The 144,179-nt window shown below is 37.2% G+C and overlaps 3 protein-coding genes and 1 long non-coding RNA gene across 4 annotated transcripts; 2 read left to right on the top strand and 2 right to left on the bottom strand.

Annotated features, from left to right (window-relative positions):
• Positions 1 to 27,587: 27,587 nt before the first annotated feature.
• Positions 27,588 to 89,100, bottom strand: TNFSF13B (TNF superfamily member 13b). Its single transcript, XM_090258593.1, has 6 exons — positions 88,578 to 89,100; positions 88,388 to 88,475; positions 68,853 to 68,909; positions 32,819 to 32,931; positions 32,581 to 32,731; positions 27,588 to 29,407 (listed from the first exon to the last, which is right to left on the bottom strand). Exons 1-6 carry the CDS (start codon positions 88,926 to 88,928, stop codon positions 29,295 to 29,297), a joined length of 873 nt encoding a protein of 290 aa, XP_090114719.1. The 5' UTR covers positions 88,929 to 89,100; the 3' UTR covers positions 27,588 to 29,294.
• On the top strand, positions 46,268 to 52,997 carry LOC149996304 (uncharacterized). The gene is made up of 2 exons (XR_016507467.1): positions 46,268 to 46,749; positions 52,208 to 52,997. It is a non-coding gene; the product is annotated as an uncharacterized LOC149996304 (long non-coding RNA).
• A 22,520-nt stretch (positions 89,101 to 111,620) lies between the features above and the next one.
• ABHD13 (abhydrolase domain containing 13) lies at positions 111,621 to 129,026 on the bottom strand. The gene is made up of 2 exons (XM_090258641.1): positions 128,902 to 129,026; positions 111,621 to 116,617 (listed from the first exon to the last, which is right to left on the bottom strand). Exon 2 carries the CDS (start codon positions 116,595 to 116,597, stop codon positions 115,584 to 115,586), a length of 1,014 nt encoding a protein of 337 aa, XP_090114767.1. The 5' UTR covers positions 116,598 to 116,617; positions 128,902 to 129,026; the 3' UTR covers positions 111,621 to 115,583.
• Positions 129,027 to 130,855: 1,829 nt separating this feature from the next.
• Positions 130,856 to 141,545, top strand: LIG4 (DNA ligase 4). The gene is made up of 2 exons (XM_090258164.1): positions 130,856 to 130,924; positions 137,797 to 141,545. The coding sequence occupies exon 2, from the start codon at positions 137,825 to 137,827 to the stop codon at positions 140,558 to 140,560; it is 2,736 nt and encodes a 911-aa protein (XP_090114290.1). The 5' UTR covers positions 130,856 to 130,924; positions 137,797 to 137,824; the 3' UTR covers positions 140,561 to 141,545.
• Positions 141,546 to 144,179: the final 2,634 nt, after the last annotated feature.

Here is a 144,179-nt window from a genome sequence, read left to right as displayed (position 1 = left end):
TTTATAGTAAAACATTAAAATAAAGTGCCATCAAGATAATTGTATATAAAGAACACTTGGATTGACAAAATGAAGAGAATTGTTTTCATGATGACTTAGCCTCCTCCTTCCTTGCGCAGACAAGCTTATTGAAGTAAAATGCACTTTGTCCCCACGTCCTCATCTTCCCTACATTTCTTCATCCACTGCAATCAGCCTGATATTCTTACAGGATTGAAACTACTCAGCAAAGGCAACAAAGACCTAATTGCTGAATTTTTTGTAAAGTATTTGTCTTTCTCTTAGTCAATCTTGTTACAACATGGTAGCACTTATGTCCAAAACACAAACGCTAGTCAGGGCTCAAGGTAGGATGTATGTGACAACTTGAATGTGGAGTAACGTTATTGAGCTTGTTGCAAAACTAATTAACAAGCTGAGCAGGTGATGTAAAACATGACCAAGGATTTGGGTTTACACAGTATCCTTTCGCCTCCTCAGGGCCTCTCAGAAGTCTGCAGGGAGGTCCAGGGTCAGTGTAGCCTGCATGGCCAGAAAAGCACAGACTCCTCAGACTCCTTTCCATTATAGGCTGGAGGAAGCATTATCATGACTGCGCCCGAAGCTGTTCTTGCTGTGCAAGTCACATGCCTCTCTTAGCTCTTCCTTTCAAGCGAGTGGGCCTGCAGCACCTGACCAGGGCCCATCATGTGTATGTGTTTTACCTCCTAAGTGCCTTCACTGCCTGCCCACCCTTTTCACTTCTTCTCCTTGACTGCCCAAGTTCAGGCCCCCTTAACCAGTTTTCTTGTTTCCTCTCTCATCCTGACAAACCAAGCTCTGCTCAGGTAATCTTACAAGCAAAACCAATAATGTCATTGCCTGTTCAAAAATAAAATAATTTACTTAATCCCCATTGCCTTCAAGGTAAATGTTAAACTTCTAAACATACCACATTTCACTTTGCAGTTTATGCAGTTCCTGAGAAGAAAAGCTTTCTATTATTAGCCCCTGAAGAAATGGAGAAGCAGGCATTGTCATTGCACCCCATCTAGTGGTAATCACTACAGGAAGCAGGCTTTTGTGTTCAAAATTAAGAACCAGGATGGGATGGAAGTCACATTTTCTCATGCCTTCGACTGTTCCCTGTCATAAATTAAGCCACCTGGAAATGTACATTCATATTTTTAAACCTTGAGAGTGTTAGCCAGTGAAGTTTAAGACCAATAATTAATGAAGAAAAGTAGTTCTTCAAATATTTAAATTGAAGGAGAAATAATTTTCAGTCATTATAGCTCATAATTAGCTGAAATAAATCATCACTTTCCTTTTGTTGAGCCCCTTCTCTTTTTTCAATAAAAGGTGACTTTGATATAATTTTCTAATGCTGGAAGTTAGGTTTTGGATCAGTAACATTTTACTGTTGCTAATGTCTCTTTTAAGTGGCTTATTGTTTGTTTAGGTACTGACAAAGGCTTATAGTTTTAAACAAGGAGTAGAATATTGAGAATGTCCTGAAATTTGGAAACTCTTTCTTAATCTTGATTTTTTTTCTTACAAATGCACTCCAAGCAAATGATTGATTAATATCTAAAGACAATCTCTCTAGTGAAAAAGAGCAGTTGAAGATTGCACCAATTAATTGTTAGGGGCTACATAAAGCACTGTTTTAAGAAACAGCTTATGATTAGGCCAAAAGCAATTTGGCCAAAAGCAATTTATCCAAAGCAATTTGGTTTACTGTGTGATGTAATTGAAAGTAAGAAGAATAACAGAAAAGCCTCATTAAAAATTAATATTCTTCCAAGGATGTTTGTCTTTAAAGTATAGTCCTACTTAAAATGATTTCTGAAAATATCTGAGTACTATTATGGACTTGGGGAGAGGGACTTCTACTTTATTCTTTCCTAATTTACCTTTAAAAAAATTTATATTCCTTTATTCTTGCCTTTCTGTCTTTGCAATAACAAAAATGTGGAAAACCACAGATGCCTGCACATTGAGAATTGTGAAGTCTTTATAGTGATTATCTCTGGATAGTTAATAATGTGATGTGTTCTTTAGAGGAGGATCAATTTATTTTTCTCCTTTAATCATTAAAATAAAGATAAGTTAATTACAAAAATATGAAAAATAAATGAGCATATTGATAAAGATCAGAAAATATTCAAAGAGTATACAACTCCAATGGAATACCAAAAGTATTTACTAATCAAAGAATATGTGTGTTAGTTACCTGCAATATGAACACTAAATTGTCCTGAGACCCAGTTTATACTTAGCTAAACAATATTGATCAAATCATGTATGGACACTTAGGGCGGGACTCAGGGTTCAGGGCTCGGCTAGAAAGAACAATTAGATTGATCAGGGATGTCAGCCTTTACTGGAAGAGGCAATTAAGTTAAAATATTAGACCAGAGGTGAGAGGGTCAATATGCTTACCCCCTAGAAAATAAATCACATTTCTATAAACAAAGAGAAAAATATGTGAAGAGCACGTCTAGGCAACATTGTGCTGCAGTAAAAATAAGAACATATAACTTAGACCGAAATCTTCTTCCAATGCAGAAATCCTCTCCACAAAGTCAGTAAAGAAAGAAAATAGTTGTCTTATTGAATGAGCATTAATCCAGAATGGGATGCATATCACAGGTACTCCACTGAGGGATTGCAAAAACAGAAAGCAATCTCATCCTCTTAAGTAGCCAAACAGATGCAATCCATTACACTCATGTTCTTGGGATAAACGCTAACTAGTCCTCGAGTTACTGGGACTTGACCACCATTTGTCCCACATAGTTCACCCTAATTCTATCTGGTACTAGGAATGACCATCTGTGTTAGCTAATGGCTTTATTCAAAGGGAAAAGAAACTCCAATCTTGATGACAGGAGATAGTGTTGCTTTCTTCCTTGATGTCACATCTCATAGAGGTGGCTCCTTGAAAAAGACTTCCAAGAGTTGCAAACCTGTTCTATTATACAAAATTGTGCTTTCATCTTAGTAACTCCCCCTGAAACACTTTTCTATCAAAGTAACAAGTTACCTTAGATGTGTTCAAACCCACCTAAAGATAAAGTATTCACTTTACTCTGTTGCACACTGTTTTTTACATCTTATATACTGGAAGGAAGTTCTTTGGTTTGAAAGCTTTGCCAGTATTTGAGAAAGTAAATCACTTTCAAGTTCAGGGTGAATATTTTCAAAAGGATTTTACAAAGATTTTTAATGACACCACAGTTTCCCTTACCTCACCCACAGCTCGAACCTGGTTTTGAACTCTAAATTCAATGCCAACCTTAGATTCTTAGACTGTAAGACCCGAAAGGAATTTTTGTTTCCATCTTATTCCCAACTACTCATTCTACAATCAAGGAGACAAAGACCTGGAGAGAGAAAAGCATTTGTTCAAGGCCTTGATATGCTTCACACGTTTGAGGTTTATTTGCCTAAAAGCCTTAGGATTTTGAACAGCAGGACTTCAGGAACCCTTGAACTGTGGCACCTGCCTTGCCTGATTCCCTGGCCTCTGGCTTTAATTCAGATGCTCATGATCCCCCATAAAAGGTGAACTTCAACCTCTTTTTCCTTAAACTTAAAAAAAAAAAAAAGTTGCAACCTGGCAAGTTTTAAAAGATTTATATACAGTTTGAAGAAACAGAGAAAGAACTCACAAGTTTTCTAAAGAAAATGCTGTGAGAAGGAAGGGGAGATATTTCTTTCCTTGTTTTGAACAAGCAGAATTAAGAGTCCCAGTTTTACTTTTCTTGGCCTTTGTGCCTTCTGCTTGTTCTCACAATAGCACTGTGGCCTTGGCTGTCCTCTGTCCACTGTGTTAGCTGCTCAGCTCTGAGTGTGGTTTCCTCCTGTGGGCAGCCTGCTTCAATGTTCCACCTTCAACATGGTATTTCTTGCAGCCACAGCTCCTCTTCCTCAATTGTTCAGCAACCAAGCTGCCAGCACTTTATAAAACCTGAAGTACTTTGTAATTCCCTTAACATACTTTATATACTTCAGTATAGACAGAGGATACACACATTTTGCAAGTTGCCTTTAATTCCTAACAGAGGGAAGGATGTAAACCAATGCTGGAAGAATCAAGAAATAATGTAGCTGGTGGGCAATTCAAAGACCCTGGTCTGGATTCCCATCCTCAGAAGGCTATAGCAAGCCCTTGGAATAATGCCATCCATACCTGCACTAGAGGACTATTAATTAGCATAAGTGATGTTACAAATAATATCTCATTAGAAAAATGAGTGATGTTCATACAATAGTTGCCACAATAGTTTTAGTCTAATGTTAGGCATCTCACCTCTTACATGCTCATGAATAAAAATCTGACAAGTGAGTACTTTAACCTTTCAAAATGGTCCCAACAGCTTAAAATGATTTGGCATAGCTTACCTTCAAAACATTGTTAAATTTGGATCTGGGTAAACCTTTTGTGCAAATTATTGAAGTACCTAAAAAGACAGAGAACTGACTGGATGACTCTATGACAGAATATAATGCTCTCTCTATTTGTAGCATACCTCCTGGTATACAGTTTGCCAGGGTACAGGGTGCTTACCTCTTATTGTTAGAAACTACTGATGCTCACCACAAAGGATATGACAATTGTCAGTCACCAACACGACTTATGTCAGTTTCCAACAGATGTCTCAGAAGAAGTTTAAGTCACTAAGTAATGAGATGATTGGATATGCCCATACAAGGCACTGAAAGTAATAAAACAAAAACCTAAGAGGACAAGTAAAGCTTAATTGTTTCCAGCAGAATTATGCTAAAAAGAAAGAGTAAAAAAATAAATGTATAGAGAGAAATAAAAATGATCCCATGAATTTTGAATCTACTAACAATCGGCATTGAAAATCTAAAAATATAAATAGGTAGGGCACATTTTTAAAAAACATTTGTTTAAAATAATAGATAAGATTAAGCCCTGGTTGTTGTGGTTCAGTGGATTGAGTCCCAATTTGAGAACTGAAAGTTTGCCAGTTCGATTCCCAGTCAGGGCACATGCCCGGGTTGTGGGACAGGTTCCCACTTGGGGGCATGTGAGAGGCAAGCAATTGATGTATCTCTCTCACATTGTTGTTTCTCCCCCCCTCTTTCTCCCTCCCTTCCCCTCTCTAAAAAATAAATAAGTAAAATATTTAAAAATATACAACCATATCTCAAAACAAATAATACCCAAAATCATCAGTAAATTGAGTTGTATGGAAGTCTGGTTGCCAAGGATTTAAAGAAGACACATTAATCCAGATGTGTAGGAGGGGCAGAGTTGCAGAGATGGGCAGAGAGGCAGTGTGGTGCTGAGAGGCAGTGGTGGTGGTGGCAGAACTGACCATCCACATTCACAAGTGGTGAATAAATCAGGAGGGATACCTTGCGAATGATCAACCCTAACCCCAAGCCAAACCACACAACCCAGGGTTCCAGTGCAGGGAAAATAAATTCCCATTACCTCTAGTTGTAAAAACCAGTGGGGGTTGGGGCAGTGGAAGAAACTTCCAGATTTTCACTACTTAAAGGGCCTGCACAGACTTAGAATGTATGCAAACTTGCCCATCTGGGTTTCACCACCAGGGTAGCCGCAGAAGGGTACTAGTTGCATACAGGAAGTGGGTGAAGTGATTGTAAATGGGGCGAGTGACAGATAAATCACCAGAAGCCAGACAGTGGCATTATCTCCTCTCTGAACCCTCCCCACACACAGAGCCACAAAGCAGTGAAGAGGGTTGCTCCACCCTGGCAATTTCCTAAAGCTCCTCCCCACACAATTTACAGGTACCTTTTCTACATAGGCCATGCTACTAATACAGGGAGTCAAAGCAGCTCTATCTAAAACACAGAAACAAACACAAGGAGGCTGCCAAGATGAGGAAACAGAAATATAGCCCAAATGAAAGAACAGAACAAAACCCCAGAAAAAGAACTAAATGAAATGGAGATAACCAACCTTTCAGATACAGAGTTCAAAACACTTGTGATCAGGATTCTCAGAGAACTCATTCAGTACAGCAACAATGTGAAGGAAGAAATGAAGGTTCCACTAAATGAAATAAAGAAAAATCCATAGGGAACCAACAGTGAAGGAAAGGAAGCCAGTATTTAAATCAATGATTTGGAATATAAAGAAGAAATAAACATTCAACCAGAACAGAAAGAAGAAACAAGAATTCAGAAAAATTAGGGTAGGCTTAGGAACTTCTGGGACAACGTCAACATCTGAATCACAGGGGTGCCAGAAGGAGAAGGGGAAGAGCAAGAAATTGAAAACGTATTTGAAAAAATACTGAAAAATAACTTGCCTAATTTGGTGAAGGAAATAGACATACAAATCCAGGAAGCACAGAGTTCCAAATAAGTTGGACACAAAGAAGCTCACACAAAGACACATCATAATTAAAATACTGAAGTTTAAATACAAAGAGAGAATCTTAAAAGCATCAAGAGAATAGCAGAGAGTTACCTACAAGAGTTAACTATAAGATTATCGCTGATTTCTCAAAAGAAACTTTGTAGGCAAGAAGGGATTGGCAAGAAATATTGAAAGTGATGAAAAGCAAGGACCTACAACCTATATTATTCTATCCAGCAAAGCTCTCATTTAGAATGGAGGGTAGATAAAGTCCTTTCCAGACATGATAAAGCTAAAAGAGTTCATCATCACCAAGCCATTATTACATGAAATGTTAAATGTTCTTATTTAAGAAAAAGAAGAAGATCAAAACTAGGAACACTAAAAAGGCAACAAATTCATAACTAGCAACAAATGAATCTAAACAAACAAACAAAGGAAACAACAAGAACAGGAACAGAATCATAGGTATGGAAATCATTTGGAGGGTTGTCAGCTGGGATGGAAAAGGGAGAGAATGGGGGAAATGGTGTAGGGATTAAGAAACATAATTGGTAGGAACAAAATAGGCAGGTGGATGTTAAGAATGGTATAGGAAATAGAGAAGTCACAAAAATTACATGCATGACCCCTGGACATGAACTAAGGTGGGGGGAGTTGCTGGAGAGAAGGGGGTACCAAGTTGAGGGGGACAAAAGGGGAAAAATTGGAACAGCTGAAACACCATAATCAAAAAATATACTTAAAAAATAATATTAAAAGAGTTGAAAATACCTTAGGTTATAAAATAAATAAAATTCCCAATGATAGTTAAATGAGGTTTGCTGACCTTCACTTACCCATATTTTTCTTTTTAAAAGAAAATTTACGTAAATTTGTATTTATAAGTTCAGGTATATGGGTTTGTGAATTTCAGTAATTATGTAAAATCATGTTATCTCTGTTAAACTGAAATTTTTATTTCTTGGGCAGAGGTTCAGGTCTGAGTTTAAATATTTTGTCCTTAATTTACGTGCTTTGAATCTGTTCTTTGCATGCTGGTTTTCAGGTCCATCAGTGATGGGGGTAGGTAGATTTTGGACATCCATTCTCCTCAATAGTCATGTTTTACCCTCTCTTTTCTGATTGCCTAGAGCAGAAAGACTGGATTTTTCCACATTGCCCATCATCTCCAAAGCAAGCTCCTTGTCTAGTTCTGTCTCCCCCTCGCCCAGCATGCATCCCCTCAGAGGTCTGTCTGCTCACCTTCACCCTCCACAACCTCCAGGGGACTTAGCACATGTCCCGGTTTTAGCTGGTTTTTTTTTCTTCAACAACTTAGTGTGGTAAATACTTAGTCTATTTTAGTAGTGATGAAAGAGAGACTTCTGCAAGCCAAGTTCTCCCACTCTCATTCTAATAGTCAACTTCCATCATTATCTGAAATCTCTAAAGGAAATGGTATATGCATGGAAGAAGGAAACATAAGCCAAGTGCTAATAGCCTAAGCTTAATAAAAACAAGTAAACAGTTTTAACTCAACCTGTTAGTTTTTTTAAATGACATTTAAATCTGAGAACAAAGATGGAAGAAATATGTGAGCGTGATATTAGAAAATAAGTAAAACATTTTTAAGTTGAAGTCATAGTCTCTCACAAAGATTATTTAACCCTAAGGAATGTAAACACTATCACCTTTATATCAAACCCCTGTTATCTGAATTGTGACTTACCCAGAGTCATTTTGATTATTACCTTTTTGACAAGAAGGGCTATTGAACTGCTATAGTGATACAGTAGGGGTTGTGTACATGGGAAACAACAAGGAATACTTCAATTCTTGGTGGGCATTTCAATTCTATTTACTTGAGATGTAAAAAATACTTTTTTGGAATAAGACCTTACATAGTGCATAATCAAAAAGCTTCCATCTCTTTACAAACTGGAATAATATACAGAGAGAAGTTGATACAGGGCAAGAAAGTGAAAACTGCATAGCTTTCCAGATCTTCTTAAGTTACCATTTATGAGAGCTTCATTCCTTTGATAATTAAGTTCCTCAATCAAGAAACATAAACTGATACCTTTTAGGAGCAAAAAAGTGTGCTAAACAATGGAGAGGGTGTTAGGGCCAGAGACCCCATGTTGGCTGCCCGTGAGTCAGGCCTGGCAAAACAGGGTATGGCCAGGGGTCACTGCAGTCTCTGGAGTTGTGGCCTGCGGGGCTTGGGCCACCACCTGTGCTGAAACAAAGAGGGTCTGTGACACCAGCCATGCAACCGATCACAAGGTTCCCCATTAACAGAGGTGACTAAGGCATAGCCACTGCATCCCAGTGAGAACTAATTACACCCCCATTACCCCTTCCTCTCTTCCTTAATCATTTCCTGGACAGCCATCCCTAATCAGGGGCATTTTTCTTTCACAAACACCTATACTCTGGACTCTGAAGCCAATCAGCAGGGTGACCCATCCCCATGAGGGTTTGCTCCAAGCCTTTAAAAATCCTTCTATCCCTTTCCTTGGGGCTGCAGTCCACTTGGACTTAACTGTCTGCTTGAACATCCCTCAATAAAGGCTTTGAACTGGTCCACCCGGCCCTTCCCTTCTTCCAGGCACAAACTTAACAATGGGAAAGTGAGTAAGACAGAGACGGCCTTCGGCCTGATCAGCATCAGCCTACTGACAGAGACACACAGATGTGAATGATTACACCTACCATGAGCAGGAACTGAGCCCCATGTTTTATAAGCTCATTTCTGATTCTCACATCAACTCTGTACAGAATACTGTCCCTGTTTTACAGATCAAGAAACAGACTCAGGAGAGTCAATTTAGATATGCTCAAGAATGCCTATCTAAAATAAACACAGTTGGAACTCGGTCCAGTGCCACTGGACTTAAGGTCTCAGGCTCCTGTCACAATACCAGCCTGCTTTTCTAAGAGGTGTGATAACATACATAAAATATGTAAAAATAAAGTTCTGAGTTATTTCAGAAGAATCCTCAAGCAACTCCAAATGGAGAGAAAGATGCAAAAGCTTCATGGCAAAGAAAGTGAATTTCTAGATAAACAGATATACTTATATTCAATTTCTTATTAAGCAGAGCAAAATAGCAGTGGCTCCGCCCCAACTGTCATTATAGAAACATGTGTGCATCCCTCCACAATTATTCATCCATATTTTGTAGATTCAAAGAGAAGTGAGTGGGTGAAGATTTACAGAAGGGTTTTCTTAGAGTAAAATGGCTATGGTCCTTGAAATATTCAAGATGCCCTGGGTTGTTAAATTGTTTTGGTCTGGTCATTAATTTAAAAGAATATTGATGATTTGGAACTCCAAGAAAAATATGAATAATAGAAATATTATATATCTAGATATTAGTAGCACAGTCATTAAAATTCTAGTATTGTATGCTATATTATTAATACAATTCACAATACAGATAAAGTCACTTATTCCTAGTGATGCATGGCTAGTCCAGTTCAAACAAAAGTTAAGTGAAGTCCAATGAGGCTGCCTCTAGTTCAGGGTCTATTAAACTTAATTCATTATTAAACTCAAAAGCTAATTAGAAACAAAAAAAAAAAAGAAAGAAAGAGGAATATGCATGCATTCTCTACCATGAATTGAATTAGTCTGGTTTATGAAACAAATGTGAAGGTTATGATCATTTAAGCTCGAATGGAGCTTCATATCAAGAACTTCAATAGGACTTGCAAGCATTCAATTTAAAGAAAATGTTTTGTTGAAGAGAAGACAATGAGGCCGTGAACAGTTGAGTGTCTCCCAGACTCCTGTGCAGCTCACAGACTAGAGAGTCAGGGTGTTTGAATGTGGGGGTGGGGTTGCCAAGATTGGTAAAGGAAGGACCAACCTGGCTCCCACAATTTCTACACATCATTGGATAGTGCTGAAAACAGTTCATTAAATCATTTGTTAAAACCAATCTTATTGTTGTCTTTTTAAAACTGTTTGAAAATAAAGCCACTAAGTCTTATAACAAAGAAGGCCATCTAAATTTTTACATTGATTTGATAGGAGAGCATGCTTGAAAAGCAATGGAATCCCACTCCCCTCCCCCACCACACTCACACCCCCACACTCAACTGTGTTGCAGGGGGAAGAGTGGAGAGTGAGAGTGAAAAAGAGAGGAAGACAAGACCCGCTGCCAGCAACAGAAATCAGGTAGTTATGGGGCAGGTTGGTTTTAGACAGCAAAAGAGATCTGAGCACAGGCTGTGAGGAAAGGGCCAAGGAGGATGAGACCCTTTTGCCATAATCCCGACACATTCTTTGTGCAGCCAGTAAACTCATCTCCTACCTTACGAGGAAAATAAAATCTCTCAGGCATAATGTCCTTTTTCTCTTTCTTCTTGCCTATTGTATTGCCTATCTTTAGATTATTCTAGGCTGCTTCAGATGATTAATATCTAAAGCCATCTCCTTGCATTCATATCGGATCCCACACCCTCCGACCTTCTCCAGAATCCACCATTACTTGCCTCTTCAAACCAGCATTTCTCCCACCCAGGGTTTCAGCCTATGTGCATGCCCTGGCTGCCTGTTCCCCTCTAGCTACTACTCTCCTTCCCTTTAATTACCAAATTGCTTGAAAAACTATTATTTGTCATTAAACTGCTTGAAGTAATATGCCTTATGTGACTTAAGAAACATCCAAACCTGTAGAGAACTTTTTTTAAATGCCCAGATTAATTTAATTGAAGACCTTGATCAGAACCAAATACATATGATGCTTCACAGTATTTGTGATAATCTGCTGTCAACTTTAAGATGGAAGCTTGTTTCCCAGCATCTCCTCCCTGTGTGGTTCCAGTTTTGAGCTGTCCAAAAGAAGAATCTAGCAGATGAACTCATCCTTCAGGACCTAGATTGGGTTTCATATTCTCCATTCCGGTGAGGTCACATGCCTCTCCTCTTACTCCTGTCTCAGCTGCTAGGGAAACAGCTATTTATTTTCAGCAAGTTCCTCAAGAGAGTGGTCTCTTCTTTCCTGTCTTACTGTATCTTCATGTCTCTTGTGTTCCAGGGGCAGAGGGAGTCCTAGATACTTGATCCTGAAGAAGAGAGTGATAAAGTTGCTTTGGGAGTAGATGCAGGTGACTGGCATGTAGAGAACTTTTAGAAGAGTTTATTTGAGCCAAACTGACAAACAAATGCCAAGGAGCAAAAACCCAGAATAAGTTTTTGCAGTTCTTTTATGTGTTTGAATTTAAGGAGGGAACATAAGGAAGATTACAAGGAGGTGGGGGGGAAAGCAAATTGAGTATTGGATTACAGGATAGTCGATAAGAATATGTGTTCTCAGGTATTTTTGTTTCAGAGGGGTCTAAATAATTTTTCCAAGGTGTGTTAACCTAGAGGCACAGAAACAATGGACAGGGCTTGCTTAAGGCAAAGATTAAAACTTTCACTGAAGAAGTTATAGGCCTGGGGCCTGACTACCCACCATGACCTGCCCAGTTAGGAATTTATAATCAGATCACCCTGTGAGGTTACTTTCCAGAGAACCTCCTCCCCCATTTTCTGTTTGTTTGTTTACCAAAACAATGTGCTCACAATGCTACTCATCCACGTTTTTTATTTGCATGTCTTCGAATTAAATGGATTTCATAGCTCTGTTCCTAGAAAATTCCCAGGTCAAAGTGACTAAAAAGAAGGGTAGTTGATTCCATTCTCTGACTCCTGAACTCTCACTTTTTTGTGTGTGTTACTCCTTTTTATTTTTCATTTATTTTTTTATTGTTGTTCTCCAGTTGTCCCAATTTTTTCCCTGTTGCTCTCCACTGCCCTGCCCCTTCACTCCCACAGTCAATCCCCACCTTATTGTCCATGTTCATGGGTCATTTATACTAGTTCCTTGACTAGATCCTCTCCCTTCTTTAACCCCTTCTCCCCCTCCCCGCTCCTCCCTGGTCACTGTCAATCTGCCCCTTGTTTCCATGCTGTGGTTTGTTTGGCTCATTTGTTTTGTTCATTGGGTTCCACTTATAGGTAAGATCATATGGTATTTATCTTTTATTGCCTGATTTATTTCACTTACAATAATATTCTTCAGTTCCATCCATGCTGTCACAAAAGGTAGGAGTTCCTTCTTTCTTTCTGCTGCATAGTATTCTGTTGTGTAAATGTACCATTGTTTTTTTTAAGTATATTTTACTGATTATGTTGTTACAGTAGTTCCAATTTTTTTTCCTTTGCTCCCCTCTACCCAGCAACCCCTTTCCCTCCAGAAATCTCATCTCCCTTAGTTCATGTCCGTGGGTCATGCATATAAATTCCTTGGCTTCACCCTTTCCTATGTTATTCTTTTTTTTAAAGTATATTTTATTGATTATATTGTTACAATAGTTCCAATTTTTCCACTTTGCTCCACTCCACCCAGCACCTCCCTCCCCCAGCAATCCCCCCCCCAAAGTCCATGTCCATGGATCATACATACAAGCTCTCCCGCTTCACCCTTTCATATATTCTTCTTCTTCTTTTTAATAAATAAATGATTAACTAATTATTTTAACAATAAAAAATAACAATCCCTCCCTCTCAGACTTAAGACCCTTTATAATCTTATAAAGGACAATGGGCGCAGGTCTCGAGCTCCTCTAGCTGCTTCAAGCTGGACATGGTCGTCGTCCTACCTACCCTTGGGTCCAGAAATCACTAATAAGAGTGGGGGTGTGGAAGGAAGGGTGGCCTTCCCACATAGTGAAGAATCATGCAGACTCTATGTCAGTTGGCTGTCCCCGGACAATGGCAAGCTTGGTTTAACAGACTGGCATCCTTGTTGTATTCTGGGGGCAACAGATTTGGCAACAGAGTTAAAAGACATCATTCAATCCATAACCACTATATGACAAAAGTCAGGGATTAATTTTTCAATGTCCCACATTAGGGTAAAAAAGGGCTTATTTGGAGGAAGGTGTGCCAGGCACATCTCACCTGTCCAAAACCCTTTTGCCCATTATACTTAGGGAAATATTTTAGGTTTCCCCCCTCTCAGACCTCTGGGCTCTTTCTGTCCAAACCATTAGGATAGAAAAGAGAAACCAGCTTTCCTATATTATTCTTAACTTCCACCTATCTATTTTGTACCAATCAATTATGCTTCTTACTCCCTGCACCATTTCCCCATTTCTCACCCTTCCCCCTCCCAGCTGATAACCCTCCAAGTGATCCCCATACACATGATTCTGTTCCTATTCTGGTTTGCTTAGCTGGATTTTATTTCTATTTTTTATATTCAGTTGTTGATAGTTGTGAGTTTCTTGTCATTTTAATGTTCATAGTTTTGATCTTCTTTCTCTTAAAGTAAGTCCCTTTAACATTTCATATAATAATGGCTTGGTGATGATGAACTCCTTTAGCTTTACTTTGTCTGGGAAGCACTTTATCTGCTCTTCCATTCTAAATGATAGCTTTGCTGGGTAGAGTAATCTTGGGTATAGATCTTTGCTTTTCAAAACTTTGAATACTTCTTGTCAGTCCCTTCTTGCCTGAAAACTTCCTTTTGAGAAATTTGCTGAAAGTCTTATAGGCACCCTTTGTAAGTAACTCTCTGCTTTTCTCTTGCTACTTTTAAGAGTCTCTCTTTATCTTGAACCTTTGGCATTTTAACAATGATGTGTCTTGGTGTGGTCCTCTTTGGGTCTAGCTTGTTTGGAACTCTCTGTGCTTCCTGGACTTGGATGTCTATTTCCTTCACCAATTTTTATTATTTCTTCACATAAGCTTTCAATTTCTTGCTCTTCCTCTTCTCCTTCTGACATCCCTATGATTCGGATATTGGCATGTTTAAAGTTGTCCCAGAGGTTCCTAAGCCTCTCCTCATTTTTTTCAATTCTTGTTTCCTCATTCTGTACTAGTTGACTGTTTTTTTCTTCCTTATGTTCCAAATCATTGATTTGAACCCTGGTTTTCTTCCCTTCACCATTGGTTTTGTGTGGATTTTCCTTTGTTTCACTTAGCATAGCCTTCACTTCTTTCCTTATGCATTTGCCATACTCAAGCATATCTGTCAAGCCTGTGAGCATCTTTATTTCCAGTGTTTTGAATTCTGCATCTGTTAGGTTGTCTAGCTCCTCATCTGTTAGGCTGTCTATCTCCTCATCACTTAGTTCTCCCACCAGAACCTTGATTCATTCTCTCTTTTTTTGGCCATACTTCTCTGTCTCATCATCTTGACAGGCTTCTGTGTCTAAGGCAGATCTGTCGCTCCTGTTATGTATACAGGGCAGAACCTTAGCAATTTGTCAGTACAGGGCAACCCGTTTCACCATGCTGTGGCACTGTGTGTGTGGGAGGGGTCTGAGAGGGAACAATGCCACCCACTCAGCATTCACCCCTCTTCCAGGCACCTCTCCACCTCTGTATGGGACTATTGCCTCTCTAGCTGTTGCCCTGCCTGTCATCCCCAGAGTGGGTGAGTCTGCAGATGTTCTCGGACTGTGGAAGCCCTTCAAACAAATGGACTCTGCTGAGAGACTGGCTGTTTCTTCTTCCACCCCAACCCCCACTGGTTTGCGCAGTCAGAAGCAATGAGGCTCTTATTTTCCCTGGCTCTGGGACCATGAGCTGCGTGGCCTGGTCTGGGGCTGGGAACACTCCCCAAGTGTCCCTCTCAACTTTTTAAAATGTGTTACTGTATTTTCTGCCTGCCTGCCACTGCTGCTGCCATTGCTGCCTCATCTGCTGCCTCCAGCACACCACATCCTCTCCTACCCAGTTCCATGCCTCCTACCTGTCTGGATGAGTATTTCTTCTTTATATTTTTGTTTGTTGGACTTCTATGCTGCTTAATTTTCTGGAACTTCTGGTTGTCTCTAGTTTTGAGGTAGTTCTGTTCCTTCTAGTTGTGGAGGGAGATGCAGAATGTCTGTCTATGCCTCCATCTTGGCCAGAAGTCCTTGATCCACTCATCCACTGGTGGGCACTTAGGCTGTTTCCAGCATTTGGCTATTGCAAATAATATTGCCTATAAATGTAGGTTCTTTTTTCATTGGTGTTTCGGGATTCTTCGGGTATACAGGCAAAAACTAAAAGCTTTCCTCCTACAATCTGGAACAAGACAAAGGTGTCCACTTTCTCCACTTCTATTCAATGTAGTTTTGGAAGTTCTACCCACAGTGATCAGATAAGGAAAACAAAGGCATCTAAATTGAAAAGGAGCAAATAAAACCGTCATTATTTGCAGATGACATGAGAGTGTACTTAGAGAACCCATAGTCTCCACCAAAAAATTACTCAACCTAATAAGTGACTTTGGCAAAATAGCAGGGTACAAAATCAATATTTATAAAATGAAGGCATTTCTGCACACCAACAATGAAATAGCAGACATAGAAACTAGAAAAAAATCCCATTTACTGTAGCAAAAAGAAAAAATAGAGTACCAATCAATTATGCTTCTTAATCTCTGCACCATCTCCCCATTTCTCACCCTTCCCCCTCCCAGCTGATAACCCTCCAAGTGATCCCCATACACATGATTCTGTTCCTATTCTGGCTTGCTTAGTTGGATTTTATTTCTATTTTTTAGGTAAAAGACCTGTGCTTGGAAAACTACAGGACACTGAAGAAAGAAATTAAGGAAGATACAAATAGATGGAAGCATATACCATGTTCATGGATTGGAAGAGTTAACATCATTAAAATGTCTATACTACCCAAAGCAATTTATAGATTCAACAGAATCCCTATTAAAATACCAATGACATATTTCACAGATCTAGAATATTTCAAAAATTTATATGAAACTAAAAATGACCTTGAATAGCCTCAGCAATCTTGAAGTCTCACTTTTATTTCCACCAAGGAAACGACTAACATTCCATTGTTTAAGTTATAGTGGATTTTTATGCAGTATTTCAAGAACCATTCCATTATTCTCTGACATTGAAAAAACCCCTTCTTTAAGTCTGAATGCAACCTTTTTGAGACTGGATTTGATTTTACGGGGTTTAAAAAATATTTTTAAACACTATTGCTAGATCACTGCATTTCTAAGCTCTAGTATTGGGAGTAATATAAATGGACAAAGGCGCAATATCAGGGTATCAACATCATGAATAACCTCAGTTGAGCAGAAACAGCCCGTGGTACAAAGCTCATAAACACTGAACACAAGAGTGATGAAGCAGTGAACTCAGTCGACTGCACTCATCAGGTCTGCATTCCACAGCCACTGCACTCTAGTGAGTGAGACCTCAGGTTCCTATGAATATTTCCATGACCGCATTTCATTATCTTTAAAATACAGTTAATAATAGACCTGTATCACAGAGCTGTTGCAAAAATTAGTTTAGATTTAGGAGAATGAAAAAAAAAATCACAGAGTCAAAGAAAATCTTTGCAAAACATATATACCTGATAAAGACATATCAAACATATACAATGAAATCTTAAAACTCAATGGTAAGAAAACAAAAACGCAAATTACAAAGTGGGTAAAAGATGTGAACAAACACCTCACCAAGGAAGATATACAGGTGACAAAGAAGCATGTGAGAGATGCTAAACATCACCAGTTTTGAGGAAAATGAAAATTAAAAGAACAATGAGATAATTCTACTTACACATTAAATGGCTAAAATCTGAAACGCTGACAACACCAAATACTGACAAGGATGAAAGGTATTAGGAACTCTCATTCATTGCTGATGGGAACGCAAATGGTGCAGCCACTTTGAAAGACAATTTGGCAGTTTCTTATAAAGCTAAGCAACGTCTAACCACATGATCTAGAAATTGTGCTCATTGATATTTACCCAAATGACTTGAAAATGTGTGTCCACTCAAAATCTGCACACAAATGTTTATAATTGCCAAAATTTGGAAGCAACTCAGATATTCTTCCATAAACAAACAGATAAGCAAACTATGAATCACTTATACAATAGAATATTATATAGCAGTGAAAAGAAACAAGCCATCAAACTACAAAAAGACATGGAGGAAACTTAAGTCATACTGAAAATGAAAGAAGCCAATCTATACACTGTATAATCCCAACTATATGACATTGAGGCAAAGACAAAACTATACAGATTATAAAATCAGTGGGCAGACTTCTGGCCAAGACAGAAGCGTAGGTAGACATGCTGTGTCTCCTTCCACAACTAAAAAGAAATACAGCTAGCTCAAAAGTGGAGACAACCAGAAGTTCCAAAAAAACTGAGCTGCTGGGAGTCGAACAAACAAAGATATAAAAAAGAAATACTTATCGAAACGGGTAGGAGAGGTAGAGCCAGGGCAGAGAGGATGCTGTGTGAAGGTGGTGGCATTGAGGGTGACAGAAGCTGTGGCCCACTAGTGGAAAGCACAGTCACACATTTTAGAAAGTAGGGAGGAACACCTACACCAGACCATGCAGCTCACAGTTCCAGTGCTGGGGAAAATAAAACCTCATTGCTTCTGACTGTGAAAACCAGTGGGGGTTAGGGTGGAGGAAGAAACTGCCAGTCTCTCAACAGACTCTGTTTGTTTAGAGGGCCTCCATGGTCCTAGAACGTCCTCAGACACACCCACTATGGGAACCACAGCCAGGGCAGTAGCTAGAGAGGCAACAGTCCCATATGGAAAGTGGGAGAAGTGCCTGGAAAAAGAATGAGTGCTGAGCAAGCGCCATTGCTCCCTCTCATAACCCTCCCCCATATAGAGTGTCACGATGTGGTGAAACTTGTCACTCCATACTAAAAATTAACTAAGGCTCTGTTCCTCACAATGTAACAGGTAAGACAGCTCTACCTAAGACACAGAAGCAAACACAGGAGCCTGTCAAGTTGAGGAGACAGAGAATTATGGCCCAAAAGAGGTAATGTATCAAGGTTCCAGTGGGAGAACTAAGCAATGAGGAAATAGCCAACGTGACAGACAATATAGCCAACCTAACATATGTAGAGTTCAAAACACTGGTGATAAAGATGCTCACAGATTTGATGCATATGTTTGAGTATGGTAAATGCAGAAAGGAAGAAGTGAAAGCTATGCTAAGTGAAACAAAAGAAAATCCACACAAATCCAATGGTGAAGGGAAGGAAACCAGGGTTCAAATCAATTATTTGGAACATAAGGAATTAATAAACAGTTAACCTGTACAGAATGAAAGAACAAGAATTGAAGAAAATAAAAAGGAGGAGAGGCTTAGGAACCTAAGACAAGAAACTCACAACTATCAACAACTGAATCTAAAAAAACCAAAACAAAATCCAACTAAGTGAACCAGAATAGGAATAGAATCATAGGTATGGGGATCATTTGGAGGGTTATCGGCTGGGAGGGGGAAGGGGTAGAAATGGAGAAATGGAGAAATGGAGAAATGGTGCAGGGATTAAGAAGCATAATTGGTTGGTACAAAATAGATAGGGAGAAGTTAAGAATAATATAGGAGAGGGTGAAGCCAAAGAACTTATATGTACAACTCAGGGACTAAAGGGGGTGGAATTGCAGGAGGGAAGTGAGTTACTGGGCAGTGGGGAGCAAAAGGAAAAAAAATGGGACAACTATAACAACATAATCAATAAAATATACTTTAAAAAATAAGATCAGTGGCTGTCACAGGTTTGGGGTGAAAAGAAATGAATAAGTGAAGCACAAAGGATTTTTAGACCAGTGGAACTATTCTTTATGAGACTAGTGGATACATAAAATGGGCAATACCAAGAATTAAAACTATGGACTCATTTAATAATCATGTTTCAAGATCAGTTTATTAATTATAGCAAATTTACTACACAAATACAATATGTTATTAATAGGGGACTGAAGTTGCGATGCTTGGCTATTATGGAAATGCTATACTTTCTGGTCAATTCTGTAAATGTATAATTGTTTTAAAAATAGTCTTTTGATTTTTTAAATTAAAAATTAGATGAATGAATAATTAGTTCAGTACAGTGATAAGTCGTTAAAAAATTAAACAGGATTAGACAATATGCTCTATGTATAGGTATCAGATTATATTGTATCACTAACCGTTTGTTGATAAAAAGCAAGAGATGGGAAGAAATTTCTACAAAGCCTGGACCAATCTAAGATGGAGCTTGTCCTCTAACCTCCCCTTCTCCAGTCTATCCCTGCAATCATTTCTTCCCTTTGCTCCCAACTTTCAGTGAATATAAATTAGTCAGAGTTTCCAGGTTTGTAAATCATTTAGTACAACTCAACAGAAATCAACTTCCATCACATAAGAGTAGAAATTGTGGTATTTCAAACTTTCATTAGGGGTTGAATATGGTTCTAGGAAACACTAAAAGGGTCTGGTTGGTCTTTTAATGTTCTTCCAGTTCCTGGTTTTATCATTTTTAGTATTTCTCTATCCATTTCATTGCATTTATCAATAGTGTAGACAGTACACTTTAGTTGTTCTAGTGCTTCCCTCTAGTGGTCATAAATGCACACAACATCTCAACAAGGCAAAGGAATGGCATTGCTACATTATCTAAACTGAACATTTTATGGGTTTGTTTACAGATTAATGTAGCATGTACTGTTAAATAATATAATTACCAGAAAAAGATGTGAATTTAAAAATAATTTCTTAGGAACTTCTAAAACATCACCTGTCCAGATGATTATGTATGTCTGATTTGATGTGATGAAAACATCACTTCATCTCTTTGGTATTCTTCCCCAAAGGCATAATAACTCCATTCTAACAATGAGGAAAATATCAGGTAAACCGAGGCTGAGGGACATCCTACCAAACACCTGCTCAATACTTCTCATAACTGCCAGGGCCATAAAAACAAGAAAAGTCTGATAAACTGTCACAGACCAGAGGAGAAAGAGATGTGACACTAAATGCTGTGAGGTAGCCTGAAAAAGAAAAAAGACAGTAGTGGAGAAACCTATACAATACTAATAAAGTGTAGAGTTCAGTTTACAGTAATGTCAGATCATGGACACCTGGACTTTGGACTTTGGTAATCAACCTGGCCCTGGACTTAGCATTTCCCAAAAGATATGTTGATGGACTGAAACTTTTCCAGAGGAAACGCTAATGACTTAGCCCCATATGTTAACTAAGCTGGTGTGGGAGGGGGAAAGCAATGAGATGTAAATGACCTACTGAATATGTCAATAAGCAAACTCCCCCTTACCGAAAGGTGTATAAAAAAAAGTGCCTGCATATGTGTCAGTGGCGATTCCTAGGGGCCCACGACGAGGACTAAGAATCACCCTCCCCTATTCCCTTGCTCCTATGGGCCCAGGAGGAGGACCAGGAGCTACCTTTCCCTTATTCCCTTGCTCCTACAGGTTTACAAGGAGGACTGGGAGCTACCCCCACCCCCTCCACCGCTGTTTCCCTTTCTCCTTCAGTCCGTTGAGTCAGTCCGGGGAATTGCCTTTCCCCTTAATCCCCTCTCCCCTTCCTTTTCTCCCTCAATAAACCAGTTATCTGTTCCCACAGCAGTCTCTGGGTGATTTCTCAGAGCAGGGCTACCCTGACAAGTAATATACCAGTTTTCTTTCTGGGGTTGTGACAATGTGATGCAGGATGTTAACAAAAACAGGGTGAAGGGTATACAGAACTCTACAGTCTTCATAACCTGTTGTAAATCTAAGTCTGTTACAGAAACAGGGGTGTTCCAAAAATCCCCAGTTTGCGGCTGGGGGATGGGGAGAAGGAAGCAGCTTTTGGAATGCCTCCACATGCCTGAGGCTGTTGGCTAGTGTCTTTTTTATGCAAAATGGCTTTAATGCATCCAAAGCATCAGGTAGATGGGAGGGGACTTGGACCAGGGGATGCTATGGAGAAAGCACACAAAGCCTGTGTGAGGTTCTGTGAATGGTCAGAACTGGTTACCGCACCCACTACATCAGAGGACGTAGTCAGGGATTTAAAAATAAGCGGCAGACATTTTTAGCCGGGCTGACTGTGTGGATTTAACTAAGGCTGGGGCGGACTGTGTGGATTTGACTGAGGCTGAGGCTGACTGTGCGGATTACAAAAGGACTAACTATACAGTTTACAAGGAGGCTGAGAATCCATGAGGTTCTGGATTAAAAATTGGTGGACCCCATAACACAGACGAGGTCTCCCCAATCAGGATTGAATGATTGGCAGCTACTGGTAAAGCTGAACTGTGTTTGGAAAGTAGGGAAAGGGTTTCTCTGACTTTCTTAAAACTAGCCTGGTTTGGTAATGGGGAGGCAAGGATATGTGTTTATAGGGTGTTTTAAAGAACATAAGACTTAACAACAGAAATCCGCAAATAACTAAATCTATATAACTGTTAAATAAATAATTCTTTTTCTTTTCACTAAACTCTGGTATTGAGAGTTATAATTTTGGCGGCGGGCAATCGGGCCCCTAACTAAAGAGCCCGTGGGTTTGTTTTCAACTGGAGTAGCCCAGGGGTTCTGTAACAAGTCTATTCTAAAATATAAAGGTTCTTTAAAATATTTTTCTCAAAAACAGTATTTTTTCTTCTTTTTAAGCTTCTTCTAAGCCTCTCCCCTTCCTTCCTGCGACTATACTTTCAGATTTCTAATTTTTTAAATTAAGTTCTATAACTTTCTGCAAAACTCTTCAAATTTATTTTTAAAAAACATTCAATGTTACACATTAAATGGATAAATCTTATAGTATGTAATTTGTATCTTAATGAGGTTGTTTAAAAAAAACTATACATTGATTCTAATTTTATCCTCTAACATGTTATGGCTCTTTAAATATTGAAAATGTTTTTTCCTCCCTCGTTCCCCTTGCTCTCTCCCTTTCTGCATTTTTCTTCCTCTTCCTCTCTATTTTAAAATTTTCTTCAGGGGAGGAGATTCTTTCTTTTTTAATTTATTCCTTTTACATTGAAATTTCTGGTTTCTTTACACTTCATTACTTGATTGTTTCTATATTTTTCATTATCAGGTAATGTATTGGGAAACTCAGTCTCTTTAACCAAACTTGCAAAAGCAGGCAACCAACTTTTCCTTCTTTTCAATTATAAGAGAACGTTTATTTAGAAAGTTATGGAGGTAGTAGAAGTGAGTCAGCTGAGCAGCACAGGCTCAGGGGAACAAGTTAGAGAGGCAGAAGAAAGGCCTTTGAAGCTTAAGAGAAAGAAAGGCAAAGCAAAGTATCTGGGGGAGAAGAAGAAGAGGAAGGGAAAACCCCAGGCCTGCTCCTCATAGGGAGAGCCCACAGGTCCAACCTTTCTGGAGGCAGATACAGACTGCTCATTTCCTGAGTTAACACTCAGGCAACAGCTAGAACTCCAATTACTTATAAATTTCATAAAAGAAAATGAGCTTCCCCACCTCATTCAAGTGGCTAGACATAACCTGGTGGTATATCCACTCAGATAATGTAGGTTAAAAGGAATTTGTGCTAAGTGATAATCTCTTCTGGAATGTGGGAAGGACCAATCCCTCAAGGCAGAGACCATCCCCATTCCCTGTAGGATACATGGGTTTCACCACTGAAGCAAGCTTCTGCTCTGGAGGGATTTACTCCAAGGCTGGATGATAGCCTTGCAAGGTTGTGGAGGGGATTTTTCAGCAGGCAGGATGCCGTTTAGAAATGTCTAGTTCATTGAAACTGCGGTTCTTGGACTCCGTTCTGGCAGCCCTATCGACTCTGAGGTTTACACTTAAGAAAAAAATTAATCAATTTTTTTTTGATGCCCAAAGGAACCAAAATTCCATGTATTATGCAATAAACTTATCTGAAATGCAAATAAAAAATGTGACTGTGTTTGTTTCCACGTAACTCTACCCACACAGTCCTGTTCATACTGAGTGTGGCTCCTATTCCAGTGGGTGACCAGGCATCCTGACTATATATGCTCTCCCCCTGTTGAGACCCTTTAGGAGGATTGTTTCTCAGCATCAGAGGGAGGCTAGGCATAGCCTCCCCCCAAGCCCTCACCTTCTACCCAGTTTGTCCCCAGCTCACCCTTGCAAACTGGTCTCATATGGAGAGACTTTGACCTAGAAAGGAATCTTCCCTGTGAACGTTTTCTTCCTCATCAAGTTTCCTCTTACTGTTTTCTTGCCGCTGCCATCTGATCTCCTGAATCTGGTTCCATTTCACTCTTATCAGGTTAAATTTAGGATGTTTTTCTGCTCCCATACTGAGGTTCTTGCCCCATCTGTCACCTAGATCTTGGAAATACTTAGCTTAGCTTCCAGGGTGGGATATAGTAAGAGCTGTTTGCCTTTTTCATTTTCACTGTTGGGTAGCAAGAGCAACCTGAATGAAGGGCCAGTGCGATGTTCTTAATACTAAGGGGCTGCTTTCTCCTCTCCCTCTCTCTTCCTTTTTCTCTCCCTCCTCTCCCTCTCCTCTCCTTTCATTTCCTTTTCTTTTTTTCTGGTCTATTCAAGATACCTTAAAACTGAGCAACCAAACAGGGCATTCCTCAATTTCCTACCAATTCAGCTTTCATATTGTTACAGAACCCCTGGGCTGCTCCAATTGAAACAGAACCCACGGGATGTTTAGTTAGGGGCCCGATTGCCTGCCGCCAGTATTATAACTCTCAATACCAGAGTTTAGTGAAAAGAAAAAGAATAGTTTATTTAACGGTTATATAGACTTAGATTATTTGCCGATTTCTGCCGTTAAGTCTTATGTTCCTTAAAACACCCACAAACACATAGTTCTGCGTTCCCCTACCAAACCAGGCTAGTTTTAGAAAAGTTAGAGAAACTGTTTCCCTACTTTCTAGGCACAGTTCAGCTTTTACCGGTAGCTGCCAATCATTCAATTCTGATTGGGGGAGGTGTTGTCTGTGTTAAGGGGCTCACCAGCTTTTAATCCAGAACCTCGTGGATTCTCAGCCTCCTTGTAAACTGCATGGAGTTCTCCCTTCTCCAAGCCACAAGGTGTTCTCAAAGCTGCATGGTGTACCTAAAGCAACATGGTGTTCCCTCCTTTCTGATCCGCATGGAGAGCCTTCCTTTTCAAAACCGCATGGTCAGTCCCGTTAAAATGTCTGCCACTTATTTTTAAATCCCTGTGTCCTGTGATGAAATTGGCATGGTCCCCAGTTCTGACCATTCACAGAACCTCACGCAGGCTCTGTGTGTTCTTTCCATACCATCCCAAGGTACAAGACCCCTCTCATCTTCCCAGGTCTTGGATGCATTAAATACATTTACATAACAAAGACACTAGCCCCTAGCCTCAGGCATGTGAAGGCATCCTGAAAGCTACTTCCTTCTCCTCATCCCCCAGCCACAAGCTCTGGGGATTTTTGGACACCCCCTCCTCTGTAACAGTATCTTTTGCAAAACTAAATCAAACAGTGTGTATCTCTTCTTTTGAATTCAAATTCAAATTCCTCTTCTGTGTGTATCTGAGGATACAGGCATATATGTCTTTTAAGCAAAAGCATTTAGCATTTATAATGTGCCAGACACTATATCAGTTCATTTATTTCTGATAGCAACTCCATGAGTTTACTAGCACTATTACCTTCATATCGCAAATTATAAAACTCGTGTAACAACTGAACTGGGACTTGAATTCCACGGGTGTGGCCTTAGAGATGTGCTGCCTCTACATCTTCTCTCTAATATCTTCAAGCTGGACCACTTAATAATTTATGGGGCCCAGTGCAAAATAAAAATGGAGGGCCCCTTGTTGAAAAATTATGAATTTCAAAATGACGACAGCAGGGAATTAAACTAAGAACAGGGCCTTCCAGAGTGTGGGGCCCTGTGCTACTGCATAGGTGAAATGTCCAAGAGGCCAGTTCTGGCTTCAAATATTCCTTTCAAATTGTAGTGCATGCATCCATGCGTGTGTGTGTGCATGTGCGTGTGTGTAGGTGGGCATAGTGGATATCAAAGAGAGGGACAATTATTAATTACATTTAAGACCCATGTTGTTATCAAAGGTACTGTCCTGATTTGATGCAAGTTCTGTAAGATGCTAACATTTGGGAATAAAAGTGGAGGGTATAAGAGATGTCCTTGAACTCTTTTTGTATATTTTTATAAGCCTGAAATTATTTCAGAATGAAGTCAGAGTTCAAAAACATTTAAAGCAGGGTGAATCTGTGACCTGAAAGGCGAAGAATATTATCCCTTCTCTCAAACCTATTTTTTCCTGTTACTTGTTCATTCATCGCCATCATTTAATATTGGATGGTGATTGTTAACAAGAATCCTCTTTTTCAGCCTCTGATAACCAGAGGGTGAGGTCAAGCTTAGGTATGACAGGAGGTCACTGATGGTGAGCTTACTCTCAGTGACCACATTCATGGTTATTACAGACCCTTGTTCTCATGAAATTTTACCACCTCATAATCAGCTCCTAAGGAGATGTTGGTCTGCTATTAGTTTTCATCAAGCTTAAAACACACACACACACAAATTGATTTTATAAAATAATTCTCATAAAATATATCTACCACTATAATTACAAGCTTAGCCCTGATCAGTGTAACTCAGTTGGCTGGATATTGTTCTGCAAAGTAAAAGGTCACCAGTTTGTTTCCTGGTTCAAGGAATGTGCCTGGGTTGCAGGTTTGGTCCTGTCAGGGAGTGTATGAGAGGCAACCAAGTGATGTTTCTCTCTCACATCGACATTTCTCACCCCGTTTTTCTCCCTCCCATCCCCTCTCTAAAAATAAATAAAATATTTAAATACACACACACACACACACACACACACAGAAACCTAAAGGAAATGATACAACCAATGTTTACCTCTAAATGGGCTAAAATGGATTTTATAGTTGTATCCATTTATTTGTAAAAAAATGCTACAATGTGAGACAAAAATTAATCAGCTTGCACAGCTGCACACCAGATATATCATTGTTTTTGCTCTGTTGATATCATTTGTTTAGTCCTCAAAAATGACAAAATAATCAGCCACTGGGTGATCCAAGTTGACAGGTCAGTGTCATTATACCTTATCAAACATTCTTCATCACACAGCTACCACTCAAATCTCAGCACATAAATTCTGATCTTTTTGATTAGTTTTAAACATAGTATGTAACTGAAGCAGGGCCTAAAAAGAAAACAAATGCCTAAAATATTTTTACATGCACAAACTGTGTAGAAAAAATATCATATATTCTAAATATATCATTCTAAATATTGGTAAGAACCATACAAGCATAAGATTGTAAAAGAAATCTAAATAAGCAACAAATCTATACTCATACTGTATTGTTAACCTAGTTCTATAATTTTATCTTATTTTTAAAGTGATTTAAACATAATTTCACTTCATTATTTTGTAAATAACAAAATGCTTAGTCCACTTGGATAATGGCCATGATGAAGATAAGAAAAGCAAAGACAGCCTGAGACAGAGCTTCGAAGAAAACTGCATTCCCTTCTTGGTTCAGACATGGCTCAGCAGGGACGTTTCCCCCACCCCCCCCCCCCCCCCCAGAGTTTGGAGTTGCTGACTGCCCCACGCCAGCCCTTCACTCCTACGCCTGGCGCACAGGAGAGACACCTGAAAGGAGAAGCTGCTCTGATATAAGCAAGACTAGTGATCTTGGACTTCCTTTTTAATCATGATTAATTTGTAAAAGTTAATCAAATTTATACAAATTTACAACATTAATTTGAAAAAGTGAGTGTGCCCACAGATATTCAGGACATGGCAATATTTTATAATTCCCAGGATCCTAGCACAGGGCCAGATAACAGGTGATATTTTTTAAATCATAATTCAAATTTCAAAAGGATTTATTAAATTTTTCTATCAATAAGTTGCTGCATCTATAACAAACCACACTGAGAGGACTTTCTCTTGCACAATGACTTAGCATAGCCCATTTCTCTAGGTGTCACTCAGCTGCACATTATTTCACTCTGGATGATGTGCTAACTGGTTTAGTTCCCACACAAGGGAATATTCTAATCGTGATTTTATTTCCTGACATCTAAATAAGCTTTGCCTTAACCAAAGCCTAATTAATATGCTTCACAATTTCACGTATAAGGAAGATATGGTTCACGTTTTAACACTAGTTTAAACCAAAAGTAAAATAAGATTTAAGAATATTTTAAGTGACTGAATTCTACAGCTGCTGGCAAAATATGCTAGGCCATTTCTGAAGAATAATGGTGCAAGCTGCAAATTTTAATAGCTTAGTGTGCAAGCTTATTATAATGCAGTATTATCTTTTTAAGCTTATTCTCTAAGAAACACTTAATTTTTTTAAGTATATTTTACTGATTATATTGTTACAATAGTTCCAATTTTTTCCCCTTTGCTCCCGAGAAACAGTTAATTTATATCCTTAAATATATATAGTACTGATGTGAATAAATCCTTTTGGAAATATGTAAAATATTCATGATTTCAAATCCTTTATTGTCATACCCTAACACATATTACTTTATAATGTTTTACACCTAATTTATACACCTAATTTTTTTAAATGGCATTTAGTATTTATATGGAGAGAAACCAAAACATGAGTGGTGTTAGACAAACTCAACAAAAAATGAGGCAAAAGGCTCTGAACATTTTTATTTGGCAGTCCAAGTTAGCAGCAATACTAAAAAAATTACTCCCCTCCTTTTGGTATTAAAATTCCTATTCTACCTATCACTTGTTTTTAATAATAATATTGTAAAACAACATAGCTTGCAAAGTAAACTTTAACCAAAAAGCCAAAATTATAGATATTGGAGTTTTAAACAAAGCTAAATCTTATATACAAAAATACAAATTATTCCTTTTGTATTGAAAAGTATATCTTTAAAAATATTTTAATATAGACTGGAGAAAATTAATGCTAACCTGGGTCTATTCTTTCAGCTACTGTTTAAACTAATGAAGTAAACTGTTAAACGAAGTGAAGACTCTTTGAACTGATGACATTTGAAAAGGATGAGGGAAAAAGAGAAATTGATGCAATAAAGGTAAGTATTCTAGCATTCTCAAATACAATTCTTCATAAAATGAAAATTAGGATGATGTCTTCTGGCATATGGTAATCTTTATAACAGTAAATGGCATATAATGTACTTTAGGACACCAAGAAGATAATTAAATCTCAACTTTGGTAAAGCTAATAACATAACTATTTTTTAAAGGCTGAGATATGTGAACTACAGTAGCAACACTTTAAAACAGAAGAATAGGGACTAAAGGGAAATTATATTACATTATTAAAATGTACTAACTTCTATTGGAGATTTTATTTTTATATAGGAACAATTATAATTATTTTTTCAATTAATGCTTATATGCATGAATTGAAATTACCCTACATTAAGTTTCTGAAGTAACTGAAATTAGATACAAAAAATACACATAACTATAGACAGATGAGAGAATTATTTCCTTCTGTGAAAAATGGAAGTGTTCCATCAGGTAATATACAATATTAGAGATAAAAACTGCAAACTTGAAATAAACCAAAAGTAGTTAAGTAGTACTATACCTTATTTTGAGTCCAATTATTTAATATGATGTTTAAATTTAGGCTTTTCGTTACTTTTTCATGTAGTGAACGCGAAATTTCTATAATTTTTTGTGTTTTACTATTTATAATGTTAACTGAAAAAGGAGAGGGATATATTTCACATAAAAATAGAGGATGAATCCTAAGATTGCCCAAAATATCTTACTGTCCCATAGATATAGGCACTTGTTTACTTGTTTCATGGTAAATAATGGAATACCATTTTTGAACAAATGATTTCTGCCCCTTTGAGTCCTGTGCTTCCTCCAGGACAAGAAGCTATGACTAAGTTGTTCAACATGACATTATAGTGAAAAAGTTCTTCCAATTCTATCTTTCCTTAAATGAGCTCTATTTCTTGTAAACCACATGACACCCTTTGGCTGTGGTTGTCTGCTAAATTTCCTGTTTGGTCTAGTTTCAGCAAACCAAAACAAATAGCTCACAGAGAAGGCTATGGTAACTACTTTTTTCCCCTTTTGGTATGTCTAGTTAAGTATTTTCTCCTTAGAGGTACATAGAATGGGAGGAAAATGGCCACAAACAAGGTGTAAGTAGGTCACAGAAGTTTCAATGCACCAAAAAAAGTGCCATCTCCATCCCGTGATATTTTAGCATCTTCACGTGGTATTGCAAGTTGAAGTTCATCTCCTTCTTCCAGCTTTGCAATGCCTGGAAAAGAATGGTTTACAAGAACTTTAAGTGGTTGTACAATGGAAAAGAAGAACAAGAAATATCAAATAAAACAATTTTATTTGAAAAGAATGTTAACATAGACATTCACACTTTAAATTATACCAGTGGACTTCTAAACCAGTTACTATTCTAGCCTAAAAAGAAGTTAAAATAAATAAACAGAAGGAGTTACAACAGATAAAAATGTATTTATCACTTACTGCCTATAAAATGGAGAATCTAAACAGTAAACAAATGTTTTAAAAAAATGTTAAGTAAATCATAGCACATCCCTTGATGGGATAGTATATAGATTTAAATAGGTTTGTATCATTTTATTGACAAGAGAAACTTTTAATAATACAATTAGATAAAAATACATACTTATATATACTTTCATATGTGAACATAAAATGTGTAGATTAAAAATAAAATATAAAACACCATTTATTTAAAAAGCACATCTATTACATAGTGTTTCTCTAGAGGCAAGACTATGGGATTAGGAGTCATTTGGATCACTTTTTATAATCTCCTATATTTTATGTTTCCTTAAATGACCATATTTGTCTTAATAACCAGAAGCAACAAAATAATAAGCTTATTAAAACTAACCAATAAATCTCTACGTGCCTAATTAGAATGACATGTTTTTGTGATTTGGGAATATAAAACACAATTCAAGAACTACACTTGGTGTGTCAGGTAATTTCTGACCCCACAGGGGGAAAAAAAAAACCTATATGAAGGAAAAGGAAAAGGAAAAGCAAGGGAAGGAGAAGAAACAAAGAAACAAAAAAAATAGTATCTGAATTGCCAATACTTTCAACTAACATTTTTAAAAGTAGTTGCATTCTTTCATTAACATATAGTGAAAATGTACTTACATGAACACATCTATGTTAACATCTACTCTATCATGAAGCCCAAAGCACACAATTTCCTTGGACACCAGTTAATCAGTGTTTATATACTAAACATGTATGATGTACTAGACACCTTTCTAGACAAAGAATAGTGTGTGACAATTTCTTTTTGACACTAAGGCTCTTGTTTTTTGTAATGGACCAAGACAAATAACAAACAGAAAAACATAGTCTTAGGTATTGTTAAGGGTAATGTGTACATTCTAGGACTGGCAAAGCATTTAATGACTAAGTAGCAAAAAAAAAAATTGGAATTTTTTGTTGACTAGATCAGTCATTATTAGAGATTGAAGATAATCTAATAGATCACAGAGCATTAAGTAGTATTAACTCTCAAAATAAAGTGGGAGAGACCCTTCCCACAAACACATGCTTTGTTGTTTTTTTAGGAAATTGTTAAAAGTTTTCTAAAGTAGAGAGAATAATATAAACTCCATATACTCATTACTCAGTTTCAAAAAATTATTAACCCATTGTCAATCTTGTGTCATCTATGTTTGAAACAAATTTTAGACATCATATCATTTGAATGTTTCCATACGTATCTACACAACTTAACCATTAAAACTGACCATTTTTTAAAGTAGGTTCTCTTTAAAATTCCGACATTGAGTTATTGGGTACTTCAATTCTTTGAGCTTATAGTAATCTAATGTTTTCTATTCTATTCTATTCTACTCTATTTTATTCAATCTAGTCTAGTCTAGTCTAGTCTAGTCTATTCTATTTGTTAATAAAATAATGAATAAAATTCTGCTTTGTGTACAAAAGAGGTTCTTTGGTATTATGTTGGGTTCCTCAAAAGAACCAGTTTAATTTTTTTCAGGTTATTGTGGAAGCGCTTTATACAGTTATACAGTAATGTGTAGTTAATGGTTTTAAACAAATTCTCCCTAGAACACATAAAAACTGCAAACCTGAAATTTCATGCAGAATAGTTCTCATATATAATATTGAGCTATTAGCATTGAAAAATATCTTTAAGCTCAAGTCATTTATTCTTAAAAGGTAAGGCACCTAGGAAATCTGGTGGAGAAAGTAAATGTGAGAGGAACAGATTATTAGAAAATCTGAAAGTTTGTTGAAGGTATAAGTACTAGCAAATATAAATAAATAGTAGATTGGTGTAGCTCATCATTTATAAATACTTTGCAGCACCAAAATACCAGTGACCACTGCATGCAGGGAAGCAATTTTCTATGAAAGTTAGGGAATTCCAGTATAACAAACCTCCTCATCACCCAGTTAGAGCTGTTTATGGTTGCAGATCCAGAATGATGAACCTCTCTATTATTATGTGATATTTCCCTTTCTTTCTAACTGATTTATTGTGCATTTGTTAGTAAACACCTTTGAAATATGGTACTTCAAGTTGAGCAGCCAATCTCTAATCCTATGTTTCGTATCCCATTTCATGGTAACTGGACCTGAAGACATTGCTCCGGTTCTAAATGGATTTGTCAAAATCACCAGAGAGGAAAAAATGTGTTAAAGCAAATACTCTTTTTTTCTAATGCCAGAATTGATTAATTTGGAATTACCTCCAAAACAAAATGAAGGCTATGTTGGCAATACAGCCGAAACAGACTTGAAATGAACAAAGCCTGCCCATTCTCTTTTCTCTCTGTATTTTTACTGCCCCTGAATTGAAATGCATGTGTACTTCCACCACACTTGCACATCCCAAAGTCACCTGTCTGGTATCCTATTACACTAGATGTTACCTGTATGAAAGTGAGAGAGAAACCACTGGACAATGTGACCTGACCCTCAGATCAGCCAAGGGAATTTTTTCCATAGCATGTGAAGAAGAGTTTTTGGTAGCTTACACTCTAGAATCAAACTGGATGGTTTAAGCAAGTTTGAAACTTAGTAGCTGTGCAGCCTAAGACAATGCATGTTACCATACCTCTGTACCTCAGATTCCACGTCTCTTCAATGGCAGGATTAAGTGAACAAGTATAAAATGCAGAAGGTGTCTGGCACATGGTAATCATTGTCTTATTATTGATTTTGTTATTATTGATTTTGTTATTAAAGGTTAAAGAAAATACAGCTTAGAATTGTTCTCAGTGTTGACTGCTATGAAGTTACTGCCCTTTCTAAATGTATATAAAAATGATACAACTATTAGTAATGATTTTATCTGCCTTAATTAAAAAAGACTAGCTTATCATTCAAGATAATAAAAAACACAAAGTATAGTGAGGAATGTCTTTCTATTTATAGAGAACTATTATTTACCAGCTGAATAACAGGAATTATTGGGTAGTGTTTCAGGCATATTTTGAATACATCGGAACAGAGTCACCAGACTCAATTCATCCCCAAAGACATGGACTTTTTTCCTCTGTATTAGGTGTCCCATGGCAAAGGTGCTATCAGTGTATAAAACCTGAGAAACAAACCAAAGAACTCAGTTAGAAGTGAGCACAAAGTGGGAAGCATTGGACTGTGACAGCAGAATGGGTATGGAACTGACCTGACCATATATAAAAAAGTAACCGGTTTCCTTGACCAATATTTTATTTTCTTTTTCTTCTAGGGCTCTTCCTCTTTTAAAGCTGAGAAGCCATGGAACAAACGTGTAAGATCCTACAACGAAGAGAATAATTTATAAGACAGGAAACTGAGAAAAGCAGTTTTTCATATCCACTTAATTTCTAAACTAAGTCTGAGACATAGAGGAGAATTTTATATTTAAAAAAAAGAGGAAAAAGAAGACAAGTCACAATGCTCCATTGGTTTCTCTGGTTCATTTACATGTTAATCCAGACAAACTATCAGATATAGGAATGTGATAGCAAACACTTCATGTGAAATGTCTGGTTTTTCTTTCCTTCTTCCGTATTTCAGCAATTTTCCTAAGAAAGGCTGGTCTGGATGGGAGACTCTGAGGTAAATGTACAAAATGTCTGGAATAACACACTAAGGGATATATTTCAGTTTTTCTTTAGTTTCTAGAGAGGACATAGTGAGTATGTTGAGTTTAGCAAAGTTATCTGGAGAAAGCAAGCCCCTTTTTGTACTGGAATAATGTATGAAAACAGGCAATGATGAGTTTGCCTGTTATTCATAACTGAGACCTTTGGTTTACAGGGTATCATCATCCAGTATGCCAATGGAGGGTTTTAATTTAAGAAAAGTATTTCTCAGAGACCTTCTTTGGTAACAGCAGTTGGGGTCATCAGGCTTGGCTTGCCCCATATTGGCATCATTCACCCCCTGTGAAAGACATGACAATAGAGGTTCCTGGGAGTCTTTAGGATGGGGTATACAAGAGCACTTTCGAAGTTCAGTTTAAGGAGAGTGAGGGAAGTTACTAAGACAATTTCTGCTGTGAAATGGTCAGGAAACTTTGTGATAATGATCTGTAACATTCAAGCTGGAATGGTTTCTGTTCAGTACTCTACTTCTCCGTTATCCCTCAAACTTTACCTGGAGAGTGACAGGGAAGGCACTGTGCTCACAAGTAGGGTGAAGGAGCAGAGAGAAGACAGCAGCTACAGGAATGAGGTGGCAAGAGGGGACCGAATTATTGAGCCAGAACAGGGTGTCTTTGGACATCAATGCCCATTAAGAGAGTATTAACACTCCTTTCCTGTGAATTCACAGTATTCAGTTTACTGGTGTAAATTCTCACCATTAAGTAAATATTGGAGTAAATGGCAAACCATAAAGCTAGACTAGGAAGTTTAGGGTGGGGGACACAAATAAATTGGTATCAAACAAGTAAATAAAAAAAAATTTTAATGGTAATATAAGGATAGACTAGTAAAATGAAACTGTGGTAATCTAAAATCACATTAAAAATGTTCCTATGATCTATAATGTTGAATCATTTGTGTCCCCAAGCTTCACCTTGGTTATAACCAGAAGAAGAATAAAATAAATAATAAAATTTAGAGTCTATAGGACAATATACAAAAAAAGTTCAAGAAAAGAACAACTTGTCACAGAATTGAGATTAAAGGAAATTTCCCCTGAGGATTTTCTTAAGGAGACACATGAAGATGTGGTAGTTGATAATGCTTTCACATTCATAAATACAATTGCTCAGTGTGTGAGACCACTTCAGTAGGGCCCCAAGGCAAGCCTCTCATATTTGAACTTTTCCCAAGTAGGCTTCTCAAAGGAAGAATATAAAACAAGAAAACATATTTTCTGAATATTACTGTGAAGTTAAGAACCCAAGGTGAACCCTGGCTGCTGTGGCTCAGTGGATTGAGCGTCGGCCTGCGTACCAAACGTCGCTGGTTCGATTCCCAGTCAGGGCACATGACTAGGTTGCACATCAGGTCCCCAGTTGGGGGCGCGACTGAGAGGCAACCACACAATGATGTTTCTCTCCCTCTCTTTCTCCTTTCCCCTCTCTCTAAAAATAAATAAATAAACAAACAAATTAATTAATTTAGAAAAAAGAAAAGAACCTAAGGTGATCAAACAAAGCAAATGACACTGAATTCAAGTTCAAATGAAACAATTCCTTAAGGCAGCCTTCCAAGTTCAGATTACCATAGACGGAGGAAGAACAGTGAAAAAGAGTGAGAAGAGAGGAGACAGGAAGGCAAGAAGGAGGGAATATCACAGGTCTTCACAAGTGCTCTTACTGGCCCCTCTTAAGCACTCTCAGGACCTCTTTTGTCATGTCTCTCACTGTGGGTAAATGATCCCAATATGGGGCAGGCCTGATGACCCCAACTGCTATTCCCAAAGAAGGTCCCTGAGCAATATTTCCCTTAAATGAAAACCCTCCGGTGGTATACTGGATAATTAATGATAGCCCGTGAATCAAAGATCTCCTCAGTTATGAATAATGGGCAAATTCATCATCTGTTTTTTATACATTATTTTAGTGAAAACATTATAATAATGGAATGTTAAATGATGTTTAACTGAGATCATGTGCCCAAAGCACTTTTCAATGTAGAATGCTGAGAGTTAAAGAAAGGATTAATATCGCGGTTATTATTGTAAAATACAAACTGAAAACTCTAAAAGGAATTGCTTTCATGGTTATAATAATACTTATTTGATGCTATGAACAAAGAGGGCTTTGTCCCCCCTCTAAAATAATGCATACCTTTGATTCCAACTTCTCTGAGTTTAGAGACTGTTTATGTTTGGTTCCCTGCTGTTTCCCCAGGACTTAACGTGATTGATGACTGGACCACAGCGGACATGCAGCAAATATCTGAATTAACTAATTCAATTTAAACATAAAATAATTCAAAATGGTGGTGTACTATGCAATTAGTCACAAGCATTGAACTGTTTTCAAAAAAGCATTTTACTACCTATTTATGGAAACTCTGGGAAATGAAACACCCTCCATTATAGAGGTAGTATGTACTCATGAACTGAAGTAAAAAACATTTGTAAAACTGCTTGTTTATACACTGACCAGAGGTATTTATTTACTAAAAATTTTTTCAACATCTTAAATTGATTCCCTATTTCTTTATGCCATATTTATTTCTATCTATAAAATTATTGAGCCAGTTCTTACCAAGCTCTACTATTGTCAGAATGAGAAGAAAAACCAGTAGTTATTAAGTTTATATTTTTATTTTATTTTCATATTTTCTTTTGGTATACCATTATATCTTGTGTTAACTAAAAAAATAAAGTTTTGGTTGTAATAAAATATAAAAAGCATTTGTTTGAGCAAAGGAGGAACTGCAATCCAGGCACAGATTTAGGCAGCAACTATATTGTGCTTCAAAGGGAAGAAAGAAAGGAAGAAAGGCAGAGTTTATAAAGAGCAAAACCATAAGAGTTGTTCTAATAGTCCCCATGTAAATGAAGGATGTTGGTTAGGTCCGTTGGGATCAGTTAGACCCATTATGTAAATGGAGGATGTAGGCTATTGAAATGGATTGGTTCCTTTCAAGATGAAGAACACAGATGGTCTGATCACCATGATGATGAGGAAGTAAGATCAGTATATGTACACATAGCAATCATGGATCCAGGACATTAGTTGTTTGACCTTGAGCTGAGTTTAGCAACAGGTCAGCAGCTTAACAGTTCTAAGAACTGAGACACCATACGTGCATAGGTCCCGCTCCCCAGTAGCCCCCCTACTCCATTTTAAGTGACTCTTTTAGCAACACTTATTCATTTTATTTTTTTCCATTATCACTCGCTGGAAATATTCTTATTAAAGAGAGTGTGTGTTTACTTGTCTTTATGTACTGTCTGTATTTCCCTCCACTACACACACATGCACATACATCCACATTCATGCACACATACACACATGAGTTCTCTCCCTAAGGCCAAGACTATAACTCTGCTACAGCCATAGCTATAAACACAAATGTTAAGAATAAAGCGTAGCACAAATTACACAATCAATAAATATGTGCTGTTGTGTAAATGTTAAATCCTTAAAGAAAACAAGCTAAACAGTAAATTAAAAGATAAAATAATTATAAACAGCATAAATATTGTAACAATTCTACATCTTAAAATATACTCAGATTTTTAGTGTGCTAGACTCCTGATAAATGCTAACAATAATATATACATTAAATGCTTATTTTGTAGAATGCTTTCTTTTTAAAAAAGATTTTATTTATTTATTTTTAGAGATGGGGAAGGGATGGAAAAGGGGGGAGAGAAATGTAATGTGCAAGATATACATTGATTGGTTGTCTCTTCAATGCCCCCAAATGGGGCCCCAGCCCACAACCCAGGCATGTGCCCTGACTGATAAGTAAACCAGTGACCTTTTGGTTTGCAGGCCAGCATTCAATCCACTGAGCCACACCAGTGAGGCTGTAGAATGCTTTTCTAAGCTAGCATGCATCACTCCTTATAGTACATGTTTAAGAATTTGGAAGTAAATTTCAACAGTATTAATGCTTATTTTTGTTAAGTTAGCAGATAAAGTACAGATATACCTTAGTATATAAATGAACCTTCCTCCTCCACTCAGCTTTAAATATGTGGTGTATTTAAATGTTTTTGAAAACTTAACAAAATTAATGTGTACATTAATATATGAAATTAAATAAAGATGTTAGTACTAATATGTAAAAATAATTTACATGTATGGGCATATATCTAAACCTGTCTGCTCTTAAAAAAATAGATCTTTCCTGTTCCGACATATATGAAATAGTAAATAAATTTTAGGATGACACAGCTTTATGTGAAACTTTGAAACTTTTTTAAAGATATATTTCAACAATATTGAATAGGAAGTTTCCTCCCATATATTTATATTTCAGTGTTACTTCCCTCAATAACTGAAAATAAATCTTACAGAGAACAGTTATCACACATATCATATATCATAACTAGCATATTTGGTTACTTCTCTTGATTTTCTAGTTTATTACCCTTAAAATTCTAGAAACAGTTTTAAGGGAGAATACATAAATAATGCTTTTTTAAAGGTAGATTAAGTAAACCAATTCAAGAATTAGTCTTTTTTGTTGTTGTTGTTATAAAAAAAATACAGTTTGGCACTGAAATCCATAGTGCATATGCTTCATTCTGTAGATGAGGCAGGGCTAAGACACTCAACAGAAAGCAAAAGCTAGGTAGGCAGGGCCATGTAGGCTAAGCTATCGAAATGCAATGGGAAGTCCCTGTGAATAGTGGAGAAAATTATGGTATGTGTATAGAAATATCACTCAGTGGCTACCAGGTAAAAAAAGGTGCAAAACTAGAGGCAAGAAAACTAGCTAGGAGAGAGATGCTGGTGATTTGTATCAGGATTGTGAAATGGGAATAAAAAGAAATAGATTAATTCAAATTATATTTTTGAGGAGTAAAGGACAGAGCTTTGAGATTAATGTACTGAGTTAGAGGAAAGAGTTAATCAAGAATGACACCCAGAATTCTGGTTAAAGAACTGAAGACATAGTCATCACACTTACTGAAACAGGGAACACTGAAGGAGGAATACACTCAGGGAAAAGTTCTAAAGTTCAGGCTGGGATGCCACCAAGATATTCCAGGAGAGATGTTAAATAGACACATACAAATAGACTTGGAACTCCTGAAAGTGATTTGGGTTACATATCTACATTTAAGCTATCGGCACATAGATGTTAAATGACAACATAGCAGCATTGAAGAATGTCAAATAAATAAGAATGAAAAGACAATGGTACTATTTCAGAGGTCCAAAGAACATCAATATTGAAGAGATACATTTAAGAGTAATTTGCAAAGATAGGAGCCTAGATAAACATGGTTCACCTCCTCACACAACCACATCGAAATTACAACTAAACTGTAGAACTGGCAGAAATTGAGTTGAATGGAGGCTCTGCAACTATGGAATTAAATAAGAAATCACATCCATCCAGATTGGTAGAAGGGATGGAGACACAGAGATAAGGAGATGTGGAGACATGGAGACGTGGAACAGGCTGGTCCTACAACCACGTGTGGCAGATAAAAATTAGAAGGGATATCATGGGAGTAAGGAGGTCCCAGCTCCATATCAGGGCCCCCAACCCAGGATTCCAGTGCTGGGAGGATAAGTTCCCATGGCTTTTGGCTGTTGAAACCAGTGATGATTGAGTCGGGGGAAGAAGTTGGGATTCCCAGGCAGTTCCTCTTAAAGGGTCTTCACATGTACTTACTCAAACCCACTCCTGCTGAGTTCTAGCATTAGACCAGCAGCTTGAAAGGCACCTGCAGCATACAGGGAGGAAATGAAGTATCTGGCATCAGGGTGAAGGGTGTGGGATAGCTTTCTCCAAGACAGAATGCTTACAGAGGCCATTGCTCCTCTTCTGAGCCTTCTCCACACAGAGCCACAGAGAAAGAGTGGGCACCATATCTGAGACTCCCTGCCCTGGTGATTCCCTGAAACTCCCCCCATCCAACTTATGGGTCCACCCAAGCAGTTAACAGTGGGTCTTCCATATGAATGACTTGCCTTGGCTCATGCTCCTAATCTTCCTAAATCTTCTCAAACAAGCAGCAGCTAGCCTCAGCAAGCCCCTGTACCTTGCTAAGTGGTCCCAGGGCTAGCACTAGCAGAGCTGGCCTTGGTTCATAGTTTGGCCTTGCTAAGGCATCTCCAAGCCCAGTGCAAGAAGCAGCCAGCTGCAGATTGTTTTGCAACTTATGCCAAGTGGCCTCAGACAGAATATAAACAGGCACCATAGCTGCGCTGAGGCAACCCCTACTCTGTGGAGTAGGCCACTGCACAGGTGATCCTCCAGAGGGCAGAGGTTGGTGGTCAGTTACTGGCAGCTGAATGACCTTGGAAAATCCCTCCCATTTACCTGCCAACAGCAATCAAGGCTCAATTACAGGAAGAAGGTGTACTTGAGAAGGGCACAGCTCAAGTACACCAACTTGGGTGATAGGGGAGGCTCTGTTACTGGACCCCACAGGACACATACCATATTAGGTCATGCTGGTAAGATAGGAAATCATAGAAGCTCTACCCAATACATATAAACAAATACAGAGAGGGTGCCAAAATAAGGACACAAAGAAACATGGCCCAAATGGAAGAACAGATCAAAACTCCAGAAAAAGAACCAAACAAAGTGGAGATAAGCAATCTATCAGATGCAGAGTTCAAAACACTGATTATAAGGATGCTCAAGGAACTTAGTGAGGATCTCAACAGCATAAAGAATATCCAGTCAAAAATGAAGAATACACATTTTTCCCAGCCCCTTGGACTCATGCAGCTGTTCAGCATCCCCATTCAAATTACACTCCAGGGTGGACACGGTGTCAGGAGAGTTTGAAAGTTAAATCACCTATTTATACTCTCTTAGTGGATACTCCAGAAATTTTAGCATGCAGACTTGAACTCATCAAAGAGAAAGCAGAGAAAAAAAATGGCAGCAGAATAGGTAGCAGTGTTGTCTGCTTGCTCCCATCATGGAAGGACTTGGAGTACAAACACAGAGTGGAGTGAGTGAGAGAGGATTTCAGATAGGGTGAACAGGGATTGGGAGTGTGGGAGCAGCATAAAAGAGGGCAGAAAGCTTGGCCGGCGCTGTCCAAGCACAGTCACTGGGCTTCCCAGCCCAGCACCTCTGTGCACCACACCCAAAAGGGGCAGCTGCTGACTGGCTCATTAGCTGGGATCTTCCTGGAAACTTCCTTCTGCCATAGGCACCCTGACCAGCAAAGTCCCGGAGGGAGTCAGTGAGAAGGTTTGGTTGAAACAGCCAGAGGTGTGGGAAGACGGAGAGCAGCCCAGACTGGGAGGCTTTGTGAACTGGGTCTTGGTAGGGACCTCCTGGGCTGGAGACCCTGCACCTGGGGTGCTTGCATCCGGGCTCCACCAAACAAAAACATGGAACTGAGCTGCAGAGAAGGGCCCACATGGGAAAGTTGTGGCAAAACCCCAGACTTGGTGGGGACCCCGGGCAGGCAACACTGCACCCACACGCGCACATGCGCAAAGGCCCCACCAAACAAAAAAAGCAGAACTGAGCCATGGAGAGGGGTTCATATGGTAAAGCTGAGGTAGAACCCCAGACTTGGTAGGGACCCCAGGCAGGCAACTCTGCATGCACACATGCAACAAGGCTCTACCAGGCAGGGGTGCTGGCCAGTGCTGCAGCTTGGAGGAAACACAGAGACTTTTTGGGAGAAGGAATGGTGACAGGAACTGACGCTGGGCAGGGACTATGGGCATGTGCACTAGTTCACCAGGAGAGTAGCATTGTTAGACTATCCTGAGGAGTGCTGGAGGGTGCCACAGGACCAGTGGGAGGAACTCAACCCAGTGCAGCTCATAACAGGGAGCTGCGGCAGGCCCAAAAGTGAGAGAATAGCAGTCTCAGAATCCAGTTAAATCTCCTCACAGACAGCCAGAAAAGAAGATTTGAAACCCATGGAATTTTGACCAGGGGTGGATCCAGAAAAAGAAGACAGCACCCAAAGGTTGTACTGAGGAAAAGCTCTTTCTATAATCTGTTTCCTACTTTTTCTCCCTCCTATTCATTAATTTTTTAGTTTGTTTTGTTTATCCTCCCTCTCACACTAAATACATAATATATAACTGCTATATAAACCTAATACTATACACTTCCACTTTTTCACTTCATTCTGCATTTTTCCCTCCCTTTTTCAACATACAATGTAAATATTGCTTACTGTCTCATATACCTTTGACCTTACCTGCTACTATTATTATTCTACCATCTTCCCTCTCAAAAATCATCTTTCTTTCATATAAAACAACTCTTACCTGTTTTCCTATAATATAATAGTCTTAACCTCTTTACATCTATATTAATACTGGCTTATTTGCTGCTGATAGTGTGATTGTGGTTGGGGTATATTTTTGAGGGTGTGGGTTTCTTGCCTGGGTTGTGTGTTTATGTTTTAACAGCATCTCCACAAAAGAACTCAAGATGTGGTGGGCAGAGAGACTCTCAATCAACTAGCCAGAGGGAAGGTTCCACCAAAGAGTAACTGAAATACAACCAGACAGCTTAAACAAATGGCATAAAGGGCATCCCAAAGAGCATCAAGTGCAGGAAATCAAAGAGAATGCACCACTGAATCTCCCAGTTCTCCTATACAGAATCTCATACCACAAAGGTGGGAAATCGAAGCAGACAAATCTAAGAAACAAAAACAAACAAGAAGCACGCAACTGGGGGAGACAGAGAAACAACCTCCCAATGAAAGGAAAATAGGAATCCCAAGAAAGAGTGCTAGATGAAAGAGAGCTAAGCAAACTATCAGACATGGAATTCAAAAGAACAGATATAAGGAAGCTCAATGAACTTGACAAATGCAGAGAAAACTACAATGTACTCCAGGGGAACTACAAAGAACTTCAGGGAAGCTACAAGGAACTTACAGAGAACTACACCAGCATAAAAAAGGACATAGAAGCTATCAATAAAAACCAGGAAGAAATGAATAATACAATTTCTGAACTGAAGAACACAGTAGAAGCAATCAAAAGCAAGCTAAACGAAGCAGAGGATTGGATCAGTGGGTTAGAGGACAACATAGAAAAAATCCCAGACAGTTACAATAAAGTGAAAAAAGACTTAAAAAGAATGAAGAGGGTTTAAGAGAACTGCAGACAACATGAAATGAAACAATATCCGTATCATAGAGATACAAGAAGAAAAAGAGGAGCATGGGATAAAAAACCTGATGGAAAAAGTAATGACAGAAAATTTTCCTAACTTGAAGAGAGAAAAAGTCATGCAAGTTCAGGAAGCACAGAGGGCCCCAATGAAGATGAACCCAAAAAGGCCCACTCAATGGCACATCATAATTAAAATGGAAACATTCAAAGACAAAGAGAATCCTAAAGGAAGCAAGAGAAAAACAGCAAATAATATATCGGAGGGCTCCGCTAAGACTATCAACTGATTTCTCAACAGAAACACTACAGGCCAGAAGGGAATGGCAAAAAAGTATTTCAAGCAATGAAAAAGAAAGACCTACAACCAAGACTACTCTACCTAGCAAGGCACTCATTTAAAATGGAAGGTGAAATAAGGAGTTTTCCTGACAAAGGAAAACTAAAGGAATACATCTCCATGAAACCAGCATTACAAGAAATGCTAAAGGGAATGCTTTAAGAAAAAGAAGAAAAAGAGAGTGAGAGAGAGGAACACAGGTAAAAGGGAATGAATAAATACCTGTCAATAATAACATTAAATGTAAATTGATGAAGTGCTCCAATCAAAAGACATAGGGTATCAGAATGGATAACAAAAACATGACCCACATATTTGCTGTCTACAAGAGACACACCTCTAAACAAAAGATTTACACAGACTAAAAGTGAAAGGATAAAAAAAAAAGTACTTCAAGCAAATGGGCATGAAAAAAAATAAGCTGGGGTAGCAATATTTATATCAGACAAAAAAGATTTCATAGCAAAGGCCATAAAAAGAGACAAAGAAGGGCATTTCATAATATTGAAGGCAACAATCCATCAAGAAGATATAACCCTCATAAACATACATGCACCCAACATAGGAGCACCCATATATCAAGAAAATATTGGAAGACTACAAGAAGGGTATCAACAGCAACACTGATAGTAGGGGAATTTAATACCCCATTATCAACAATGGACAGATCTTTGAAGCAAAGAAACACCAAGGATATTGAGGGACTGAACAACACTCTAGATCAAATGGACTCAATTGATATATATAGAACCCTTCACCCGAAAGAAGCAAAATATAAGTTCTTTTGAAGTGCATATGGAACATTTTCAAAGATAGGCCACATGGTAGGACACAAAACAAGCCTCAACAAGCTCAAGAAAATTAAAATTACATCAAGCATCTTCTCAGATCACAATGCCTTGAAACTAGAAATCAACCTCAGAGAAAAAACTCAAAGACATTCAAACTCATGGAGAATGAAGAACATGCTATGGATAATGAATGGGATAACAATGACATCAAGGAAAAAATCAAGAAGTTTCTGGAAAAAATAATGAACACTCAACCGCCCAAAACCTGTGGGACACAGCAAAAGCAGTCCTGAGAGGAAAGTTCACAGCAACACAGGCCTACCTGAAAAGGAATGAAGAATCTCAAATAAAAAATCTAACCTTACAACTACAAGAACTAGAAGAACAATAACAAATAAAACCCAGAGCGAGTAAAGGAAGGAACTCATCAAGATCAGAGCAGAATTAAATGACACAGAGGCTAAAGAAATAATTAGAAAGATCAACAAAAGTAGAAGCTGGTTCTTTGAAAAGATAAAACAATTGATAAGCCTTTAGCCAGACTCATCAAGAAAAAAAGAGAGAGAACTCAAATAAACAAAATCAGAAACAAAAGAGGAGAAATCACAACCAATATCAGAGAAATACAAAGGATTGTAGGAAATTACTACAATCAACTGTATGGTGACAAACTTGACAACCTAGTTGAAATGGACAAATTTCTAGAAACATATAATCTTCCAAAACTGAATCAAGAAGCAGAAAGCCTGAACAGACCAATAACTACCAGTGAAATTGAAGCAGTAATAAAAAAAACTTTCAGCACACAAAAGCCGTGGACCGCATGGCTTCACAGGTGAATTTTACAAAACATTTAAGGAAAAACTAACTCCTACCCTTCTCAAACTATTCCAAAAAATCCAAGAATGGAGAAAATTCCCAAACTCTTTCTATGAAGCAAGTATTACGCTAATTCCAAAACCAGGTCAAGACACAACAAAGAAAGAAAACTACAGGTCAATATCTCTGATGAACATAGATATAAAATCCTCAACAAAATATTGGCAAACCAGATCCAGCAACACATTAGAAAGATCATACACCATGATCAACTGGGATTCATCCCAGGGATGCAAGGATGGTTTAATATTCACAAATCAATAAATATAATACACCACATAAACAAAATGAAAGACAAAAACCACATGATCATATCAATAGATGCAGAAAAAGCATTTGACAAAATACAACACCCATTTATGATGAAAACACTCAGCAAACTGGGAATAGAGGGAGCATGCCTCAATATAATAAAAGCTATATATGAGAAACCTGAAGCCAACATCATACTCAATGGATGAAAACTGAAAGCATTCCCCCTGAGATCAGGAACAAGACAAGGATGTCCACTCTCTCCACTCCTATTCAGCATAGTGTTGGAAGTTCTAGCCACAGCAATCAGACAAGAAAAAGAAATAAAAAGGCATCCAAATTGGAAAAGAGGAAGTAAAACTGTCATTATTTGCAGATGATATGACAGTGTACATAGAAAACCCTATAGACTCTTCTAAAAAACTACTCGACCTAATAAGTAAATTTGGAAAATAGCAGGGTGAAAAGTCAGTATTCAGAAATCAAAGGCATTTCTGTACATCAACAATAAAATATCAGAGATAGAAACTATTAAAAAATTCCATTTACTATAGCAACAAGAAAAATAAAGTATCTAGGAATAAACTTAAGGAGGTAAAAGATCTGTACTCAGAAAACTACATAACACTGAAAAAAGAAATTAAGGCAGATACAAATAAATAAAAGCACATACCATGTTCATGGATGGGAAGAATCAACATCATTAAATATCCATACTACCCAAAGCAATTTACAGATTCAATGCAACCCCTATTAAAATACCAATGACATATTTCACAGACCTAAAGCAAATACTTCAAAAATTTATATAGAACCAAAAACAAAAAAAAAAAAAAAAACCAAAAACCCCGAATAGCCAAAACAATCTTGAGACAGAAGAACACAGTAGGAGGAATCACAATACTTGATATCAAACTATACTACAAAGCCACTGTAATCAAATAGCCTGGTACAGGCATAAGAACAGACATAGAGATGAATAAGAAAGAATAGAGAGCCCAGAAATAAACCCAGGTCTATATGTCAACTAATATTCGACAAAGTGGGAAGGAGCATAAAATGGAGTGAGAAGAGCCTCTTTAACAAATAGTGCTGGGAGAACTGGACAGGGATGTGCAAAAAAATGAAACTAGACCACCAACTTATACCACAAACCAGAATAAACTAAAGATGGATAAGGACTTAAATGTAAGACATGACACCATAAAAGTCCTAAAGGGAAACATACGCAGGAAAATTTCAGATACCCCACATAGCAATATTTTCACTGATACATCGCCTAAGGCGAAGGGAATAAAGAAAAGAATAAACAAATGGGACTTCATCAAACTAAAGAGTTTCTGCTCAGCAAAAGAAAACATGAGCAAGATGAAAAGGGAACCAGGCATATGGGAAAACATATTTGCCAATGATACCTCAGATAAAGGATTGATCTCCAAAATATATAAAGAACTTACATGTCTCAACACTAAAAAGACAGACAGCCCAATTAAAAAAGTGGGCAAAAGACAAACACTTCTCCAAGGAGGATATACAGAGGGTCCATAGGCATATGGAAGAATGCTCAACATCACTAGCCACCAGAGAGATGCAAATAAAAACCACAATGAGATACTGTGGGGAACTAAAAAGTTCCTCGGCTAAAGTCTTGCTGACCGGCATCCTAAAGTTCTGCTTGGCATGGCCTCATTATCCCATAACAGTTGTCTGCTCCTAATTAAGGGCAACTTCCCTCTTTCTCTTCTTGGGAGTTGCTGTCCTTCATCGTAACTCTTATCTGTCAAGATAACGCCCCAGCTGCAGCTCCGCTCCTCCCTAGTGAAAAATTCCTCCTCTCCTGAGCTATAAGAATGCTGTTTTTACTAAGAATAAACGAGACTTGATCAGAGCACTGTCTTGTCTCCATTCTTTGTGCCTCTTGCCCCTTTCTCATCCTCACTCCCCCTCTAGGGTCCTCGTTGCTCGACCTGCGGGACGGGTCAAGTGGCGCCCAACGTGGGGCCCGAGAACGGGGGACTCAGTGAAGGACGCCGTTCGAGGAGCCGGCCAAGTAGAGAAGAGGAAAAGGCTACGCGGGAACCTGCCGCGCTGACCTCACCTCGGTAAGTGAACGGCGATCATGGGGCAAGAAATGAGCCGACATGAGCTTTTTGTTGAACAGCTCGGACAGGCATTAAAGGCACGAGGAGTAAAGGTTAAAGTAAAACAGTTACTGAAATATTTTGATTATATCAAAGACTTATGTCCCTGGTTTCCCACTGAAGGGAACATTGATCCACAACGGTGGAAAAGAGTAGGGGATGCCTTAAAAGACTTTTATGATACGTTTGGTCCGGAGAAGGTTCCTGTAACCGCCTTCTCTTATTGGAATCTAATAGATGAACTCTTATCTCAAAGACATAGTGATCTGGTAGTAGCTAATGTAGTAAAAAAGGGTCAAAATATCTTAAAGACAAATCATAAGGAGGAAGGTAGAAAAAATAAAGGAAATGACAGCCGAGAGGAGGATAATTTAATATCTCTTGAAAATGACGGTGAGGACGAAGTAGTTAAACCAAAAGAAAAACAGGACAGTCCGAAGTGTAAGCCATCAGAGTTTCAGATTACAGAAGGGGGAGCTGCGGCACCTAAAGAAGTGTCGGTGAAATCAAAAAAGAAGTTATATCCAGACCTATCAGACTATACTGCAAATCATTCTGACGAGGGAGAGGTTAATTGGGATCACTTGGCAGAAGAGGCAGCCAAATACCATAACCCTGAACGGCCGCCTCTGAAAACAAGGCCACCGCCATATATCTCACCCTCCTCTCCCCCTTCTGCATACCCTGTTATTAATCCTCGAGAAGAACTGAGGAATAAAATTGAACATTTAAAAGAACAAATACAATTAGAAAAGGAGCATCAGGAATTAATAAGACAATTAGAGGGGCTAAAAATAGGAAAGCAAAGAAAAGAACTTGAACCCTCTGTAGAGGGCCCCCAAAGCCAGAGGCCCCCAGTCAGAGGAGCGGCCCCCAAACTTCCCCTTCAGTCAGGACTAATACCAGGCTTGGAGGAAATAGAGACATTTCCAGTGTCGGAAACAGTAGATGCCCAGGGACAGGCCTGGCGACACCACACTGGATTTGATTTCAAAGTCATAAAGGAATTAAAAACTGCAGTAGCTCAATACGGAGCCACGGCTCCTTACACTATGGCCATTTTAGAATCGGTCACAGATCAGTGGCTCACTCCAAGTGATTGGCAAACATTGGCTCGAGCGACTCTAGCTGGAGGGGACTATCTCCTATGGAAATCAGAATATGTAGAAATCTGTAAGGATACTGCTAGACGCAATATGCAGGCAAATAATGGGTGGAATTTTGATATGTTAATTGGAGAAGGCAACTATGGAATTAGTGACAATCAAATGCAATATGATCCAGGACTTTTTGCTCAAATTCAAGCAGCAGGTACAAGAGCATGGAGGAAGCTCCCCACTAAGGGTGATATGAGCTCCTCTCTCACCAACATTAAACAAGGACCAAATAAGCCTTTTGCAGATTTTGTCCATAGACTCATTACTGCAGCTGGTAGGATTTTTGGTAGCACTGACGCTGGCACAGACTTTGTTAAACAATTAGCTTTCGAAAATGCGAATGCTGCCTGCCAGGCAGCTATTAGGCCATACAAAAAGAAAACTGATTTAAGCGGATATATACGCTTGTGCTCTGACATCGGAGCGGCCTACCAACAAGGCCTCGCCATGGCTGCAGCAATGCAGGGTTTTACTGTTAAGCAGTTTCTAGCTCAACAAGGGAAGAAAAAATGCTTTAGTTGTGAAGAAACTGGTCATTTTGCAAGAAATTGCAAAGGGAAAAAGGAATCTAATAATAAAACTCCAGCTCCAGGGTTATGTCCCAGATGCAAAAGGGGAAATCATTGGGCAAATGAATGCAAATCTAAAATGGATGCCCAGGGCAACAGTTTGCCACTTATACAGGAAAACGGGAAAAGGGGCCAGCCCCAGGCCCCCAAACCCAAACAAATCTATGGGGCAGTAAGCTTTGTTCCATCAACCAGCAATCCGTTTCAAGCCTCCTCAAAGCCACAGCAGGAAGCGCAGGATTGGACCTCAGTTCCTCCACCCATACAGTATTAACCCCAGAAATGGGGGTTCAGGCTCTTCCCACGGGAATATTTGGCCCTCTTCCCGATAATACCTTTGGTTTAATAATAGGCCGCAGTAGTTCAACCATGAACGGTCTGCAGGTCCTCCCAGGAGTCATAAATAATGATTTTGCCGAAGAAATCAAGGTCATGGTTTCCTCCCCTAAACATATTAACACCATTGCTTCAGGCCAAAGATTTGCACAATTACTGCTCCTGCCTTTACTCTCTACTGCTAATACTGCCGTCTCGCAGTACAGAGGCAATCGAGGATTTGGGTCCTCTGACGTTTTTTGGACTAAAATTATTTCAGCACAAAAACCCACTATGCTACTATGGCTAGACGGCAAGGAGTTCTCTGGCCTAATAGACACTGGGGCAGATGTTACAATTATAAAAAGAGAAGATTGGCCTGAAGCCTGGCCCTTAGACACAACCATGACTCACTTAAAGGGAATAGGACAAAGTCAGAACCCTGAGAGAAGCTCTAAATTATTAACTTGGAAAGATCAGGAGGGAAATCAAGGTACCATCCAACCATATGTTATAGCCGGTCTACCTATAAATCTTTGGGGAAGGGACCTCCTATCTCAAATAGGACTAATAATAGGAAGTCCCAACACCACGGTCACCGCCCAAATGTTAAAAGCAGGATACATACCAGGTCAGGGACTAGGAAAGAATAGCACAGGTATAACGGCACCTATAAACACTCCTCCAAAAAATGACAGAGCAGGTTTAGGCCATTTTTCTTAGGGGCCATTGACACTCCTGTGGCCCATGCTGAAAAAATTACTTGGCTCTCCGATGAGCCGGTATGGGTCGATCAATGGCCTCTTACTAGTAAAAAATTGCTAGCCGCACAACAGTTGGTACAGGAGCAACTCGAGGCTGGCCATATTGTCCCCAGTAACTCTCCATGGAACACCCCTATTTTTGTTATCAAAAAGAAATCAGGCAAGTGGCAATTACTACAAGATCTAAAAGTAGTGAATCGGACTATGGTGCTCATGGGAGCCCTACAGCCAGGGCTCCCTTCACCCGTCGCCATACCATTAGGCTATTTCAAAATAGTCATAGATTTAAAAGACTGTTTTTTCACCATTCCCTTGCATCCGGAAGATCAAAAGCGCTTTGCGTTCAGCCTGCCAGAAACAAATTTTAGAGCACCCATGAAAAAATTTCAGTGGCGTGTCCTGCCCCAAGGGATGGCAAATAGTCCTACTTTGTGTCAATCTTTTGTAGCCACAGCTCTACAATCTATAAGAAACCGCTGGCCTAACATGTATATAATACATTATATGGATGATATATTAATTGCAGGCAAGACAGGAACTGAAGTTTTAAAATGCTATAATGAAATGCGCATTGCTCTGCAAAACAATGGTTTAGAAATAGCTCCAGACAAGGTACAACTCACTGACCCGTACAATTATCTAGGTTTCCAATTAAGAGGGTCCCAAGTTTCTTCTCAAAAGTTAGAATTAAGATTAGACAAACTTAAGACACTGAATAACTTCCAAAAACTTCTAGGTGACATCAATTGGCTAATGCCCTATTTGAAAATCAGCAAAGGGGAACTTAAGCCACTATATGATATCCTTCACGGGGACGCTAATCCCACATCCCCCCGTGAACTCTCCCCTGAAGGGAGACAGGCTATACACAAGGTTGAACATGCTATTCATTCCCAGGCTACTACTTTTATAAATTATGACAAACCTCTAAAATTTATTATATGTAAAACAACACTCTCCCCTACAGCTGTATTTTGGCAAACAGCACCTCTTATGTGGATCCATCTACCGGCCACTCCTAAAAAGGTCATTGAACCATATTATCAATCTGTAGCTAAGCTCATTATAAAAGGCCGTGATCAGGGTAAATGCTATTTTGGCAAGGAGCCAGACATAATAATCCAACCCTATAACCTTGATCAAATTAATTGGCTCATGCAATCTACTGATTCTTGGCCCATTTCTCTGGCTTCCTTTAAGGGGACGTTAGATAATCACTATCCTCCAGACAAACTCCTTAATTTCGCTAACAGGCATGAGTTTGTTTTTCCCCTACGCACAGCATCACAGCCAATAGCAAATGCCTTGTTAGTATTCACTAATGGGTCGTCCACTGGCAAAGCAGCTTACACATATCTAGATAAAAAGGTATCATTTATGACCAAAAGCACCTCTGCTCAAATAACAGAGCTGCAAGCAGTACTGGCGGTTTTTTCTGCTTTCCCTGACCGTCCGCTTAACATATACACTGATAGTGCTTACATTGCACACTCTGTACCCTTACTAAAGACGGCTGGCCAAATAAAGAGCACCTCCAATGCTGGAGAACTGTTTAGACAATTACAAAGATTAATCATTCAAAGGTTACATTCATTTTACATTGAACACTTACGTGCTCATTCCGGATTACCGGGTCCCCTAGCTGAAGGAAACCAAAAAGCTGATCTTGCCACCCGAACTCCCCAGGTCTCTCAATTATTTGTGGCCAATAACAGCATTCAGGACAAACTCGCTGCTGCACAAAATAGCCATCAACTACATCACCTTAATGCAAAAACACTACGTCTTATGCATCACATCACAAAAGAACAAGCTAGGCAAATAGTAAAGAATTGCCCATCATGTGCTATCCATTTACCAACCCCTCATCTAGGAGTAAATCCTAGAGGGCTAATTCCTAACGCTCTATGGCAAATGGATGTTACCCATTTTTCTGACTTTGGCAATCTTAAATACATACATGTTACTATAAATACCTATAGTGGATTCATTTTTGCTTCCCTTCAAACGGGCGAAGCCACCAAACATGTAATTAGTCATATGCTGGCCACCTTTGCAGTATTAGGATGTCCCCAACAACTAAAAACAAATAATGGGCCAGAATACATTAGCTCTAATTTCTCTCAGTTTTGCAAACGTCTCAACATCCAACACATTACAGGTATCCCTTATAATCCACAAGGGCAAGGAATAGTAGAAAGGGCTAATCAAACTCTTAAAATTACTTTAAATAAAATTAAAAAGGGGGAATGGTATCCCACGAGGGGATCACCAAGAAACATCCTTTCCCATGCCCTTTTTATACTCAATTTTTTAAATTTAGATGCTAGTGGCCGGTCTGCAGCCACTCGCTTTTGGCAAACCAAAACTGAAAAGCAATTCGCTTCGGTCTTGTGGAAAGATCCACTAACTAATTCCTGGCATGGCCCAGACCCAGTACTTATCTGGGGCCGAGGATCAGTGTGCATCTACTCTAAAGAAATGAAGTCCGCCAGATGGCTACCGGAACGTCTGGTTAAACAAATAAATAGCAAGTCTGACACAATAAATAACCACAACTAAACCCAGGGATAAGGATTTACCCTGAGGAAAATTTCCTTATTTTCTATTTCAGGACATGTTCAAGAAGAACGTAATCCTGCTGCTCGGGGTACTACTGCATTTTTGCCCGGACATAGAAGGTGGCCTTGGGGGGGGCCGCAAAATGGAGTCCTTCCCTATCTCCTTCCACTGTTAGGACCTCTCATAGGGCTACTCCTGCTTCTATCCTTAGGACCTTTCCTTTTCAATAAGGTGATGGCCTTTATCAAGCAACAAATAGATGCCATAAAAATGCAGCCAATACAGGTCCATTATCACAAATTGGAACAGGCTGAGACTGCAACTTACTATGATGCTCATACACGTAACTAATGCCTTGGTGAGCTGGACTGGACAGTCAATGACGGGCAACCGGAGACCACACGCATTGCCAGCCGCCACCTAAGACAGGTATCTGGCCAAAAAATGAAGCTGCCCTAGATAACCAATGACGGGTAAGGCAAGGTTAGCTCCGTGTGGCGATCTCCCGACCTAAGACAGGCGCAGTCCCCGCAAGGCTCTCAGCTTAAATAAAATAAAAAAGGGGGACCTGTGGGGAACTAAAAAGTTCCTCGGCTAAAGTCTTGCTGACCGGCATCCTAAAGTTCTGCTTGGCATGGCCTCATTATCCCATAACAGTTGTCTGCTCCTAATTAAGGGCAACTTCCCTCTTTCTCTTCTTGGGAGTTGCTGTCCTTCATCGTAACTCTTATCTGTCAAGATAACGCCCCAGCTGCAGCTCCGCTCCTCCCTAGTGAAAAATTCCTCCTCTCCTGAGCTATAAGAATGCTGTTTTTACTAAGAATAAACGAGACTTGATCAGAGCACTGTCTTGTCTCCATTCTTTGTGCCTCTTGCCCCTTTCTCATCCTCACTCCCCCTCTAGGGTCCTCGTTGCTCGACCTGCGGGACGGGTCAAGATACAACTTTACACCAGTCAGACTGGCCATCATCAACAAATCAACAAACAAGTGCTGGTGAGAATGTGGACAGTCGGGAACCCTAGTGCACTGTTGGTGGGAATGCAGACTAGTGCAGCCACGATGGAAAACAGTATGGAATTTCCTCAAAAAACTAAAAATGGAACTGCCTTTTGAATCAGCAATTCCACTGCTAGAATTATACCTGAAGAATCCTGAAACCCCCATTTTAAAGAACTTGTGTACCCCTATGTTCATAGCAGCACTGTTTACAATAGCCAAGTGCTGGAAACAGCCTAAGTGCCCATCTGTAGATGAGTGGATTAGGACTTCCGGCCAAGATGGAGGCTTAGACGGACACGCTAGGTCTCCCTCTACAACTAGAGAGGAATACAACTACTTCAAAACAAAGGATAACTAGAATTTCCAGAAAATAAAACTACACGGAAGTCCAACATATGAAGTTATAAACCAGCGGTGCCATTTGGGCAGGTAAGAGTTAAAGAGGGCAGTGCTGTTTGCGGTCGCACCCGGAGCGGCGGGCGGCGAGGAATCCCCGCTGCGCAAGCCCCTGGCGGTGCCGACTCCGCGAGGAATCCGGGCTGCGCAAGCCCCTGGCGGTGCGCGACTCCGGCGAGGAATCCCGGCTACGCAAGCCCCTGGCGGTGCGCGACTCCGGCGAGGAATCCCGGCTGCGCAAGCCCCTGGCGGTGCGCGACTCCGGCGAGGAATCCCGGCTACGCAAGCCCCTGGCGGTGCGCGACTCCGGCGAGGAATCCCGGCTGCGCAAGCCCCTGGCGGTGCGCGACTCCGGCGCTGGGGAGAGCGGCCACCGCATCGCTTTGAACAGTGAGGCCCAGGGGGACGGGAGGACGGATCCCGGTCTCCTAGCTGAATAACTGTGTGAATCCATCTTGGACCCCCGCCCCCAAAGAAAGCACCACAGGGCTGCGAAATAGGTCGCGGACAGGCAGGCGCCGGTCGCTGATTTGTGACGCCAAACGGCGCCGGTCGCTGGGTCATTACGAGTACACAGGCACTGCCCCGGACAGCCAGCCCAAGAAAACAAAACGCATCTGTCAAAATGAGGCATACAACTATAGAAATCCCGGTGACACAACTCACCAGACAGCAGATAGAGAACCTGACAGATGAACAGATAAGAAACCTGTCAGAGGCTCAGTTCTGGGCCATTGTTATCAGGGGGCTTACAGAATTCACAAAAGAGCAGGAAAAAGATAAGAAAGAAGCGAAAAAATTTCATAACGAAAGGAACAAAACCGCATACGAGATAGAAGGTGAGAAAAAATCCAGAGTTCATTTCAACAAACTGGAATATGGAGAAGGAACAAGCAGTCAACCAATGCAGCGAGAGGAAATGGGAAGCAACAATGAGAGGATCAGAAACCTCTGGGACAGCTATAAAAGGCCCAACATAAGAATCATTGGTTTGCCAGAGAATGAGGAAGATGAACTAGAACTTGAAAAATTGAGTGAAAATATAATAAAGGAGAACTTCCCAGACTTGGGGAAGGGAATAGACTTGCAGGTCCAGGAAGCAAGGAGAGTTCCCAAGAGACTGGACCCAGGGAGAACCACTCCAAGACACATTATAATCAAAATGTCAAAAATTAAAGATAAAGAGAGAATCTTAAAAGCAGCAAGAGAGAAGAAAAGAATTATGTACAAAGGGGTCCCAATTAGACTATCAGCTGACTTCTCAAGGGAGACCCTACAGGCAAGAAGGGACTGGCAAGAAATATTCAAAGTAAAAGACTCATGGACATGGACAACGGGGAGGGATATGATTGCGGGAGAGGGGGTGGGTTGGGTGGGGGAGAGAAATTGGGGGAAAAGGGGACAACTGTAATTGAAAAACCAAAATAAAAAATAAAATAAAATAAAAAAAAAAGAAATATTCAAAGTAATGAAAATCCAAAACCTACAACCACGAATACTCTATCCAGCGAAATTGTCATTCAGAATAGAAGGACAGAGAAAGTGTTTCCAGGACAAAATAAAACTGAAAGAGTTCATTAGATCCAAACCACTGTTATATGAGATGTTAAAGGGACTGGTTTAAAAAAACAGAAGCTAGGGAGATGAAACAAAGGCAAGCTAAATAGGCAACGAGAGTGGAAAAGGAACTGTGGGTACGGGAAGCATATTGGGGGGAGGTCAATAGGGAGGGGGAATAGGGAAAGGGAGGGAGATGATATAGGAATTGGGGATCAAGGTAGGAGGGAATGGAATAGACGGAGAGAGGTTGGGAGGAACTGTATGCACAACTAATGGACATAATCTAAAAGGGGGGGACAACTGGAGGGAGGGGGGCCACCGGGTGGAGGGGAGCAGAGGGAAGGGAAACTGGCACAAATGTAATATTTTAATCAATAAAACACATTAAATCTGAAAAAAAAAAAAAACCTGTGGTACATTTACACAATGGAATACTATGCAGCAGAAAGAAAGAAGGAACTCCTGCCATTTGTGACAGCATGGATGGAACTAGAGAGAATCATGCTTAGTGAAATAAGCCAGACAATGAAAGAAAAATACTGTATGATATCACTTGATACAGGAGACTAATGCACAACACAAACAAATGAACAAAACTGAACAAGGAACAGAATAACAGTTATTGGGAGGGGAGGGAGAGAAGGAGAATAAGTAGAGGAAGGGTTTATTAAAGGAATTCCAAAAATAACCCATGGACATGAACAACAGGGAGGGCAATGCCTGTGAGAAAAGGGTAGGCTGGGTGGGCAGAGGGAGCAATGGAGGAAAATTGGGACAACTGTAATAGAAAAATAATAAAATTAATTTTTTTTTAAAAAATGAAGAATATACTAACCAGAATAAAGAAAAATTTACAGGGAAACAGCAGCATGGATGAAGCCAAGAATCAAATTAATGATTTGGAACTTAAGGAAGCAAAAAACAAGCAACCAGAACAGCAAGAAGAAAAAAGAATATTAAAAAATGAACATAGTATAAGGATCCCTGGGACAACTTCATGCATACCAACATTCGTACCACAGGGGTGCCAGAAGGAGAAGAGAAAGAGCAATGAGTTGAAAATGTATTTGAAATAATAATGAAAGAATATTTTCCTAATTTGGTTAAGGAAATAGACATACAAGTCCAGGAAGCAGAGAGGGTCCCAAACAAGATTGATGCAAAGAGGCCCGCACTAAGACACATCATAATCAAAATGCCAAAGGTTAAAAATAGAATCTTAAAAGCAGCAAAATAAAAGCAGTTAGCTACCTAGGGCGTTCTCAAAAGACTGTCAGCTAATACCTCAAAAGAAACTTTGCAGGCTAAAAGGGACTGGCAAGAAATGCTCAAAGCCATGAAAAGCAAGGATCTACAACCTAGATTAATCTATCCAGCAAAGCTATCATGTAGAATCAAAGGGCAGTTAGCCCTGGCTGCTGTGGCTCAGTGGGTTGAGCATTGGCCTGCAAGCCAAGTGTCACTGGCTCGATTCCCAGTCAGGGCACATGACTAGGTTGCACATCAGGTCCCCAGTTGGGGGCATGAGTGAGAGACAACCACACAGTGATGTTTCTCTCCCTCTCTTTCTCCTTTCCCCTCTCTCTACAAATAAATAAACAAACAAACAAATTATTAAAAAAAAAAACAAAAAAACACAAGAGTTTCCTAGACAAGAAAAAGCTAAAGGAGTTCATCATCACCAAACCACTATTATATGAAATGTTAAATGGGCTTTAAAAAAAAAATAGATCAAAACTATGGACATTAAAATGGCAATAAATACACATCTATCAACAACTGAACTTAAAAAACAAACTAAGCAAACACATAGAAGAGAAACACAATAATAAATCTGGAGAATGATTTTGAGGGCTGCCTGATGGGGTGGCAATTAGGGGAATAGGTGAAAAGGTAAGGGATTGAGAAGCACAGATTATTAGTTATAGAATAATCATGGAGATGTAAAGTAGAGCATAGGAAATGAAGAAGCCAATGAACTTATATAGATGACCCATGGACATGAACAAAGGTGTGCGGTTGACTTAGGGATTGGGGTGGGGTTTCTGGGTGGAGGGAGGCAAAAAGGAAGAAATTGGGACAACTGTAAGAGCATAATTAATAAAATATAATTTTAAAAAGAGTAATCTGCAAAAGTGTTTAAAAATGTGTGGCCAAAAAGGTTGGAACATGGGTAGAGAAACAAATCAAGAGAAGCATGTGTTTCAAGAAAAAGGGAATAATCAAGCATCAAATTCCATTGAGAGATTTAAAGTAAATTTCATCATTGTTTTTATGAAATAATTATGTTGAAATGAAATAAGCAAGAGACTCTCATTATCAACATAATTAACAAAATACATCTATCCTTCTTTACCTCCTGTAAATCATATGAAAGAAACAGACAGATCTATGCTCTTCAAAATAGCTGCAAGGAATGACAAAAGCAAATGAGATTACATTGAGGCTAAATACAGAAGTAAAGAAAAGAAACAACAAAAAATAACTAAAGAACCTGGTAGTGGCAAACCTCACAAAGAGCCAACAAAAATCAGCTTTCTTACAGACAATCCTAGAAGTTTCTATGTCAGCTAAAGCACTTGGGAAATTAGGAGCAAATAGATTTTACACAAAATAAAATATGATGGAAATTATAAAAAGGAGTTAATAATTTGAGAAAAATGTAGTACAATATAGTATGGAAGACAGGGAAAGAATTATCAGCCTATATATAATTAGAACCCTGGAGTCAAAAAACACAAAAAAATGTCAAGCAGGGCAACAAGAGCTACTATGTACTGAAAGAGAACATCATATGCCAGGGAAAGTTGATTCTGAATAGTTTTATTAGTTTCTTATTGATTCTGTAATGAACTGTCACAAATATAGTGGCTTAAAACAACACACATTTATTATCTCACAATCTAAACATCAGAAGTCTCATTGTGCAACAGTCAAGATGTTAGCAAGTCTGTGGTTTTTTTGTTTTGTTTTGTTTTTGTTTTTTTCTGGAATCTGGAAACTCCATCCCTTGCTTTTTCCAGTTCTACAATCTGCCTGCATCCCTTGGCTCATAGCTTCTTCCATCTACCCAGGTAGCAAGGACATCACTTGAATTCTTCTATGATACCACACTGCCTTCTCTGACTCTGACCCTGCTAAATCTGTCTTGTAAGGAGCTTTGTGATTACAATGGGTCCACCTAAATGAGCCAGAGTAATCTCTCCAAATTCCTTATCATTTAAAACAATTTTAAATATGCTTTATTGATTATGCTATTACAGTTGTCCCAATTTCTTTTACCTTTGTTCCCATCCACCCAGTGACCCACCCTCCAGTTGTCCCCCTCCTCCTTAGTCCATGTCCATTGGTTGTTCATATAGTTCTTCTCAACATCTTCCTGTCTACTCCACTCTCTCCTACTATGCTTCTTAATTTCTGTACCACCTCCCTCCCTTTCCCCCCTTCCCCCTCCTTGCAAACCTCCCCACAAAATGTTCCCCATACTTATAATTCTTTTCCCACTCTCGTTGCCTACTTAGTTTGCCTTTGTTTCAATGCTTCTGCTGTTGGTTGTTGTGATACAGTTTTCATTTTAATGTTCATAGTTTTGATCCTCTTTCTCCTAAACAAGTCCCTTTAACATTTCATATAACGGTGGTTTGAATCTGATGAACTGCTTCAGTTTTACTTTGTCCTGGAAGCACTTTCTCTGACCTTCTATTCTGAATGACAGCTTCACTGGATAGAGTAACTGTGGTTGTAGATTTTTGCTTTTCATTACTTTGAATATTTCTTGCCAGCCCCTTCTTGCCTGCAGAGTTTCTTTTGAGAAATCAGCTGATAATCTTATTGGGACCCTTTTGTACGTAATTCTCTTCTCTCTTGCTGCTTTTAAGATTCTCTCTTTATCCTTAATTTTTGACAATTTGATTATAATGTGTCTTGGGAGTGGTTCTCCCTGGGTCCAGTTTTTTTTTAACTCTCTGTGCTTCCTGGACCTGTAAATCTATTTCCTTCCCCAAGTTAGGGAAGTTCTGCTTCATTGTTTTTTCACATATTTTTTCAATTTCTAGTTCTTCTTCTTCACCTTCTGGCAACCCTTTGATTCAGATGTTGGCCCACTTAGAGCTGTCCCAGTAGGTTTCTGAATCTCTCCTTATTTTCCTCACTTTTCGTTTCCTCTTTCTGTACTGGTTGACTGTTTTTTCCTTCCCTATGTTCCGATTTGTTGATTTGATCCCTGGTTTTCTTTCCCTCACCACTAGTTTTGTATGTGTTTTTGTTCATTTCAGGAGGACTAGCCTTCATTCCTTCCGTATCTTGTTTAAGATCTGCTGTTAGGCCTGTAAGCATTTTTATAACCAAAGCTCTGAACTGTGCCTCAGAAAGATCTCCTATCTGCTGTTTAGCTAGATTAGATATTTGCTGTCCGGTCAGCTGCATCACCAGGATCTCTATCATGATCTGTGCCATCCTGACAGTTTTGTGTTTACCTTTGCTTCCTGGGCAGGGCTGTCACACCTCCTATGCTATAGGGGGCAGAGCTCCGTGCACTCATCACAACCAGGTGACCCTTCTCACCATGCTGTGGTATTTTGTGTGGAGATGGGGGTCCAAAATGGATTCCTGTCATTCACTCTCTGCTGAGAGACTGGGAGCCTCCTCCTCCATCCCTACTCCCTCTGGGCCTCACAGTCCAAGGCAATGGGGGTCTGTCTTCCATGGCATTGAAATCGCAAAATGATGGGTCTGGTCTACAGCCGGGGGTGCTCCCCAGGTTCTTCTTGCCTCCCCTTAAATATGGGTGTCTGTACTTACTGCTGTCCTGCCGCCATTGCCACTGCTGCCACCGTCAGCACAACTTGGCCTCTCCACTCTGGCTTCACCCCTCCTACCTGTCCAGACAAGCACCACTTCTTTATAACTTCACACATTAGACTTCCATTTATTTTCTGGAACTTCTGGTTATTTCTGGTTTTGCAGTAGTTGTATTCCTTCTTAGTTGTGGAGGGAGACGGAATGTGTTAGTCTAGGCCTCCATCTTGGTCAGAAGTCTCCTGTCTGTGTTAACCTCTGTGTTGCTCCTGTTCCAAGTTCCTTATTTTTTTATTTAATTCTTTTTAATTCTTTTATGACATATGACTCAAAAAGATATGAGTTTATTGACACTAGTTAATAAAACTGTATAAGTTTCAGGTGTACAGTTCTATAAAACATTGTCTACATATTGCACTGTGTTCACCACCCCAATTCAAGTCTCTTTCCATTACCATATAACACTCATATACCCTCTTCTACCACCTCACCTATTTCCTTCTGAAAATTACTATACCAAAATCCATGTCTATGTTTTTTTTTTTTTTTTTTTGCTTAATGTCTTCATCTTTTTCACCCAATCTTATAACCCACCCCTCCCCTCACACTTGCAAAGTCCCTTTAACATGTAAAGTAATATACTCACAAGTTTCAGGGATTAGGGTGTGAACACTTATTCTACTTACCACAACAGTAAATTCTGAGATATATATTAAAATAACTGTTATATTTTTAAGGTAAGTACATAATTCTTTATGTAACAAGACAAGAAAGTCAAGCCACTTATGAGAAGAAACACTTTTCTTAGTTTTTTTTTCAAAGTACATATAGTGTCAAAAGACAGTGAAGAAATTTCTATAGGATACTCAAGTAAAGAAAGAGTAAACTGAGAATTTTATATCTAGACATCTTTCCTTAAAGTATAAAAACTAAAAAGAGACAGCTTTCTCAATGCAAATACTTAGTGACTATTGTTCTCATGAGCTCATTTTGAGTAAACTAGCAGAGAATTAAATTCAGCAAACTAAGGCAAAAATGAGGAAACTATAGCAATAAGTATTGAATATATTAATCTGCAGAGCCAAGATAAAAACACATAAAAAGAACTGTTTGGCAGAAACGATAATACAGTTTTATGTCATGACAATGTAGAAATTATATAACAACAAGTATAGGAAGTAGAAGAGGAAAAAATGTTGGTAGTAAAATTAATCAACTGTCTCATTTCTAACACCTGGGATTCAAAGGATATAAATTAAAGTTGACAGATCAATTAATAAAAGTATGAACATTTTAATAGTAAATAGACAAAAGTTAAGAAATATAATATCGCTACCCAAAAATCCTGTGGTGTACAGGAAGATAGAGAGGATAAAGAGGAGTCATATTAATTTTATCATAGACCAGAGTAGAAAACCAATAGATACAATTGTCTAAAGGTATAAGTACAGATGTCAGAATGATGTAATGAAAAATGGCAGAGTAGAAAGCTCAAAAAAATAAGTTCCTTCACTGAAACAGCAATTGAGCTGGCAAAAACTCATGGACAGTTTTGGATGTATACAATCTATATATAAAATATGTATGTATGTAAAAAACTTAAAGTACCAAGAGAGCATTTAATGAAAAGAAAAAAAAAAGGCTGTTAAATTTCAGTAAGGAAGTATTATGGCATTTTTTCTTATTCAGCTACCATCTTCCATCTTCCATCACATGGAGCAGGTTGCAGATTAACCAAAAGCCTAAGGAAGAAGATACTTAAAGAAGTAAGAGCTTTCAGTATTTCTAGGACTTCCAGCCAAGATGGAGGCATAGACAGACACGCTGCGTCTCCCTCCACAACTAAGAAAGAACACAACTACCTCAAAACTAAAAAAACAACAAGAAGTTCCAGAAAATCAAGCTGCATGGAAGTCCAGTAAACAAAGATATAAAGAAGAAATCTCATGCAGACAGGTAGGAGGGGCAGAGCTGGGTTGGAGAGGATGCAATGTGGTGGCGGCAGTAGTGGCAGTAGCGGCAGGAGTGGCAGGCCAGTGGAAAGCACAGTAACACATTTTAAAAAGTCAGGAGGGACACCTGAGGAGCATTCCCAGCTCCTCACTGGACCTTGCAGCTCATCGTCCCAGCAACTGGGGAAAATCAAGCCTCATTGCTTCTGACTGTGCAGACCAGTGGGGGTTGGGGTGGAGGCAGAAACTGCCAGTCTCTCAGCAGAGTCTGCTTATTTAAAGGGCTGTCACGGTCCTAGAACGTCCGCAGACCCACCCACTCTAGGAACGATGGCCAGGGCAGCAGCTAGGTGGGCACCAGTTTGGTGGGGAGAGGTGCCTGGAAAAGGGACGAGTGCTGGGTAGGTGGCATTGTTCCCTCTCAGGCCCCTCCCCCACATACAGTGCCAAAACGTGGTGAAACAGGTCATCTTGTACTGACGAATCCCTAAGGCTCCACCCCTTACAACAAAACAGGAGCAACAACTCTACCTGGGATGCAGAGGCACACAAACACAGGAGCCTGTCAGAATGAGGAGACAGAGAGGTATGGCCCCAAAGAGGGAATGGATCAAGGTTCCAGTGGGAGAACTAAGTGACAAGGAGATAGCCAACCTAACAGATGAGGAGCTAGACAACCTAACAGACGCAGAATTCAAAACACTGGTGATAAAGATGCTCACAGGCTTGACAGATATGCTTGAGTACAGCAAACACATAAGAGAAGTGAAGGCTATGCTAAGTGAAATGCAGGAAAATCCACACAAAACCAATGGTGAAGGGAAGGATACCGGAGTTCAAATCAATGATTTCACATAAGGAAGAAAAAAGCAGTCAACCAGGGCAGAATAAGGAAGCAAGAATTGAAAAAAATGAGGAAAACTTTCCAAATTTTGTGAAGATGATGGACATAAAGGTCCAGGAAGCATGGAGCGTTTCAGGCGAGGTGGACCCAGAGGGGACTGCACCAGGATGCATCATGATTGAGGTGCCAAATGTGAAAGATAAAGACAGAGTCCTGGGGACAGCAAGAGAGAGGTGGAGAGTTGCCTACAGGGGGTTGCCTATAGGACTATCAGCTGATTTCTCAGAGGACACTTTGCAGGCAGGAAGGGACTGGCAAGCAGTATTCAATGTGATCAAAAGCAACCTGTAACCAGAATTACTCTATCCAGCAAAGCTATCATTTGGAATGGAAGGGCAGATGAAGTGCTTCCCAGACAAGGCAAAGCTAAAGGAGCTCATCATCACCAAGCCATTATTATACGAAATGTCAAAGGGACTTACTTAAGAAAAAGAAGATCAAGACTATGAACACTGGAGTGACAACAAACTCACAACTATCAACAACTGAATCTAAAAAATAAAAACAAAATCCAACAAAACAAAATCCAACAAAACAAACCAGAATGGGAACAGAATCATAGGTATAGTGATCATTTGGAGGGTTATCAGCTGGGAGGGAGGAGGGGGAGAAATGGGGATATGGTACGAAGATTAATAAGTATAATTAGTTGGTACAAAATAGGGCAAAGTTAAGTATAATATAGGAAAAGTTGAAGCCAAAGAACTTATATGCACGACCCATGTACATGAACTAAGGCGGAGTGAGATTGTTGGAGAGAAATGGGTACTGGGTCGAGGGGAGTGAAGGGGAAAATAATTTGAACTACTGTAACAACATAATCTATAAAATATACTTTTAGAAAAAAAGGAAGTAAGAGCTTTCATGTGCTACTGTATACACTAAGGAATCTGTAATGCAACCTGCATCATGCTCAGAGTCAGAAGCGTGTTCAGAAAAGAACTGAAAAAAATCCTAAGCTAACACCTCTAATTGATATTCAGTCTCTACATAAGTGGGAGGGGAAGTTTGAGGCAGAATTTCAGCAGCCTGGCTAAATGTTGACGCAATTTCCCAGCTCAGAGCCAATCTGCTAAGAAAAGGGTAGTACTTTGGTTGTGTTGTTGCTGTGGTTGTTGTTGGTATTTAAGTAAGCCTCTGTCAGGAATAGGATTAGAAATTTTAAAAAATCTCTGACATATTGTCTTGGGTAAAGGAAATGAACAAATAAACAAATGCGACTACAATGAACTAAAACAAGTTTTGCACAGCAAAGACAGCCAACAACAAAACAAAAAGATATTTGCTAACAATCCATAAGATAAGAGGTTAATATCCAAATTTTATAAAGAACTCAGTCAACTCAACACCAGAAAAACAAACAACCCAATTAAAAATTGGACAAAAGACCTGAATAGACTCTTCTCTAAAGAATACATGCAGATAACCAATAGATATATGAAAAGTTGCTCATGGTCACTAATCATCAGAAAAATGCAAATGAAAACCACAGTGAGATATCACCCCACACCTACCAGAATGGCTATCATCAATAAATCAACAAACAACAAGTGTTGATGAGAATGTGGAGGAAAGGCAGTCCTAGTGCGCTGTTGGTGGGAATGCAGATTGGTGCAAACACTATGGAAAACAGTGTGTAGGTTCCTCAAAAAATTAAAAATGAAATTGAATTGTCTTATAACCTAGCAATGCCACTTCTGGGAATATATCTGAAGAATCCCAAAACATTAATTTGAAAGAATATATGCATCCCTATGTTCACTGAAGCATTATTTATAACAGCCAAGATATGGAATCAACCCAAGTGCCCATCAGTAGATGAGTGCCTAAGAAAGCTGTGATGCATATACACAAAAGAGTACTATTTAGCCATAAAAATGAATGAAACTTTACCTTTTACAACAGCATGGATGGACCTTCAGGGTATTATGCTAAGTCAAATAAGTCAGATAAAGAAAGAAATATTGTATGATTTCATTTATATGTGTAATATAAAGAACAAAATAGAAGAGAAACAGATTCATAGATACAGAGAACAGACTGATAGTTGAAAGAGGGGAGGGGATTCAAGGGGCTGGGTGAAAAAGTGAAGGGATTAAGAGGCAGAAATTGGTAGTTACAGAACAGTCACAGTGATGTGAATTACAGTATAGGAAATATTATCAATAATATCGTACTAACTATGCATGGTACTACGTGGGTTCTTGAAATATTGGGGGACCACTCTGTAATGCACATGATTGCCTTACCACTATGCTCTACATCAGAAACTAATACAGAATAATACTGAATGTAAACTGTAATTGAAATTTTTTTAATTGTAAAAATTATTAATTTAAGTAAAAAATCAAATCAGTTTAATGACTTTTAACTTACATATTTCTATATAAATATCTAAAAATAAAATGTTTTACTTTTAAAAATCATACCTATCATTTTATAATGACTTTTCAATCAACATTAAAATATTAAACTATATGTTGATATATGCCCTAATTAGTCTTCACTAATAAATAATATTCTATGAAAAAAATACCAGGGTGACCACAGAGATAACAAAAAAATAAAGAGTTCAGTGGTCACAGAGGACAAGAAATACAATCTTTGCAAAAATAATTTTGGAAAATCAATACACAAATGGACAACTGTAGCCCATAGCCATCAACACCAATCCCATGGGATGGAAAAAAATATAATTTCCTGACTTACCACAGTGTAGTATTTAAATCATTCAATTTTCAAAGAATAATACAAAGCATATAAACAAACAGAAAATTATCCATCATTCACAGAAAAAAAAAAAAAAGAAATTGGCAGAAACCATTCCTAAGGAAGCCCAGACATTAAACTCAATAAACAAAGACTACATCTTTTATAGCGCAGTAGTCCCTTGCTCTATCGCAGTTCACTTATTGCGGCTTCACTGTATCAGGGGATTTTTAAAAAATATTATATTTAATTATTTATCATGGATTTTTCACTATATTGCAGGATTTTGCAGTATTGTGTACATATGTTGTTAAAATAAGGTAGAATAAATGTAAGTTTCCTACTTCACGGGGGGCAGGGGGTCTAGAACGTAATACCCGTGATAAGTGAGGAAATACTGTATAGTTAAAGTTCTGCGTAAGGGCTAATGTCAGCAAGATGGCAAAATACAATAGAAAGCCTTATACATCACCCCTCCATGGAAACATTGCCTTAACAATAATATTGAAACCAAAATACCTTAAGGAGAAATTCAGAATCTAGCTAAGAAGTAGAAGCAACCGAAAGGAGCACAAAGTAAGAAGCAGCCATATTTATATGGGTAAGAAGAGCAATTTCAGTGTACTCACATCAGTCCTTCCCCTGAACAGGATTAGCTCAGAACCAAGAAGATTGCCTTATTCCATGATTATCCCATGGAAGAATAGTAAGAGAGCCTTCTGGAAAGTTGGTTTCTACCTTGTCTCACACAGAGCACTGGAAAACCAAAAGAGCTTAGTCCCAGATACAGTGACAAACAAAGAAAAGGGGAGGCCATCCTCTTACAGTCAACATTTTTATCATGATTGAGAAAAAGGAGAGAACTGATGCTTTTCCTCCAGGACAGAAAAAAGAAAGCAAAGGGGATCTTGTCCCCAGCCTTAGAGTGGTTGATACCAAGCACTGCTGACCAACACACGCCTCCCAGTCAAAATCAGTCCAGGAAGACTGAAAGAGGTAACTGCTTCTTCAAACGTACAAATGACAAAATAAATCTACAAGGAATATAAAGAATCAAAAAAGCACAACACAATCAAAGAAAGGAAACAAATCTCCAGTAAACAATGTGAAGTAAAAGGCTGAAATGAGCTGTAAATCACTTTCTCTCTATTGTAAGAGTTAAAAGACAAAAGCATTTTAAAAAACTATAACTACAATAATTTAATAGTTCCACAATATAAAAAGATATACATTGTCACATCAATAACATTAAGTGTGGAGGAGGGAAAAGTAAAAGTATAGAATGGTTGAATGGATTTTTTTAAAAACTCAACCATGTGTTGCCTACAAGAAACTCACTTTAACTTTAAGGACACAGATGAGATGAAGCTGAAAGGTTAGAAAACTATATTCTAGGCAAACAGTAAACAGAAGAGAGAAGTGGCAATTCTTATATCAGACAAAATGGACGTTTGAAACCTGTCAGAAGAAACAAAGAAAGGCATTATATGATGACAATCAAGAGGATATAATAAACATATATAAATATATATATATATATTATATATATATATATGCACTCAATATTGGAGACTCTAAATATATAAAGAAAATATTAAGAACTCTTAAAGAAGGAGAAGACAACAATGCAGTAACAGTAGAATTCAATACCCCATTTCAAACAACAGATAGATTATCCAAAAGAAAATCAATATGGAAATAGAATACTTGAACAACACTATATGAGACTAATTGAACTTAACAGATACAGAATATTCCATTTTGTAGTACCAGAATATACAATCTTCTTAAGTGCACAAGTTAAATTCTCCAGAATAGATGAAATGTTAGAGTGCAAACTAAGCCTCAACAAACTTAAAAAGGCTGAAATAATATCCAGTATCTTTTTCAACAACAATGGTTTGAAACTAGAACTTAATAAGAGGAGAGAAACTGGAAAATTCATAAATGCATGAATGTTAAACAACACACTACTGAACAACTAATGGGCAAAAAAATAAAAGGTAAATTAAGAAATATCTTGTGACAAATAAAAATGGAAACACAACATACTGAAACTTACAGGGCACAGTGAAGCAGTACTGCTGAAATGTACATGCTCACTCACATTTACATACTGTCCAAGGCTTGCTGGCACCACAAGGCCAATCCATGGGTCCAAAGGGCAAAGCACTCAGCTGAGCACCATGGATCAGTGGAGAGCGGCCACCATGCCAAAAAGATGACAACACTGTGCAATTCATACTCACAATGGAGTATCAGTTGTATCTTTTTGTGTGATTCATAGCATTTGGTTTTGGCCAAATGAGTAAAACAAATCATTTCTAAGTTATATATTTTTCAAATTTTATCTTTGGTCCTTAGGGTCTTTTCTGGCTTAATTTCAATTCTTAGGAAACAATTAATTGCCTATTAAAAGTTACAAACATATGACTTTGGAAAATGCAGAGTAATAAGTAATAATGGATTTTCAAGTGGTTTAATATTTGTGTTACATTTAAAATAATTAAAGTCACAGAGAAAAATACAGATGCAAGATAGCACTCCTGGGAAACATTACAAAATCCAATCCAAATTAATTATCTGGACTTGTTCTTGTTTCCCCTTTCCTGGCTCCAGCTTAACTTCCTGACATTTTGAACTCCCTTTTATGGTTCACAGCCCAAACATTCCCTTGCCCCCTGCCTGCTTTATTTTTCTCAATAGCATTTAATTTTATGAGCAGCAGTTACATTTTATTTGTTCATTTTATTTTCTGTTTTTCCCTCATCAGAAGGTAAATTCCATGAATGTAAGGAACCATAGGTATCTCAGTCACTGCTGAGCTCCAGTGCTCACACAGTAATATAATACTGTATATTCTTAACTATTATATGTAAAATATAAAGCAATGCTTTCACATTGAAGATTTATCATAATATTTTATATTACTTACTTGTACATATATCATTATTAATAAATTAATTAAGATGTTTATGATATCTTTGGTTTTACTTCATCTTACTATGATTTTTACAACCTAATAGGACAATTAATATTCGTGAAGATGACCTTGAGGCATTGTAGAAGCCAAAATAATTTCTAAATAATAAAAAATAAAATTTACTTTAGTATTGATTTTGTTTCATCATATGCTAATTATTTAAAATTTCTAAGTATTAGTATCTCTAAGATAAGTTTATTGTAAAATATTAGATTAACCTAAATATTTATTCCCTAATTACTTTGAATAAATTTGTTTATTATTTTACATCTAACTAAAGTTTAGAGGAAGAGAGTTGATTTGAGCTGAGATCTGAATATAGTCTTTGGACTTGAAATTCACAATTGAAATATACTGAATTCTAAGTGGAAAAATTACAGGGACTATTTTATTACCTTTTCGTATAGTAGGCATGTCACTGTCTGCAATCAGTTGCAAGCAGTCTTGAGTGACTGAAAAGTAAAAATGTATCATTTTAGTTACTTGAATAGAAATAATAAAAGAACTAAGATGATTCAGAGAAGACAAAGCTACAAACTCATTCACCAGTAACACCAAATATATTATACTTTCTATATAGCTTGTATATTGTTCTTCACATCACTTTATGAAATTTGCCCCAGGTTTTTATTATAACGTGTACTTAAAATTAAATTTGTGCTTGAAATTCATGTTTTAGGAAAACTATATGCTGTAAAAATACATCTCTATACTTTAACCTAACTTGCTTTAAAATGTTCATAACCTAACTTGTTTTAAAATGTTAACATATAAAAAACAAGTTTAATCATTGTTATTTGTTTTTCAAGTCTACCAAATACTTGTGCTAGTTAAACTGTCAAAATATTCTAAAATGACTTTTTGTTTTAAAGATCTAACAATAACTACTCACTAGTACTAAAAATACTATTAGTATTATTAAGAAATAAAAATTGTTAATATTTATGGAGCAGATATAAATCCAACCTCACAAAACTCCTAAGAATTATATATTGAAAACAAAGTCTTGAAAAGTGTAACCAACTTGCCCAGATCCTGAGGTAAAAACCCCGTCTATTTTACTGCAGAGCCAAAGTCGGCCTTCCGTGAAAGTTTTTGGACCAAAAAGAGTAGAGATAGGATATCTTTTAAAACTAAAATGGAAGAGAAACTGGAGGATCCAAGATGGCGGAGGAGTAAGTGGAAACTACACTAACCTCCTCCCAGGACTAGTCTGGATTTACAACTTAATTTTGGAGAAATCATCTGGAATTACCAACCGAAAACTAGCTGGAGAGAAGTCTTATAAACACGGAGAGACAGAAAAGGCCCTACATCACAACTTGACCAGTAGGGAGTGCGGAGATGTGGAAGGGCTGGCTGGGCCCCCACAAGCGGCAGCTGAAGAAACTGAGAAACAGTTCAGCAGCCAGGGGTTCCCCCTAAGAAGGGCAGGGTCTAAACCCCCAGCTGGGCTTCCCAGCCTACAGCAACAGAGTAAAAAGTAAAATAGTATCCAGCTGTGAAAAGCGAAAAGCCACAGGGTTTCTTGCTAGCCAGAGAGAAACAGCAGGAGAAAAAAAGCTCTTAAGTGGATCACATACTAAAATATTTTGGCCCCCACTTACCCTGGGCTCAAGCAGAGGGAAGGCAGAGAGGACTGGAAACACTTAGGGAGAGTTTGGTGTGGTGGCTTTGAAGGGAGAACTAGGGGAGCAGCTGACCAGGTCCCAGTGCTGACTCATCCCCAGTACTACAGGCAAACCATTCCCCTCCAAGTGGCATCAGCTTGAGGGGAAACAAAAGCCCTGCCTACAGGAATTAAGCTGCCACACCCACAGTCCTTAAACCTGACGGCTAATCACAGATTGAATAGATTAACAACTAAAGAAGCTAGACAAAGGCAGTAGATCCCTGGAAGTCTCCAACAGGCTGCCTAGGGCCAGACTGGTAGATGATCTGACACCACCAGAAGCAGATCCAGGAAGTGCAGATCATTCTAATAAGCACCAACAAACAATAGGAGTCACAAAAATGGGGAGACAGAGAAACAACCCCCCATCGAAAGGAAAGGTAGAATCCCCAGAAAGAGTGCTAAATGAAATAGAGGGGAGCAAACTATCAGATATGGAATTCAAAACATGGATTATGGAGAAGCTCAATGAGCTCAGCGGCAACTACCAAGAACTCCAGGGAAACTACAAGGAACTCCAGAAAAACTACAAGGAACTTACTGAGAATTACACCAGCATGAAAAAGGACATAGAAGCTATCAATAAGAGCCAGGAGGAAATGAAGAATACGATCTCTGAATTGAAGAACACAGTAGAAGGAATTAAAAGCAGGCTAGAGGAAGCAGAAGATCGGATCAGCAAGCTGGAGGACAATGTAGACAAAAACTCACAGATAGTTCAACAAAGTGAAAAAAGAATGAACAAGACTGAAGAGGCTCTAAGACAGCTGCAGGACAACATGAAATGTAATAATATCCGTATCATAGGAACTTCAGAAGGAGAAGAAGAGCAAGGGATAGAAAACCTCTTTGAAAACTAATGACAGAAAACTTCTCTAACATGAGGAGAGAAAGAGTCACGCAAGTCCAGGAAGCACAGAGGGTCCCAATGAAAATGAACCCCAACAGGCCCACTTCAAGACACATCATAATTAAAATGGCAACATTCAAAGACAAAGAGAGAATCCTAAAAGAAGCAAGACAGAAACAACTAATAACATACAAGGGAGCTACAATAAGGCTATCATCAGATTTCTCAGCAGAAACACTACAAGCCAGAAGGGAATGGCAAAAAATATTCCAAGCAATGAAAAACAAAGGCCTACAACCAAGAATACTCTACCCAGAAAGGCTCTCATTCAAAATGGAGGTGAAATAAGGAGTTTCCAAGACAAAAGAAGGCTAAAAGAATACATCTCCACCAAACCAGCATTGAAAGAGATGCTAAAGGGTCTGCTTTAAGAAGATGAAGAAACAGAGAGAGACAGAGAGGAACACGAGTACAAAGGCGGAAAATGACAATGAATAAGTACTTATCGGTAATAACCTTAAATGTAAATGAATTAAATGCTCCAATCAAAACACATAGGGTTGCTGAATGGATTATAAAGAATGACGCACATATATGCTGTCTACAAGAGACCCACCTTAGAACAAAAGATCTACACAGACTGAAAGTGAATGGATGGAAAAAAGTATTTCAAGCAAATGGACATGAAAAAAAAGCTGGTGTAGCAATATTTAGACAAAACAGATTTCAGAGCAAAGACCATTAAAAGAGAAAGAAGGACATTTCATAATACTTAAGGAAAAAATTTATCAAGAAGATATAACCCTTATAAATATATATACACCAACTTAGGAGAACCCAAATATGTAAGGAAAATTTTGAAAGACTCCAAGAAAGATATAGACAGCAACACACTCAGAGTAGGGGACTTTAACACCCATTGTCAACAATAGACAGATCTTCGAAGCAAAGAAACAACAAAGATATTGAGGCACTGAACAACACTCTAGATCAAATGGACTTAGTCAATATATATAGAACTTTTCACCCCAAAGAAGCAAAATATACATTCTTCTCAAGTGCACATGGAACATTTTCAAAGATCGACCACATGGTAGGACACAAAACAAACCTCAACAAATTCAAGAAAATTGAAATTATGTCAAGCATCTTCTCAGATCACAATGGCTTAAAATTGGAAATCAACCTCAAGGAAAAAACTCAAAAACATTCAAACACATGGAGAATGAATAACATGCTATTAAATAATTAATGGGTTAACAATGACATCAAGGAAGAAATCAAAAAGTTTCTGGACACTAATGATAATGAACACAAAACAACCTAAAACCTGTGGGGCACAGCAGTGCTCAGAGGAAAGTTCACAGCAATACAGGCCTACCTAAAAAAGCTAGAAGAATCTCTAATAAAAAATTTAACCCTACAGCTACAAGAACTAGAGGAAGAACAATAAACAAAGCCCAGATCAAGTAGAAGGAAGGAAATCATAATATCAGAGCACAGCTAAATGACACAGAGACTAAACTAACAATTCAAAAGATCAACAAAAGTAGGAGCTGGTTCTTTGAAAAGATAAACAAAATTGACAAGCCTTTAACCAGGCTAATTAAGAAAAAAAGAGAGAGGACCCAAATAAATAAAATCAGAAACGCAAGAGGAGAAATCACATTCGATACAACAGAAATACAAAGAATTGTAAGAAATTATTATGAACAACCGGTAAGAAATTTGACAACCTAGATGAAATGGACAAATTTCTGGAAACATATAGTCTTCCAAAACTAAAGAAGCAGCAGAAAGCCTGAATAGACCAATAACAACTAGTGAAATTGAAGCGGTAATCAAAAAACTCCTGGCACACAAAAGCCCTGGACCAGATGGCTTCACAGGTGAATTCTACAAAACATTTAGGAAAGAACTAACTCCTTTCCTCCTCAGACTATTCCAAAAGATACAAGAAGAGGGAAGACTCCCAAACTTGTTCTATGAAGCCAGTATTACCCTAATTCCAAAACCAGGTCAAGACACAACAAAGAAGGAAAACTACAGGCCAGTATCACTGATGAACATAGATGCTAAAAGCCTCAACAAAATATTGGCAAACCGGATCCAGCAACACATTAGAAAGATCATACACTACGATCAAGTGAGATTCATCCAGAGATGCAAGGATAGTTTAATATTTGCAAATCAATAAATGTAATACACCACATAAACAAAATGAAAGACAAAAACCACATGATCATATCAATAGATGCAGAAAAAGCTTTTGATAAAGTACAACACCCATTTATGATGAAAACTCTCAGCAAAATCGAAATAGAGGGAGCATACCTCAACATAATAAAGGCCATATAAGAGAAACCTGAAGCCAACATCATACTCAATGGGCAAAAACTGAGAGCATTTCCCCTGAGGTCAGGAACAAGACAAGGATGTCCACTCTCTCCACTCCTATTCAGCATAGTCTTGGAAGTTCTAGTCACAGCAATCAGACAAGAAAAAGAAATAAAAGGCATCCAAATTGGAAAAGAGGAAGTAAAACTGTCATTATTTGCAGATGACATGATAGTGTACATAGAAAACCCTATAGACTCCACAAAAAACTACTCGAACTAATAAGTGAATTCGGCAAAAGAGCAAGGTACAAAGTCAATATTCAGAAATCAAAGGCATTTCTGTACACCAACAATAAAATCTCAGAGATAGAAACTGAAAGAAAAATCCCATTTACCATAGCAACAAGAAAAATAAACTACCTAGGAATAAACTTAACCAAGGAGGTAAAAGACCTGTACTCAGAAAACTACATAACACTAAAGAAAGAAATTAAGGAAGATACAAATAAATGGAAGCATCTACCATGCTCATGGATGGGAAGAATCAACATCATTAAAATGTCCATACTACCCAAAGCAATTTATAGATTCAATGCAATGCCTATTAAAATACCAATGACATTTTTCATAGACCTAGAAAACATACTTCAAAAATTTATGTGGGACCAAAAAAGAGCCTGAATAGCCACAGCAATTTTGAGGAAGAAGAACAAAGTAGCAGAAATCACAATACCTGATATCAAACTATACTACAAGGCCACGGTAATCAAAACAGTCTGGTACTGGCATAAGAACAGACATCTAGATCAATGGAATAGAATAGAGAGCCCAGAAAGAAACCCAGGTCTATATGGTCAACTAATATTTGACAAAGGGGAAAGGAACATCAAATGAAGTGAAAAGAGCCTCTTCAACAAATGGTGTTGGGAGAACTGGACAGGGACATGCAAAAAAAAAAAAAAAAAAAAAATGAAACTAGACCACACACTTACACCATACACCAGAATAAACTCAAAATGGATCAAAGACTTAAATGTAAGCTGTGACACCATAAAAGTCCTAGAGGAAAACATAGGCAGGAAATTTTCAGATATCCCATGTAGCAACATTTTCACTGATATATCTCCTAAAGCAAGGGAAATAAAGCAAAGAATAAACAAATGGGACTTCATCAAAATGAAAAGTTTCTGCTCAGCTAAAGAAAACATCAGCAAGATGAAAAGGAAACCAACCATATGGGAAAATATGTTTGCCAATGATATCTCAGACAAGGGATTGAACTCCAAAATATATAAAGAACTAATACGACTCAACACCAAGAAGGCAGACAACCCAATTAAAAAACGGGCAAAGGACCTGAACAAACACTTCTCCAAAGAGGACATACAGAGGGTCCTTAGACATATGAAAGAATGCTCAACATCACTAGCCATCAGAGAGATGCAAATAAAAACCACAATGAGATACCACCTCACACCAGTCAGAATGGCCATCATCAACAAATCAATAAACAACTTGTGCTGCAGAGGATAATTCAAAAGAACCTATGCACCCCAATGTTCATAGCAGCACTATTTACAATAGCCAACCTAAGTTATGCTTAGCGAAACAACCTAAGTTATGCTTAGCGAAATAAGCCAGGCAATGAAAGAAAAATACCTTATGCTGTCACCTATTACAGGAAACTAATGACAAACACAAACAAATGAGCAAAATTGAACCAGAGGTATGTAAACAAGGAGTAGACTAACAGTAACAAGGGGGGAGGTGGGAGGGAGAGAAGTGGAAGGGTCTAGTCGAAGAACATGTATAAATGACTCACGGACATGGATATCTGAGTGGGGACTGAATGTGGGGGAAGGGAGGGACAGGGGAGGGGGTTGCTGGGTGGAGGGTAACAAAGGGGAAAAAATTGGAACTATTGTAACAATATAATCAATAAAATATACTTTAAAAAAACTAAAATGGAAGATTTTCCCTAAGATTGCTTAATCAGTTAAATTTCTGAGAAGAATCAATTCATATCACATATTAAATGTATAGTAAAATTTTCCAGAGAATAGTCAAGGGAATAACTATTCTGTTAAATAAAGACAAATGCCATCAAGTAAAAGCAAACTAAGTAGACTGTAGGAAAAGAAAGGAAAACAGTAAATACCTTTGAAAAATATAAAACATAAACCTAAGCGTGCCTACTTTAAATTAATGAACTATTATTGATATCTTAATTTGTTATTATTTAGCAAGTGTTGTATTCAGAACTGAAGCAAATACTTTAAATATTCTTCTCAGTGTATGGATTTTAAGACCTGAACACAGTTGAGAATTTCTGCTTCAGTTGATTAATTAAAATATTTCTAATATTTAAAACATGAAATAACAGATATAATAATTATATGATATTCTGAGACTGTGCAAATGCGCTAACCTAAGAATTCTGTTAAATGGAGTTATCACATAAGAAAATCTGTTAAGAAATTTCCCTTGGCATTTAAAGGTGGAATATAATGCAATTCTTTTATAATCATGAAAGTTTTGTAACACATTTTTATGTTAATCTGATCAATTCAATAGAACTGTTTGCTTTACTTTGTAATTCTTTTATTGATTTGTAAAACAAGGGTGGTCATGTCTGTGTTAGGGAAAATGTGACTGATTAGTGCAGTTACTATGGTAGACCCTCCACCATGAAGTTATGTAAAAACATCCTAACAGGCAGAACAGTTGTGAACAAGGAGGCTTTGAAGAAATAAGTAGCAAAGCATCCAATGCAGCTACAGTCTGAAGGGCACAATATATACAGTAGCCACATTAAACCTATTTTAAACTTGCTTCTATTTTTCAAACAAAAACTTCTTAAGAAATTACTACTCACAAGGCACCTAAGGGATGCTTCTCTGAGGGATGTAAGTAAGGGTCGGTGGGAACATCTAAAGCTTTAATCTTTCCCCCACACAAAGAAGATGTTGACAAAACATCAAAGTCGAATTTCCAAATTTTTATCTTTCTTTTGTTGTTATGTGTACAGGGATATTATAAAGAGTAAATGAAATAATACATATGAAACATTTAGTACTATGCCTGGTATATAATAATTGCAAAGGGACTCTCCGCTACTATCATTAGTAGCAGTGCTAGCTATTCCCAACAGCACTGCACCAAATAAACCAGAAACATAATAAGGACACTATGAGAACATGAAGACCAAGTGAAGCTGATTAAAAAGACCAAAGAAATATTATAATACATTACTTCCTATTTCAGTTAACCCTTACCCTTACTGCTTCCCCAAAACTCCTATAGGAGAAAGAGTTTTACGTAATGAGTGAGGCCTCAACACCACTAAACTGATGTGAATATATCTAAATTTTAATCTCTGCAGCCTAACTAAAACTTGGCTACAATCTTCATGTTGAAAAACAATGATCTATTTCATTATGTAGTAACAGAAATACACTTTTTAGGAAAAAACATTCTATCAAGAGAAAAGTTAATTTGAAGCACTACTCTTCAGAAAAGAAAATGGGATATCAAAATGACAGTTCAATAACAATGTTCGAAAAATAAGAACAGGCCTTTCCTCTTAGTGTTACTTATCTCTTCACATTCCAACTCTTCATTCTTAGGAAATTTAATATCTGCTATCACTTACCTCCAGTTCAGCCTTTTAGGACTCTTTCCAATTCAGCATAGATCTGATCTTAACTATAGATTATTGCTCACAAAAGGTGGGTTAAAAAAAAAAGAGAATAGTATTTGCTGATATTCCCCAAGAGCATACATATCCAATCACAAAAGTTCTGAGACTGCATAGTCAATGTAAAACACAATATTGATAACAATTGTAATACTGATTATTTTGGTTTTCATAAGTCTTTTATGCATCATTCCCTTTACTACAATTGAAGGGGATTACACAAGAGTTTAAGAATACTTTACCTTTTTAACTAAGCAAGGCAACAGCATGCATTAAAACATTTTATGTATGATTGGAAAATATATTTCTAACTATATATGTATTTATTACATAGAAGTAATTGAGAAACATGGATAATTATTCTTGTTAAGTACATTTTTGACAGCATAAGAAAATTTACTTACAATATTGAACTTCAAGTAAAATATTTGTAAAAACAAATTATATTGATGACAAAAATAGATTACAAAAGAGAATGCCTAATATAAAAACTTTCACAACAAATAGTTTGCTATTATTCAACATTTGATAAAATAAAATGTAACCAATTTCACAACTAAAATAACATTTAAGTATTTTCTATACAAAAATCATTTTGAGTTTGAGAGCCACCTTCTTAAGTATATTATTCAAATACCATTTAATCAGAAAGAGGGGCTTGAAAGTTCATGGGATTGCTAATACCTGTTTTATTGCTTTCTGTATTGGAAATAAATCCTCTCAAACTGGAACCTTGTTTACTTATTTCAACAAGCTAATGTATAAAACTACCATAAAAAATGCAATTATTGCAGATTATTTGTTGCCCTTATGAAAAACATCACACATTTGCCCAATTCATATGTACTACACCTACTAATTCTTTACAGTTATTCTCACTTATCTAAATAGAAAAGTTTCATTAGAAGAAATCTTTTAAAGATCTAAATATTGACCTAATGCTGGGTATAGATTTATAAAGAAATTGAAGAAAGAATTGCTTTGGGATAAACATTTCTACTGGAATGAAAATACAAGAATTTAGGTGTGGAAAACTGGATTATAAAGTTTAATTTGATCAATGATAAGCAGTTTGCTTGGGTGGCAACTTCTGAAACCAGTACAAGTTGAGCATTTTAAAAGAATTTTTAGAGAGCTAGATTGAGAAATAAACAGAAAAAAACAGGACTTCTTAATCTTGAGAAGGGCCAGCCTGATAAATGTTGATTAGATATGTGTCTATGTGTAGAATGTGTTGCCAAAAAGGGAGACAATAGCAAGCCAAGTTTCAGCTGTTGACTGGCAATAAATATAATATGAAAATAATTTGGTCTAAAATGCAATTATACAAATGAAGCATCCAAGATAAATTGTGAAAAAAATGAAAAGTTTGTGACTAATGACTATATATGTTTGAAGGAGAAATAAAAACTAGTAACAAAAAACGTTTTCAATTCTGGGGAATTCAGAAAGATGGTGGTATTATAATGGCCTTGGGGAAGTAAGAAAAGGGTGCTGTTTTTTTTTTTTTTTTTTTGAGGGCTGGAAAGGAGTTGATAAAATAAAATAGAAATAACTGCAGTTGATAGAAGTAAAGAAAAATATTTGAATTAAAGATTTTCTGTGTGTGTGGGTGTAGAGAGTTTTTTAAGCATTAATTGGACATTATCATTTATCACTCATAATATAATTATGCTCTATGCTGAAAGAATGTAGATATGTAAAATGGTAGCCCTTTATATAGCTTCAGAAACACTAAGAACTAAAAATCAAAATAATGAAACTCCCCACCATTTTCATTTAATGTTGTTTTCTTTTACAACTGACCAAATATTTTAATTTAAAATTACTAATTTTATAGTTGAGTCATCATCTCCACAGGAATTATTTTTTCTTTTGCCATGACTTCTTTGCATTATTTTAGAATATTTCTTGATTAATGTATACTCAGAGGTCACTGGATATCAGTAACTTACCAGTGAAAAACAATATGCAAACATGTCTGAAAGTCAAGAAAGGTAAAACCAAAAATAAAAGTACACCTGAATGTCTAGAGAAAGGTAATAATAAATTGCACAAGTGGCTGTTACATCTTCAACTTCCTCTTAGACATTTCTATATGGATGCCATAGTGATACCTTAAGTTCAACATGCCCCAAATCTATTTCTTTATTTTCTTCACACACTCACCTCTTACTCCTTTTTTTCTCCCTTAATGGATTATATAACTGTCCTTGGAGTTGCCCAAGCTAGAAACTATATACATGCCTGATTTCTTCTTCCCCAATCTTGAAATTCAACTAATAATTAAATCCTAATGGTTTGAATTTTTAACTTTTGTTCAACTTAGATTCTATATCTCATTGATTTTATTCAACAATTTTACTGAGCACATTTATGTCATGTGTTTCGCTAGGGAGAACAAACAAAGGAGACACAATTCCTACTCCCATGAAGCATACAATCTAGTGGGGAGAACAGACATGAATCAATATGATAAAAACAGAAATAAAGTTGCAATTGTATAAGAGAGGAGAAAGAGAGAGAGAGAGAGAGACAGAGAGAGAGAGAGAGAGACAGAGAGAGAGAGAGAGAGAGAAAAGCACATTTGACCTGAAATGGAAGGCTTCTCTGAACAGTGACACTTTAAATAAAATTAGAAGGAAGAAGGGAATAGGAACATTCTAGACAAAATTAATAGTCATGAGTAAATAGAAAGGTTGATGTTGGAGGGACACAGCACGTATGAGTGAAGGGAAGAGAGAGAGAGAGAATGATAAAAATGGGGAGATGATGAGCAGGGTACCCTATGTTCAGATTTTTTTAACCCTTGCCATTCTTGACAATTACTACCAAGTTGTGTCTCTTCTACTGATCCTAGTCCATAATTTGCATTTTCTCTACAATTGTCTTTCTAAGCCTCAAGTTTATCTTGTCTTTCTAATGTTTATAATTTCTTCAGTGGTCATTCTTGAACACAAAAACAGTCTACTCTCACAGCCTCATGAACTCTACTCACCCACCCAGCTCTACTTAAACACACATTTTCATAAAAGGAGGTCATCTTCATGCACCGCTGGCTGTGTATCTGCCATTTCCTCTGGTGAAATGCCCACTCATCCCTCAGGGTGCAGATCAAATATCAACTCTTTCCCTGATCCTACTACATTTTATACATACATCTATTGGCATACATTTCACTATACATACTAATGACTTCTTTAACTGTCTCTCTTTCTAGACTGTGAGTCACTTGATATTAAGAATCATTATTTACAAATTTGCAGTGCGGTTTGAGCAGACTAAAACAAAAATCTGTGGAACAATTTAGAAAAAAAATACACATCATAACATCCAACCTTTCCAAATAATTCTTTAAAAACTCATCCTTACATTCAATTTTATAATACATTAAATACATTTAAATTAATGCCTTAGTGGAAATAGATTTCATAAATTTAAAGAAAACATTTCAATAATCCTTAGATCCTCTAATAATAAATCTTGGAGCCCATGGTTATATTGAATATATTTTCCATAACAAATAATCTTCAATAATAAAGTTTTTAATCTTCATCTATAGAAGTGTAGCATGTTATTATATTATTTCAAGCAAATGGCTGTGTACTATTTTCCTGAAATTCTTATTCTTTATTTCTCTGACAAGTTCTAGAGCAGGAGTTAGAAGAGAAAAAGAATGAATTGATGTTTGACTTCACAACGAGTGTCAGAAGCTATCAAAGGCAGTTATTTTCAGTTTCCCCTATCTCACAAGTCTAGCCATTGGAGGAAGAGGGGAAGGAGGAGGAAAGCCTCAACTTGTAAAAACACTTCAATCAATCAGCACTTGCAAAAATCTTAAACATTTAAGAGTAAAGGGGTGTTGGCATGTGTTATGCCTCTTCCACCCACTAAAATAAGACTGTTTTTTACACTTTTTCTATTTTCCTGTTTTATTACTGTTTCCAAACTCTAGGACACAGTCTTCTCTCACCCAAATCTACTCAATCTTCCAAATCCAGCTTAACTCTTCTCTACCATGGAGTAAATAATCTTTTAGTCTGTTATCATCATTACTAACATTCTATGATTCCAAACAAGATGTCCCTCTCATTGGTAACAACATTCATAAAAGTCTGGATCTCAAAAGACTCAGTAATTTTTTTCAAATCTGGTGTCTTACTTGAACAGTAAGCACAAACAGCTTGCATAATAGAAAAAACTCAGAATTTACAGTCAACAGATAATGAATTCACTTCTCAAACCAATTAGCTGTTTAATCATAAGACTGACATAATTTTGAAATGTTTTCTTATCTATATAATGAAAATAATATATATTTCACAGTGTTGTATGAATCAGTTGTGGTCATAATTTACATGTGCTTCGTAAAAGCTAATGAGCTTAGTGTTTATTTTATTATCTTAAAATTTACATTAATTTTGCTTAATTTCTCTAAATGATGTTTAGCTTGTTGAGAGGAGGAATTGACTCTTTCTGGGCTTCAATTCTACCATCTCAAATAGAGACAATAATGACAACTTAATAGGGTTATTGAGAGGGTAAATGATCATTGATCAACAGGGCATAACCCAGAGTTTACACATGGAACACACCCAATAACTTTGTTTTTCCTTTTTTCTGTGTATTTGAGTGCCCACTTCAGAGTTTTTCATAGTGGCTGTTTACTCTATTTTGTGGAAAATATATTTCTTCTCTAACTCTTCAGAAATATGTATATCCTTTAAAAGAAAATCCCACCATAACAAAGAACTGCCCAATACAGTTCTTTTAAGTAGGACTTGACTTATGAAAAGCATAATTCAACATTAAAATTAAGATGATCCATTCTTACAGAATAATGAGAGTATATCCCTCAACATTAGGGAATTTATGTGTAAAATATCTACCCATGTCTGAAAAATATTTTTTAAACTGAAAGTATAAAGGATTATTGAGCTTTCAAGAAGATAGACTTACCCCAGTCTCCTTATGTGAAATAACAACATATCCTCTTCCCCTCTCTTTGCCCTTAACCCTTAAAATTTTCACTTATTCAATACATTTGCCACTTTCTAGTGTTATGATTCACTCAATAATTATGCTTATTGATTATTTTCTCTGTCTTTCCCCTTCGTTGTAATGTAATCACTGACAGAAACTTCTATCTGTTTTGTTTTCCAATTAACACCCAACAACTTGAATGATTCTTGGAACCCAGTAGGCTTGCAGAATACGTGGAAAAGATATTCTATCACTCTTGGCTGCACTGATTGACTTATTTCCTGGCTCTTCTGTTTCCCAAAACTTTAAATTTGACAAGAACAGCATTCAAAGATTTGGTTATCAAGTCACCATTTTCATTTTAAATACTTTTTTGGAAATTGAACAGAAGCTTGTTCTTGCAACACTGAAAAAAGAGCCTCTCATTATTGAAGCAGGGAGTAAAAATAACAGTCAAGGAAGAATCTGGTCAAAGATCACCATGGCAGCAGCCAACTGTTTCTGTTCTAGGAAGGGACACACCCTTACTGGGTAAGAGGCTCCAGTTAGCCTAATTTTGATACAAACTGTAGGATTGAGTTTTACATTTTACACTTTCAGCTGGCATTTTACAGCCTTGTAAGTTACAGCTGAGCCAGAAATGTCAATGACACAAAGACTGGGCTGTATAGACTCCTCCGACATCCCATCTTTCCTTGCAAAGGAGTTAGATTATGAATTTCAAGAAAGAAGATTCAAAAACAGTATTGATATATATTTTTAACAATTAAATGTGTTTACTCCAGAGAAATAGTTAAGTTACAATATAAGGTGTTAACTTATGTGTACTATATTCCGAACTTTGATTTTAAAATGTTAAATACAATGTGGTGTCCTGAATTGTCCCTGGGACGTAGAAAGAACATTAGTAGAAAAACTGGTGAAATTCAGATAAAGTCCAGAGTTTCATTATTAGTTAAGTCCCAATGTTGGTTTCTCAGTTGTGATAGAGGTACCATGGTCATGTAAGATGTTAACATTATCGAAAACTGGATGAGAGCTATATGACCACTTCCTTCACTACCTTTGCACTTCTCTATACTTCTAAAATAAGTCCAAACTAAAAAAAAATTATTTAAAAATGAGGAAATATAATTTAAGGTAATTTGTTCAAATTCTTACAATAAATATATAGAAGATGAAGTATGGTCACTCTTGTTTTTATATTTCTTTGAATTGTTCGTGTTTTCACCACTATTTTATTATTAAGTTGAGACAAGTATGATAAATATTATAAAATATGTTTTGAATTTCTATAACTTAAAATACATTACTTCTAATAACCTTTAAATACCTTAATGAATAACAATGGAGAAAATACAAAGGCTACCTGATTTTATTTATAAACTAATAAGATAATGGGTCCAGTAGGAACCCATGAAAAAGAATTCATTTTCTTCTTGAACCCCAAAGATGCTTATCTTTAGGTTTTAAAAATGAATAGATTTCTATGAATCTAAGTTTATAACCAATAAACATAATTAATGAGGGTGAGGGTTCAAAATATGTGTTATCATGATTCCATTTGTGAAGAAATTTTAACAAATAATATTTTCAAAGCAATATCACTTCATTTATTTTTTTATTAGAATATATGCAAATACACTTTATGGGCTTAAAAGTGAATTTTTAGTTAATATGAATCATTTGGCAATTCTTTGATCCTGGATTTCCCCACATTTCTGTTTGTTAAACTATAATCAGAAGTCATCTTATGAAACACATGAAACTTAAGACTTTAACTGAGATAAAATATAATTAAAGAAAAACAAAACTGGAGCCAATTTAAAAGTTAAGTAGCAAGTTATAAAATTAAGTAAAAGCAGAATTTACCCTTGGGAGGATTGGTAGTGGTAGCAAGTGGGTGTGTGGGCTGATGGTGGTCCCTTGATCTACTGTTGTCATTTTAGGAATATTCACCAAGCTATATCCTTAAGATATATGTACTTTCTATATGTAAATAATAATTCAGTTAAAATAAAATAAAAAAACATTAAATAAAACCAGAAATCCATGAAAGTTTAAAGAGGTTGCTGCATATGGGAGGAGTTTCTCTGACTTTTCAGTTCAAATGGTGTCTACCTGGTGTACCAAGAGGGTCTGAGGCAAGGGGTTCCCAAACTCTCCCCATGACTCTAGCCTTGTGATCAAACTCATTCTTTGGTTAATTAATTGCTTTAAATATAGAATTTTAAAAAATTTGAGTTGGTCTCTAAGTGAAACATGGGAAAATCCCCTCAACAAAATGATGCCAAATAATTCCCAAATCATTCTATCTTCTTCATATTGAGCCCAAAATCTATCAACAAATATTAATAGACTCCCTACTGTGTGAAAGTGTCATGATGAATGTACAGAACAAGAAAAAGGAGCCAGGCCACATAGTTCTACTTTTTAGTTGTACACACGGGACATATACTAATAAAGAGACAACTTTCCTAGATTATATATAGTAAGTACCAAATATTGACACAGTACTAGGCTTGCTGTGTGCTGGGGAGGTTGAGTTTTCTAATCAACATACTGAGGTATGTTTATAAATTGTATACACACACAAAATAAAATTGAAGTGGCTAGTGAAATTTGTGTTGGATTTATTTTTAAAAAAGAGGTAACATTCTGGTTTGCTATTTAGCAATTTTTAGCTATGAACCTTTTTGATATAGTTATAAAATAATGACACATTGTCATTGAAAAGTGTATGTATAAAGCAGAGTTCTAGATAAAAATTGAAAATAATATTATAATTCTGTTAAGTATAAATCCTATGTTATAAATCCATAAGTATGTTGCTGTGGCTTAAAAATAAGCATGAGATCAAATGCTAAATCATTTATTAAAAGTTCCGCACATTTTAAAAGAGTTTGACAAGCTATTTGAAAATGCTAAGACTCTAAAGCAGCAAAAAAAACTTTTTAAAATTAACTTTGAAATAACAGTGAAACTTATATAAGAAAAACCATGCCTTATTGGGAAATTAAATTCAATATTTAATAGAGATATTAAAATTTCTTGAATATATCAATTAAACGGTGTAAAAATTCATTTTCTTCCTCAGTTTTAAATTCCAACAAAATATTAATGGTCCCAAAATATATACAGAAAATTAATAAATAAGAACATAAATAAACACTTTGAAAGTAAAAGGCACTACCAAAAATTTTTGAGTCTTCCTGAAAATAAATCAGAACTAGAATGGAACTAAAAGAAATAATAATAATAGAAGGAAAGTTGCACATATTCAAACTGCATAGAATTTTCTCAGTTCCAGAAAAAAGACCCTAACAAATAACAACAACAAAACCATAGAGTTTCAGACAATATTTTTGGGTATATACATTAATTTTAGAGTAGTACTAAACAAAATAAATTTTCCCTGCACAAAAGAATAACTATAACAACATTTCAGCTGATTTTATTGACAAGGAATAGCATATATTATCTGTCACTAAGGCTCTCATCTTCAAACCTTCCATCTCAGATTAATGAGTATGTACTACGTACAGTAGATAAACATGATATATACTATATATTATACATACTGTTTATATAGGAGAGGGTAAAAGAGGTTTACCCTTGTGAATACATAAAACACAGACTTTATTCTTATATTATTTATTATTGTATTATTTTCCATAAGAACAATTGTAAACTTACTTTGCCCATCCCTGTTTACTATATTAAGGGTTTATAAAAATTAGAGGCAAAACATGATGACAACAGTGATTACATATGGACTGTGGAAATTGGGTAAATTATTCTTGGTTAGAATTTTATGTTAATATCTAACCTTTCTAAAAATTGCAAATTATTGGGGAAATTTTTTTGTGTTTTTGGTGACATAAAAACACAAATATGCAAATACATGAACATGGGAGAAAATTTTAAAGGTTAATAGAGTATATTTTGGGGAAGTACAACTCATGGGGTTATTGATTTATTACTCTATTCCTCTTAAATCTGCTGTAATGAGTATCTATCCTTTCTGCAATGGTAAAGGTAAGGTTTGTTTTCAAACTAACATGTAGATGCAGGGGAATACCAGCAAAGAAAGAAGATGATGATGGATGAATCCTGATCCTACTAGATATTGAATCTTATTATGTTACAAAATCACTTAAAATATTTTATTTAATACAGATAACCAGATTAATAAATCGATGAAAAACAGTCTCCAGATAGATTCAACTGTATATGAGGAAGTTAATATAATATGGTAAGCTTTCTATTGCAAACAAGTTAAAAAGTATCATCTAATAAATCTGGTTGAGATATTTAGCAGCAGTTTGGAAGAAAAAAAAAGAAGAAAGGGGAAGTTAAAGCTAGTATAACATAATCTATTAAAGTAAATGCCAGAAGGAATTATGAGTTAAATACCAAACTAAAACACTAAATTGTAAAAAAGTCAAAATAACAGAGGGTAGCCTAGACTATTTAAGAGGTTATGAACAAATATATTTTTATCTTTGCTGTATGATAGAAAATAAAAAAGACAAGCTTATCACATTAAAATATACAGATGCAAATATTCTGTATACATTTTTAAAAGCAGTACAATATTGTAAAACTATTAACATAAAAGTTTTGATACATAATTAATGTGTCTAATATATAGAGTGCATTCAAAATTATAAAAAACAGGAGAAACAAATGAGAAGTTATAAATAAAAATAGCAGAAGATAAAATTAGAAGTTATTAAAATATGTGGAAAAAAGTTAATTCTTATTTGTAAGCAATCAACAAATTCAATTTGAGACACTGTTTTACAAGTACTAAACTAGACTAAACAAATACATTTTAAAAGATAAGGAGCTGTAAAACTGTGGAGAACTTGTACACTACATTTTAATTGCATTTATAACTCATTTTGAAAGCAATAAGCAAAAGGTAGCAAGGATAATAAAGATGTACATCCTTCTAGCTCAGACATTTAATGTATGAAATTTATTTTGAACATGTAAGTCCTCATAAACAAAAGAGATCTGCACCAAAAATTTGATGTATTCATTACAGAAAAAAAAAAGTTTATGTTAAATAACTGTATTATGAGTAAGCTAATATAGATGTGTGAGAATTACTCAACAGCAGGAAAAATGCTTAATATATGTGAACACAAAATATACCATACTATAAATGCTGTATTTTTTCAATTATGTAGAAAATGATAAAATGTTAAATATAAAAATAATTGGTGTGCTAAAGTATTATATAAGTGTTTCTTAGCTTAAAAATATTTAAACCCAATTGTTTCTGATAATTGGCATGAAGATATGATAACCAGATAAAAATATGGTTTTATAAAATAAAAATATTTTCATGAATAAAGCATTTAGTGAAAAGTAAGTGTACAGTCAGAACATCTAATGTGTGTGTCTGATAGAAGAACACCTACTCTGTTTCTCACATTTCTCTTCAGAAGTGTAAAGATATATAAATAGTTACACATGTTCTATTTACCTCACAGTCACACTGTGTAGATTAAAGGAAACAGTACGTGTGATGATACTTAGCCTAGTACATTCCTGCCTGGCACATTCTAGGTACTTCAAAAATGTTCTTCAATATAAAAGGGGGACGATGCCAACGATTTGTTAAATTGTGATATTAGTAAATGCAATGTAAATGTTCTTCATCTTTGAAATGAAGGAACTAAAATTGTGCATTTTAGGGGGCCTTGCCAAATGTGAGGTTTCAGGAACTTATAAAATTCTGTGGAACAAATGTAAGATGAAGAAAGAAAGAAACCATTAAAGAACTGTTACAAGAAGATTATGCATATGTGGACCCCCTGAAAACGCACACACTAAGGAAAAGCTTTAAAATCAGCGTATGTGTGTGTATAAAATACATTTTTAAAGCAAAAAAAAAAAAAAAACCAATGAAGCACACACACCTGCTTCATTTTATTTCACAGCATCCAATGCATTCTCAGGAAACGTTTGTCTTTAGCTGACCTTCTATGACACAGGTAGACAAAACCAATTCTACATTCACATGTAGTGGTTTTTTTGTTTGTTTTTTCCCTCTGGAGTGACGGACAATGCTTCTGACATAGTAGTGAACTATCTATTTGATGAGAAATGTGTGCCTCCTTTTCTTCCTCTATGCTTAAAGTATAGCACACACAAATACTCTTATGCACAAAATCTGCTCATTTGAGAACAAAATGTGCTGTGCAGCCTATTAAACCTGCCAGTGCTTGGGCTTGCTGTAAAGCCACATCTGATTTAGATGGAAAATTTCAGTTTCTAGGTTATGTTTATCTCTCACTCCCCCAACCAGTGCTATCCTCCACAGCCGTGAAGGCTGGGATCTTTGACTCCTAAAGGTTTCTGTGCCCCAAACGTACCTGTTTCTTCTGGACCCTGAATGGCACGCTTATTCCTGATGCTTTGACTGGCATTGCTTTCTCCTGAAGCTGGTGGAGCAAAGATCCCCTAAGAGGAGAAAAACCTCAAGTTATGGCAAAGACATCTGAGGCAAGGGAGGCAGCATTGCGGGGAGAACTGCGCCTAGGGCTTCAGCTGCTACAAACTTACTTTTAGTACCGTGGTGGCAGCTGGAGCCTCCTGCGCAGCTGCCCTGGAGGCTGCTGCTCCTGCCTGGGGAGAGCCTGGCAGCTGCTCAGCTTGGTGCTCCTGCAGTTCCTCCCGGAGGCTCCTGAGCTCTGCTTGCAGGGCAGCCACCCTGCAGAAAGACAGCACCATGAGGCAGCAGGACACCAGGGCTAGCAGCAAGGTCAAGGCCAGCAGTGTTCCATCTTTGGAGAATCGGACAAAGGGGTTTTCCTTCTGGGGGAGGATGGAGACACCTTCCTTCAGTTTCATTTCTTCTCTTGTCTTAAAACAACAAGAAAGGCGTGACTGCTTCCCTTCTGTGGAGTCATTCATTTCATTCCTTGAGCTATGAAGGTTCAGGTCTTTAGAATAAGTGACCACAGGGAAAGGATCATTTCCTGTTATCTGTGTTTGTTGATGTCCTACATTGGCTACATTGGCCAGCTTGGCTCTTGCCCTCAGGAGAATTCTCCTGAATTTTCTTCTCCCTGCACTGCTGCATCTCTGTTCCTACTATATAATAGGTCTTCCTGGCATTCGCCCGTCTAGATGATTGCTCAATCAGTCTTCCTCATTTCACTTTCAGTTTTTGTAAGAATTTTAATGGCATCTCAAAACATTCATGCACAAACGAATCCCTTATATCTACTGATCTGACAGAAATTTGAGTTTGGATTAGCCCGCTTGAGAGAACTTCTAAGCAATGTAGGTGTTTAAGGAGCTCCCCCTTTGGTATTATGAGAGAACTGGGTCTGCTCAGGGCCCTGAGGCTTTGCAGGGAAGGGGAAAATGTAGATTAAAGTTCCTGCTGGTGTAATAAAAATAATTAATGTGAAGGTCAAATAAGCTAAGTGCTCTAGCATTGAACTGTACTCAGCTGGAGAGTAATTTATTAACAGCCCTCAAGTAGAAAATAAAATGAAGTGTCCTCAAAGGAGGCATGGAAGTCCACTGGGGAGTAGTCTCTGTATTATTATCTTAGCAATATAATAAAAAGAATGTGACTAAATTTTGCAAACCTATTTAGATTAGATAGGAGGAGGATTATTTACATGCAGGGAGATACATTTCAAAGGGAAACCTGAGTCATCTTATTTCCTTCTGGGACTCACTGCTAGGGAGTCCACCACCCACAGGACAACTCATTCTGAGGAGGTGTCCTGCCTCTGCTGTTCCCACTTTTGGAGCTTCAAGTACCCTTCAGTCTGACACTGTTTTGAGGAGAATCGACCTTGCTTCCACTCCAAATGCCTCAGTCCCATCATTAATTGCTCTTTTCATTAAGCACCTGTGTACTAGTTCACATTGGATTGACTCTGTCCCAATCTAGCATGTATACAAAATGACCTGATTCAAACCAGGGTCACTTTAGTTCCAATTCTCTATTGTTGAACTTGTTGTTGCCAGGACACCAATCTTGAGTTATCTTGATAGCCAGTTCCTGGACATTTCCTGGTTTCTGGATGCTTTGCCCCCAGCACCTACAACTCCTGTAAGGAACTCACACTTCATTGAATGAGTTACTGAGCACTTGCCAACACCTGGTGAGGCACATCTCCCCTGGGTGCCAACACTGTGAAGCATTAGATCTATCTCAGCTCATGTTTCTTCAAAAAGACAATGACAAACACAATTTAAGTAAAAGTAAGTAAGGTCTCCAGAACCAGGATACAAACCCTGGCTCCACCCCTTACTCTGCTTGAGCAAAATATGTAACCTCTCTGTGATTCCATTTCCTCATCTGTTAAATGGTATGATAACTGTCCCTGAGATTTGTAGTGAGGCTTACAGAAATGTAGAACAAACTACATTAAAGAGGTTTCCATTTTTCATATTTTTATTCATTGCGATCATTCATTACATGAAATCTTTTTTTATTACAAAGTCCCCCAATAGACATTTTTATGCATGTCTTGTAACATCTGCAAGAGTTTCCCAAACAAACACCTCCTGAAGACACATCTTCACCTTTGCCAGGTGTCACTGAGTTACCTTCCCATGAGTTCCCATTTACTCACTGTCTCACTAAGTGTGATTTTATCAGACTTACTCATTTTTAACCAATGGGACTGTTACTTATTCCTTTGTATCCACAAGCTCCACAACCTAATTAAATGACTTTAAAATACTTTAAAAAAAACATTAAAATTTATTTTAATCATTACTTTGGTCCCCCAAATAAGCTGTTCTCTAGTCTTCTTTTTATTAAGTATATTTTACTGATTATGCTGTTACAGTCGTCCCAATTTCTTTTCCCTTTGCTCCCCTCTGCTCAGTACCCTCCTTCCCTCTAGCAATCCCACCCCCACTTAGTTCATGTCCATGGGTCGTGCATAGATGTTCTTTGGCTTCACCCTTTCCTATATTATTCTTAACTTCCCCCTATTTTGTACCTACCAATTATGCTTCTTAATCCCTGCACCATTTTCACATTTATCCCCCTTCTCCCTCCCAGCTGATAACCCTCCAAATGATCCTCATAACTATGATTCTGTTCCTATTCTGGTTGTTTGCTTAGTTTGTTTTTGTTTTTATTTTTTTAGGTTCTATTGTTGATAGTTGTGATTTTGTTGTCATTTTAATGTTCACAGTTTTGATCCTCTTTTTCTTAAATAGACACTTTAGCATTTCATATAATAATGGCTTGGTGATGATGAACTCCTTTAGTTTTACCTTGTCTGGGAAGCACTTTATCTGCCCTTCCAATTTAAACGATAGCTTTGCTGGATACAGTAATCTTGGTTGTAGGTCCTTGCTTTTCATCACTTTGAATACTTTGGCCAGCCCCTTCTTGCCTGCAAAGTTTCTTTTGAGAAATCAGCTGATAGTCTTATAGGCACCCCTTTGTAGGTAACTCCCTTCTTTTCTCTTGCTGCTTTTAAGATTCTTTATCTGTAACCTTTGGCATTTTAATTATGATGTGTCTTGGTGTGGTCCTCTTTAAGTCTAGCTTGTTTGGAACTCTGTGCATACTGGTTTTGTATGTTCATTTCCTTCGCCAAATTTGGAAAGTTTTCCTTCATTATTTTTTCACGTTTTCAATTTCTTGCTCTTCCTCTTTACTTCTGGCACCCTTACAATTCGGATGTTGGCATATATAAAGTTGTCCCAGAGGTTCCTAAGCCTCTCCTCATTTTTTCAAATTCTTGTTTCTTCATTCTGTACTGGTTGACTGTTTATATCTTATGTTCCAAATCATTTATTTGAACCCCAGTTTCCTTCCCTTCACCATTGGTTTCATGTAGGTTTTCCTTTGTTTCACTTAGCATAGCCTTCACTTCTTCCCTTATGCGTTTGCCATACTCAAGCATATCTTTCAAGTCTGTGAGCATCTTTATCACAAGTGTTTTGAACTCTGAGTCTGTTTTGTTGGCTATCTCCTCATTGCTTAGTTCTCCCTTTGGAGCTCTGACCTGCTCCCTTTTGGGCCATACTTCTCTCTCTCCTCAACTTGACAGGCTCCTGTGTTTGCCTCTGTGTCTTAGGTAGCTCTGTGATACCTGTTAAGTTGTAAGGGGCGGAGCCTTAGATATTCATCAGTACTGGGCAACCTGTTTCATTATTTTGTGGTGCTGTATGAGAGGGAACAATGTCGCTTGCTAAGCACTTGCCCCTTTTCCAGGCACTTTTCCCACTTCCTGTATGGGACTGGTACCTGTCTAGCTGTTGCCCTGGATGTAGTTCCCAGAGTGGGTGGATCTGCAGACCTTCTAGAGCTGTGGGGACCCTCTAACAAATGGACTCTGCTGAGAGACCAGCAGTTTCTTCCTCTACCCCAACTCCCCTGGTTTTCACAGTCAGAAGCAATGAGGCTTTATTTTCCCCAGGGCTGGAACTGTGAGCTATGCAGTCTGGTGTGGTGCTTGGAGCACTCTCCAGGTGTCCCTCCCTACTTTTTTTAATGAGTGACTGCACTTTCCACCAGCCAGCCACAGCTGCTGTCACTGCCACCACCTCTATACCATGTTCCCTCTGGCCCAGCTCCACTCCTCCTACCTATCTTCATGAGTATTTCTTTTTTATATCTTTGTTTGCTGGACTTCCATGCAGCTCAATTTTCTGGAACTTCTGGTTGTCTCCAGTTTTGAGATAGTTGTAATCATTCTTAGTTGTGGGGGGAGATGTAGCATGACTATCTACACACCCATTTTGGCTGAAACATTAATCTTTCCAGTGGAAGTGCTCTAAGAGTGAATGCACAAACTCTTTTGCATCAGACACCGTGTATACAAGCCTTTTGTCACCGTCCTTGTTTCCATGTCAATCAGGGTGGCAAATACTACATAATGTTCCAATTTTTTAAAAAAGTATTAGTTTGGGAATTATATTAAAAGTTTCTGACTGAAAGCAATTGAAACTGACTCAGGATATATGTATGTGTTTTAATATTACCTGAAAATGTACAATAGAAATAAAAAAATTCAAGGCAGTGCTAGAAATAAGTTACCCCCTTCTTTTACTCAAGACACCCATAGCCACTGCTTCTTTCTGGGAGTTAGCATTCTTCCATTTCTGACTGATCACTAATCTCCATATTCTGTTGTAAAAGTTCCGAAGAGAGAGAAAATCATTCATCGCTTCAGAGAATTCTGCCTGCCTTCATTGCTCTGTCACGCAGAGAACTTCACTTATGACTGTCTCAGGAGAGAGCCACTGACCGGCCCATGTGCAGGCCCTTCTAAAATATGTACCTCATCTTGGATCAAGCAGTGGGAAACCCTGAACATGGAGAGAGCTAGCATTTTCTCCACAAAAGGCAGCAGGAAGACTTCCCCTGATCCAGTCATGGAGAGGCAGTCATTGCCATTTGCATGTCCTCCACAAGGACCATGCAGTTAAATTTCTCTGAAGACAGGTATAAAACCAAGTGGACATTCATCTGCTCTTGACTATTTCTTATTATATAAACAAAAGGAAGTTATTACTTTATAGATTAAGGACATGCTTCCTGTACAGGAAATGGTTTGACAGGAATTCAACTGAAATTCTGTGAAACAACTAGCATGTTTATATTCATTGAATAATGCACCAAACCACAAGTTTATTGAGGGAGAAAAACTATCATACCTGAGCCACAAAGACTTCTCTGTCAGTACTTCAGTACTTTTTACCCACTTCTTCTTCTCAACTGGAATGTAAAACACTCTCCTGCAACATACTTATATGAAATTTAATAAACAAATTGAGATACCACATTCCTTGTCCCATTAGAGTGGGCATTAGGAACATATGAGGGTTTTGAAAAGAATTTAAGTTATCCAAGGGACTAAACTGCAGCATAAAACAAACATTCTCTCTTTGAATGCTTGCTTCTTATATTGAAAACCTCACCAATAATAAACTGGCTTAATAGTGTTATGACTAATTAGAGGTTTTGAAAAATCTCTCCTATACCCCCTTCTCTAAGGAAAAAAGAGTTTCATAAGGATTTGGATCATTCAAACATAGAGGCAAAACTTCTCTAGATATACAGATGTACCTAAAAACAGATCTGGGTAAAAATGGCCTCTAAAATACTCAGACTATGAGCCTTGGCTTGGTAGCTCAGTTGGTTAGAGTATTGTCCTGATATGCCAAGGTTGTGGGTTTGATCTCTGGTCAGAGCACAGACAAGAAACAACCAATGAATTGGAGTTTCTCTCTCTTTTCCCCTCTCTCTCTAAAAAAAAAAAAAAATCAGTTAAGTACTCAGAATATGGAAAATAGTTTGATACAAATAATAATTACATTTCAGAAAAAAGAATCATGCTGTTTTCTGGTAGAAACAGCTATGCAATCAGTGGTATTATAGTTACAGTGAAACTTGAGTTGGAAAAGTAAATGGTAATCACCCTGTATAACTTAATTGAGAAATAATCATATGTTTTTAAAATTAGACAACTCTGGTCATTTCTTATACAAAAAATAATGTCAGTGACTGGCAAGCCTGATTTATCTTTCTTAACGGTTATTAAAAAAGAAGAGTGTGTATGCATTTACTAGAGCTTATTTGTTGTCACTGTTCAAAAAAATGCACTTTGCTAAGAACTTCATTTTCATTTGTGAACATGCTGCATAACTGCTTCCAAATTAAATGTTCTTGAATACTAGTGTTTATTTAAGCGTGTTTTGGGGAAATTTCTGTGTATTCAATACCATTTCAATTATAGTTCAATTTAGTGTGTCATTCTTTACCTGTATAATAATTACATAATAATATTTTCATTAGTATTAAGATGGATATGTGTCAATGTGATCATCTACCTATTTCATATACAGGAGTGAATTTTTCTAATTTATATACACAGACACACAGAATACACATTGACATACAAGGACACTCAAACAATGCTGGTGAGATTGGACCACCTCAAAAACATTGGAAGAAATGACAAAGTAATTCTACTCACACAGGAAATATTACTTACAAAATTCTAGTTTTAAAAATTAATAAAGCTGAGTTTTCAAACATTTTAAATAATTTATTTGATACTTGGTTTATTGAATGTGAGTAGTAAAATAATGGGGGTTAAGAATGTGGACCCTGAAGTCAGACATGTCTGTACATCCAATTTTATGTCACCATCTTAACAGATTATTTCCTGCCCCAAATCTAGAAACTGATTTTGTTTCAATATCCATCTTTGTGTGATGCTGACCAATTTCACACTTCGGTTCTGATAATCATTGCAATGCAGTCCTGGTGACTCCATCCACATGGTCACATAGCTAAGAGTAAACAAATGGGGGGTTTTTAATAATCATATATTGTTATTTTTCCTTTTTGAAAGAGAGAACTGAATTTATTATGTGTCCAAATACAAAAGGAAGATCCATTAAATGCATCTCCACATAATAACACTTTCAATCATGTTCTTTTCTTAAGTTTCATAATATTATTAGAAAAGTGTAACAGAACTTCTGGGCTGCTCCGATTGAAACAGAACCCACAGGCCGTTTAGTTAGGGGCCCAATTGCCCACCGCCAGAATTACAACTCTCAACACTAAAGTTTAGTGAAAAGAAAAGAAACTGTTTAACAGTTAAATAGATTTAGATTATTTGCAGGTTTCTGCTGTTGAGTCCTATGTTCTTTAAAATACCCACAAACACATAGTTCTGCCTCCCCCTACCAAACCAGGCAAGCCTTAGAAAAGTCAGAAACAGCATTTCCCTACTTCCTAGGCACAGTTCAGCTTTACCAGTAGCTGCCAATCACTCAGTTCTGATTGGGAAGGTCCTTTCTGTGCTGTGGTGCCCTCCAGCTCTCAATGCAGAACTGTATGGATTCTCAGCCTCCTTGTAAACTGCCTTCTTCCTGCAAACGGCGTGGATCTCCTCTCCTTCTCAAAACCGCATGGCGAGAGCCTCTTAAAGCAGCCTGGAGAGCCTTCTCTAAACCGCATGGAGAACTCAGCTTCTTTAATCCCCATGGAGAACCTAGCTTCTCCAAACCACATGGAGAAGACCCCTTCACCAAGCTGCATGGAGGGGGCGTGAGCGAGAGCAAGATTGAGAGAGAGAGAGGGAGAGCACGAGACCAAGCGAGAGAGAGAGAGAGAGAGAGAGAGAGAGAGAGAGAGAGAGAGAGAGAGAGCACGAGACCCAGAGACCCAGCTGAAACATCCGCAGCTGCTTATATATCCCTGACTACGTCCTCTGACTCAGTGGGTGTTGCAACCAGTTCTGACCATTCACAGAACCCTGCGCAGGCTCTGTAGGCTCCTTCCGTACTATCCTACAGTTCAAGACTCCTCCCATCTTCTTGGGCCTTGGAAGTATCAAAGCCATTTTGCATAACAAAGACACTAGCAACTAGCGCCAGGCATGCAAAGGCGTCTTAAAAGCTCCTTCCTTTTCCCCAACCCCCAGTCACAAACTCTGGGGTTTGTTTTTGGACACCCCTGTTTCTGTAACAAAAGGACACTTTTCTTCTTATTCTGTCACATATCTACATATAACAACCTAGAAGTGTGCTGGATGTCCACCGACTGCTGTGATGCCTGGGCTACCAGTTTGAGGGTAAGAGAGTAAGAAACCTGGGTCTTTAATGCTACTATTGTGCTGTTGAGTTAATCCACTTTTCATGTTCCCTTATTTGGGGACTTCTTATATTGGGTAATACTTTTCCTTACTCTTTAAACCAATTTGACATAAGATTATATATTAATACACTCAAAGACATCCTAATTCTGCTAGTTTGAGAATATTTATATTTCTACAACTAAAAAACTTTGTACACAATTGAGAAATACTCTGGGTCCCTCGGAGTGGATGAAGAAACTACTCAGATGCTCTCCATGTGAGGAAGGAAGGGAGGGTGTTTTCTCTGAGGAAAATCGCCCTCGTTTCTTTATCAGCCAGGGTTTTTATCTACTTTCCACATGTGGAAATGCATAAGGAAAACATGCAGCCCTTCCCCAAATGGCAGGGAGTGAAAGGGAAATGAAGATCAATACAGGGTTGAAACATCCAGGTGTTTTACACAAGGTCAAAATCATTTCCTCTTACTTAATCATTCTGTTTCTCACATTCTACTGACACGGATTTGAAGCTATACAGAGAAAAACAGAGCAGGTTCCCTTTCTCTTAAAAGCCATTTTGTATTTCTATTCTGTCTTTAAAATCCCCCGGAGGGTGGGATTCAGAGCAAACATGAAAGATAAGAAACCTGCTGGTTAAGTCCTAAGTTCCCATTTTTGGGCGGGTCTCCACACAGTGGTCGTCAAAGTCTTTCAAACCACAACTGCCTGTCTCCCACACACAATAGTTATGAATGTTTTTTCAGAATTTTTCCAAAGGTCCACATGTTAAAAACTACAATGTAAAAAGAAAAGGTCAGATCCATTGCTAGAAAAACTAATTCATATATTTAAAGTCTTATTTTCAGATATATATATAAAACTTAAGTTACTGAGTAGTGTTAGGAAACTTAAGAAAACAACATCTTTAAAAGACATATTTAATGGATGTGCTTTTTCTATTTGAACCCAGAATAAATTTAGTCCCCTCTTTCAAAAAAGAAAAAATAGAAAATCAAAATTGCTGATCTCCTTGTAAGGAGGGAATCACCTCAAACAAAAGAAAAACCAAGGGAAGTCTAGGATATTCTGAGACAAATGCAACGTAAGTACATCTTTCTTCTACTTCCTACCAACTTTTGAAGTTATCTCTCTTTCCTGAGCCAAGCTTCAGGGAGCCAAGAGCATAGAGGCTAGATGCTAGTGAGCCCTTGGATTCTAATAGGCCCTAGAGAGAGAAAAATGATGTGAGGTTATTTTCCCCAAAGAAAGACTTTACAGTTTTGTATCTGAGACTGGAATCTCAGTGCATCTTGGAATGAATGGGTAAGCAGAGGTAGTTATCATGAGCCCCATATGAGTTCATTACGTTTCCTTGACTTCTGAGAACACACAAAGTAACTAGATGGAAGGGTTCCTCCTCTGGTCCTTCAGACTGGGAGAATATAAGAGAATGAGAGGAAAGGAAAGTCTCCCTGAATGCCTCATCAGTAGACTGCAAGTTTCCTGGTGGGTACAAAGCCGATATACTGGGTTAGAGTCAACCTGATTCCCCACCAGTTGGACAATAATGTACTGGCTCAGTGGGTAAAAAAAACTAATGAGATATTTAGAAGAGATAAGTAGAAGGAGGAGCAGAAAGGAAGAGAATGCAGAAATCCCCATTTGCATACACAAAACAAAGGTTGCTGAGACAACTTGAACTTCAAAAAGAGAAGATTGAATTTCAGGAAATTTTTTTAGGAACTAAAAAAGATCCCCAGAGTTTTCCAATTAGATAGTTTAATAGATGAATTGAAGAAAAAGATTGTCACTTTTGAGTTCCGAATTACTGGCCTGCAGGCTCAAGTGGGAATAAAACCTCAAAACACAAGATGTTTTCAAATGTTTGAAAATAAAAGTTCCCTAATTTGGTGAAGGAAATAGACATGCAAGTCCAGGAAACACAGAGAGACCCAAACAAGATGGATGCAAAGAGGCCCACTATAAGAATCACAATTAAAATGCCAAAAGGTAAAAAATGAGTCTTAACTGCAGCAAGAGAAAAGCAATTAGTTACCTATAGGGGTATCCTCATAAGAATGTCAACTGATTTCTCCAAAGAATCTTTGCAGGTTAGAAGGGATTGACAAGAAATATTCGAAGTTGTGAAAAGCAGAGACCTACAGCCAAATTGCTGTACCTAGCAAAGATAACATTTAGAATTGAAGGGCAGATAAAGTCCTTTCCAGACAAGGTAAAGCTAAAGGAGTTCATCATCACTAAGCCACTATTAAATGAAATGTTAAAGGGACTTATTTAAGAAATAGAAGACAATCAAAACCAGGAACAATAAGATGGCAATAAATAATTGTCTATCAACAATTGAATCTAAAAAGCAAAGCAAATAAGAACAGAGACAGAATCATGGATACCAAGAGTGCTTTGATGGTTGCCAGGTGAGTGGGGGTTAGGGTTAGGTTAGGGTTAGGGAAAGGGTGAAGAGGTGAGGGGATTAAGAAGTAAAAAATAGGTATTTACAGAATAGCCATGGGGATGTAAATTACAGTATAGGAAATGGAGTAGTCAAAAAACTTACACACATGAGTCATGGACATGAACAATGGTGTGGGGAATTGCCTGAGGGAGTTGCGGGTGTTGGGTGGAGGGGGGCAAAAGGGGAAAATTGGGATGACCGTAATAGCATAATCAATAAAAAGTAATAAAAAAAAAAAAACTCCACTGAGCTAACACTTCACAGCCACTAGCATGGACATACTAAAAAAATATGGAGAACAACAAGAGTCAGCGAGGATATGGAGAAATGTTGAATACATTGCTGGTAGGAATATTGAATGGAGAAGATACTTCGGAAAAACAGTCTAGCAGTTCTTAAATTATTAAAAAAGGAGTGAGCATATAACCCAAGATTTCCACTCTTAGGTGTATATCCAGAAGCATGAGAATATATATTCATACAAAAACATGTGCATGATTGTTCGTAGCAGCATTATTCCTAATAGCAAAAAGTTGAAATAATCCAAAGGTCCATTAAGTGATGGTTGAATACATAAAATGTGATACATCCACCTTTTATGTGTGATGTTATTCAGCCATGAAAAGAAATAAAATGCTGATAGTGCTACAACATGAATGAACCTTGAAAACAGTGCAAATGAGAGAAACCAGTTACAAAAGAATATGTACTATATGATTTAATTCATTTGCAATTTCCAAAATAGGCATCTCTATTTATACAGAAAGTGGATTTGTGGTTACCTAAGTTTAGGGGCATTGGCAGGAAATGGGGAGTGACTGCTAATGGATACAGGGTTTCTTTTGGGGGTGATGAAAATGTTCTAAAAGAGATTGTTGTTTTCAATTTGTATCACAACTATGTGAAAAACACTGAAAAATTATTGCATTGTACCTTTAAATGGGTGTAATATGTTGCATGTAAATTATATTTTAATAAAGCTGTTAAAATGGGTGAGACCATTTAGTAATATTCTAAGTAAAACAAAATCTTGGATTCAAATGATAGTAGTGGAGCTGGAGAGAAGTGGACGGATTCAAGATATATTTGGTACGTAACTGATGGGAGGGAGTGCAGGAGAATAGCGCATGAAAACTTATATATCTCTGCCTTTAATGCCTGGATGATTAGGAGAACACACAAAATTTTTAAGAGAAATACCAGGAGGTCAAATTAAGTTTATAATGAGTTTTAAGTGCCTATAAAACAAAGTTATGAGCATTTTTCATTCTTTTCTACTGTGCAGCACCTGTTATTTGCTTTGGCAAATCTTCCTTCTGATGATTTGGAGCCTATCTTCCAGTACAAGATATTCTTACAGCTAAGATGCAGGTTCTGTACATGACCCAGCTTTTATTGACCAGGCTTAAAGGTGGAGACTGGTGATAAGGAAATGAAAGGCCATACAAAATCCATGCTAATGTGGGCAGTTGCAGTGAGCAGCAGCAGCAGCATCCAGGTGCAGATTTCAGAGCTTCAGCACCTGTGATTCTAGCAGTAGGTTCCCAAATGTGTGAATGCAAATGTTGGTGCAGCCTCAAGGATCTGTTCTGGGTGACAATATCAATGGTATTTTTATGGGTCCAATTCTGCATTGTAGAACCTAGGATCTAGCCTGAGGAATTTGAACATTTAAAGTATCAGGGAATGAGAGATGTTCCTAAATGAGAAAGAGAATGAGGTGTTTCATTCAACTATTTGCAGATAGTTGGCCCTTGATAGTTTGAAACAAGTTTTGTATCCTTGTTCAGAATTTGAATGAATGGATTAGCTTAATCTTCAACTAGAAAACTCCTGATGTTGTTGAGTGTTAATTGCTCACATAAATACACATTGGCTATAAAAGTTGGTGCCATGGCAAAGAACAGCTTTTCTTTGATTACACTGCAGAGTCCACAGGAATTAAATGGGGAAGAGGAGACTCAGTCCCAAACTATTTGCTCTGTATATAACAAGAAGCAAGGTGCCATTTTCTGAAACACTTTTTATTAACAATCTTAACCTATAATCATGTTCTCAACCTACACTTTAATTTATTGCTTCTCTGTTACATACAATTTATTCATGAATTTGGGTCATCATCAACAACCTTCATTAGTATTGGGTTACTACACCTTTATCTATTTAGTATCAACTCTAGATTGACAATAAAAATGGTGAAGAAGTTAATTCTTATATTTTCTTTTTTTCCTTTGCTGGATGCTTAGAGGTGGCAGAAATGAACATCTTTATGATAAAAAGAAAAGACTAACAAAGAGATAAGGGCATTCACATTTAGAATTTCTGTTACCTTGAAATTTGTAGATTTGGAATTATTACCAGTCATTGGCCAAGAGCTGATCAAGATAGTTTATTATAGTATTGACTCTGCTGGACTGTAGCAAGAGAGAGGGAGAGGCTATTTTTGATGGCCTTTTTATTCTGTTTCATTCACTTTTCTATCTATTTCAGTAGCACTTGCTTGCTTACTGAAGCTTTATAGAAAGTTTTAAAATCATTTAGTGCAAATCTTCAATATTTATTCTTTTGAAATATTTTTGACTATCCTAACCATTTGCTTTTCATGTAAGTATTGAAACCAGAATGTTATTTTCTTTAAAAAGCCTACAAGTTGATGGACTATCAATTTGGGTTGAATTAATATCTTAAAATTATTCATCGTGAGGCTTTCTTTAAGTCCTCATAACATTCTTTTAAAAGTTACAGTTCACCTTCAAATATACCTTTTTATATACAATTTAAGAACATTTATATGGTATATTTGTTTTTCCCCTTATTGCCTGTGTGCTATTTTTGTTATTTATTTTGCTGCTTTTGAATACATACAAGGTGGGGCAACCATAGGTTTACAGTTGTATGGGAAATAATACAATAATAATAACAATAAAAGAATAAACTCTGTGTTTGGCATTTTCACAACTCTAAACCTACTTTTGCCCCATCCTGTATATTATTCTCACACCAAAAACTAAATCACTAATGCAGCGCTATAACGGGAAATAATGGCTAAGTCAAAAAGTTGCTTTTTGTACTAACTTTGTGTCATCATTTTACTTTTTAGAAAAAGGATTGTTATGTACATAGAAAAAACTGACGTACCACCTCCAACAGTTACTTTCCACAGAATTTGTAAATACAAAAAAGGTTATTAATCTTTTATTCCTTTTTTGGGCTGTTACAATTTTCATTCAAACACAGATGTCAAAATAATAAAATTTATGATCATTAATTTGCCACTTAGATTCAGAGTTTGCTTCTGTTTTTATCCATATTTGCTTCACCTGTCAGTCTATCTATCAATGTGTCTATTCCTTTATGTTAAACTATTTCAAAGTAACTTGCAGATACAACATTTTACCAATAATACTTTACTATGCATCACTTAAGGGTATTCTACATAAGCACAATATCACTATTATACCTAACATAATTAATAATACAATCCCATTAAAAATGAAATAACTAGAAACAAACTTAACCAAGTAGGCAAAAGACTTGTACACTGAGAACTATAAAACATTGATGAAGTAATAAAGACACAAATAAATAGAAGGACATCATGGATTTGATAACTTAATATTGTTAAATTCCTCTCAACTTTTCCTCAACTGTCATTGAAACTATTTTTTTTTTTGAACCAGGATCTTCATCGGGTTGTACATTGCACTTGAGTTTTATGTTTTATATTATCGTCATCGTCGGCAGCCGTCCGTCTCGAGAGACGATGGTGTAGCTTCCCAAGAGTCTATCTGCACCGCCGAGAATGGCTGTGCAGTCCGACTCAGGAGTGACACAGTATCTGTCTCCTCCCGTGTTGAATCGACATCTTGCGATGACGCTGGAGTGTCCTCTCCAGTGAAGCTGAAGCTACAGAGCCTGGGCAGGGTGATATGGAGGGTCTGCTGTTGCCCATGCAGCAGACCCCCCCCTCTCTTCGCAGCTGAAGGATCCAAGGGAAAGACGGAGTCAATACAGCTTGGCTTCAGGTGCGCCGCAGGAGTTGCCGGTGTTGACTACAACGTCAAACCGCCTTAGGGACTCCGGCTCCGGATTTTCTGTCGGGGTTTACTCCCTTAGCCTTTCCCCTGAAGAGGTATGCCGCAAGGCAGCGGAGCTTTTTTGGAGTCAGAGTTTTCCTTCTCTGATGTGCCCTGACTGGAAGATCGAACCAGCGACACTTAGCTCGCAGGCCGACGCTCAATCCACTGAGCCAAACCAGCCAGGGTTTTTATATTATAGGGCACACTATAATAGATTAAACATGCAAAACTGACTTTAAAAGTAGAATGGTTCATGAGACAAGACTAAAAATTCAAGGAAAAACAATGTCTTAGTCTCCCACATAACCAAGGAGACTGCGATCTAGACCTAGTAAGTGTGGGTGTTAGAGCAGATGTGTCCTTGTAGAGAATGTAGGTTTATTTTGCTAACATGATAACAGTAACTATGAAATGAATCCAACTAAGTTTCTTAGTCAATTCAGCAACCTTGTGCTTCTAATTTTGCTTCACTGGTATATTTGCACATGAATCAGCATATATTTGCAAAAATTTGCTGATCAATAAATAACTATTTATTGTATTATTTCATGTTGTTATTAGTATGTATATTATTTGAAAAAAATAATTTAGAAATATATATATATATATATATATATATATATATATATATATATATATATATAGATCTTTGACCCTGCTTCCTAACACAGAATTTCTAAATTTGTTAGAATATCCTTTGTGGTAGCAGAGTCCTTTGTTCTCATGAGGTGATATTCGCCAAAAAGACAAAACCATGATTAGGAGCTTGAATTTTTAAGTTTCACCTCCAGTTCTCCAGAGAGGGGCAATGAGCTGAAAATCTAGTTAATGATTGATTATGCCTAATGAACCCTTTAAAAAAAATCCCCAAAGTATGGGGTTTGGAAAACCTTTAGGTTGGTGAATGCATGTAGGTCCTGGGAAAGTGGTGTTCCTGAAGAGGGCATGGAAGCCCCTCACCCCTTCCCACATACTTTGTCCTACACATCTCTTTCATCTGAATATTTATGTGTATCCTTTGTCATATTCTTCTATAGCAAACAGGCAAACGTAAGTAAACTGTTTTCCTGAGTTCTGTGAGCTGCTCTAGCAAATTAGTCAAATCTGATAAGGTCACAGTGGACCTCTGATTTATAACCAGTACATCAAAAGCACAGGTGACAACCTGGACTTGTGATTGGCATCTGAATTAAGATGGAGGCAGTACTGTGGTGCTGAGCCTTTCACTGGAATCCAACACTACTAGCTCTGGGTAGATAATGTCAAAATTTAGTTAATTATAGGATGACCAAGTGATTTTGCAGAGAATTGCTGATGGGGGAGAAACGCGCATTTCTGGTTTTAGAAGTGAGTATGGTAGTAGTGTGAGAGTAAAAGAGATAAACGGGAGGAAGACGGAGGTTTCTTTAAATGCATATTTGTGAAAATTTGCCGATCAATGAATAAACAACATATATACCTATAGTTTTATTTCACATTGTACATAACTTAGCATTTGTGTTATTTCTTAAGTAATATTTTACCAAGCTTTTAAAAATGTCCATCATTCATTATTAATCAGGGAAATGGAAATCAAAACTTCAATTGCATATTATTTCATATCCTTTAGGATGGCTACTATGAAATAGAAAACAGAACAGCAAGTGTTGACAGGCATGTGCAGAAAGTTGGAACCCTTGAGCACTGTTTGTGGGAATGTAAAATCATGCAGCCACTATGGAAAACAGTATGGAGATTCCTAAAAAAAAAAAAAAAAAAGAAATAAAATAGAATTACCGTATCTTTCAGCAATTCCATATCTGTGAATATATCCAAAAGAATTGAAAGCCAGGATCTCAATAGCTAAAATGTGGAAGCAAGCCAAGTTGATCACCATTCATCACTGATGGACGAGTGGATATAGCAAAGGTGGTATTGTATTAATCAGAGTACTCCTGACACAAAATAAACAGGATGTATGTATACACATATATCTGAGGGCAGGAAAGACCTAAGTCGAGGCTCGGCAATCGAGCAGGAGGAGTTCCCTTCTACTTGAGGGAAGACTAGCCATTTTGTTTTCTTCAGACCTTCAGTGGATTGTATGAGAGCCAACTACATTAATCACATACATACAATGAAATATTATTCAGCCTTGAAAAGAAATTCTGACACATCACACTTGGATAAATCTTGAAGACATCATGCGAAGCAAAATAAGCCAATTACAAAATGACAAATACTATATGATAACACTTACATGAGAATCTAGTTAGACAAAACCATGAAGATAATATACTGTATAACGGTTCTTACCAGGGGATAGGGGACGGGGGAGGAAGTTGTTAGTTCAGTGGTTATTGAGTTCAGTTTTGCAAGGTGAAAAAGTTCTGAAGATGGATGGTGGTGATGGTTGCTCAGCAGTGTGAATGTACTTAATACTATTGAATTGTACACTTAAAAGTAATTAAGATGATAAATTTTATGCTACGTGTTTTTTACCACACTTTAAAAAATATCTGGGGTCAGAGGAGGCATTGCAGGCAAAGAAGAGTCCTGGCAGTCCAGATGCCTTTCTCTGCACTGATTAGAGTGGAAAAGACTTTAGATAAGAGTTAATATCTTTCTAAAGATTTATTAGATGAGAATTGACAGTGAAGTAACCAAACATAGTCACAAAACTGTATCTAGAACCCAGATTTTCTGAGTGCTCACTGGACTTTTGGATTCCACACACTGCTGCCTTCTGAAGCCTGAGATGATGTGCACATCCCCTTTGCACAGCAAAATTCATGACAAGCAAGGTTTCAGAAAATGAAATGGGTTTTCTTGCTTGGGATGGGGTGAGAATTACAAATTCAAAAGTCAGCTATATTAAAGAGAAATTGAAGACTGACTTAAAGGTAAGGTAGAAAACTTTATGTGATATGTATTTTAATCTAAATTCATTCATTCATTCATTCATTATATAGTATTGATTATGCTATTACAGTAGTCCCAGTGTTCTTCTTTTGCCCCCCTTCACCCAGCACCTGCCATTCCCTCAAGCAGTCTCCACACCATGTTTATGTCCATGGGTCTGGCCTATAAAATTCTTTGGCTACTCCATTTCCCATGCTGTACTTTACATCCCCATGACTGTTGTGTAAATACCCATTTGTACTTCTTAATCCCATCACCTCTTCATCCAATCCCCGATACTGCCCTTCCACCTGACAACCATCAAAGCCATCTCCATAACCATGATTCTCTGTTCTTGTTTGTTTTGTTTTTTAGATTCAATTGTTAATAGATATGTATTTATTGCCATTTTATTGTTCCTGGTTTTGGTCTTCCTTTTTAAAATAAGTCCCTTTAACATCCCAGTCTTACGGGGATACCCCTATAGGTAACTAATTGCTTTTCTCTTGCTGCAGTTAAGACTCATTATCTTTACCCTTTGGCATTTTAATTATGATTCTTGGATTGGGCCTCTTTGCATCCATCTTGTTTGGGACTCTCTGTGTTTCCTGGACTTGCATGTTTATTTCCTTCACCAAATTAGGGAAGTTTTGTTTTATTTTCAAACATTTTCAACTTCTTGCTCTTTCTCTTCTCCTTCTGGCAACTCTATGACACGAATGTAGGGAAGCTTGATTTGTCACATAGGCTGCTTACACGATCCTCGTTTTTTTGGATTCTTTTTCTTCTTGTTGTTCTGATTGCTTGTTTTTTGCTTCCTTATGTTCCAAATCATTGATTTGATTCTTGGCTTCATTCACTCTACTGTTGTTTCCATGTAAGTTGTTCTTTACTTCAATTAGTGTATCCTGTGTTTCTGACTGGATCTTTTTTTATGCTGTTGAGGGCCTTACTAAGTTTCTTGAGCATCCTTATAACCAGCATTTTGAGCTCTGTATCTGATACATTGCTTCTCTTCATTTTGTTTGGCTGTTTTTTCTGGAGCTTTTATCTGTTCTTTCATTTGGGCCATGTTTCTTTGTCTCCTCATTTTGGCAGCCTCCCTGTATTAGGTAGAGCTGCTATGACTCCCTGTCTTGGTAGTGTTGCCTAATATAGCAGTGTCCTGTAGGATCCAGTGGCACAGCCTCCCCTATCACCGAAGCTGGGTACTCGAGGTACACCTCTTGTAGTTGAGCCTTGATTTCTGTTGGCAGGAAATGAGAGGGATTTACCTAGAGCAGTTAGCTGCAAGGACTGGCTGTGACCACTGAACACTAACCTCCACTCCCTGGGGAGGATCAAATGTGCAGGGGCAGAGTGGTAGTGCTATCACAAACTATGTAGTTGTCCAGTAGGTGTGCAGGCTCTGGGGTTTCCCAGGAGATGCAGGCCAACGTTGGCCCCAACCTGTGTTCTGCCCGTGGCCATCCTATATGAGCTATAAAGCAGTCTGAGATTCTCTGACGGCTGCTAGTGCAGTCTGGATGCTGCTAGTGCCATGATTGGGGCCACTGAGCAAAAGGTATGGGAATTGAGGGCTCACTGAGATCAGCTGTTGCTTGTTTGATAGGATTTGGGAAGTTGTGAAGCATGAGTCAAGATAAGCCATTCATATAGAGAAGTCTCTGTTAACAGTTTGTGTGGGCCCATAAGAGTTTTAGGGGATCTCCAGAGTGAGGCAAACAGTGTTAGCCAGGTTGATGAAATCTCAGATATGGTACCCATCTGCGGGCTCTGTGGCTCTGTGGCTCTGTGGAGATAGGGTTCAGCAAAAGGACAGTGGCCTGTCTGGGAGAATGCTGTTCCCCAGATCTCGCCTTGATGCCACTATAGTTCCTCCTCATATGCCATAGGTGCCAATTAAGCTGCTACTCTGGTGCTCGAGTTCAGAGAGAGTGAATCTGAATTAGTCTGTGTGTGGGTTCTTTGAGGGGAACTGCTTGGCTCCCAGAAATTTCTTCTACCAACTAGTCCCTGCTAGTTCTTGCAGCCAGAAGTTATGGGACTTACCTTCCTGGCACTGGAACCCTGGGCTGGGGTGCAGCTGGGACTCCTCGCACCTGAGATATCCCTTCTAAATTTTTATCCACCACACATAGATGCCTAACCAGCCCGTTGTCTCTACCATCCTCCTACCAGTCTGGATGGATGGGGTTTCTTTTAATTCTGTAGTTGTTAGCCTTCTATTCAACTCGATTTCTGAAGGTTCTGAGTGATGGCTGTTCTATAATTTAGTTGTAATTTTGATGTGGTTATGCAAGGAGGCGAGCCATGTTTACTTCTGCCACCATTTTGACCAGAAGTCTCTCATTGTAGTCTTGATTTGCATTTTCCTTATTTCTAATGACATTGAGGATCTTTTCATGTGGTTATAGGCCACCTCTGTATCTTCTCTGGAGAATGCCTATTCAAATCCTTTGTCCATTTTAAAATTGTATTGTCTTTATGTTGTTCAGTTTTAAGTGTTTTGTATTCTAGAAACTAGTCCATTATGTTGTGTCCTTTTTATATTCTAGAAACAAGTTCCTTGCTAATATTTTCTACCATACTGTAATTATCTCTACAATTTCTTGATAATTTTCTTTGAAGCATAATTAAAAAAAAACTTTTTACAAGCACAGTTTATCTGTTTTGTCAGTTCTGCTTTTGGTGTCACACCTAAGAAAATACTGCCTATTCCAAGGTCATAAAGATTGTAGCTGTATTTTCTTCTAGGCCTTTGCTCCATTTTGTGTTTTTTTATATGGTATATGAGTCCAAATTTGTTCATTTGCATATGCATATCCAATTGACACAGGACCATTTGCTGGAAAGACCATTTCAATAATGAATAGTCTTCGCACTCTTGTCAACAATCAATTGACTGTAAATATGTAAGTATTATATGTAATATATAAACTAAGCTTAAGCTGAGCCAAGAGACAAAGAGAAAATACTCAAGAGTCAAGCAGAGTACAGAGGGTGAATATGAAAGAGATCAGATGAAATCAATAAGCTTAGCAGTAACTCGTTGAACCGGTGTAGGATAAGACAAGGACCCAAACATCAAGAGAAAGTCAAAGAGCCCCCCGCCATGGGATGTATACTGTGAATAATAGTGATTATGTACCATCCTTTATTTCTCCTATTACAGTTTTTCCCTGTGTACTTCTGGGTCTTTTAAAAACTTATCATTCCCTTTGTTATTTTTAAAGCAATATGTCACAGGCACTTAAATTAATGACTTACTGGCATGTCCATAACCTTTATTCCCAGGACATTTCCTTTGAGGTATGAGTTCAAGGCTCCTCTACAGATATGCTAAGCTTAAGCTAGATCCCCCAAGTGGCATATTTCCTGCACAATTATTGCCACCCCCCTTATACTGAACAGTAATTTAATCACATGAGTAACTTCTGATCTACTTTAATCACAGGTTATGTGTGTATGTAACTTCCCTTCCAAGTCTGTTGCTATTCTAGGTCTTGAACTTTAATACAAAACATTATAGTAATTACTTTGTGGATCTTTTTCAGTCTTAAGTAAAAGTTTAAACTAACTTTGTTATCAGTGAGCACATTCTACACAGAAAATATATTTAGCACTACAAGGCGCTTAAGACCATGCTGAGTGCTGTGGAAGGATGACATGACAGTACGCCAGATCTTAGTTTATTGCAGTAGTAAGACACACAAAAGGGAAATAAAACAGTGTGTAATAAAGAACTGAGCAGAATATTGTCAAAGATGAAAATACAAAATGCAGTGAGGGCAACAGGTGTTCAGAAGGAAAGAAACTTGCTAGAGCTACCATGAATTTGGCTCATGGCTCAGGAGTCTAGTGAGGTGAGAACACATTCAATCTAGAGGTTAAAGCACTGGGCATGAGTATGCACATGAAAAAAAAAAAGAATGATTCATGAAAGAGAACAGAAATCTTTTACAATAAGTTTAATTTGTGAAGGACCCTATAGTCCAAGTCTGACTTCGATCTAATGAGAAATGTAGTCACTAAATCCCCTTCAGTAGGAAAATGCATAAAGTTCTCCTGGTACGTTAGAACAGAACAAAGATCAAGCAATGGGATCAGTGAAGTTAGAAACCAGTTCAGACTAATCAGGTATCAAGAATCAATGACAAAAAGAAGTCAGAACAGTACTTAGCACATTATAAGGACTCAATAAAAATGTTAACTACTATAATTTCAGGGACTAGTATGTTGGTAGGAGAAAGATTGGGAAAATAAATCTTACTGGAAAAAGAAACAGCAAAATCAGTTTCAAAAATATCAGTTTCACTTTAGGAGGAAGATAATTTAGTTTTGAGCCTTGGTTATCTACAAATGGTTAAGGAAAGAGAGGGGAAAGTCCTACTAATTTAGATTTTCCTGCAGGAGCACACAATTAATTACTTCGAAAAGAAGTACTTGACTGTATAATATTCCCAATTTTTTAAACTTTTTCTTGTTATACTAGTTGTCCCAACTTTTCCCCCTTTGCCCTGCTTTGTCCAGCTCACCCCCTGCTCCCACAGTCAGTCCCCACACTGTTGTCCATCTCCATGTGTCATTCATATATGTTGACTATTCCTATTTTTTTTGATGTATAGCCAATTCTTTGGGAGTGTTCCCAAATAACTGGTCTACTTTTAATTCTATTTCAACATCTTAAACCTATTATGACATAAATACAAACTGCCAAATTTTTTGTGAAAATGGGACAATGTATAGTCCTGCATTTAGAACTGGAGACAAATTCAAATCATGCCTCCATTCTGGGTAATCTTGAGCATGTTACTGAACCACTCTGAGCCTGTTTATTACAAAAGGGGACTACAAATTACTCAAAAGTTTGTTGTGACGGTTCAGTGACATTTAATGTAGTCTACATTTGGGACTTATACTTGTAGGTATTCAAAAAACATCTTTTCCCTCCCTTCCCCTTAATAAGATAGGAATTATATTCTCTAACCAGATCCCATTGTTCATGAACTTCAGGATGTAACTCTGTAAAGCAACACCTGGAGAGTGAAATAGAAATGTGAAATCATCTTTTGAAAATAAGAAACAGTAATCTAAAAAGTGCTCCACCCTGGGACTTAGATGGCAATCTTTCAGAAAGTACATGAGAAACCCTACTTACTACCAGATCTACCCCGGGAAAGCTGGTCTCCAGTAAGTGTATTCTTCATCTCTATTCTCAGGGGCTATTTTAAGGTTTGTCATACACTTCCTATCATCCCACTGGTTCTGACACTATTCAAACATACTAGTTTCTTCTTAAGAAAGCAAGTTACAGACTCAGAACAGACTTGACAGCTGTAAGGGGTAAGGGGAGTTGCAGGGTTGAGTGAAAAAGGTGAATATATTAAAGCAAAACAAACTCATAGAAACACACACACACACACACACACACAGAATAAAGCAAGGTACCAACTCCTAAAGACTGAATAAATATCAGGCTTTTTGAAAATCTCCCCAAGTCTTCAACTAAATACTAACGGGAGGTGGGGGAGGGGGGGAAACACCTGAAAATTTCACGAAAAGGCACTTTATGAAATCTGAAAGCGACATAACTAAGAACAGTTCAACTTTATTTGTTCGTATATTAATTTAATTAAGCAAATGCTTTGGGGCCTATTCATTCACCAGCAATATACAGAAAACATTTAATATTGGCCTAAATTAAATGTGAAAGAACAATATGAGAACAGGGAACATAAACTATTTTTTCATCCACACTATTACTACAATAAAAGTTCATTAATTTCAGTACAAATTCAGGAATTTCATTTAACCATTAAGGAAGCTTTAATGCCCTACCATATAACTTAGGTTAATAGACAAATTATTTTTAAGTGAATAAAAACTATCTTGACATTAATCAAATTTTTAATGTATCAATGTATTGCATGTCAGTATAAAAAGTAGTTTGAAAGAAACTTATTGTAAAGAAACAAATGTAAATGTTTATTTGCCATTGTTAGCACATAACATTCACATTTGAGCTAATACTTTATTACTGCTTCAAATAAAATATGGCAAAATGTGATTTACATTATGAAATTGGATTAACTTATTTTATCCTGAACGTACTCAAAAGGTTGAAAACTTTAAGTATATGCTGTACTGACATAAATTGTTATGTTAAACAATACATTCATCCATGTTACATATGTATATGTGGCACTTTTTGTAAAAAAGTGTCTCATTTTATTTTTAAATTACATTTTTAAGATACAAAATATAAATGGAGGTATATTTGTGCCATTTGGCAAAAATGTGTTGACTATTATTAGAATGAATGCATTTATTGCACCACACAAATGCATATATTATTTCTGATTAGTTAAAATGATATGCATATAATGGTAATATAAACAGTTCTTTTAATTTTCTACCCTATTATTTAAAAAATAGATATCTGCGCTCTGTCATTTCCAACTTTACCTGAGTGATACAAAAATACATAAATTTAAGTGGATAACCAAAATCATGATTAAATTGTTTTTTCAGTTTTTCTTCATAATTGTTGTCAAACAATAGGAAAACAGAGGGAAGAGGTCAATGAAGGATATCTCAATCATGACTTAACTTAAAAAGTGACTTCTGAGAAATCCTTTTTAAAAGTTTATCTATTTACTCCTAAACTTAAGGAAATAAGGGACTCAATAAAAACCACACTTAAACTGGATTTGCAAGATAATTAATAGAAAGTTGAATATAGCCTTCACTCTTTAATTCCACCGAACAAATCTATTCCCACCTCAAACCAAATCTTTCAAACTTAATAAATATGAAAGCATCATGTGGTATGAATTCTCAGTAAGAAATATTACAACATACTAGAAAGCTAGACCTTTGGTAGTTATCAAGTGTCTAGAGTTCATAATAAAAAAATAAATTTAAGCTGCCCTGTAACTAAATTCAAAATTTTAATGAAAATATCAATCTTACAAAGTACTTGCACAAATATTTGTATTATCAGTGCTCAAGTCACTTTGTTAGAAATGTCTTCTGTTTAAAGGCTGTTTTGCACTGTCACGTGTCCTTTTCACCAATTGCATCAGTTAATTATTTTCTAGATCTATATTTAAGAAATACCTCATATTTCCCTTTCTAGTTATTTCTATTATTCTTTTATCTGCTATAAATGTTGCAATATCCTTCTTAGGATCCTTTTTGCCATTTCTCCTCAATAATTCCTTCCAAAATAATGGATTTAGATCTAGATGAATTATATCTTGCCATATTTAAAATCATTCTAGTATTTCCAAATTTATAGTAGCTTAATTAACCTAAAATTCATTCAGAAACTCCTATAGCTGCTCTTGTATAAGTGAGTCAGAAATTAACACACAAGGCAGACAAGTTTGTATTCCTACTAAATTTTAAGTCCAAAATGAAGTAACTCATTCAGAAGTCATGTTTTATTAACACCAAACGCTTTGACCAAAATTAGACACATTTTGATGTAGATCTAGGAAATAATTAGAAATCTGGAGTATAAAAAAGAACAGCATAAAACAAAATACTGATGAAGAAAAAGCTTTTATAATTCATCAGCATGTTTACAACTAAATTTGATAAACCCCTCCACAGTGTTACCAAATGATAACATGAAAATATAAAAAGGTACTTTATAAACTTCAAAGAATTGATACAAGTCTAAGGTATGCCATGTATGTTCATGTCTAACACTACATTTTGTTGTATTAACTTTTTTTCCTTTTAAAGCATTACTATTTAGGACAGTCATTCTAATAGCAATGATTGACAAGATGAAAAGTAGCTTTTAATTGTGGTGAAATTATACATACAAAATACACCTTTCATGATATGCATTACCAAATTTGTTTTTAAAAGCATGACTTTTTAAAACAATAATTTATAGAAAAACATTACCTTTTAGAAATATTTGCTATAATTTACTGTTTCCTAAATATTGACATAAAGTGAATGCAAAGAATGTTATTTGGCAAAAGTATTTCTAGCCCCATCTCCATGGAAAAACGTTTAAATTAAGGTCAAAATTATGGACCCATTATTTCTCTGTTCTAGCTGTTTGCACAAAGCCAATAAATATAGCCAAAATATTCAAAATATTATAAGTCAAAGCTGACATAACAATGTGTAGAGCTCAATTATGTCTAATTTTTGAGGACTGCTTGAAACCACTTAGCACAATTATGCCCCATAGATTACATATATATATATATATATATATATTGTTTTTCTCTTTTTTAAAGGTAAATCCTGCAATTTTAAGGAGGTTTTAAAAGTAAGATTGTTCTTACTTTTCTTTATGTCTAAATACTACTTCCCACTGATAGCCATTTAACAGTTAAAATGTGGTAACAAGGTCTGTGATAAAAAAAACTCTAGAGTCCCTTTATTCCCACATTTGTACATGTACAATACAAATAACACTTCTTAAAATTGTCCTTTGTTGCAGTTCTATTTTATAACTGCAACATTAAACCAAAGAACATAGTTTTTGTTTTGTTTTGTCACTTTTATTTTCAGTAAGTTCAATAAATGATATCTTGGCTTTAGTGGGTTAGTTATACATAGATACTGGGACTTAAAAATTAAATGTGAGAATTTCTGTAAAACAGTATGTACAATTATGTAATAAGGCTTCCTAATTTAATTCTTAAATAAGTTATAATCTTCATTATGACTGCCATTAGTGGTTGACCTGTAGACTTGTGAAACTAAGAAGCTAAATTTCTCTTTGCCACCAAAATTACACGTTAAAATGTTCAAATATGCACATCAAAGCTACAGTAAAACTCTAAATTTCTATTTTTACATGCCATGATCCAGACTGTACCTAACAAATCACAGTCCATTTATTTTATATTGGAAATTGGGGTCCCATTTATTTGTAAGAAAAAGCCGGATCTCAGCATTTGCCAGAACAAAATTCAATAGGAACCTGCACACAGGTCTCCATTCCACTTCTTGCCAAAACCAAAATAAGTCTACATAAAAATATATATAACCCAGGTTACCATATACATTGGTATATGCCCAGTGCTATTTACATTAAAAACACTGCATTGCATAATTCAAGATATAAAGTATCATGCATTTTATTTTAAGGTGAAAAATGCAGCTCCAGAACTAAGTTTGAGTACCATGATTGTCCCAATATTTACTGAAGGAATAATATCCAAAGGTTTCTTGTTTACATTTTGCCTTTCAAACCCAGCCACTAATCTTACACATCACATACAGTATACCACGTTAGCAACAAGAAACTCCTGAATATATTATACTGGCATATTAAACTAAAGATATGAACACATAACCACACTGAAAGGTTTGATGAAAATGTATGAAATATTCCCAACAATTATAGTTTTTCAAATGTAAAAACTATTTGGATCATCTTAACAGAGCACTGAAGTCCTTTCAAAGTTTAATGTCACTCTTCAGACAAGTACAGACATAACACACTTCTAGAAAGAAACATTCTTTATCATTCTGCACAAATTAAAATATAATGCATTAATCAAAAAGAAAAAAGATTATATGATTGTCACATTAGATGAAGTTTTTGCCATTTCTTCAGGGGAATGGCTCTTTATTACTTCTTTGATGAACTGTTCAAGGCTAGTGAAATAACCCTGGCATTGCCATGTATCATTATGAGTTCCATCAGGAAAAATGGCTAACCTCTTAGTCCGAGATGGAGAAAGTTCATAAAGTTGCTTCATCATTACTGGTGGAATTAATTGATCAGAGAGTCCAGAGATGAAAAGAGAAGGCATTCTGCACTGAGAGATTTTTCTATAGGACAAAAATTTATTTTTGTAGCACCATAAAGGAAGGTAACGCATTGGGAAGAATGAAAATAAAGTGCTGGCCATATGTGGTATGCTTAAAAATGTGTTCTCCACCATAATGGCTGAAATCCTATGTGAATTTTCAGAAGCCAGATGAATAGCCACTGCTCCTCCCAAGGAACGACCAAAAAGAAAAATTTTTGTTTTGTCAAGGTCAGGTCTAGTCATCACATAGTCTAGCACAGCTTCAGAATCTAAGTAGAGTCCTTCTTCACTGGCTTCTCCTTCGCTTTTTCCATATCCTCGATAATCAACAAGCAGAAGATTAACTTTGAGGTTAACCAACATAAGCAGTGCATTTGGTAACCTGTGACCTATGTTGCCTGCATTCCCATGAAAATAAATTATGGTTGGAGAATAGGGTGAATTGTCGCCAGTGTATCTTATCAAAATAAGATTTAGACGTACTCCATCTTTGGTTCTAATGAAAATGTTTTCATGTGGAATACCGGTGGGCATGGGGACATAAAGGCGTGAGGAAGATGGCTGTTCTGGAAAATAAAGCAATACATCCTGGAATTTATATAGAATACCTGCTATTGATATAAATATTAACAAAAGTAAGATAATGCCTCCATACAGATGAAAAGTCACTATTAAAGGTAAAAGAGAAATACGACAAAGAGCCCAAGACCAGGAGGCCAAGGCTATTAGCCATCTTTCAACAAAGTTCCACAGCATCCAGGATTTTTCCATTGTAGCTCTCTGTAAGTGGCCTAAAGAGAAAGAGAGAGACACATTATCAATAATTCAACATATATCTATTTTAAAGTTATATCCATGATATATAGCATGGTACTAAATGAATCCTTGGAAGCCTACATCAATCCATCCACAAAACTGGTTGCTCTAATTTCCCTTGTCACTTCTGTTAGAGTCTCCTTTCTTCCTTCAGTTTCTATAATAGTCATCAAATTATATTTTTTTAAATGTTCTTATTTACTGCCAAGTATTTTCATTCATGTAATCCCCTTGATTTGATAGAAAAATAAGTTGATGCTGCTGGATCACATGGGAGTCCCGTTTTTAATTTTTTGAGGAACTTCCATTCTGTTTTTCACAGTGGCTGTACCAATTTACATTCCCACCAACAGTGAACAATGGTTTCCTTTCTCCATATCCTTACCAACACTTGCTATTTCTTGTCCTTTTGATACTAGACATTTTAACAGGTGCAAGGTGGTATCTCATTGTTTTGATTTACATTTTCTTGATGATTAATGATGCTGAGCATCTTTTCATGTACCTATTGGTCATCCTTATGCCTTCTTTGGAAAAAAAAGTCTATTTGGAACTTCTGCCCTTTTTAATTGGATTTTTAAAGTTATTGAGTTGTATGAGTTCTATATTTTAAATATTAAAGCCTTACCAGATATATGATTTGCAAATATTTTCTCCCAAAGGTTGCTGCCTTTTCATTTTGTTGATGGTTTCCTTTGCTGTTCAGAAACTTTTTAAGTTGATGTAGTCCCACTTGTTTTTGCTTTTAGTGTCAGATGCAATAAAGATCATCACCAAGACTATTAAGGAGCTTACCGCTATGTTTTCTTCTAGGAGTTTTGTGGTTTCAGGTCTCACACTAGTCTTTAATCTATTTTGAGTTAATTTTTGTGCATGGTAAGATACTGATCCAGTTTTCCCAACACCATTTATCAAGGAGATTGTCCTTTCCTATTATATTCTTGGCTTTTTTTGTTATGACTTAATTGGCCACCTATGTGTAGCTTTATTTCTGGGCTCTTATTCTGCTCCACTGATTTATGTGTCTATTTTTATGTCAATGCAATACTGTTTTGATTACTATAGTCTTGTAATATAGTTTTCCTTTCTCAAGATTGCTTTGGCTATTTGGGGTCTTTTGTGGTTTCATAAAAATTTTAGGATTATTTGTTCTGTTTCTGTGAAAAATGCCATTGAATTGATAGGGACTGCATTAAATCTGTAAATTGCTTTGGGGAGCATGGACATTTTAAGAATATTATTTCTTCCAATCCATGAGCATGAAAGAGCTTTCCATTTATCTGTGTTTTCTTCAATTTTTTTCATTAATGTCTTACAGTTTTCAGTGTATTGATAATCTACCCCCTTGGTTAAATTTATTCCTAGGTGTTTTATTCCTTTTGATGGAATTGTAAATGAAAATGAGATTACCTTCTTTATTCCTTTCTGACAGTTTGTTATTAGTGTGTAGAAATACAACAGATTTTTGAATTCTACTGCTTTACTGAGATAGGTAGTTTGAGGGCAAATCTGATTAAAAAGGTAGTTAATAGATTCTAATTTATCAAGATCAATCTGATATAATATTATCAGTTTCCATTTTCACATTACAGAAAAATAATAATTAAACTATGATAAGAAAGAATATTTTCCTCTCTACCTGGAGCTTTTCACAGCTAAATTAAAAAACTTATTTAAATTGACCATTATTTTCTAATATTGTATTATTTTTAAGAAATTGTTTAATAATTTGTCTTTCAGGGCTTTCGGCCAAGATGGAGGTGTAGATAGACATGTTTCGCGTCTTCGCATACCCATAATAAGGATTACAACTACCTCAAAACAAAAAACAACCAGAAATGTCAGAAAATCAAACTGTATGGAAGTCCAACAACCAAGGATTGAAAGAAGTCGTATTCATCCAGATGAGTAGGAGGGGCAGAGATGGGGAGCCAGGGTGGGGAAGATGCGATGTGGTGGAGGTGAGGCGGCAGTGGTAAGGCAGTGGCTGCAACTGGTGGAACAAGAAGTCCCATGTTCATGTGTGGCAGATAAAAGTACAAAGGGACACCTCTGAAGCGATCCCACCCCCAGGCTAGACTCTGCAGCTCATGGTTCCAGTGTCTGAAGATAAATCCCCATAGCTTCTAGTAGTGAAAACCCGTGGGGGTTGGGGTGACAGAAGTCTCTCAGGAGAATTTGTTTAGAGGGCCCCCATGGTCCTAGAATGCACACAAACCCACCCATTCTGGGAACCATCACCAGGGCAACAGCTAGAGGGGCGCCAGTCCCATACGTGAAGTGAGTGAAGTGACTGGAAAAGGGGGCAAGTGCCAAGCAAGCAGCATTGTTTCCCCTCTAACCCCTTCCCCACATACAGCACCACAAGGATGTGAAACAGGTTGCCCCACCCTGACGGATGTCTAAGGCTCTGCCCCTTACAATGTAACAGGTGCAGCAGCTCTACCTAATACTCAGAAACAAACACAGAGAGTCTGTCAAATTGAGAAGACAAGGAAGTATGGCCCAAATGAAAGAACATATCAAAACTCCTGAAAAAACTAAGAGAGAATGAGATAGCTAACCTTTCAGATGCACATTCAAAACAATGGTGATAGGATGCGCAGAAAAATTATTTGAGTACAGCAAATGCATAAGGGAAGAAATGAAGGCTACACTAAGGGAAATAAAGAAAAATCCACAGGAAACCAACGGTGAAGGGAAGAAAGTCAGGATTCAAATCAACAATCTGGAACATAAGAAATAAAAAATTAACCAGAACACAATGAGGAAACAAGAATTCAAAAAAATGAGGAAAGAAGAAGAAGGCTCCGGGACATCTCCAAAAGTGCCAACATCTGAATCACAGGGATGCCAAAAGAGCAAGAAATTGAAAAATTATTTGAAAAATAATGAAGGAAAACTTCCCTAATTTTGCGAAGGAAACAGACATACAAGTCCAGAAGTACAAGAGTCCCAAACCAGTTGGACCCAAAGAGGACCATACCAAGACAGGTCATACTTAAAATGCCAAAGGCTAAAGATAAAGAGAGAAAACTTTAAGAGTAGCAAGAGAAAAAAAAAAGAGTTACCTGTAAAGGAGTTTCCATGAGACTATAAACTGATTTCTCAAGAGAAACTTTGCAGGCAAGAAGTATTCAAAGTGATGAAAACCAAAGACCTACATACACCCAAGATTACTCTATCCAGCAAAACTATCAGTTAGAATGGAAGGGCAGATAAAGTGCTTCCCAGACAAGGTAAAGCTAAAGAAGTTCATCATCACCAAGCCCTTATTATATGAAATGTTAAAGGGACACATTTAAGAAAAAGATCAAAACTATGAACAGCAAAATGACAACAAACTAAAAACTATCAACAACTGAATCTAAAAAACAAACATAGAAACAAATTAAGCAAACTATAACAGGAAGAGAATCACAGATATGGAGATCAAATGGAGGGTTATCAGCAAGGAGGCAGGAGGGGAGAATGGGGGAAAAGGTACAGAGATTAAGAAGTGTAATTGTTAGGGGTACAAAATAGACAGGATGATGTTAAGAATAGTAAAGGAAATGGAGACGCCAAAGAACTTATATGCACAACCCATGGATATGAACCAAGTGGGGTGGATTGCTAGAGGGAAGCGGGTACCAGGTGGAGCAGGGGAAGGGGAAAAAATTTGAGACCACTGTAATAGCATAATCAATTAAATATATTTAAAAGTAATTTGTCTTTCACATCTGATTGAAAATAAATTTCAGATTGCTAATATAATAAAATATGTGAAAAATTTTATATAGTCCTCATTGCAATTTCATACGAGTCAACAATGATTGATATGATAGACCGATAAAGCCATAAACAGTAGAGGATAAGTGTAAAAGAAACTGAAATTCTAATTGAGAATCTGAGATAAGCGAAGAAAATGATTTATTGGAATTTAAAAAAATATTGCTGAACAAAAGAAGTGATAAAAATAAAATACAGAAAAAAGCTATCAAAAGTCAATTTTTTAATTAATTCAAAAAGTATATTACAGTGTAGTCATCTACTTATATATTTACCAAGTTTTAAAAGACAATTGAGAGGTTACTCTTACTTTTGGTAAATAATTGTTAATGACTAATTTTTTAAACTGTACTGTATGCCACAGCTAATAAATGTAGCATTTTAGTTCATCATTAGGTGTAAATGCTGAAATAAAACATAAAACGAAGTTAAATTAGATTGGTTATAAAGACGAGTTAGATGATTTAATAGATTCAAATTTTCACTATTATTTCACCAAACATATTTATTATTTCATTAAGTATAGATTTTCAAATTCTTGTTCAAATGACTATGAACATAAACCAAGAGCAGAGCATTTTTCTGAAGTTTCTCTGTAATCAACACTGCCACCCAGTTGTAGCAAGTTTTATTACAACGAGCACTATATTAAGCTAGAGAAAAACAGGTATGTCAGGTAAACAAAACCCCAAGCTTAAAAAACTATACAAGCAATATCTGGGCACTAGGTGTCAGCCTTGGTTAATATCAGATTGAAAGAGGCTGCACTACAGCAGCCAACGAAACCAATTACAACAAATACTAAATACTTATTCCAGGTCAATAATAAAGAACCTTCACAATCTATAACTGCTTTATCAACAGCTTAAATTAGACAAGGCTCCTTTATATTCCTTTGTTGTAGTGGATAATTCTCAACAACACATCTGGTTACTTATACTTTTCATCTGTTTACTTAATCTTATTATTATTATTATTATTTTAAGTATAAGCAACATCTGAGTGATTTTCACATGTACACAGAAGTTGTATTGGGGAAAGATGAAAACACAATGGCATAAACTTTATACATCAAAATAAAATCATTTTGTGTAATGATTAGGATTAACAAGGTTTGGGATATAAAATACAAATACATTAGACACTACTATTTCAAAATAAGATATTTAAGATATTTCTTTTGTGAAAAATTTTAATATTTTCATAGTCAAGCCAATTATTTGCAAGAGGTATCAGAAAGATGATTAACTCAAACATCATTTATTTGGTGATATAATAGGGAAAAAAACCACTAAAATTCCATCAGTTTAAAAGTCTGCGCTATCATGTATCTGCAGAACAATCTTGGGTTTATCACTTATTCCCAGTCTGAATTCTTTTTTCAGGAGAATGAGAACTAAAAATACCTACATATAAGGCTGGTCAGCATTACCAAATGAAATTCTAAATTCATAAATGCTATAGATAAATTAACTTTATTTGCTTTTATGACTAGTATTTCTGGCTGTATGACTACATTCTTAACTATGTTCTGCATCAACATCAGCATTTACCACACCACTAAAAGAAAAGAATATAGAAATTTGATAAGGACATGGTAAAGCACTTCTATAACTCAGATAATCAGGAGTGAATTGGCTCAGTTTTCAAATTAAAGTTATTATTTAAAACAAAAAACAAAAAATATTGAGACACTAGATAAAATATAAAGCTCCTAATACCTGCACAAGGCATATTTTGAAATTCAAACCATACACACACACATACCCCGCATAGATTGAATTTATACAGTTAAAATTTTCAATTATTCAAACTTCAAAAAATAATTTTTTAAGTAGCTTCTTTAATTTCTAACTTCAACAAACAATATGGAATTTAAAGATATAAGACCAGGAACTGTGTTTCTCTTTTTCACTACTGTATTTCCTACTGGATAATATTAACACTTTACATATACTAAAGACTAAAGGGTTTTTTAAATAAGTAATATATCTAAATTATTAGACTTCTAAGATAATGTAACTGTATTATGTAACATAAGATAGACGTAGAAAAACTGCACATAAGAGTACATTGTTAGGAAAAATAATTATTCAACTTGCAGTTTTCCATAAAGCACTCCTAAGACACCTTACCTGACTTTATGATAAACAAAGGTAATTTTACAATGGATTGTTAAACTGTGAAAGTCAGAATAAAAGCCAATTCAGTTTGAGCAACACCAAATGAAAGTGAATTATAAGGACAGGTTACTAAAAACTGCTCTGGAGTGTCTGTGTGTCTTCTCTTTAATATGTTATGGCACATTGGTGGTCTAGAAAGACCTCTACTCACAGACTGCCTTATTTCTACATAACCGAATTTGCCTGAAATTTGTTACCTAGTCTTTACATATCTCTCTATGTTCTTAAAAGAAATGGAACAAGCCAACTTAATATATGAAGAATTTTTTATTTACTAAATTTGCTAAAACTAAAAGCAAAGTACCATTACTGGAGCCATCTGCTGAGATGTAAAAACAACTTCACATAGACCCAGTTGTTATGATAGTCAATGTAAATGAATAGTGCCTCTGATACAGTCCACTGCAGATTCTACAGCTAGCAGTATGCAAGTTTTCCATTTATTTTGTCAATAAATTAATGTGAGTAAATGGTTAACAGAACCATTCTTCTCCATGAAAAAATAATTACCTCTGGCTAACCTTCTAGCATGGTTTCCCTGAAAACCTCATAAAGATGGTATATCAGCTATATTTCTAAGCAACATTTTGTGTGGTAAATTTGACCCCTATTAGTGAGCTAAATCTGGATTGAGCAGACAGTGAGCAGGGCTACACATACCAAGTGGGAGGTATAAAGAGTGGCTTTTCTGAGTGGTACATAATTTGTAACTGGCCTGTCCCTCTGCTGAATCCTGGACACTACACCCATGTGCTGTTACAAAATATAATGTTTCCTGTGGAGCACAGAACTGTTAAGTCAGGAGGTGCCCACCATGCGTTATCTTTCCACTAGCCTGAACTATCACTTGGGAAGAATACACCTTATGCTGATATCCTGGTTTTCTATTCCATTTCTTTCAACAAAGCAGAGAGAGACTAGTGCCAGATCTGGTCTGTTGGGTCTTGTGAGTGTGAATATTTAGCTGAACCCAAGACCACAGCTGTTGGTCATGCAGAATAAGCAAAGTGATTAGTTACTCCTTAAAATATGTTCTATGGGACAAAATATTTTGAAAATGTGTTGCCAGAATAGAGAGATTATTTGCCAGGTTCTTTTTCATGCTGAAATGCATTTACTGATAACATCCTAGCATCATAAATAATCAAGACGAATGGCAAGTTTCATATACTCAAAGTCTGTACTACTCAGAAGGGTAGCTTATAGGGAAAGAATATTACACCTGTGGAGTACAGAATCTTAGTCAACCAACATCCTCTTATCTCCCACACTTCTACATATTATTATGTGTTTAACCTTATGCCTACATCTTAAATAAATAATTACCATTTCTTACTTTTGCCTTTGCCATGTTACCATACAAGCTCACACCTCAAATGTCTCTAAAATCTGTACTCACACATCGCTGACTTTAACCACCCTCAGTAACTCCTTAATTACTTACTATCTTGAGAATCTGATGTATCGGCTCTTACAATGATCACTCATATAAAGCAATCCCCATCTGCTAATAAATCTAATAGATTTTTCTCAATCCACACTGCAATACCATACCCCTAAGTGATACCAGACATTAATTCTTCCTCAGCCTCCAGTATACTCAAATCCCTGTGTTTTTCTCTCTGACCTACTCCAATTTAGGCATTCTCCAAGGTCCTTTTCACTTATGGTACCTTCTTTCCCTCAGTGATCTCATTCTTTCTCACGGCTCTAACTATTATACTTGTGTATGAATTATTTCCATTCTCTATGTCTACTCCATTTACAACCTCGAATTTATCCAATATTAAACACTTCCTCTTCCTCACCTTTTTCCATGCTTTATGTTAATTATAAAAAGCATGTGTAAACAAATATATATTTTTAAAAACATAGGTTTAATTCTGAGTCTCAATATGTAACAAACTAAAATTATGTTAGGCACAAAAAAAGGCACATTATTTTAACATACACAGATCTTGTATTTGAATTAAAAGTCAACCTTAAAAATAATCTTTGTGCTTTTTATTTAGATGAAGTCATTAGAGATGTCATATTTATATTAGTAAGTACTTCTCAAAAATACTCTATTAAAAGCATGATTTATTTTTATTATAATGTATAAATAAGCAGATATAATTGCAATTGTTTTCTTTTAATGGAAGAGGTTACTTGAATAATTCCTAAAGTCTTACAAATTATATTTACACGTGATAAAAAAATAAGAGGTAGAGTTGGGAAACAGGCATTAAGTTATAAGTAAGTGTCTTTACTAAATAGTACAGTAGAAGAATGGTGGCCTTGGTTATGTGATCATTAACAGTAATTAAAAAGTTACTGAGAAACATTAATGCACCCAAGATTAAAAACAGTCAGGTCTCTAGAAATCTCTGATGAGCAAAGATATCGTTATTTTTTTATTTGAATTGAGGACTGTAAAATATTTTGTTCATCATACATTTTCAGTCCTCTTCCGGACCACTATTACCAAAGTAACATTTTTAAAGAGTACACAGTTAAAGTTGGAGAAAATAACTGCGGCTAAACAATCTTTATGTAGGACAACAGACATAGTATGTTTTAAGAGTGTATTATTAACATGAGGGTTGAGAGAAAAGCCAGTAAATACGTATACAAGGAACTGTCATGAGTTTCCATGAACTTGGCAGTGTTTGTTCTGTGCTTTGTCAATAGAATTTAGGTTATTCTCTCCAATAAAAAATGATGGCAAACGATACATTAAAAGATTAATTCCAAGTCTAGAGTAACCACTCTCAACCTTCTCCACATCAAAGAATTTTATTGCTCTCCCTCTGATGTTGGTAATCTATTCAGATCACTTTACCCAGTAATACTATTTTATACTAAAAATTAAAAATAAAGAACAATAAATATATCAAGAGTTAAAACTCAAACTACAGTAATGCCATATTCTAATTATTGCCCAAATAATTGGTAGAGTTAATCAGATAAATGTTATTCTTTCAATCACAGACAAAATTATATTTTAACGAAGGTAAAAACTGCCTAACCACAACAGGTAAATGTCAATTATTCTAATTATTTTTTAATTGCAAAACTTTACATTGTACTGCAGTGTATACTGATTTACCAATTCTGCCAATAATAAAGTTTCTGAAAACTACAAGATTTTACCTATACAGGAGTTAAATATGAATTCTCCAAAAACAATCTGACTGAAGGTTAGTCAATTATAAATAAAATAAAAATGTCCTACTCATAAGTGAACTATTACTTTTAAAGGCCCTTAGATCCATCGCAAATTGATAATTTTAGAACAGCCGGTTTAAAAATAAAAACTGCTCAACAATTAAAAAACATACCTACAAGTAATATGTAGGTTCACGTGAAGACTACAAAGTAGAAAGCAAATTCACCTGTACTGCTAACAGATAGAGCACAGGTGAAGAAATGAGTATCCCATGGTGTTCATTAGGTACCAAGATTCAGCATTCCTGCCTGAATGTATATCCTTTTCTGCTAAGCACTGGGAAGTTAAGAAACCATGCCAGGTGCACAGCTGAAATGGAAACACAAATAGCTATCAGTCAGTGTGTTGGAGACACCACAGAATGAATTATCTATTTCCCTCATGGTTACGCACATGTCATGAATAATGAAAAAGTGTGAATTAATAGTCCTATGGGACAAATGAACAATAACTGCCTATGGAGATATTGGATAGTAACTGAATAGTTCAGAGAGCATTTCCAACTGAGATTCAAATCTGTTAGGGTAGATTATATCAAACATTACACTAGGCAGGAACATAGTAGCATTTTTGTGCTTTCCCTTTCACCTGAAGCATGGAAGACTTGGTAATCAACTCTGACAGAAAAAGGATGACAGGTCACTAAGGAAGCCTTTCACAATTTATTCAAAGATTATAAATATCTATAACAAAGAAAATGGTAGAAAATAATCTGCAAGGCAAATAATGCAAAACAGATGTTCAAATGGAGACAAATGAAATTTAGCAAGTTTCCAATTTATGATGGGGTAATGTTCTAAATACTTTACTATAAAGTGCATGGATGAAACTTAGAATTTATTTTGTTTTAAAATCAATGTTGCAGAAGAAGACTCTCAGGCAAGCTCACAAATGCATGAAATTCCAGTTCATGTTTTAGAAATACAACTTTACAATTCCAGTAGAATGTACAGCTAAAGGAATTAACACCTATATGAAACAATAACATAAAATGTAATAATTTATTAGAAGTCTATCATTGAAGGTAAAATCTTAATTAGAATAACCAGAAGAACTATAACCTTCTTTAGGTGTATTCTAAAATGGGTATCTAAGGGTCTCACGCATTCCTGATAAGAATTAGAAAAATTTTAGAATCTGAGTAATAACAGATTTCTAAATTAATGGAAAGAGAGAAAAGACATGGATTCCCCTGGGACTGAGTGACAAGAGAGGGAAGATCATAGAAAAATGGTAGGTTAAACAGTTTCTTGTAACCACCACTAAATTACATCTTTAACCCAGAACGACTTGGTTAAGTAAATCCTCAGAAGGCAAGGGACCTGAGATGTACCTGTGAAAGCAGGTGGTGTGCCAAGATCTTTATGTACACATATTCATAACCTGGCCTGATTTCATCAGTTCAAAATAGCTATCAATGGGAGGCAGTGTGGTGCAGTGGAGAGTGTTTTGGGGCTTGGTCTGTTAATAGCTAGGTGTCTTTTGCCAACTCAGCCTCTGTAAATATGTTTCCTCATATGTAAAAAGCAGATGAAACAGGTAATTGCAAAACTGCTGAGATGAGATGTAATACATAGTATTAATAAATGCAGCTACTTCTATGAGGCAAAATTTAAGGTACTATCTGTCAGAACAGAGTATGTGAAACTAAGTACAGTACAACTAGAAGTTCTGTTAGACTTGGATTAAATAATGGATAAAACTCACTGAAGAATACCTGAGTGTTTACACACAGGAAATAACTAGCACAATGCCTTATTTTTCTTTCAAAACCCAGCTTAGGTACAGCTGCTTTAGAAAGCCTTCCGGGGACCTCTATTCCCTATTGCCAATCGTTCCATATTCTGCAGTTTGTACAAATGTGGTGGCACTCACTATTATAGTGTAACTCATTAGCTTTCCGTAGACTCTGAGTTCCTTGATGACTTTGACTTCATGTTATTTAACACTGTATTTTCAGTAGACAGCAGTGTCTGGCACGTAGTAAGTCTCTAAAAATTGTTGAATTGAGTAGTCTATGTCTTAAGTAGTATAACACTTGATGGACAACCAAAATTCTATTTTAGTGGAATAAAATTTAACTTTTTAGTAAAAGATAGGTGATTAAGCATGCACACAAATATGTCTTATTCCATGCCAAAAGAAACCAGGAGAAGATCAGTAAAAATCAAACATCAAAACTTAAAACCCAGCCCTGGCCAGGTAGCTCAGCTGGTTAGCACTCCACTTAGCACCAAGGTTGTCAGTTGGATTCCCAGTCAGAGCACATATAAGAATCAACCAATGAATAGAAAAAGTTGATGTCTCTGTCTCTCTCTCGTCCTCTCTCTCTAAAATCAATCAGTAAATAAAAAACTTAAAAAAATCCTTAGAGCCCATATTCTCTTCTGTATTTCCATTCCTTTACTACTACACGGCAAACGTATGCAAAAGCTGCTAAATAAAATACTTGTTCTTGGTTATGACACTTTGGGTAATAACATTAGTAACACTTTTCCGAAAATAAATGTTCACAAAAATCTACAGCAAAATGGACTTCAATTGTATGGGGGTGCTCTCGTGTTTTCTTAAACACCCAAAACTTCCTGCTATGAAATTCGAACGTGTAAACCTGTTAGTGGCGTGAATGAATGAGGGCTACTACATGCCTTAGACCTAATAGGTGGGATTTTTGTTTCACTTTTCATGTGTGTGTGGGAGGACCGCGGTGGGGTGGGATGATTTCTATGTGTTGGTTTGTACACGTTACTGGAAACACCACTGACTTACGACTCTAAAATACGTTCTAAGCAACAAGTCTCAGCAGGGCACCGGAGGGCCTTCGGTAATCCGCGCGCCTCCGTTTCCACAAAGGGTGTTCGTTTGGGTTTCTACCGCCGCTGGCGAGGCTGCGGGCTGGGCTCCTTCCAAGGCCGGCGCGGCGGGGAAACAGGTCACGCATGGCCCTGAGCGCGCAGCCACGCACTCCCGTGCAGGCGGTCCGAGACCAAGGCAACAGTAAAACCCATGCCAGCCACCCTCTGTAACCCCTCTGGAAAAAGCGGACACCGCACCTCGGCGGAACCGCACCTCGGCGGAACCGCACAGCACTTACTTAGACCAGCTCGCAAACTGCGCAGTCTGCCGCGGACACGCGACCCGGCGCCGCGTAGCAGCGTCCCCCCTTGCCGCTTCCGTCGCTCCTCATCATCCTCTGCCAGCCAAGGGGCGGCCGCGGTTCCCTCAGTCTAGCCCGGAGATGCAGCGGCGCCACTCTCGACTACTCCACTTCCGGCCCACACTTGGTGTCGCGAGCAAATACCCCCGCGGACTTCCACACCACCTGCTCTCGCTTCTTCCCCTAGAAGTGGAAACCGGGTTCCCCCTCCTGGGCATGCGCAGAAATCGAGGCCGGAGTCACCGGAACGGTGGCCGAGATGGACAAGATTTATCGGTGCATGGTCGCAGGCACTCGCGCGATCGCGGTGGTTCTGTCTGCCGCGCGGGGGGCTCGGAGAGGTGGTATATCGCGGCCTTACGCCACGCATCCGAGCTTTGGGGACGAGAGCTCGAAGCCTACCAGATGTCTCTGCTGGACGCTGCTCTTACAAAAGAATCCGCCTTATAGGATTGTTAGGAGTAGAGGAGTATAGGAGTTCCTGTACTTCAAAGCGCTTCCATAACTTTTTCTCATTCTGTTTTCTTCTATCCCATTTCTCTCCTACTTCTGTCAAGAGTGGACCATCACGGGGGCAGATGCCGCTTTTGTGAGGTCTGAACCTTGCAAGAATTAGGGGGGCCATTTAAAGAAAAAGAATGCAAAATTATCTTTCTTTTGCAAATTTTACTAAAGTACAAGACCAAGGGGATATTGCTAGCGCCATCTCAGGGACTTGGAAGTGACCACACAGTTGTGTCCCTGAAGTTGGAGCTTTATTAGCTTCACTGTCAACACCCACCCCTACCCCCGCACTTAATTGTACTGGATTGTTTATTTACAGATGCCTGTCTCCCATCACTTGGTCATTCCCTATTCTGTGTACACAGTTTTATATATACAGAATATGTTGATTTCTGCGACCAGATCAAGAGCTCCAGAACAAAGCCAGGCTCTTAAGCTTACTGTTGTAAATAAACTAATAATCACAGCAACGCTATAAGATGCTTAATTAAAAACCCTTGATTCTCTTTGAACCAAGCATGAGCAAGGCTAAAATAATAAAATATTGGTATAAATCAACAGCTCCTGAAACATAAGGACGGAGTTTGTTTTCATTTCTCAATCCCGCATTCCTAGGGCAATTACTGTAACACAGTAGGTGCTCAATAAAGGTTTGCCTAGTAACTTTATTTTGAATCCTTCAACAGATACTACAAGAGTCCATGGCTGATTTCTGGGCATGCAGCTGTTTATGTCTGTATTATGAATTATATATTATACAATTATATATGAGTTATGTTTTATCCCTGTATTGAGACAAGAACTCACATCAAAGTTGTGCCATCATGAAAAACAAATAGTAATGGACAGCCTTAAACAATATTGCAAAAGCCAATTTTTCCATTTAAATAACAGACGTTTTGGGATGGAAGATGCCCTCTTCAACTCGCGCTTTCACAATCAGCCCTCGAGATGTGTATTGGTACCACTGTTTACAAACAAGGAACAGAACTGAGAGGCTGTCCATTGCTAATGCGTAGCCAAGCAGAAGGCTCAGGCTCTGTCATGGTCTAAGTAAGGAGTCAGTGCACGAAGAATTCTTGGGTCTTGCTCAGTGACGAAATCAACTCTCATGGGTCAACCTCTTGCAAAAAGCATCGGCTGCTCTGGGAGGCTATTAGGAGTTGTCTTTGTAGTCACACTGCTACCAAGGACCTCTCACGTCCTCCGCAGCCCTAAGAAGTGCCTGGTTCTTCCGGGACCCTTCCCAAGAGTCCCACGCCAGCGCCCGTCATTCCCGTGACGCCTTGGCTTTCCCAGTCTCCAGGTGAAACTGCGCCTGCGCGCCTCCTTTCCCTACCATCATCGTCTCCGGCGCCGTCAGTAGCTACTGCGCCTGCGCCGGGAGCAACTGGCGGAACCGGCTTTTTGGGCTTCGGGTTGAGTTTTGGTGGCGGCGCCTCAGTATTCGCGTCAGGTAGGCGGTTTGTGGGGTAGCCCAGCCCGGGAGGGGCCTCGGAGGCCATGGAGCGAGCTAGAGGTGAAGTCTGGGCAGGCGGAGGCTAGGCAAGTGTGCCCAAAGCAGGAGGGGGCCATCTCGCGTCCTCTCAGTCCAGCAACTGCTTAAAAAGTTTTTTTTTTTTTCTTATTTCTGGACGAAAAGTTTTTTAGTTCAGCCGCCCCTTGGATCCATAGGTGAGGGCTTGGGTCCACATTGGTGATCGCGCTGTATTAGAAGCTGGGTATTGGTACGGGCTCTTGAACTAGACCCCAAGCCATGAGACGTTTTGGTGGTTTTAATTAAATACATTGTGATTCCGAGAACCATCCCTTCCCCCAAATGGGTACTGTCGGGCTCGGAGAGGTAACGGAGTTTGTCCAGGGCCAGGGATTCATCCGTGTTCCATTGGAGGTTTTGTTTGGGGGCAGAGGAGAGATGTGGACCCAGTGATTTTGCAGGCGTAACCGGTGGAGTTGAAAGGAGAAACTAGGTTTGGAGGGATTACTCCATGTTTCTTTTCTTACACTTTGTCTTTCATTAACATACTGGCTCCCTCAGGCTTCAGGCTTTTTCTTACCATTGATTACTTTCTGCTGAGATTCTCCCCAAACATCACTAAGTGCTGTGAAAGATAGGGTACTGCAAACGCTTTGTCTCATAGGGAAGAAGCACATCATCTTGCCCAGGGTTGCACGAAGGAACTTTAGTTGTACCACTTTCTCTCCAATAAAATAGCTTTGAATCATCTCCCACATTAACAAGTTTGCTAGCGTGTTTTGTTGTGTAATTTCAGGACAATATAGGCAGCAGCTGAATGCGTTATAAGTCATTGCTGTGTACTAATGATAATTACCTATATTCATTCTCTTGAAAGCTTTGCTTATTATCAAAAAGTGAAGTGTCCCCCTTCTTATCTGCTTAGTGTTTTGTAAATTTTTTTAAAGTGTTGCTTGGATCAGCAAGCATTATAGTACTAAAATTGATCAATAACTTACTAAATGTTAGGTACTGTGTTAAGCCCCATAAGTAAATTATCTGATGTCAATCTTATCTTAATTTCTACAATTATTAACCCCATTTTACCCTTAAGGAACTGAATCTTAGAGAAATCAGATAGTTCCCCATATCGCATAGTGATTAAATGTTAAGAGTCCACAGTTGAACTCAGATTTATTGGACTTCAGATGCTGTTCCCTAACCACCAAACCTTGTTTTATTTTTTCACAAATTGAAAACTTCAGCTGAACTAATCCCAGAATCCAGAAAATAAAATTAGAGCACATGTAAAAAGCAGTGGAAATATTTCTTAAAAAATGATTTGAGAGAGAGAGAGAAAAAAAAAAACATTGATTTGTTGTTCCACTTATTTATGCATTCATTGGTTGATTCTTCCCAGTGTGCCCAGACTGGGAATGGAACTCGCAACGTTGGTGTATCAGGTGGACGCTCTAACCAACTGAGCTACTTAGCCGGCACAGTAGAAATCTTAATATTGTATCAAAATACATTAAGTAAAAATATTTAAGTCTATTCATGTTATACTAATTTTGGAATCCTTGTTATCTATATAGCAGTCTTACATGCATATGTATCTACACCCATAACTAGATTTCAACATTATAAAATTATCTGAGTCCTTGCCTGGGATTTGTTGAGAGAAACTGACTTTGAAACCATATAGAACCTACAGATAAATTGGAAACTGTATACCAATACTTGAACACTTAAAAATTTCTTCACATACTTTAACATATATTATGTAAATTATAAAAGTAACATTATATACCAGAATGTACTTCTGAGAGGTAGGACAGTGAACATACATAACCAGGTGGTTCATTCAGTTATGCAAATGAGATAGTGAGGGGAAACAGTTACTGTATTCAAAGATAAAAGTTTTAAGAATGTAGTCTCATGGGTTTATCTCTTGGTCTAACTGACTCAGTAGAAGTGGGATTTCCTTTGTCAGAAATTAGATTTAAAAATGTGGCTTTTTCTTCTATAGGCCAGTAAATGATTATTGTGCATCTTTCCCAGTGTAGTAATAGCTGCTGAATATTTTTAACCAAACTCAGTGTCCCCAGCCATGTGTGTGTGTGTGTGTGTGTGTGTGTGTCTGTCTGTTCCCTGGAATTCCTAGTGTGGTTTCCCAGGAACTCAACTCTAGGTATTCAGTAATTCATTCAAAAAACAAACTGTCTCCAATCACTAGTGGCACAAATTGCAACATGATTTCTGACTCCTAGAGACTGACAGTTTAGTAATTGTGGTACAGTAGTTAGCAATTCCATTTGTTGTACAAGATAATATAGCCTTGTACTGATAGTATATGTGATTGTTTTTGTTTGCTAGAGTGGGGAATTTTGTGGTTTCTCCACTATAGCAGATCCCCCCAACCCCTGTGACACTGCTCTGGCTCTCTGGGCTTTATGGGTTGTGCCAGGAGGTACCTGAAACCACAAGATAAAAACAAAGTCTCCTGGAGCACACATTTTTACTTGGAGTCTCTTTTAAAATTTAGTGTTACATAATTTAAATTATATTACAATAGTTCTGATACTTTATAGATTTAAAAGAACTTGCATGAATATTTAAAGTGCCAAAGAAATTTCATACTCCTTATGACTGCTTTAGCAAATATTCTAGACCTTAGCACAGCAAGGTACCTATTATTTTGTCTCTAACTTTAGATGATAATTCAGTGAAAAGCTCTGTGTCATGACATTTTGCTGTTTTTATTTTTGTTAAAGCACTTAGCATTTTATAATTAGTTCCCATTGTCAACACAAGAAACATCCAAACCTGTAAGAATTTTTATGAGTTTATTTAAGCCAAACTAAAAATTGCCAGGAAGCAAAACCTCAACAAACTGAGAAAATGCTGCATAAAAATGACAGTTTTGCACATTATTTTATACATTATAATAAAAAGATAAAGCATAAAAGGTTACATGAAATCCATTGGTGATAGATTAGAAAGGTGGGAGAAAGCAAAGGGGGACCTGTGGGATTGGATAAAAAGTAAAATGATAGATGCATACTTCTTTTACATAGGTGGGTACAGGACAGTTAACAGTCAACAATGTGGTAACAATAACAATGAGGATTTGTGGTCTTCCCACTGGTGCTGTAAGCGGGGATCTGGAAAAGGGGAAGTTACTTTGTTATTGCAAAGGTATGTTTACAAGGTATGTTATCCTACATTCAAAAAGACAACAGATAGGCTTAGTTAAGATGAAGATTGACCTTTTTTTTTTTTAGGGAAAAATACTGTCTTAGGACATGACTACTTGCCCTAAACTGCCTTTTGTTAAAAAGTTTTCATTTCAGACTATCGTATGTGGTTATTTTAGGTCTCTTGAGTTTGTAAGGCTACCACACAGGCCTCCTCTGAGCTTGTCAGGTTTCATACATGTCCCCTTTTCATCCACCGCATTATGTCCCCCCCCCTTTTTTTTACAGGATGTATGTATGCTCTCTTAAGGCAGTTTCATACTATAGATGCCCAGAGCACAGTGCATGGTTCATGTACAGTCAGTAAATGGTTGCGTTGGAGGAGGGGGTGGGGGGGTAATTGGCAGGGAATATAAACAAAGAGTGTACTAATGAATTTAAATTTATAAAGCTGTAGATAACTATGATAAAATATAGAGTTAAAAGAGACAGGTCAAGTGAGGATTTTGTGGGGAGGATATTTTGAATTGGTTTTTGAATTCCAGAGTGATTTGGCATAGCTAGCAGTGAAAAAGTAGAAGTAAACATAGACATAGGCTTTGTTAATCTGAAAGAAGATACCTTTTTTTGCTGGTGGCAGAGGAGGGGTGAAGGGCCCTATCTATATAGGAACTCAAACTTCCTACAAAGCCAAATTTCATTCAGTAAGCTAATGATTTGTTGAAAACATCTATTTTAAGAAGTTTATTTTTGGTACTGTGTCTGGCAGAGAAGAGAAATATAAGGAAAGACCTTACTTCAAAAGCCCAGAAATACAGTGAATTGAGCCTTATATGTTGTTATCAGTATTAGCAATCATCTTTTGCATTATGTACTAAATAAGAAATTGAATAATTAATTTCAATAGAAACTGCAATTTAGGGAGAAAAAGAATTAAAATGATTAATTTTAACATTGTAAATACATGGAATGGTACTACTGATACTTTTTTTTTTTTTTTAAGTATATTTTATTGATTATATTGTTACAATAGTTCCAATTTTTTTTCCCCTTTGCTCCCCTCCGCCCAGCACCCCCCTTCCCCAACAATCCCCTCTCCAAGTCCATGCCCATGGGTCGTACATACAAGCTCTCCCACCTCACCCTTTCATATATTCTTCTTCTTCTTTTTTTAAAATTAATTAATTAATTAGTTAAATATTAAGACCCTTTACAATCTTATAAAGGACAATGGATGAAGGTCTCGAGCTCCTCTAGCTGCTTCAAGCTGGACATGGTCGTCGTCCTACCTACCCGTGGGTCAAGAAATCCCTAATAAGAGTGGGGATGTGGAGGGGAGGGTGGCCTTCCCACAAGGGGAAGGATCGTGCAGACTCCAGGTTGGTTGGCTGTCTCTGGACAACGGCATGCTTGGTTTGACAGGCTGGCATCCTTGTTGTATTCTGGGGGCAACAGGGTTAAAGGGCATCATTTAATCCGTAACCACTAGATGACAAAAGACAGGTATTAATTTTTCAATGTCCCACATTAGGGAAAAGAAGGGCTTCTTTGGAGGAAGGTGTGCCAGGTACATCTCACCTGTCCAAAACCCTTTTGCCCATTATACTTATTTTGGACTGAGGGAAATATTTTAGGTTTCCCCCATCTCAGGCCTCTGGGCTTTTTCTGTCCAAGCCATTAGGATAGAAAAGAGAAACCAGTTTTAAAGTGAAGCCCACAGACCACCCCGTTCTTCACCAACCCAGCCACTTAGTTCAGCCAAACCATTGAGTCTCAGGAGGCAGCAATGCAGACAGGATTAAGTGAGGCCTATGCATACAGATAATCACTCAGGTAATGAGATTGTAGGCTTATGCCCTTTGAAAACAGAAAACACATGTTAATTTATGTAACATAACCCACATACAAGTCTCTAAATCTGTAGGACTGTCTTATCGGAAGGAAAATCCTTGTCCTTCTAATATTCACTGAACTTGCATTTCTATTCTTTATATTTTTATTCCCCCCCCACTAAAAAATTTTCTGTTTGTTTGTTTTTCCACTACAGTTGTCTCACTTTTTTTCCCCCTCTTGCTTCCCTGCACCCTGCCCCCCCCCACAGTCAGTCCCCACCCAGTTGTCCATGTCCATGGGTCATTCATACATGTTCTTTGACTAGACCCTTCCCCTTCTTACCCCTTCTCTCCCTCCCATCTCCCCCTTTGTTACTGTTAGTTTATTCCTTGTTTACATACCTCTGGTTCAATTTTGCTCATTTGTTTGTGTTGTTCATTAGTTTCCTGTAACAGGTGACAGCATAAGGTAATTTTCTTTTGTTGCCTGGCTTATTTCGCTAAGCATAATTCTCTCTAGTTCCAATCATGTTGTTGCAAATGGTAGAAGTTCCTTCTTTCTTTCAGTACTTATTCATTGTCATTTTCCCCCTTTGTACTCGTGTTCCTCTCTGTCTCTCTGTTTCTTCATCTTCTTAAAGCAGACCCTTTAGCATCTCTTGCAATGCTGGTTTGGTGGAGATGTATTCTTTTAGCCTTCTTTTGTCTTGGAAACTCCTTATTTCACCTTCCATTTTGAATGAAAGCCTTGCTGGGTAGAGTATTCTTGGTTGTAGGCCTTTGTTTTTCATTGCTTGGAATATTTTTTGCCATTCCCTTCTGGCTTGTAGTGTTTCTGCTGAGAAATCTGATGATAGCCTTATTGGAGCTCCCTTGTATGTTATTAGTTGTTTCTCTCTTGCTGCTTTTAGGATTCTCTCTTTGTCTTTGAATGTTGGCATTTTAATTATGATGTGTCTTGAAGTGGGCCTGTTGGGGTTCATCTTCATTGGGACCCTCTGTGCTTCCTGGACTTGCGTGACTCTTTCTCTCGTCATGTTAGGAAAGTTTTCTGTCATTAGTTTTTCAAAGAGGTTTTCTATCCCTTGCTCTTCTTCTTCTCCTTCTGGAATTCCTATGATACGGATATTATTACGTTTCATGTTGTCCTGCAGCTGTCTTAGAACCTCTTCAGTCTTGTTCAGTCTTTTTTCATTTTGTTGCATTGTCTGGGAGTTTTTGTGTAGGTTGTCCTCCAGCTCGCTGATCCGATCTTCTGCTTCCTCTAGCCTGCTTTTAATTCCTTCTACTGTGTTCTTCAGTTCAGAGATCGTATTTTTCATTTCCTCCTGGCTCTTATTGATAGCTTCTATGTCCTTTTTCATGCTCACGTAATTTTCTGTGAGTTCCTTGTAGTTTTTCTGGAGTTCTTTGAAGTTTCCGCTGAGCTCATTCAGCTTCTCCATAATCCATGTTTTGAATTCCATATCTGATAGTTCGCTCCCCTCTATTTCATTTAGCACTCTTTCTGGGGATTCTACCTTTCCTTTTGATGGGAGGTTGTTTCTCTGTCTCCCCATTTTTTTGACTCCTATTGTTTGTTGGTGCTTCTTGGAATGATCTGCACTTCCTGGATCTGCCTCTGGTCACTACTGATACTTTTGATAATAAGTATTAAATAGAATTAAGGTAAATTAGTTGATTGTTATTAAATGTAGACATTGAAAAGAGAGATTATTTGTAGCATTTATAGCACTGATCTATTTTCATTTAGCAAACATTATGAACCAGGTTTTCTATAAGGTCTTTACATTAAATATTTAGTGAATTTTATCTTAAAGTTACTCTCTTTCTGTTTTATTAGTTGAACCAGAAGATTCACCATCACTTCCATGGCTGCCTCACAAACCTCACAAACTGTTGCATCTCACGTTCCTTTTGCAGATTTATGTTCAACTTTAGAACGAATACAGAGAAGTAAAGGACGGGCAGAAAAAATCAGGCACTTCAGGGACTTTTTAGATTCTTGGAGGAAATTTCATGATGCCCTTCATAAGAACCAAAAAGATGTCACAGACTCTTTTTATCCAGCAATGAGACTTATTCTTCCTCAGCTAGAAAGAGAGAGAATGGCCTATGGGATCAAAGAAACTATGCTTGCTAAGCTTTATATTGAATTGCTCAATTTACCTAGAGAAGGAAAAGATGCTCTTAAACTTTTGAATTACAGAACACCTACTGGAACTCATGGAGATGCTGGAGACTTTGCAATGATTGCATACTTTGTGTTGAAACCAAGATGTTTACAGAAAGGAAGTTTAACCATACAGCAAGTAAATGACATTTTAGACTCTATTGCCAGCAATAATTCTTCCAAAAGAAAGGATTTAGTAAAGAAGAGTCTTCTTCAGCTTATAACTCAGAGTTCAGCACTTGAACAAAAATGGCTTATACGGATGATTGTAAAGGACTTAAAGCTTGGTGTTAGTCAACAAACTGTATTTTCTGTTTTTCATAATGATGCTGCTGAGTTACATAATGTCACCACAGATCTGGAAAAAGTCTGTAGGCAACTGCATGATCCTTCAGTAGGACTCAGTGATATTTCAATCACTTTGTTCTCCCCCTTTAAACCAATGCTAGCTGCAATAGCAGATATTGAGCGAATTGAGAAGGACATGAAAAACCAGAGTTTCTACATTGAAACCAAGCTAGATGGCGAGCGTATGCAAATGCACAAAGATGGTGATGTATATAAATACTTCTCACGAAATGGGTATAAATACACAGAACAGTTTGGTGCTTCTCCAAAGGAGGGTTCTCTCACACCATTCATTCATAATGCATTCAAAACAGATATACACATTTGTATCCTCGATGGTGAGATGATGGCCTACAATCCTAACACACAAACTTTTATGCAAAAGGGGAATAAGTTTGATATTAAAAGAATGGTAGATGATTCTGATCTACAAACTTGTTATTGTGTTTTTGATGTATTGATGGTCAATAATAAAAAGCTAGGACATGAAACCCTGAGAAAGAGGTATGAAATTCTTAGTAGTATTTTTATACCAATACCAGGTAGAATAGAAATAGTGCAAAAAACACAAGCTCATACTAATAAAGAAGTAATTGATGCTCTGAATGAAGCAATAGATAAAAGAGAAGAGGGAATCATGATAAAACATCCTCTGTCCATTTATAAGCCAGACAAAAGGGGTGAAGGATGGTTAAAAATTAAGCCAGAGTATGTAACTGGACTGATGGATGAACTGGACATCATAATTGTCGGGGGCTACTGGGGTAAAGGTTCACGGGGTGGAATGATGTCTCATTTTTTGTGTGCTGTAGCAGAGAGGCCCCCTTCTGGTGGAAATCCATCAGTGTTTCATACTCTTTGTCGTGTTGGCTCAGGTTACACCATGAAAGAACTGTATGATCTGGGTTTGAAATTGGCCAAACATTGGAAACCTTTTCATAAAAAAGCTCCACCAAGTAGTATTTTATGTGGAACAGAGAAGCCAGAAGTGTACATTGAACCTTGTAATTCTGTCATTGTTCAGATTAAAGCAACAGAGATTGTTCCCAGTGATATGTATAAAACTGGCTACACTTTGCGTTTTCCACGAATTGAAAAGATAAGAGAAGACAAAGAATGGCGTGAATGCATGACTCTGGATGACTTAGAAGAACTCCGAGGGAAAGCATCTGGAAAGCTTGCATCTAAACACTTTTGTGTCAGTGGTGATGGTGGACCACAAGAAAAAAAGCGGAAAGCTGCCCCAAAGATGAAGAAAGTTATTGGAATTATTGAGCACTTAAAAGCACCTAACCTTTCCAACATAAACAAAGTTTCCAATATATTTGAAGATGTGGAGTTTTGTGTTATGAGTGGAATAAACAGCCATCCAAAGTCGGATCTGGAGAACAGAATTGCAGAATTTGGCGGTCATATAGTACAAAATCCAGGCCCGGACACCTACTGTGTTATTGCAGGGTCTGAGAACATAAGAGTGAAAAACATAATTTCTTCAAATAGACATGATGTTGTGAAGCCTGAGTGGCTGTTAGAATGTTTTAAGACCAAAAGCTGTGTGCCATGGCAGCCTCGCTTTATGATTCATATGTGCCCATCAACAAAACAACATTTTGCTCGTGAATATGATTGTTATGGTGATAGTTACTTTGTTGATACAGATTTGAACCAACTGAAGGAAGTGTTCACAGGAATTGAAAATCCTAGTGAACAGACTCCTAAAGAAATGGCTTCTGTGATTGCTGATTTAGAATATCGATATTCCTGGGACCGCTCTCCCCTCAGTATGTTTCGACACCACACTATTTACTTGGACTTGTATACTATTATTAATGACTTGAATAGCAAAATTGAGGGAACAAGATTAGCTATTACAGCCTTAGAGCTTCAATTTCATGGAGCAAAAGTAGTTTCTTGTTTAGCTGATGGAGTATCTCATGTAATCATTGGGGAGGATCATAGTCGTGTGGCAGATTTTAAAGCTTTTCGAAGAACTCTTAGAAGAAAGTTTAAAATTCTGCAAGAAGGTTGGGTAATTGAGTCAATAGACAAATGTGAGTTACAACAGGAAAATGAATATTTGGTTTAAACCGAGCTTTTCTAGTGATGAAAGCATCTGATTTGGCCGACTCCTAACAGGCAGTAATTAGAAAATATTAAATTTTGTTTTTATCTCTTAAAAAGCTGTGCTTGAACAAAATTGATATAGGAAAGTAAGAATTTTATTGTAACTTTTGAGATAGAAAAGGTAATGGCTGAAGGCCAAGAAAAAATAGCAATGTAGTATTTGATCATTTTTATAATCAAGATGAGACAAGCAGTTTAAAGAAAATGTGTTTATATAATATCCTTATAGAAATCTAGATATTTGTGTAAGATATTTGTGTAAGACATCTAGAAGCTTAGAGTCATTGTTGACCTAAACAGGATTTTATCTAATAAAAGCATTGTAGGAAAAAAGTAGAATTGTTTAATTGGGCTTGTAAAAAATAGGTCTTTTTAAAGTGAAAGCTGAAATTCTTTTCAATGTAAAATGTAAAGTTTATATTTTTAAGGTTAAAGTCAAGCTAATGAATAAGACCTTGTTAATGATGTCATTAGCTAAATTAGGAAAAGTAGAAAGACACTTAATGGTCTAAAAGCTTAAAATTAGATCAGTTTGATTAAAAATAAAAAAAAACAAGATTTTAAAAGTCCTTTGGCCCACATTTAACTTTTTTCTAAAATAGAGCATGTTTTAAATAAAATATTCTTATGTGAATCTGTACTCTGTATAAGTGATATTCACTGAATAATTTTTCTAGATATCGTTCATTGAATAAGCGTCAAAATGGCATGTGTTGTAACCTTCATTACAGAGAAATAAATTGCTTTGACTTTTAATGTGATTTATTTATCCTTAGGTTATTTAAAGTTAGTATGTATAGTATATATTATGTCTGGATTTATATATCAAATTTTGGAATATAGCTCTTACATTTTGAAAAATATACTTTCATGATACCATTGAAATTCTTGGGATTTGATAAAATGTGTAATTTATTTGTAATTAGAAATGTTACCCAAATAGTGGAAAAATGTATGTAATTTTGTTGTTACACTTCTTAATTAAAATATTTATATACTATTAAAATAATTTCTTATGGTATATTTATTTTAAAATAATAGTTATTTCAGTCAGATGTTGTGGTATCAATTTAATTTTTGATTAATTCAAATCAGGCTCCTATTTAAGGTCATTTGTATTTCATATTCCTTAATGAGCTTTATTTTAAAATTACCTTAAAATTAATCATATATATTTTTATATCTATTGAGAAAAGTTACAATATACAGATAAGTGGGGGGAAAACTGCATGAGTTTACCACAAAATATGACATTTACTATTTTAGGTTATTGATAGTAAGGTTAGTACAAAATGTTTACATTATAGTGTAACAAATAAGTGTAAAGTAAACTAGAATGCTTTATTTGAGCAGCTTTTCTCACTTAATAATTAATTTTGAGACTATACCTATACTATTTTTAATTGCTGCACAATATTCCATTGAATGTTCTGTAATGTATCCAAGCCAGTCCATTGTTTGACTTTCAGTTTATTTCACCATGCCACCTCCCTTCTATTTCCTACTGAGCATTTGTAAAACATTTTACATAGTCTGTATACACTGGTTCTATTCATTTCTTATACATTCCTGAAGTGGAATTACTGATTCAAAGTTACATTTTTTTTTTTAGTAACTTAATAAGCATTTTGAAATCCTGGCAAAAATGCCTTTCAAGATTTTTTAAATCTCTAAATGCTGGAGATTTCAGTTTCTTAGTACTGCACCTATTCTTTATTACTCACTTCTTAGATATTCTCATCCTGTCCAATGGCTTTAAATATGCTGATAACTCCTACGATATTTTAGCCCTGATTTCTTTGCTGACCTCCAGCTTATGTATCTAATATTTCCACATGAAGTCTGATGGGCTTTTCAAGCTTAGTGTGTCTAACAATAAATATTCTTTAACAATTGTTGTTAAAAGTATTAATAAATATTATAAAATAATTTTAAATGCAAAAGAGAATAGTATAATAAACCTGCATGTGTACATGACCTTGTCTCAACAATTATCAATTAACAACCTCTATTATTTTGAAGTAATCTTAGATCACATAATTTCATCTACGAATATTTCCCATAGAACTCATATTTCTCAAACTTACCGTTTTTCCTAGTGTTCCCCCTCCTTGATTCCATTTGTTTTCATACTTTCAGGTCATAGCAGATATTGGATAGAGCTCCCAAATACATTCAGAATATGACCTTTCAGCACTATTACTGATAACCATAGTTTCCACCCATGTTACTGGACTATTTCCATACCCTAATAATGGTCCTTCTTCCTTGTGCTCTTACTCTACTGCTGTCTGTTCAGAACAAAATTTGTCTAAAGATACAAGTCAGATCATGTTAATCGCCTGGTCAAAACCACCAAAATCTCATCATTCATAACTTCCAAAGCCTTTAACATAGTCTATTAGACACAACCCTGCATCATCTGTCAGCTCTCTGACTTCATTTCCTACCAGTTACCCTCTACCCCTTGTTCACCACACTAGTCATACAGGTTTGTTTTCTTTTCCTTTGAACAGTGTTCAGACCTCGTATTTTCCTTAACCCGCCCCCCCTGCCACTGTGTTATAAAATTACTTCCTACCATTAGACTACTATAAATTCTTTAAATGAAGACATTTGGTTTATGTAGTTCACTGTTGTACTATTTATAGAAAATCCTTTGAAGTAGACTGAAAAACCTATTTTGCTCTTATTCTCCAATGCCATGGTTTCTTGTCACAAAGCAGGATGAGCTATTTACTGTTCAAGAACTCCTCCACCCTTTTTTGCATCACTGATGAGTTTTTTGCATCCTGAAAGAGTTCATTCATGTCTCAGCATGATGGTACCTTCTTGGAAAGTCAGGTGGTTGGACTAGGTGTTTCATTCATATTTATGTACTTGCCTGGAATCAGAGTTAACAAGGCTACTTGGACCCTTGAGATCTTTACTTTTGGGGAAATAGGTTGAGTTTAGCTTTAAAACATCTGATATGGAATTCTTTCAGCACTAGAGCTATTCTATAAACAATTGCCACTATTTAATTGCAACCAATGTATATTAAGTTCTTATTCTCTTTGATAATCATTTGGGTAAAAAGATAAATAAGGCAGGGCTCTGCTCTCAAAGAACTCACAGTGTACCAAAAGGTAAAGATAACTGAAATACAATCCTAGTTAAAGAAATAATGGATTGTCCCAAAAGCCATATGGTATGGAAAAAAGAGTGCAAGCTTTAGAATCAAGTCATCCCGGGCCTCACTCCCAGTTTTATCCAAGTATCGGTATATTTTGAGCAAAAATGGAAACAATACCCATCTTACCTAGAATGTTTAGACAGAATGAAAATAGCTGGCGCATACATTAGAAAGGACTCTCCAGCTTTTTTTCCCCCAAGGATATATTTATTGATTTTTAGAGTGAGAAAGAAAGAAATACATTCATCAGTTTTGCCCCCGACTGAGGATCGAACCCACAGTGTAGGTGTGTGCCCTGACTGGGATAGAACCCACAGCTTTTTGGTGCACATTTTGACACTCCAACCAACTGAACCACCGTTCTGGGAGGGCTCTCCAGCTTTAATCTGCTGTTCTTACCTAGACC

This window comes from Furipterus horrens, unplaced genomic scaffold (genome assembly GCF_987537825.1).
Source record: "Furipterus horrens unplaced genomic scaffold, mFurHor1.1.pri manual_scaffold_12, whole genome shotgun sequence".
Classification (NCBI taxonomy): domain Eukaryota; kingdom Metazoa; phylum Chordata; class Mammalia; order Chiroptera; family Furipteridae; genus Furipterus; species Furipterus horrens.
This window is presented reverse-complemented; position numbering and strand designations above follow the sequence as displayed.

Coding starts and splice junctions, on each gene's coding strand:
- TNFSF13B (XM_090258593.1), bottom strand. CDS start 88,928: ATGAATGACTCCACAGAAGGGAAGCAGTCACGCCTTTCTTGTTGTTTT. Junction 68,910..88,387: donor TCAGGGTCCAGAAGAAACAG/GTACGTTTGGGG, acceptor TTTACTTTTCAG/TCACTCAAGACTGCTTGCAA. Junction 29,408..32,580: donor TAATTCCTGTTATTCAGCTG/GTAAATAATAGT, acceptor ATTCTTTTCCAG/GCATTGCAAAGCTGGAAGAA.
- ABHD13 (XM_090258641.1), bottom strand. CDS start 116,597: ATGGAAAAATCCTGGATGCTGTGGAACTTTGTTGAAAGATGGCTAATA.
- LIG4 (XM_090258164.1), top strand. CDS start 137,825: ATGGCTGCCTCACAAACCTCACAAACTGTTGCATCTCACGTTCCTTTT.